Source organism: Dromiciops gliroides, chromosome 6 (assembly GCF_019393635.1).
Source record: "Dromiciops gliroides isolate mDroGli1 chromosome 6, mDroGli1.pri, whole genome shotgun sequence".
NCBI lineage: Eukaryota > Metazoa > Chordata > Mammalia > Microbiotheria > Microbiotheriidae > Dromiciops > Dromiciops gliroides.
In genome coordinates, this window is record NC_057866.1 from 113,918,994 (window position 1) to 114,031,111 (window position 112,118).

Below are 112,118 nucleotides of genomic sequence, written 5' to 3' on the forward strand. Positions count from 1 at the left end.
GAATATATCATAAAGAGCTTAAAGAGAGCGCAGAAGAGAGTCTCCCAAAAGACAAGAAGAATTTGGGGGAAGGGTGATCTATAATGAAAAAAAGAGAAAGAAGAAAAGGCCAGGGATGGGTGTTGGAATGAATGTGTACCTTTGAATATTTGAAGAACTCTCACATAAAGAATACCTTCTATATCAGTGAAGCCATGGCCAATTACAACCATTTACTCACTCCCAGAGATTTGTTGCACATCAGTTTGCTTGATCTACTGCTTTAAAGGTGTGAGAAAATAATTGGGTTCTGGATTGCCCAGAGGCCCCACCTATTGGAGGGGATTACATTAAGATTGATTGGGTTGACTTTGGTAATTAACTCACTTAAAGTTAATTCAATTAAAACCACACTTGCCTGGCCCTCAAGAAGTTGTGTTCTCAGAGAGTGTGAACTCTGACCTCAACACAGAACCACCCTCAAGTCCAGTGAACCAATGGATTTAGGTGATGCTAGCCAATTAGCTTGGAGCGGTGTGTAGGGACCGCTTCTCCTCCAGACTCAGAGGAAGCTTCCACTTGCAGTTTGGCTGTGGGACAGGCTTGTGCTGGAGGACTTGGAGGAAGAACCAGGCTAGACTGGAGCTTTTTCTTAACTTTCTGATCCAGGTGTTCTCTTTTTTCTAATACTTGGTATGCTTTAGTAAATGCTTAATGCCCAAAACTGGTGCTAAAGCTTCTCATTTATAAGTAACAAATATATTAGAAACCCCACCTAATTTTCCCCAAACTTCGGACAGAAATAAGGTGACCACATTTAGTTTTACTCATCACATAGGGCAGCTAGGTAGCTCAATGGATAGAGTGCCAAGTCTGAAGTCAGGCAGACTCATCTTCCTGAAGTCAAAATCTGTCCTCAGACACTTAACTTGCTGTGTAACCCTGGACAAGTCACTTAATCCTGTTTGCCTCATTTTGCTCATCTGCAAAATGAGCTGGAGAAGGAAATGGTAAATTACCCCAATATCTTTGCCAAGAAAACCCCAAATGGGATCACAAAGAATTGGACTGGAAAAAACCTCTGACTCTACAACAAAGCTGCTTTGAAGAGATAAGCACCTGTTACTTGCTAGAGTTGTTAACCAAGATGGATTGTTAATACCTTCCATGTAGTGAAGCTATAGCTTTGCAGGAGCGCTGTGATGTGTAAGAGACTTATCAGAACCCTGGGGGCTATAAAAGGTATGATTAAAAAGTAATGGCACTGGGGCAGCTAGGTGGTACAGTGGATAAAGTACTGGCCCTGGATTCAGGAGTACCTGAGTTCAAATCTGACCTTAGACACTTGACACTTACTAGCTGTGTGACCCTGGGCAAGTCACTTAACCCCAATTGCCTCACACACACATACAAAAAGTAATGGCACTAATTGTTGTTTATTGTTTTACAAATACAGCAGAATCTTTTTGCTCCTATAAGCCCTGAACCCTATCAAAGGTACCATGAGGCTATGCAACACTCCAAAGAAATGGCTATTGTATAAAGCATTGTGAAAATTCTGCTTGGGTAGTGTCTCCAGGGCCTAAGGCATATTCTCTTAAAGGTTTTCAATGATGACAAATATTCATACTTTAATGGTAGTCTTGATTTTTTGGAAACAGCTGGTATTTTGGAACCAATAAGGTTAGTGATCACTAAGATTTTGTGTTGAAAACTATTTTAGAGGTTATTTAGCTCAAGCTTGTGCCTTATCTTACAGATGAAGAAACTGAGGCCCAGAGAGGTTAAATAACTTGTTCAAGCTTGGGTAATGCCATTTTTGGTAAATAACAAGAGCAAAAGCAAAATGAAACCGACACGTGACTATAATACAGTAACAGAGAATATGATTGTTTAGCTCTAACGGCAATTCCAAAAGAGGGGTTTGAAGAGACAACCACAGACTCATAAATCTATAACCGGTGGGGTCTTTAGAAGTCTTCTAGTCCAGCCTCTTTGTTTTATAGATGAGGAAACCAAGGTTGTTAAGTGACTTGTCAAAGGTCACACAGGTTTGAAGTGGGCAGAGAGACAAGATTCAAAGCCACAGTCCTCTAATTCCAGATATAACACTGCTTGTGCTTCATTATCCTTTTAGATCCAGAAATATTTTGAGCAATGGCACAACAAGCGTCCAGGTTTCTGAAGAGACTGCTGCGGAGGATATGATACTTTTATGCCATAAACTCTGGCATGTTGGTAAAAAGCAAAAGAGAAAACTCAACCTGTGGTTTGTTTTTGTTTTTGCTTTTTGGTGAGGCAATTGGGGTTAAGTGACTTGCCCAGGGTCACACAGCTAGTAAGTGTCAAGTGTCTGAGGCCGGATTTGAACTCAGTTCCTCCTGAATCCAGGGCTGGTGCTCCATTCACTGTGCCACCTAGCTGCCCCATCAACCTGTGTTTTTATAGTAAACGGATTTTCTCATTACTAACGAGTCAGCCATTATCTTCTAGAACAAATCATTGCATGCTACTATCCAAGTTCCCAAAATGCCAGTCTGGGTGGGAAAGTTTGCTAGTTAAAAAACATTGCATAAGACAAATATGCTGGGACCCAAAGAACATTAAGAGACTGTTGAATATTTAATGGCTGCTAGAAGAAACCATGAATTATGTTAGATTAAAATAATAAAAGAGAAAGAGGATGTTGAAAACTGGAGTGGAATAGTGATCATTTCTTATGATTACAGCCCTCCAAATGAGAATATAGAGTAAGTTAAAAATTCCATTGTTAGCCCATAATGGGAGGATTTTTTTTTTTTTTTGGTGAGGCAATTGGGGTTAAGTGACTTGCCCAGGGTCACACAGCTAGTAAGTGTTAAGTGTCTGAGGCCAGATTTGAACTCAGGTACTTCTGAATCCAGGGCCGGTGCTCTATCCACTGCACCACCTAGCTGCCCCTGGGAGGATGTTTTTAATGAATTAAGAAAATAATTTCTGCACCACAAAATTTCTGAGCATTTTGATATTTAGGGTTTCAAAGGATACTTTATGTAAATGTATTTTAACCTATCAAAGAAGTTCATCAGAAATGAACTTCATATTTGTAGAAGCGAGTAACATTTTACAACTTGTCCTTGGAGATTCTATCTAACAAGAGGAACAACTTGATTTGTGTGAATGTAATTGTATTTCATTGATTTGGGCTCTGTCAGCAATAATAAGGACAGCTAGGTGGCACAATAGAGTGCTGGACCTGGAATCAGGCAGACTCATTTTCATGAGTTCAAATCCAGCCTCAGACACTTATTAGCTGTGTGACCCTGGGCAAATTGCTCATCTGTTTGCCTCAGTTTCTCATCTGTAAACTAAACTAGAAAAGGAAATGGCAAACCACTCCAGTATCTTTGTCAAGGAAACCCCACAACTGAACAACAACAGCAACAGCAAAGAAATAATGATACTGTAGGGGCAGCTAGGTGGCACCGTGGCTAAAGCACCGGCTCTGGATTCAGGAGGAGCTGAATTCAAATCCAGCCACTTGACACTTGATACTTACTAGCTGTGTGACCTTGGGCAAGTCACTTAACCCTCATTGCCCCACAAAAAACAAACAAAAATAACGATACTGTAACAATAGTGCTTCAATTATCGAGCTCAAAACACTGTCATGGTGGCAGCTCATCATTCATACTTTCAGACCCTACTAGAATATTGTCTCTTACTAGGAAGTAGTTTACAAATGATGGACTATGTATCTAGGAAGAGCTACACAACAAATCTATGTCTTTTCAGTTAAATGTCGTATTTTTTTTTTACTACTTATGAACTGAGAGTATAGTAGAAAAAATTATCAAATTACTCATAGCCCAAAGATTTCGCAGAAGGTTCAGATTTATTGCTGTTACTTTTACTCAATGCTGTTAAATCTACCACAGTCCATTTGGAATGAGCCCTATCATTATTTGTGCAACAGCACATTTTGCACAAATGAATGATAACTGTGTTGTTTAAAAATCTCAATAAAAAGACTGTCTTATAGGGGACAGTTAAATGTGAAATAAACTTAGAACACCATTGGAATGTTCTGGAGAAGAGAATTGCTTTCATCTGCTAGGCTTGGGTTGAATTTAAAATGATGGTGTTTATGTGGCTTTTACAAAGTGAAGATTCAAATTTTAAAAATCAGTTGTGTCTCCTAAAGAGTAAGGATGCTGCCAACAGCAGGTGTAATCTGGGTAAAGGTGGGTTCCTTTCAGACCCTGACCCAGAAGCAGTCATGGGAGTTTGTAGATCTTGGCTACAGACCTTGTAATGTCAAGTGGACTAGTGGAGATGGCTCTATTACAGTGTATACCATAGAAAATCATTTGGTAGAAAAGCCTTCATGATTTACATTGACCACGGCCAAAGGTTGTGATCCCTGGCTTTTAGCCTTTTACAGAAAGTGCTTTCACTTGTTGAAGCTCATTCCTTTTTTGCATTTCAAATCCTGAGTGGGGTATGCTCCACTGTAAAGTTAGTCACAAGGATGACAATATGGGGTTGGGTATTGGTGCTCTTCTCTCCATGCCTGGCCCCCATTTCTTCCGTTTGTCCCTTCTCACTTGCACTGGTGACAAGAGTAAGGAAAAGCAGGTGGTGTTATTAGGTACAGAGGTCTCTCTTGATTGGTGATGGGGCTGTAGGTGAAAGATAAAGTAGAACTGTATTAGTCAGGCTTCAATTTCTGTTTCCTTCCCCTACGGGATCCTCAGGTATTCCCAGAATGCCACCCCACTGCTGGTCTTTGGCATAAGTACTCAGTGAATGAAAATCCCCTTTCTGAGCCTAACTAGAGGATGGATGCTATTTATGGTTTTTGATACATTTCAGAACATGGTACAAATGCACACAAATCAGTGGTTTTAGCCCCTGTCTATGTGTTGCTATTCCTTTCTGGTTCTTGCTGCTCCTAATAGACCTCTTTTCCCAGATATGCACAAATCACAGCAGTTGGCAGCATGAAAGTTTGCTTTACTGGTATTTTCATATTTCAGGGGCAAGTTACAGTTACAGATGGACTTTCCATCTGAGTTGCTCCACAAGACAAAACAAGTGGATTTGCATTTCTAGGCAAATAATCATCTCTGAGGAATCTGAAAACAAGCTGTTATTGCCTCGCTAAAGACACAGGTGTCTGTCATTAAACTGCTCAGAGTTGAGCCTGTCGGGCAGTTTCCCACAAGTTTTCTGTTCCTTTCTCTTAGTATCCACTGGCTTTGTGGATGAATTTGAAAAATATTCCCTGTTAAAGATCTTGAAAAGCATCACTAGTGTGTTTCTGTTTACACAAGCACAAAGTTTTGAGGTGCTTTCTTTTTTCTTTCAAAAAAGAATCACATTTTACAACTTGGAAAAACTTTGGAACTCTGAAAAATGAAATGATAAACTGTCTGATGTGAAATGGCTGAAAATGAGGCACCTTACCCATCTCCTGGCGGGGAAAGAATGGACTTAAAATTAAGGAGGCACATTTTTGGACATGGCTGATGCTGGAGTTTTATTTGTTGGGCTATGCATATTTGTAATGAGGGTTTTCTTTTTATTGCTATTGTTCCAATTAGGAGAGATAATAAATATGGATAAATGTCCTTGTTGTTGTTGTTGTTGTTGTTGGTCCTTTGGTTTTCAAAGAGGACCCATGACATCACAAGCATGATGTCTTGGCTTGCATATGAATTGGGTTTGAGTGAGGTAGAGCTGATCAAAGTTGAGTGGGTAAATGAATGAATGAATGGATGAAATGTACAACAACAACAACAAAAAAGCAGTGCTTTAGTGATTAAAAAAAACCAAACACCTCACTTCCTAATGTTACTCAGGAACCACTCCATAGAAACCTTCCTCCTAACAAAGAAATATAGGTAAGCAAAGCACCCTGGCCATGTCTGACAACACAGACTTTGTTCCACACCTAGAGCCCGTGGGGCTTTTCTTGGATCTAAATCACTAAAGAGCCATAAATAAGATGAAATCTCACTGTGACTCTCATTTTCTATGTGTCTCTATGTGTCTCTATGTCTTTGTCCCTCTGTCTCTGTGGAATAATTGCTTTTGGATGCAGCTAGTCCTTTTCTCCAAACAGGATGGTTGGAGCTCAGTTGTTCATAAAGGAGAGGGAGAGAGTAGTCTCAGAAAACAAGTTAAAGACCAAACTCCCAAGTAAATAAGGCCATAATCTGCATCTTCATCATCTAAAGGTTTATATTCTCAAGCAGGAAGGAGATAAAGGGAGGAGGGTATGTGGTGGAGGTGTGAGGGGAGGTAGGGATTGCAGTGTAGTAGAGAGACACCCATAAGCATATACCCCCTGACACTTATACAAACAAAATCTATCAACGGTTGGTGGGAAGACTGAAGGGTTTTTACAGGAAGTCAATTTAAGATCAGCAATTTCTTAATCTCTGGTCACTTTGAGATTGTTTCTGCTGCCAGAACCACCTGGTGCAATAACTCATTTTAGAGTGGATCCTCTATTAATCCAAAGCTAATTTTCATACTTTTTCTTTTTTTTTTTAAATATGAATGAGCTACATTTTTGGTGAGGACCAAGTGTATGTGGGAAGGGTGAGTCTTGGAAGAAAATCACTCTGACACAAGGAACTCAAGGAACCTTCATTTTCACTCACGTACTTGGAGCAAACCTAACTTTTGTGGTCCTTCATTTTAAGGTCACAAGGAATTGCTATCATCCAACATCCGGTAGGCCTCTTTAAATGATCATTTCTGGAGTGTTCCAGGGAATGTAATTCTCATGTCACTGACTCTTTAGTTCAAGGTGATGGTTGGTGGGGCAATACAAAATTAATGAGAGGTTGAGAGGTGGTGGAGGTAGGGAGCTGGGTGCCAACATTGCTCTGAATTACAACACATGCTTAGCAGGATGCGCAGATAACTTTATTATAGGTTGTTTCAAGAAAAGACATCAGTACTCTAGTCAATCTTCAGCTTTCTGTTTCTGCAGCTTTCATTCATCAGAGGCTGAACATAAGAGTGCTTTAAATATGATGCTTAGGAAAAATAGAACTAAAACTCACTGTATTCTGGGTCTTTATTCCCATTCTTCATTCCTTCAGCTCCAAGTTCTTTTTGCTTGCCTGGATTTCCTTCTCATAAACTCTTGTGAATAATCCAGAAAACAACAACAACAACAACAACAAAACAGCAGCAAATCTAAAGATTTCAGCCATGGTGTCTGAATGAATATTGCATTAATTTGTACTTCCTTGAAGCAAACCTGCTTTTGAAAAACATGAACAAGAAATAAAGGATGTGCATCAAGCCTGGGGCTTCCTAGCCTTTGTGGAGCTGAGACTCTCAAATTCAGTTTGAGGTTTTGGCAGTACCACTCTCCTCTTCCTAGAAATGTAAAATGTTTATATGTATATGTATATGTGTGTATGTGTGTATATATGTTTGCATGTGTGCATATATATACACACATACACACAGAGTTATGTATTCTGTTAATCGTAAGATGTTTTTTAACATTTCATGATGCCCCTTGGGGCTATTTGGAAGAACCCTGTTTTATGATAAGAATAGGTTTAGGGAATGGCTAATTTCAGTGTTGTCAAATTAAAGTTACTCTCAGAGTAGTCAGACCTTCAATAGTGGTTTATTAAACAATTTTTAAAATTAAGCTTCGTTTTATTATTTTATTTTATTAATTTGTTTACTAGTTTTTCAAAACAGTCACATTTAATTCTTAGTTTAAAAGCAGACATGAAAACTGTTGGCAAGCTTTATGACGTTTGTTAAGGCTCAATTCTGAGTACTGAAGGGAGGCAGGAGAGCCCCCACCAATGGGGCACAGGCAGAAGATTGAGCGTCATTTCTCTTCCTGTGGACTACTCAGTTTCCGGATATCTTTACTGCTCATATTTTACTGGGAAAAGAGGCATTTCAGTGCCTGAGGGAGCTGTTTTGAAAGACTGGGACATAGGATCTTGCTTTCAGGTCACATCAAAGGGACAAGTTCAGACTTGTCAACTTTCAAAGACAGGTTTGAGATCTATTCAGACCAGTCTGCAGTAGGGCCCAGGCTGTACTTTTTGGATCTTGGTTGTTATTTAGGGGCCAGGTCAGCCTTTTGGTTTCTGAGAGAATTCTTAGGGGTCAGGGTAGTCATTTTGACCCTCTGGGAATACTTAGGGGCCGCGCCAGCCTTTTAGGCTCTATGGTGATAGGGTCTAACCCCATATTTTGTTTCTCTGGAAATACTCAGGGTCCAGGCTAGTCTTTTAGGATTTCAGGGGATAATTGGGGTCTACACTAGTCTTTTCAGTTCTCAGGTGATCCTTAGAGGCCTGGCTCCTCCTTTCGGCTTTCAGATTAGATTTATGGCTCAAATATGACTCTTCTGCCCTGGGGAATTATTTATAGTCCAAAGGAAACTTTTCATTTCTCAGTTTGAATATAATGATGCTCTCTCTCAATATTTCTCATTACATACTTATATCAGAGAAAAGTTCTGACCATTTCAATAATCATACTTATCTATAAATAACATACATGTACTACTAAACTAATATATCATGCCTGTTAGACATTACAAGAAATGAAAAAGGAAGAAGAAATGTTATTTTCGGTGAGAGCAGTGTGATTGAATATGCTCTACACTGTTGAAAATTCTCAAGGTAGATATTCCAAAATAAACAACAATATATTGAAGTATGAAAATCCTTAAACATTACAAGAAATGAAAAAGACATCTTATTTTCAGTGAGAGCAAGGTATCTGAATATTCTCCATTATGTTGACAATTCTCCAGGAAGATTGTCCAAAAGAAACAATACTTTGAAGTAAGAAAATACTTAAACCTTAAGCTGAAAATTCACATTATATCTGAATGTTGAATACAAGAGCATAAATTCTCTTTTATGTAGTTACTTTCAGAGTCTTCATTGTAACATTGTTCCTGGCTATATTCTATTTTCTCATTTTTTTCAATTTGTTTTTCTAAATTTGTAACCGTCCTATCAATAAAATACTTAATTTTATTTATGGAATATGAAAGTTTTTCAAGTTCCTAAAAAAATCATATTAAAAACCCTACTAGGTGCTAGGTACTGTGCTAAGTGCTGGGAATATCAATAGAAGCACAACATCCCTGCTCTCAAGGAACTTACTTTTTTTTTGAACTTACTTTCTAATAGGGAAGATAACATAAAAGGCAACTTTAAAGGAAGGGTGGGGTATGAAGGGGAGATCCACAGGAGAAGCAGCCTGGTAGGAAATGAAAAGAAGGCTGGCTTGAGTCAGAGGAAATGGGTTAGGGAGATAGGGGGCTTAGGGGAAGAAGGGACACTCCTTCAATGGAGATTCTTGAGTAGAGGTAGTGACCTCATCCAATCTGAGTTTTGGGAAGATCACTTTGAATCAACCTAGTCTGGGTCTCCTCCATATTTTCTCATGCAATATCCTGTGATGAATTAGATGCTTTTCTTAAAGCACTGGCCCTGGATTCAGGAGGACCTGAGTTCAAATCTGACCTCAGACACTTGACACTTACGAGCTGTGTGACCCTGGGCAAGTCATTTAACCCTCATTGCCCTGCCAAAAATTAAAAACAAAAAAAAGATGTTTTTCTTCATATGCTTGGCTTTTCCTTGAGTCCTTACTATCCTTCCTCCTTTGCTTTTGGTTAAGGATTTCAAATCTTTTTTTTTCTTTTTTTTTGTTGTTTTGTTTTGTTTGTTTGTTTTGGGTTTTTTTTGCAGGGCAATGAGGATTAAGTGACTTGTCCAGGGTCACATCTAGTTAAGTGTCAACTGTCTGATGCTGGATTTGAACTCAGGTCCTCCTGAATCCAAGGCCAGTACTTTATCCACTACACCTCCTAGCTGCCCCCTAGCCTCAACTTTCAAAGGTATTATGCTTCAGATCCCAGAAACTTGGCACCTGCCTTGTTGTAAGTAGTTATCCTTTTCCTGACTCTCTCCTCTACCTGACTAGTGAGAGCAGAGAAAAGCTTCTGCAGGACCTTTCCCCCAACAGGATTTGGTGGGTTAGCTTTCCTCACCCATTCCAGTGGCTTCGGCACCTTCAGAGGGTGCTGCCAAAGCCCATGTTTTCTTCCCAGAAATTTAATGTGTGATTTCTTTTTCTTTTTCTTTTTTTTTTAGTGAGGCAATTGGGGTTAAGTGACTTGCCCAGGGTCACACAGCTAGTAAGTGTTAAGTGTCTCAGGCCGGATTTGAACTCAGGTACTCCTGACTCCAGGGCCAGTGCTCTATCCACTGCACCACCTAGCTGCCCCTAATGTGTCATTTCTGGGTTGAGCTGGGGTTTCTCAGCTCTCTATGTCTAAGCCCCCTGTTATAAAACACTGTATACTTGAGATGGTAATGAGAAAAGTCATGAATAAATTAACAAAAACATAGAAATTATTACATGGGATAAGCCAATTCCCAATCTGTGGGTCAATGATTTGTGGGAGACTGTGAAGCTATTTACAAGGGATCCGGGAATCCATATGTGTTTTACACAGTACCTGGCACCTCGTGGGTGCTTTATAAGTGCCAGATGTTATTCTTTTTTTTTCAGATGTTATTAATCTTGCTATCTATACCAACTATTACCACTTCCAAGTATTAGCATTCACAAAATATATTGCATGACTCAGTATAATAAATAAGCAAACATGCCTTCTGAAGCCTGAATAAATAACACCCCTTTTATATATCTGTTCATGGATGGGCCTAGGATTTTGTGAGTGCGAGGAACTCCCAGTGTGGAACCTCCCTCTACCCCTGCAGTGCAGGAGAGAGACTCCCATGAGCACATACCTCTGAACACCTATACAAAAAAACCCAAGCAACAGTTGGTGAGAAGACTGAGGAGTTTCTACAGGAAACAGACGTATGCTTAGCAACTTCCTAATCTCTTTGGTCATTTATAGATTGTTTCTGCTGCCAGAACAGCCTGATGCACTAACTTGCTCATCCATTTTAGTAGATCCTCCAATAGCCCAAGGCTGATATTTATACTTTTTTTTTTTAATATGGATGAGTCACATTTTTGGTGAGGATCTAGTGTGTGTGTGGGAAGGGTAAGTCCTGGAAGAAAATCTCTCTGACACAAGGAGCTCAAGGGACCTTCATTTTCACTCATGTACGTGGAGCAAACCTGACTTTTGTGGGCCTTCATTTTAAGGTCACAAGGAATCGCTATCATTCAACATCCGGTAGGCCTCTTTAAATGATCATTTCTGGAGTGTTCCAGGGAATGTAATTCTCATGTCACTGACTCTTTAGTCCAGGTTGATGGCTGGTGGGGCAACTTTTGATGCAATACAAAATTAATGAGAGGTTGGGAGGTGGTGGAACTGAGTGCCAACACTGCTGTGAGTTAGTGCTTAGCAGGATGTGCAGATAACTTTATCATTCTTTTAAGAAAAGACATCACTTTAGTCAGCCTTCAGGTTTTTAAATCTTTCTGTTTTGGCAGCTTTTATTCACCTAAGGCTTATCATAGAAGTGGTTTAAGTAGGATGCTTAGGAAAAATAAGGCTAAAACATTATACTCTGAGTCTTTATTTCCATTCTTTATTCCTTCAGCTCAAAGTTCTATTTTACTTACCCAGACTTCCTTCTCATAAACAAACATCTGTAGGTAACCTAGAAAAAAAAACCATAGAAGAAAACATAAATCAAAAGATTTCAGACATAGGGTCTGAATGAATATTGCCTTAATGTGTTCATTTTGCCTTAATTTGTGAAAATTGCATTCATTTAACTTCCTTAAAGCAAACCTGCTTTCGAAAACCTAAAACAAGACATAAAGGATGCAGATTTACATTGGGGGTTCATAGCCTTTGTGGAATTAAGACTTTAACGTTCAATTTGAGGTTTTGATAGTACCACTCTCCTCTTCCTAAAATATTTTTACATTATACATATGAAGAGAATTATTTACTTTGTTAATCATGAGATGTTTCTTAAAGTTTCATGAGGCTCCTTGGGGGTCTTTGGAGGAATGTTGCTTTGTTATAATAAAAGGTTTAGGAAATAGCTGATTTTGGTTCAAGTGATCCTTAAAACAGTCAGGCATTTAACAGTGGCTAATTGATCTCATTTGATTAGTCATTAAATTAGTTTACTAATCATTCAAAACAGTCAGACCTGGTTTAAGTTCGTTTTTAAAAGGTATTTCATAGTGAACATGAAAGCTGTTTTTATACTTTATGTGATTATTAAGGCTATAAAGTCTTAATATTTAAAGTAGTCTTTCTCCAGGAAACCTAGAAAGTTCTAGAATGAGTACTGAAGGTAGACTCAACCAACAGAGCAAATACAAATGCTTGGATTTCACTTTAGTCATGGATAAATCAACTCACACATTTACTGTACTTTATTTATTGCATTTTACTTATAAAGGAGGAGGCAGCTCAGTTTTCTGAAATGCTGGGTTTCAGGATTTTTCTTTCAGTTCACATTGAAAGGACAAGTGGTGACTTGTCAGTTCTTTGAGACAGACTTGAGATCCATCCACACCAGTCTGTTCAGCTCTCTGATGTTCATTATGGCCTAGTGTGTCGGTACTTCTGGGATCTTGTGCGATACTTAGCAGTCAGGCCAATCCTTTAGGCTCTCTGGGGACACTTAGGGTCTGGGTTGTTTTTTTAGGTTCTTAGATGATACTTACTGTCCAGATCAATGTTTCCATTTCTGGAGTGATTCTTAGGGTCAGGGCTCCTCTTTTTGGCTTTCAGATCAGATTTATGGCCCAGATTTGCCTTTTTTTTAGCCCTGGAGAGTTATTTACATCACAGGTGAGACTTTTCTTCTCTCAGACTGAAAATAATGAAACTCTCTCCCAATATTTTGATTGATTCTTGACAGTTAAAAGTCCTAACCAGTCTTTCTGTGATATAATCATCTTTATCTCTCTCTCTTTTTTTTTTTTAGTGAGGCAATTGGGGTTAAGTGACTTGCCCAGGGTCACACAGCTAGTAAGTGTCAAGTGTCTGAGGCCGGATTTGAACCCAGGTACTCCTGACTCCAGGGCCAGTGCTTTATCCACTGTGCCACCTAGTTGCCCCATCTTTATCTCTTAATCATATATGGGCTGCTATACTGATACAAGTGTATTATGCAGGTCATACATTATGAGATGTGAAAAAGGAAGAAGAAATGATACCTTCAGTGATAATAGCAGGATTGAATATGCTCCATTTTGTTTAAAATTCTTACATTACAAAGGGGTTATCTATCGATTGGGGAATGGTTAAAGAAACTGTGGTCCATAAACACAATGCTATATTACTAAGGTATTTCAAATGAACAAAACAATATCAATATCGATGTAAAGGAAATTGCAAAGGAGAAGAAACAAAGTCACAAAGTGAGGAAATGGTCATTGGAATGGATAAAAAAATGAAGAACCAGGAAAACAATGTAACGACTACAACAATGTAAATGGAAAGAAACAATCAAAACTAGATTGTGAGAAATTTTAGAGAAGTTTTTGATTGGATCTATGGCCCTGACAAATATTTTGAGCTTTCAGATCCCATTTTACTCGAAGTACTTTATATTATAAGGATTTTTGTTTTCTTTTTTTTCTAACATCTGTAGCCATCCTATCAAGAAAATATTTAATTTTATTGAGTGTAAAAATTTTTAATTTCCCTAAAATAATCATATATTTTTAAGTGCCTACTAGGTGCCAAATATTGTGCTAAGTATTGAAAATACTAATAGAAGCACAAAACCCCTGCTCTCAAGAAGGTTACATTCTTCTTCTTCTTCTTCTTTTTTTTTGGTGAGGCAATTGGGGTTAAGTGACTTGCCCAGGGTCACACAGCTAGTAAGTGTCAAGTGTCTGAGGCCGGATTTGAACTCGGGTCCTTCTGACTCCAGGGCCCATGCTCTATCCAAGGAAGTTACATTCTGGTTTTTTTTTTGTTTGTTTGTTTGTTTTGTTTTGTTTTATTTATTTATTTATTTTTTCCCAAGGAGGTTACATTCTAATGGGTAACACAACACACAGAAGGTAGCTTTAATAGAAGAGGTGGAGAATGATGGAGAAATCCAGGGGATAGCAGCCTGGTGGAAAATGAGGAAATGGATGGCCTGGGTTGAGGTGAAGACTCTTCTTCAATAAAAGTTCTGGGAGGACCAGAGGAAGGGAACCAACTTTGTGGGGAATGGTAGAGGAGTCCAGAGGAATGCTTCTTACTCTCGTTGCTGCCGCCTTCTGTGCCAGTATGTTCTCCTTGGGCTCCTAGTGATACCCATATAAGCTCAACCACCATGACATCCTGCGTTTGCTCTTATACCTTGGATCCCTTGGAAATTGCCGCTTCCAAGTGTTAGCATTCAAAAAATATATAGCATGACTCAGTATAATAAATAAGCAAACATGCCTTCTGAAGCCTGAATAAATAACACCCCTTTTATATATCTGTTCATGGATAGGCCTAGGATTTTGTGAGTGCAAGGAACTTCCAGTGTGGAACCTCCCTCTACCCCTGCAGTGAAGGAGAGAGACTCCCATGAGCACATACCTCTGAACACCTATACAAAAAAACCCAAGCAACAGTTGGTGAGAAGACTGAGGAATTTTTCCAGGAAGCAGACATAAGTTTAGAAACTTCCTAATCTCTTTGGTCATTTATAGATTGTTTCTGCTTCCAGAACCACCTGATACACTAACTTACCCATTTTAGTGGATCCTCCAATAGCCCAAGGCTGATATTTATACTTTTTTTAAAAAATGAGTTACATTTTTGGTGAGGATTGAGTGTGTGTGGGAGCGGTAAGTCTTGGAAGAAAATCATTCTGACACAAGGAACTCAAGGGACCTTCATTTTCACCTACATATATGGAACAAACCTGACTTTTGTCGTCCTTCATTTTAAGGTCACAAGGAATTGCTATCATCCAACATCCGGTAGGCCTTTTGTTTTTTTTAGTGAGGCAATTGGGGTTAAGTGACTTGCCCAAGGTCACACAGCTAGTAAGTGTTAAGTGCCTGAGGCCGGATTTGAACTCAGGTACTCCTGACTTCAGGGCCGGTGCTCTATCCACTGCGCCACCTAGCTGCCCCTGGTAGGCCTTTTAAAGTGATCATTTCTGGAGTGTTTCAGGGAATGTAGTTGTCATGTCACTGACTCTTTAGTCCAGGTTGATGGTTGGTGGGGCAACTTTGATTTTTCTCTGATGCAATACAAAATTAATGAGAGGTTGGGAGGTGGGGAGCTGAGTACCAACACTGCTCTGAGTTAGAACACATTCTCAGCAGGTTGTGAATATCACTTTATCTTACTTTGTTTTAAGAAAAGGCATTATTACTCTAGGCAGTTTTCAGCTTTCTGTTTCTGTAGCTTTCATTCACCTGAGGCTGAACATAGGGGTGGTTTAAATATGATGCTTGGGAAAAATAAGCCTCAAACTTACTGTATTCTAAATCCTTATTCCCATTCTTTATTCCTTCTGTTTAAAGGTCTGTTTTACTTACCTGGACTTCCTTTTCATAAACATCTGTGAGTGACCCAGGAAAAAAAAACCAAATGTAAAGATTTCAGCCATGGTGTCTGAATAAATATTACATTAATTTGCCCTTTCTTGAAGCAAACCTGATTTTGAAAAACTAAAATGAGAAATAAAAGATGCAGATGGAGATTGAGATTGGGGCTTCTTAACCTTTGCCGAAATGAGACTCTAACATTAAATTTGAGGTTTTAACACTATTGCTCTCCTCTTCCTAAAAATGTAAAATGGTTTTATATAATACAAGCTGTTTCTTAAACTTTCATGACACCCCTCAAGGGTATTTGGAGGAACCCTGGCTTATTATAAGAACAGGTTTAGGAAATGACTGATTTGAAATTAAAGTTACCCTCAAAACAGTCAGGCATTTGATAGTGGTTTATTTTTATTTTGTTTATTATTATTATTATTTTTTTGGTGAGGCAATTGGGATTAAATGACTTGCCCAGGGTCACACAGCTAGTAAGTGTTAAGTATCTGAGGCCGGATTTGAACTTAGGTCCTTCTGAATCCAGGGCTGATGCTCTATCCACTGTACCACCTAGCTGCCCCGTTGATAGTGGTTTATAATCTCATTTTATTAGTCACTAAATTAGTTCACTCATCATTCACAACAGTCAGATGCAGTTTTTTATTTTTTTGTAGGGCAATGAGGGTTAAGTGACTTGCCCAGGGTCACACAGCTAGTAAGTGTCAAGTGTCTGAGGCCGGATTTGAACCCAGGTACTCCTGAATCCAGGGCCGGCGCTTTACCACTGCACCATCTAGCTGCCCCCAGATGCAGTTTTAAGTTCAGTTTTTAAAGCTGCTTCATAGTGGCCATGAGAACTGTTGTTATACTTTATATGGTTAATTGAAGTTCAAACCTGAGTTTGTAAATGATCTGTAAATGCTAGTTATTATTACTATTATTTTTATTATATGTATACCAAATATTGCCATTTCCAAGTTTTACATTCACAAAATGTACTGCAAAACTCAGTATAATAAATAAGCAAACATGTTTCCTATACCCTGAATAAATAATATGCCTTCTCTCTCTTTCACTATATATGTGTATATATATATATACACTCATATACACACATATATATACATATGTATAGACACGTATGCATACACACACACACACACACATATATATATATATATATATATATATATATATATGCAATTTGCAACCTATATCTGTGAGAGTTTCCTTACACACTGAGAGATTCATCATGCTTACATAGGCCTAGAAATAAGGTCTTTGTGTTTTCAAGACCACATCTGTATGCGTTAAACCAGGCTCCTTGCTATATATGTATTAACTATTTTTGTTCTTTCTTTTTTTGTGTGTGGGGCAATGAGGGTTAAGTGACTTGCCCAGGGTCATACAGTTAGCAAGCATCAAGTATCTGAGGTCAGATTTGAACTCAGGTCTTCCTGAATCCAGGGCCGGTGCTTTATCCACTGCACCACCTAGCTACCCCTGTATTAACTATTTTTAAAAGGTATGTAGATACTATTAATTAAAACAAAAATTTACAAGCATTACTCAATTCAAAGTAACTTTTAATCACCACATTTTTTCTCAATATGTAGATACTATTAATACTAATACTTTCACTTGGTATCTTTGAAATTGTTTAATATTCAAAAAGAGTCAAACAACAAAAAAGGTTGAGAGCCAGTAGTATAGGAATTACTATAGTAATTCCATAGTATACTACTATGGTACTTACTATAGTAAGTCCATAGATTGTCTAGAGGACTTGACTTAAGCATAAAGAGATAGAGGGAACAGGGTTTTTGTTAAACACCCCCCCCCCCTTTTTTCTCTTTTCACTAGTCACATGAGCAGAACTTGCTAAAGAAAGAAGCGGAGAAATCAATTAGTTTAATGCCTATGTGACTGACAAAGCTTATGTGTTATCCTTTTCAGGGATATCTGCATTTTAAACAATAGCATTTTAAAGAAGATAAAGGGATGAAGAAGGTAGAATTTGAAGCATCACCTAGGAAATCTGGGAATGACCTGAGAGGGCCTTCCCAGAACGCCTATAAGTCTCATTACAGAACCAGTTGGCACTCTTAGTTAAACGGGTGGCTCACAATTTCTGTTGCTCAGACCTGCAAACTGTGTCTGATATCCTCAGTACTATTTTCTGCTTGGTTTTCCTGACTAGGAACTGGGCAGTTGTAGTTTAATTCCTTAAGAAGGATGCAGATAGTCTTTTTATCATGCCCTCATCTCCTCCAGAGCTACTGTGGGATTCCCTGCATGCAACCTCCTAGTTGTCCCAGCCCTTAGAAGGCTGGAAGTGGGGGATGGGGGCGGGGGGAGGGAGGCTGCCAGTGTTTTCAGAAATTCCTGAACCACAGTTCTGTTTTAACTTGTAAGTGTGGAGACCAAGGGAGCTGAGAGCAACAGTGACCGCATATTAAGCATAACCTTAAAGAGAAAAAAAGTGTTAAGTGGCCAGATATAGAGGAAAAACCAATTAATTAGAAGAGAGGACAATGAGAATACTTCCATGAACTTTCCATGTCGTAATAGGAGACAAGGGGCAGCTAGGTGGCGCAGTGGATAAAGCACCGGCCCTGGATTCAGGCGTACCTGAGTTCAAATCCGGCCTCAGACACTTGATACTTACTAGCTGTGTGACCCTGGGGCAAGTCACTTAACCCCAATTGCCTCACTTAAAAAAAAAAAAGTAATAGGAGACAAGCCTTGTATATCATTAAACATGTTCTTTTAAAATTTTTTTAAAAATTCATTTTGAACTTAAATAGAAAAAGAAAAAAAAAGCATTTCCATGAACACAGCATAACACAACAGGAAGGTTCAATATGAAACCATGAATCTCCATTTCACACTGTTTACTTTGTTTTTTTCTTTCTTTCTTTCTTTCTTGCGGGGCAATGAGGGTTCAGTGACTTGCCCAGGGTCACACAGCTAGTAAGTGTCAAGTGTCTGAGTCCAGATTTGAACTCAGGTGCTCCTGAATCCAGAGCCAATGCCTTATCCACTGTACCACCTAGCTGCCCCGCCCCCCCCACACTGTTTACTTTAAAAACAACAACTATGTAATAAATATTACATATCATTTTCAAAGCTGCCCTGCTTTTCTGTGCTTCCTTCTGGGTTTCTTTTGTCTTCTGCTGTGCACTTCTAATTTTAAATTTTTTCCTCTGTCCCTCTACCCTCCCTATTCCACACTAGAGAAAGCCACCATTTCACGCACCCGCGCGTGCGCGCGCGCGCACACACACACACACACACACACACACACACACACACACATACTACATCTATCTTTAAAACCATACTATACATACTTCTATTTATCAGTTCTTTCTGTGGAGGTGGGTAGCATCTTCCTTCATAGGTCCTTTGTAGTTGATTTGAGTATTTGTAATACTTAAAAGAATTCAGTCATTGACAGCTGTTCTTTGAACAATATTGTTGTTACTGTACACAATATTCTATTGGTTCTGTTGATTTCACTCTTCATTATTGTATGCAAATCTTTCCATGTTTTTATAAAAGCAACCAGCTCATCATTTCTGATAGCACAGTAGTATTTCATGACAACTTGTGGGGAATATACAATAACTTGTTGGGGAATATAGCCGTTCCCTAACTGATGGGCATTTACTCAATTTCCAATTCTTTGCCATCACAAAGAGAGCTGCTATAAATATTTTAGAACCTATAAGATATTTCCCTTTTTCCCCTGATCACCTTGGGAAACAGATCTAAGAGTGTTATTGCTGTGTCAAAAGGTATGGACAATTTTATAACTCTTTGGGCATAATTCCAAATTGTTCTCCAAAATGATTGGATCAATCCATAGTTCCACCAATGGTGTATGTGTCCCAATTTTTCCATATCCCCTCCAACATTTGTCATTTTCCCCTTCTATCATTTTAACCAATCTGATAAGTGTGAAATGATATCTTGGAGTTGTTATTTGTATTTCTCTAAACAATAATGATTTAGAGCATTTTTATATGACTATACAGTTTACAGTTTTGATTTCTTCATAAAAAACTGCCTTATCATATTCTTTGATCATTTATCAATTGGGGAATGACTCATATATTTATAAATTTGACAAAATTCTCTACATATTTGAGATATGACACTTTTATCCGAAAAACTGTCTATAAAATTCTTCCTCCTCTTCCAATTTTCTGCTTTCCTTTGAATCTTGGCTACATTGGTTTTATTTGTGCAACCCCTTTTAAATTTAATGTAATCGAAATGATCCATTTTATACTTCTACAAAGCTTTCCCTTTCTCTCATTTATTCATAAAACCTTCTCCTTTCCCTAAGTCTGATAGGTAATATGTTCCACGTCCTTCTAATTTTCTTATGATATCTCCCTTTATATCATATATATCTATTTTGACCCTATTTTGGTAAGTGGTGTAAGATTTTGTTTTATATCTAGTTTCTGCCAGACTGCTTTCCAGTTTTCCCAACAATTTTTTTGGGGGGCTAAATAGTGAATTCTTATCTCAAAAGCTTAAGTCTTTACATTTGTTTAACACAAGGTTACTACAGTTATTTACTACTGTGTATTATTTGTCTACTCTGTTCCAATGACCCCATTTTTCTATTTGTTAGCCTGCATAAGATAGTTTTGATAATTATTGCCTTATAATATAGTTTAAGATCTGGTACTGCTAAACCTCCTTCCTTTCCTTTTCTTTTCCATTAATTCCTTTGATATTGCTGACCTTTTGACTGAATGAATTTTGTTATTATTTTTTCTAGTGCAATAAAATAACTTTTTGGTAATTTAATCAGGATGGCATTAAATAAGTAGATTAGCTTAGGTAGAATTGTCATTTTTATTATATCGACTCTGCCCACCCATGGACAATAAATATTTCTCCAATTATTTAAATCTGAATTTATTTATATAAAAATGTTTTATAGTTGTGTTCATGTAGTTCCTGGGTTTGTCTTGGCAGATATACTCCTAGATATTTATACTGTATACAGTTATTTTAAATGGGGTATCTCTTACTATCTCTTACTTTTAGGGTTTTGTTGGTGATATATAGACATGCCAATGATTTTTTGTGAGTTTATTTTCTATCCTGTTATAGTTCTAAAATTATCAATTGTTTCCACCAACTATTTTAGTTGAATCTCTAGGATTTTCCAAGTATATCATCAAATTGCCTGCAAAAAGAGATAGTTTTATTAATTAATTGCCCATTCTGATTGTTTCAATTTCTTTCCCTTTCTTATTGCGATTGCTAGCATTTTTAATACAATACTGAGCAATATTGATGATAATAGTCATCCTTGTTTCATTCTTGATCTTTTTTTTTTTTAATTTCACTCTTGATCTTAATCTTATCCCCATTATAAATAATGTTTGTTGTTGGTTTTAGGTAGATGCTCTCATTATTTTAAGGAAAAATCCATTTATACTTCTGCTCCCATGCGTTTTGTGTGTGTGTGTGTGTGTGTGTTTGGTGAGGCAATTGGGGTCAAGTGACTTGCTCAGGGTCACACAGCTATTAAGTGTCAAGTGTCTGAGGCTGGATTTGAACTCAGGTCCTCCTGAATCCAGGGCAGGTGCTCTATCCACTGCACCACCTAGCTGCCCCTCCATGTGTTTTTAAATAGGAATGAGTATTGTATTTTGTCAAAAGCTTTTTCTTCATCTATCAATATAATCATATGATTTTTGTTACTTTTGTTATTGAAATAATTATATTAACATACACATTTTTGACCTATAACTATTTTCATTTCCCATCCCCCTTTGCTGTATTATAAAAACTTCCTTTTGAAAGTAATTGCATACTAGGTCTAGTGAAATTTCTTACTATTAAAATAGTATCCAAGTCAAAACAGCTTTTCAGTTTCAGCACATTCTTGTCTAACACAAATGAAGGCTTTGATAAAATAGTTTATTTTGGGGAATATACTTAGAAGACTAATGATACTGATTACTCAGGGTATTCATATTAAAAATTTTCATTTCACCCAAAGTAGGAATAGTTTTAAGTTTGAAATGGAAATCAAGTGATAAGAATGCCTTGTGGTGTGTTCCCTCTGAGCAAGTTTTCATAAATTGGGTCTTAGAAAACAATGACCCATGCACCCCTCTGATTATTTGTCTGTAGAAGAAGACTAAAACACAACAAATCTTTTCAGCTCTTCCCCCCCCCCCCCCCTTCTGCTTAGTAAGAACCAAGGGCCATTTGTCTGGTTGACTAATATACCTCAACTTTTTTTCTTCCAGTGAAAGTAAAGACGTAACACCAAATGAGAGTGCAAAATGTAGAAACAAAGTAGAAATTGTGACTTTAAGGAAGTCAGGTAGTTTCCCTAAGCCTCAGTGCAAAACAGTGGGATTGAATTAGGTAATGTCCAAAGTTCCTTCTAAAATTCTATGACTCTGTGCCTAGAGGGAAGACTGTTTTCTCCCCAGATATGAAGGTAAAGGGTAAGAGCACTGGATATTGAAACAGAAGCTATGACCTTGAACCTGATACAAACAGTGTGAAGTTAGAGAAGTCTATTAATCTTTTTTTTTGTCTTTAGTTTTCTCATTTATAAAATGAAGAGGTTGGACTGGATTTCTAAGATACTTTTAAACTCTAAGATCTATGGTCACCAAATAACCACATCATACAACTTTAGCCCACTTATCTTGATATCCTCAGAATAGAATGTGTCCAGTCTGCTAGAAAAGACAGTTTGACTATTCATCTAAATCTCTTAACTTAAAAGTGCTTTTTTGTCCTTTACAGTGGTGATTTCTTTCAGTTCTCTTGTCAACTAGGTCCATGGAGCCATTATTTTCAGTACAGCTTTGTCAAGTTATCTCATTCTAGATAATCTTTAATTTAAAAAAGAGAATCATCACTCTTATTATTTGCTTTTGAACATCCCAGGGCCTCCTACAATGTCTGTCCATGGGTGAATATGGCTGTGGGCCTTCCTTCTACTTACTTCTACATGCATCTGTAATTATATTTGTTTGATACCGAGCAAGTCCTGGGTGCAGTTTTCCTGCACCAAGACCATGTGGTGATTTTTCTGTAGGCGGAGACTCTTGATGGAGATATATCACACAACCCTTGAATTTTGTGTTTTGTTTTTTAGTTTTAATTCTTATTCTGAACTTGGCAAACATGAAATAAAGCGTTCATTGTATATACATAGTAGAACAAAAAAATAAAGAATTGTTCATGAAACTGTGGATATTTTATCTACAGTTTGCTTTTCTTTTGAAGTATCTAATAAGGTCAGCATGTAACTTTCAAAGCTGTCCTGCTTGTCTGTTCTTTCCAAATTTCCATCTATTCTCTTTGAATTAAAAAAAAAAAGCCTCAATGGCTCTCTTCTTTATTTCTTTTTTTTCTTTCTATCCTATCCCTATCATCTCTCATCCTTCCCACTTATTTTTTGAATTTTGAATAGGCCAGGATTTTCTCTATATTTCATGAGTGTTTTATAAGTGTGTTTTGTTTGTTTGTTTGTTTTTGCGGGGAAATAAGGGTTAAGTGACTTGCCCAGGGTCACATGTTTTGTTTCTTTTTAGACAGTTTGACGAATGCAAAAATCTACTTTGTTCTAACATTTTGTTGCATCTTGTGGCATTAAGTTTGAATGAAGACTAAGACACTTTTAAAAGAAGTGTAGTTGGTCCAAATTGTACTATTTGGTAACAAGCAAGGACTGTGAAGTACTATTCATAGTAACTGAAGAAGGGACAGAGGCCACGGTATTTATCCACCTTATTGTCAGTTATAGCTTCAGTAAGCTTACACTGGGACTGAAAGATGGAAGTTGGGATATATGAGTATGAATAGAGAGTACTTAAGTGGAGAAGGCCTGGGAGAAATCCTGTTCCTGTTCTCTGAATAATAGGTAGGTGTGAAATGTAAGAGATTGGATATTTGCCAAGTAGAGTGACTCTAATTCAATTTTTGAATGAATCCATTATTTTATTAATGTGGGGACTACTTATAGTTGTGCACATCTTAACTGTGTGAACCTGATGGTTAAGTCAATCAATTGTTGTTCACTTGTGTCCAACTCTTTGTAACCCTATTTGGGGTTTTCTTGGCAGAGATACTGGAGTGGTTTGCCAGCTCATTTTACAGATGAGGAAACTGAGGCAAACAGTGTTAAATGACCTGCCCAGGGTAATTTATTAAGTACCTGAGCCTAGATTTGAACTCATAAAGATGAGTCTTCCTGATTCCAATCCCAGTGCTCTATCCGCTGTGCCATCTAGCTGCCCAATCAATGCTCACATTCAAATTAAGAGGAAGTGCCTACATGATGAGAAGCTTATTGTAAACTGAGGTTTATAGGAAGGATATACAAGAATAGATATTCAGCAACCCCTATCACTAGTACAATAGTTCTCCAAAGTATGAGGCTGTGGTCTTTTGAAGGATCAAGGCTTGACCAGAGAGGGACTTTGTTTGACCCTAATGGATGCATGATCAATCAATAGGAGGGTAAGAAAATGGGGCTTTCTTCTACCTTTCCCAAAGTATCCACTCCTAGAGCTTATGTCCTACATAATCACACTTATCCTGATCTCCTAACAACACCCTTTTCTTCCCGTCTCTCTTCCTCCCACTCTCAACTATAAAAGCTTCCAACTTCCCATCTTTTAAGTTTAGTATTTGACCCTTCAGAGTAGTTATGACCTATTTGGGGCTGGCATGTGCTTGAGTGATGTCAGGAAAATTCTATCCCCACCCTCATGGCTACGGCAGATGCTCAGCCTAGAAGGACTCTGTACACGTGAATAGTGATTGGTAAGTACAAGCCCTGCCTTCCTCCTTTTCATTTTCTTTTTCGTTCGTTCATTCGTTCGTTTGTTTTGGTGAGGCAATTGGGGTTAAGTGACTTGCCCAGGGTCACACAGCTAGTAAGTATCAAGTGTCTGAGGCCGGATTTGAACTCAGGTCCTCCTGAATCCAGGGCCGGTGCTCTATCCACTGTGCCACCTAGCTATCCTCCTCCTTTTCATTTTCAATGATATAGAGTAAGTATAAAGAGTCACAGATCTCATTACATTATTCCCCTTCACCCCACCCCCAACCCATCCTTCCTCCAAACTTCCCTATTACTATTTTTTTTTCTTTTTTTTGTTTTTTGCAGGGCAATGGGGGTTAAGTGACTTGCCCAGTGTCATACAGCTAGTTAAGTGTCAAGTGTCTGAGGCTCAATTTGAACTCAGGTCCTCCTGAATCCAAGGCCAGTGCTTTATCCACTGTGCCACCTAGCTGCCCCCCTTCCCTATTACTCTTTTTTTTTTTTTTTTTGCTGAGTTTTGCTGGGTAGGTGATTCTTGGTTGTAATCCCATTTCCTTTGCCCTTTGGAATATCATATTCCATGCCCTCCAGTCCTTTAATGTAGAAGCTGCTAGATCTTGTGCTATCCTGACTGGGGCTCCACAGTACTCGAATTCTTTCTTTTTGGCAGCTTGCAATATTTTCTCCTTGACCTGAGAGCTCTGGAATTTGGCTATAGTATTCCTAGGAGTTTTCCTTTTGGGATCTCTTTCTGGAGGTGATTGGTGGATTCTTTCAGTTTCTATTTTAGCTTCTTCTTCTAGAATTTCAGGGCAATTTTCCCTGAGAATATCTTGGAAGATGGTGTCTAAGCTCTTTCCTTGATCATGGTTTTCAGGTAGACCAATAATTTTCAAGTTATCTCTCCTGGACCTATTTTCCAGGTCAGCAGTTTTCCCCAGAAGGTATTTCACTTGCCCTCTATTTTTTTATTCATTTGGATTTGTTTTATTGTGTCTTGGTTTCTCATAAAGTCACTGGCTTCCATTTGTTCAATCCTAATTCTTAGGCAATTATTTTCATCAGAGAGCTTTTGTACCTCCTTTTCCATTTGGCCAATTTGACTTTTCAAGCTGTTGACTTTTTTCTCATGTCTTTCCTGCATCACCCTCATTTCTTTTTCCATTTTTTCCTCTACCTCTCTAACTTTATCTTCAGAGTCCTTTTTGAGCACCTCTATGGCCTGAGATCAATTCATATTTTTCTTGGAAGATTTAGATATAGGGGCCCTGATGTTGACATCTTCCTCTGAGGGTCTTCCTTGTTACTGAAGAAACTTTCTATGGTCCTCACCTTTCTCTGTCAGCTCATTTTGCCTTTCTTTTACTTGACTTTTAGCGCCTTAAAGTAGGGCACTTTTTCCAGGCTGCAGTATCCCAAGCTTAAGAAGTCCCAGGTGGTATGATTTAAGGAGGATCAGGTTCTTCACTCACCGGGCCTGTTCCCTGGTCCTTAGATGACCCCAGACCAACTTGCTAATCAACCAGCTTTGTGTGTTGTGGTTGTTAGCTCCAACAAGCCTGTGCCCCTTCCCCACCTGGGCCACTGCTACTCGAGCCTACCTCCTGGTTCTCAGCAGGGGTGTAAAATCTGAGTTCTGCCTTATCACCAGCATAGACCCCTGTAGTCTCCCCCCTGCCCAGGGCTCAGCCCACTCACCAGACTTTGAGCTTAGTTCCAGACAACACTGGCGCTTCAGCTGATTCAGAGGTTTTGGGGGTCTGCTTCTTTGGTGAGGCCTTCCTGGGACTGGATCTATGTCAGGGTGACTGTGGGGTTGGGCCCGACTCCTGTATTAGCACAGCAGCTCCCTCCTTCTGACCTTCCAAGCTGTTCTTGGTTAGAAGATGATTTCAGCACATTCTTCTGTGAGTTTTGCTGCTCTAGGCATTTTTCCATGGCGTTTTTTGGATGTTTTTTGGAGCGATCGTGTCATGAGTTTGGGAGCTCACTGCCTTTCCCCCTATTACTCTTTTTTTTTTTTTTGGTGAGGCAATTGGGGTTAAGTGACTTGCCCAGGGTCACACAGCTAGTGTCAAGTGACTGAGGCCGGATTTGAACTCACATCCTTCTGACTCCAGGGCCACTGCTCTATCCACTGCACCACCTAGCTGCCTCATCCCCCTATTACTCTTAAGGATACTACATCTTTCTAGTCACCCAGGTTCACAATCTCAAACTCACTGTTCCTCACCCCACATATCCAACCTTTTGCTCAACCTCATTTCGAAGTCTATCTCCCCAATCTCTTTCTACTTGCACAGTACCGCTTCATAATTTCTTGCCTAGACTATTGGAATCCCCTCCTACCCAGTCTCCCTGCCTTAAGTCTCCCTTTTCCATGCTAATCTTCATGGGGGTTGCTTCCTAGGATGACAGCTCGAAGGAAGGTGGGCTCAGGGGTGCTTCCACTCCCAAGCCTCTTGGACTTACTTATCAGTAAGTGAAAGTTGATGAACAGTATGTTTCTTAACATAGTTAAGAAAGTGGGTTTCTTCTTCACAATGATTGCTTTTCTCAGTGTTGTCTGAGGGATACTGCTATTCCTATAACTAAGGGTAGGGCAGGCTCCATAAATAAACAACTGGGAGGTATGTGGACGGCATTTAGGAACCCTGCCCCATGTACTATGTGGCTTGACCCTTGAGGAAGAGGAAATTTTATATTCTACTGGGGGACTCAGTAGGAAAAAATGCCAACAATGCTCTCGTGATATTGCCCAACAGTTTTGCACAAAGTACCTTGAGGGTAGGCAAAAGGCAGCAGGAATTACGACAGAAGTTCACAATTTAATTTAGTTCTGCAAGGGGATTGCAGGAGTCAAGAGGAGTTATTCCTTGGTAAAGAAAAACAAGTAAAATTCATGAGTATATGCCTATCATTTAAGTGGTTAATGGAGTTAGCTCCATAATGCCCCTACTGTCCTCAATGGGGCAGCTAGGTGGATAGAGTGCTGGCCCTGGAGTCAAGAGGACCTGAGTTCAAATCTCACCTAAGATACTTACTAGTTGTGTGACTCTGGGGAAATCACTTAATCCCAATTGCCTTAAAATATCCAGGGCCATCTCCAGTCATCCTGATCTATATCTTGCCAGTGGACTCAAGATAGCTCTGAAGGAGAGAGTGAGGTTGGTGATGTTTCACAGCCCTCCCTCACTTAAATCCAATTCAGTACAAGTCATGACATCACCCTGATGACATAGTCTTCTTCAAGAATGAAGGACAAACAACAAGAACAATTGTCCTCCACGTTAACCCATCCATATCTTCTTATCCTCAGTTAGTCTCGTCCATGTCCTACCATAAATATTCCAGTCCTTTTACATTTTATGTTTCCTCGTGCATTACTTGGTCTGACAATTAGTATTTCTTTCCTAAAAACCTGCTAAAAGTACAAATTCCTAACATTTCAGTACAGAAAATGCAGGACATATGGTCACTCTACGTAACCCTGCTAACAATTGCTGTTTTCTTCTAGCAAGAATTAACTTCACTTCTTCACTTACCACCTCCTCTATTCTTGAGTGTTAGAGCATGATTTTATAGCTTAATGGCAGATGCCAGAAGCAGCTCATTATTAATAATTTGTTTGGCTCACAGCTTGCTTCTGATGAAACATCTAGCAGAGGATTTTGCCCATCATGGTAGATGTGGTAAAATGGACCTGAGTAGTCAAGCTAGTGCCTTGTTAGTTTAGGTCCAATATTGGAATGAAATGGGACACTGGTAGGTTGTTCAGAAATTATAGGCACATCTCAGACATATTGCAAGTTTGGTTCCAGACCACTGAAATAAGGAAACAATTGTAATAAAGCTAGTCACATAGATTTTTTTGGTTTCCCAGTGCATATAAAAGTTATGTTTACATTATACTGTAGTCTATTAAATGAGCAATAGTATTTTATATTTAAAAACAATGTACATACCTTAATTAAAGATACTTTATTGCTAGACAATGCTAACTATCATCTGAGCCTTCAGCAAGTCATAATCTTTTTCCTGGTGGAGGGTCTTGCCTTAATGTTGATAGCTGCTGACTGGTCAGGGTGGTGGTTGCTAAAGACTGGGGTGACTGTGGCAATTTCTTAAAATATGGCAACGGTGAAGTTTTCTATGTTGACGGACTCTTCCTTTCACTCGAACACTTAGAGGCCATTGTAGGCTTATCAATTGGCCTAATTTCAATATGTGTCTCAGGGAATATGGAAGCCTGAGGAGAAGAAAAGAGATGGGGGGGATAGCTAGTAGGTAGAGCAGTCGGAACACACACATTTATTGATTAAGTTCCCCATCTTATATGGGAATGGCTCATGGTACCCCAAAACAATTACAATAATAACATCAAAGATCACTGATCACAGATCACCATAACAGATACAATAATAATGATGAAAAGTTTGAAATATTGTGAGAATTACCGAGATCTGACAAAGAGACATGATGTGATCATATGCTGTAGGAAAAATGGCGCCAATAGACTTGATGGATGCAGGATTGCTACAAACCTTCAATTTGTAAAAAATGCAATATCTGCAGAGTACACTAAAGCAAAGCTCAATAAAATGAGGCATGCCTATATCAAAAAGAGTTTTACTTAGCCATAACTTAGAAAGAATTTCAACAAAGATTTCACAAGTGACATTCATTTAGTTGTAACTCATATTGCTTTTTGTTATTTGCCAAGGCCTTTTATGCACTTGGGTGAACAGGAAACCTTGAGGCCACCAGGAAGCTTACCTCAACCGCTAGGCTTGAGTCTTAGCCCTCTGGACCAATCTTGTCTTACTGTCAGCTTCTTTGCCTTTTAAGGGCCAAATCCAGCCTAATCTACAAAGGGGGCTGGAGGTGGGGGAGAGGTGATAATGGTGGCTTGAAGGATGAGAACTTAGCCAAGCACAGTAGATATCAGTAGTATTTATTAAATAAATGAATGATAGTTAAACATTTGTTTTAACGAGGCACTCAAATGACATTAACAATAGAGAAACAACTTGCTCTTTAGTCCAGAATTTAATTATAAAATGTGTTTACATACTATTTTTCCATGTTCATCTCCTTCCCTCCCTTTCCCTCTCCCTCCTCTCTCCTTCCTTCTTTCTTCTTTATCCCTTCCACCTTTCAAGTCTCTTCCTTATTTTCCCCTCCTTCTTCCCCAACCTCTCCCTCTTCCTTCATTCCTCATATATATAGCGTTATGATTTAAACAAACAAACAAACAAACAAAACCTGCCTTTTTCCATATGGAAGAAAACAAATAGTCGCTTGGTAGAAACAGATGGATCGCTATAAATAGAAATGGGAAGTAAATTCCACAGTCTGGAAGTCCCTACTCAGAGAGATTTAGGATTATGAGTGACTCAAACCAATGAACAAATATTTATTGAGCACCTTCTCTAAGACATCTATTAAGTTCAGACTTTTTTCAGGTGCCATCCTTCCTCATCTCCCTTGCTCTCTAATGAAAATGTCCCAAACTCCCAATCTTGGTGTGGTGTTGGAGTAGGACTTGAGATTAAGAAGGTATATAAAATATATGTATAATCTTATAATCACCACCACCACCATCATCATTGTCATGAAATTTTTTTTTTTTTTTTGGTGAGGCAATTGGGGTTAAGTGACTTGCCCAGGGTCACACAGCTAGTAAGTGTTAAGTGTCTGAGGCCAGATTTGAACTCAGGTCCTCCTGAATCCAGGGCCGGCGCTCTATCCACTGTGCCACCTAGCTGCCCCGTCATGAATTATTAATGATAATAATAGCTAACATTTATAAGGTTCTTTAAAGTTCATAAAGTACTTTTAATAATAATAGCTAACATTTATGAATTGCTTTAAAGTTCACAAAGCACTTAATAATTGCCAACATTTATAAAGTGTTTTAAGATTTACAAAACACTTTTAATAATTATAACATATAGGGGCAGCTAGGTGGTGCAGTGGATAAAGCACCAGCCCTGGATTCAGGAGGACCTGAGTTCAAGTCCAGTCTCAGACACTTGACACTTACTAGCTGTGTGACCTTTGGCAAGTCACTTAACCCTTATTGCCCCACAAAAAGAAAAAGGGAAAAAACCCCACAAAAATAATTATAACATATAGTGCTTTAAAGTTTGCAAAGAGCTGTACATATGTTATCTAATTTGATTCTCTGGGAAGGAGGTGCTATTATTATTCTCATTTTACTGATGAGTAAACTGAAGCTGAATGAGACTAAGTAAGTTGCAAGGGTCACACAGCTAGTAAGTGTTTGTGGCAGGATTTAAACTCAGGTCTTCCTGATTCCAAGTATAGTGAGGGGTTTTTCTGCTGTACTACCTACCTGTCTACATTTTTACATGTTTTATCTCATTTGTAGCCACATTCTCTTCTCAGAAAACCTCCAGAGATACTTGGTAGAGTTGTGGGATTCTGGGAAATAGAGATGGAAAGGCCCTGATAGAAATTATATTTGAAGCAACTTTGTCATATTTATGTTCTGCCTTGTTAGCTTTTTAAACAGATGTGGGTGTCTTCTGCAGCTCTCTAAGGGCACCCACACAATTGATGTTTGTTGAAGATTTCTATTGTTTGGTCAAAGATTTAGAATGGTGCATTTACAATGATAGTTTGTTGAATTTAATTTAATTTAGAATACTTTAAACTGGCTAGGGAATTGTTCTTAGATGGGTACACTCATGTTCTGTATTCCTCACAATTTTAATATCTTCAAAACTTTAACAATTTGTGATTTCATTTGTGTTGTTGTTCGCTTCAATTCAGGTTAGAACTGTTCTGTGCTTTGGCAGTCTATGTGAATTGTTGTTTTCTAAATTCATCACTGTGTGGATCAATCTTTTGAGTCATTCTTCTGTTTCTTTTTTCTTAAACATTCAATTTGGAATTACCACCCATCCCTTCCTCACCCATTGAGGAGTCAAACAATATGATGTTAATTATACATATGAAGTCATGCAAAACATATTTCTTATTAATTATGTTGCAAAACAACACATACAGAAAAGAAAAATAAAGAAGGTAATTTGTTTGTTTGTTTAAATCTGTGCTTGGAGTTAATCAGTTCTCTGTCTGGAGGTTGATAGCATTTTTCATCATGAATCCTTTGGCGTTGTCTTGGATCATTATTTTTATTAAGGTAACTAAGTCTTTGACAGTTGATCATCCTTACAATCTTGCTGGTATTGTGTACAATGTTCTCCTGGTTCTGCTCACTTCACTTTGTATCAGTTCATATAAGTCTTCCCAGATCGAGCATGTCTTTCTAAATTTATCTAGATTAGTTTGCAAATGACAGCCATTGTAGGACTTTCACAGAAGAAATATGCAATCATCAGCCCTAAATGAAGTCATCTAATAGTTTGGACCCATCAGCTTTGAAAAGTGAATGTAATTAAGTTGGAAATGCCTTTGGCTCAGGCTGCTTTACCTTATCATAGGATCATGGATTTAGAGCAGAGTGACCTTTAAGGCCATCTAATCCAAAAACCTTATTTTCCAGATAAGGCAGCTGAGACCTAGAGAGGTTAAACCATTTGCCCAAGGGCACAGAGGTAATCAATGCAGATCTGGGATTTGAACCCAGGTCTTCTGATGGTCATTGGTTGGACCTAGAAAACACACACACACACACACACACACACACACACACACACACACACACACACACACACACACACACACGCTGAGGGCCTAGTCATGGATACGGTCTGGAACCATTACCAGTGGAGAAGCCGGGGAAAATAGAATTTAGTAGAGTTAAGGAATTGTGCTCTCTAGCTCTTTCAACCCTATTTATGTTCAAATTCACTGGGATCTGATATGGATCATTTCATAGATTAATCAAGCTGGAAGGAGCCTAAATGATCACATAATTCAACCTTTTCATTTAGGTGAGTAAATTGAGTCCCTAAGGGTGAAGTCATTTGTTCAAGGTCACCTAGCTGGCTAGTGGCAGACCCAGGACTCCAGCCCAGCTCTCTTGACTACCAGTATAGTACTTCCATTCACTACCCAGCTGTGTCTCTTGAATTAATTTACATTAAATTAAGAAATTTGGTTTCAAGTAATATTTGCATTTTAATAATAATAGCATATATAGTGACTATGTGTATATGCCAACCACTGTGCTAAGTGCTTTACACATATTACCTTATTTAATTCTTATAACAGTCTTATGAGGTATGTACTATTTTTATATCCATTTTATAGTCAAGGAAACTAAGGCAAGCAGAGGTTGTGATTTGCCCAAGGTCACACAGCTTGTCAATGTCAGGCTGGATGTGAACTCAGGTCTTCCTGGTTCCAGCTACAGTGTTCTGTCCATTGTGCCACTTAGGTGACTATTTAAAAATTTTTAAATAAAATAAATTTCAAGCATCAAGCTATCAGATGAGGGAAATGAGTTTGTTTGTTTGGCTGGTTGGTTTTAGAAATGGAGCCATTTTTCTTCACCCAAATCATATCAAGTAGATAAAGCCTGCCAATCTCTGGATTATGATGCCGGTGGTTGAGCTGTCACAATAATTCTGAATGGGATAAATAAAGCATGAGTGGTGTCTCTAGACTGTGAGATTCATGAAGGTTGGGTTGCATTTTATTTAATCTTTGTATTTCCCCCAGCACCCAGCATACTGCTTTGCATGTAGTAGGTTTGTTGAATTGAGCACAGGAGAAGTACTCCTGCCTTCTCCTCTCCCTTTTTTTACTTTCTCTCCAAAGCCTGAATTAAAGAAATATTTTAAAAATTAAATTATAATCATATTTTGTTGGCATGGCTACCATATTATTTCCACCTGCTCTTGCCCTCATACTTCCTGTAGAGAACTGGAAAATGCCACAGAGACCATAGCTGCTGAGTAAAAAAAAATTACATTTGCTCTAATTTATATTCAGGTTTATCCTTCAGTACCCCCAGATTGCTCTATTTTTCATTGTTCTCATTAAATTTTGTAATGCTGTGTGATTCAAAGTAGGCTCTAAAGCCACATTGGATGAAATACAAACATCTTATATTTATGTCAGAATTTTATGCATTAGGAATATAATGTCATCGAATGTTTACATATGCACAAATAACAGTGCAAGCAATAAATTAAGCCATTAAGATGAATTTTTGCATTAGATCTCACTGATACAGAATTTTAAACTAGCATCGGACAAGTCCCTGAAATTTTTTTTGTGCCTGTTTCCTTACTTGTAAAATGAGGGGGTTGGGCTAGATCCAGCTTCTTAAATTGTGGGTCCCAACCCCATATGGGGTTGTGTAATTAAATGTGGGGGTTGTAAAAAAATTGGCAGCAGTTAAAAGTTATGTGTACCTATTTTATATACCTTTAAAAAGGTTATACCTATATACCTCTATAAAGTTAAAGATTATGTACACCTATTTTACATAAAAATTTCTACAGCAAAAAGGGGTCCTGAGTGAAAAAAGTTTAAGAAGACCTGGGCTGGACAATCTCATCTCTAAGGTCTGTTACAGACTTAAAGGCACATTATGCTATAAATGTGCTAGGCATATTGGTAAGTAATTAATTGTTTCATCTCTAATATGTAAATACAGATACATCTATGTTTGTCTGTCTATTTATCTAACCTATGGATATAGATTTCTTTATTTAGATCAGAGGTTATTAACTTGGAATTGTGAACTCTTTTTTTTTTTTTTTTTTGGTGGGGTAATGGGAGTTAAGTGACTTGCCCAGGGTCACACAGCTAGTAAATGTCAAGGGTCTGAAGTAGGATTTGAACTCAGATACTCTTGAACCCAGAGCCGGTGCTTTATCCACTGCGCCACGTAGTTGCCCCCTGTGAACTTTTTAAAAAGCATATTTTGGTAACTGCATTTTTTTTTTTTTTGCGGACTGGATTTCAATATAATTGGGTTCCCTTATAATCCTATATATTTAATTTTATGTATTTTAAAATATTATTCTGAGAAGAGGTCCCTAGATTTTATCAGACTGCCAAAGGAGTCGTTGACATAGAAATGGTTAAGAGCTCTTAGTGTAGCTGAAGGGACTAAGGGAGAGCGGGCCCCATAACCAGACCACTTCCTACCTTTCTAGCCTTTAAATACCTTACACTCACGCCACACTCTGTGACACCAATCTCCTTGCTGCTTCTTATACAAGATGCTCTGTCTTTTGACCCTGGGCATCTTCACTGACTATCTCCCATGACTGGATTTCTCTTCTTCCTCATTTCCACCTCCTTGCTTCCCTGGCTTTCTTTAAGTCCCAGATAAAATCCTACCATCTATAACAACTGATCCCCTTACTGCTAGTGCCTCTCTCTGTTGATTATCTCTGATTTATCTGCACATATATTATTTGTACATTGTTGTTTGTGTGTTGTTCCCCCATTAGCCTGAGATCCTTGAGAGTAGTGATTGGGTTTTATTTTATTTTATTTTTTGCTTTTCTATGTATCCCCAGTTCTTAACACAATGACTGGCACATAGTAGATGCTTAATAAATGCTTCTTGACTGACTGAAAAGATATACCCAAAATTGCTTTGTAAGTAGTTGACCCATGGCTAGAACCTCGGGAAATACGTGTGTGCAAACCAGGCAAGTAGGTAGAGTTTTGTGCTCATTGCAACTTATCTTTCTTTGTAGCTAAAGCAACTTGTTAAACTCTGAGTCCAAAGAGTATACAAAATACTCATTATTGTCCCCTAGAAGATATAATTTGTTTTGATGGATGTTAATGAGATTATGGGGAAAAAAGGGAGCATGTGTGTTTGCATCCTATTTGTGAATTCCTAGTAAAATTGTCCCATGTTTTAATAGCAAAGTGGAACTTTTAGGAGGTGAATGAAAAGCATGGGCAAAACAACTTTGAGGGGAAAAAAATCAGTCTTTCCCATAGGAATGATTTTGTATTATGTAAAACCTCCATATTATATAAGTAAGAGTATGGTGTATGAGCATCATGACACAATGAAAAGATGGGGACTTGGAATCAGGAGGCTTGGGATTGCTTGCCATCTCTGACACTAACCACATGACTTTTTGGAAAGGTATTTCAATTCCATAAGTCTCATTTTTTTTTCTGTTCAGTAAATATCTGAAGGGTTAGATGAATATGCAAAAATGAAAAATGACTCTTCAAGGTGTTTACTCTCTAATATATGGGCATAGAGAGGGGTGTTATTTATAGGGCAAAGGAAGGCCAGGCCAAGTACTAGCAGAAATTTGGGAAAGGGAAAGAACAAATTCACTGGACTTGAACTCGTCCCATATCTCCCTTGCCTTTTGTGACTAAACTCCTTGAGAAGGCTGTCTTATGATAGAAAACTCCTCTCCTACTTCTCTTAACTCTTTACAATGCGGCTTCTGACCACATCATTCAACTTAAACTGCTCCCTCCAAAGTTGCTAATGATCTTTTCATTGCCCAATTAAATGGCCTTTTCTCAATTCTCATTCTTCTTGGCTTTCTTGCAGGCTTTGACACTGTTGATCACTTTCTCCTTGATTTTTTCTTCTATGTTTTTGTGATATTACTCTTTCCTGCACGTCCTCTTACTTCTCTGGCCACTCTTTCTCAGTCTCCTTTGCTGTTTCTTACCCTAGGTCATGAGCCCTGCCCTCCTCCCTCCCCTCTCCACTCCACCATGTAGGATTATATTCAGTTTTGTTAGGTAGCTTACTCTTAGTTGTAAACCTAAATCCTTTGCATTCTGGAATATCTTATTTCAAGCTCTTCACTTCTTTATAGTGGCTGCTAAATCTCGTGTGATCCTGAATGTGGTTCCTTGGTATTTGAATTCTTTCTTTCAGGCTGCTTGCAGTATTTTTTCCTTGACTGGAGAGTTCTGGAATTCAACTATAATATTCCTTAGAATCTTTATTTTGGGGTTTCTTCCTGTAGGTGATCAGTGGATTCTTTCATTTTTTATTTTGTCTCTGATTCTAAGATATCTAGATAGTTTTCTTTTATGATTTCTTGACATATGATGGCTTTTTTTGGGTTGTTGTTGTTCATGGCTTTGAGATAGTCCAATGATTTTTTTTTTAACAATCACAAGTAATTTATTTTTAAGAATCATTTAACATGAGCTCCAAGAGGGCAGAGACTGTCTTTTGTTTCTTTTTGTATCCCCAGTGTTTAGTACAATGCTTGGCAGAGGAGGCACTTAATAAATGTTTATTGATTGACTGACTGACTAACTACAGTTGTGGGGAAGTGGTCAAGGAAGACTTCATGAAGGAAGTTTCACCTGAGGAAGGCCTTGAAGGGATAGACTGAGCAAAGAATAAAGATAGGAGAGGGAATAATTAATAATACTTATACTATCTATTTCATAGATCTGTTATGAGATGGGTGTTTTATAAACCTTAAAACATATAAATGTATTATTATTATAACTGCTAAAATAATAAATGTGGATATAATTTGAGTTACCATCCTGACAATAAGGAAACCTGGGTTTTGGCCCTGGATCTGCTATTAATTGGTTGTATGGCCTTAGACATTATTTTGACCTTTGAGCCTCAATTTCCTCATCTATAAGAAGATGGAGTTTGAGTGAAAAGTTCCACCTTCTGCAAAGAGCCCTTTCCAAACTCAGTGCTAGTGCCTGAGATTAACTCCAGTTTATCCTGTCTGTATTTTGTTTGTATGAGGTTGTTTTCATGACGTCTCTCCCATTGGATTGTAAGATCCTTGAGGGGAGGGATTGTTTTTGTTTTGCTTTGCACCCCTAGTTCTTAACACAGTGCCTGGTGCTTGTTTACTTGATTAGATGATCTAAAGTCTTGCAAGCTCTAAAATTTTGCTTAAAAAGGGGGAGCTAGTGTATTCCACCCTCTATGCTGTTGAGTCAAGGTAAGATCTTAGACTTGTTAGGAACTCAAGAATACCCGGCACAGCTATACTCTATAGTAATGGGTTAAAGGAAAAATGGAGGGTGAAGGTAGCCAGAATAGCTTGTATGACTATATATAGTCAAGAACAAAGTGATGTTACTGTCCCCATTATCAGTTAGTGACTTGAAAAATATGACAAAACCCTAGAAAACCTTGCTCAGACCTATCAGGACCACAGACAACCCCTCCCAGTCACTTCTGGTCAAAGGGTAACCTGAAGTCTCTTGGGAAACTCAGAAACTTCTGGAAGAGGCTTTCTACCCAAATCCATGTCTTTTTGGTGAAAGTGTACTTTAAAAGAAATGTCTTTTTATCCCCCAAATTGCTTGAGTCTTAAAGCTCACATGCATTTTTTCCCAGTCTAGACATAATAACATGTATAGAGAATTCTCAGTGTGGAAATTTCCTCTACTAATAAGGTCTTCAACTTGTCTATAACTGCCAGTCTTAAAGAATGAACTGAGAGAACAGAGAGATTAATTAAATTATTCAGAGTAGCAAAGCTAGTATGTGGCAGAGATCTGACTTAACCTCAGGTCTTCCTGATTCCAAGCCTTGGTTCTCTCTCCTCTAATCCACTCTTCTTCTCTCTTAAAAAATAAATTTTTTGAATTAAAAAAAAAAAGTTTTCTAAGATTTTAAGTGATAGAAAAAGTCCTGACCTGAATTGGTAAAGGAAATTTCTTCATCTTGGAGTTCCCTATACTAATGAAATCAAAGGTTCGAACCCATTGCTCTTCCCTAAAAAATTTTTATGTTGTCATTTTCTTTTCTTTGTTACAAGGAGGGAACCATCTTGTGTTTAAAACTACAGAGAGAGCAAAGTGAGATCAGAGATTTTATCATAATAATTAAGAAGGCAACTTCAAAATCGACATTTGGCAGGAATACTAAGGAACTCAGTGAATAATAAATAGTCTGTTAAAACTGACAGGGTCCTTAGAGTTGATATAGTTCATTCCCCCCACTTGATAGATGAAAAAACAGAGACCTTCATTACATTGGGAGGTAGAACATATTTTCTAGAAAACAACAGAATAAAAACCAGAAATCTATTCTTTCATCTCTGCCTGGATATTGAAATGGATATGAAACCTGGTGCTATTAGAAATGCAAGCTAATTTTGCAAATTGCTTTCTGTGGATTTCATATATGTATTCAGGGATGGCTTAGCACACTCTGCTTTCCTGGACCATTTGCAGAGAACTGTCCTCTGCTCTCTACTGTGTCTCATGTTTGTGCCCAGTAATATTTGCTTGTTGCTAATTACCATTTGTTATTAAGGTGCTGTTCTATTCTTTAGAGTGTGCAGTTACAAATATTGGGGAAAGACAGAGAGGGAGGAAGAGGGAGAGAGAAAGAGAGAGACAGAGACAGAGACAGAATAAAAAGAAAAAGGGAGAAAAAGAAAAAAGAAAGAAAAAGTTAACCAAAAAATACTTTTAAGGAAAACTATTTTCAAACTATCTGCAGTCCTGGAACTCCAAGGCTATTTGAGTGGAACACAAGGTCTAGCAGGTCCTCCCAAATTGAAAAAGCCTTTGAATACGAGCCCAGTGGTCTGAGGTTCCTCCTACCTTAATTAGGAAAGACACGTCACCAGGATGGACACAGTGTGATCCATTTTTCAGCCACTGTCCTCTCAAAGACCATTTACTAAATAACATTGTCATGACAGCTAGGTGGATCAATGGATAGAGTGCTAGACTTAGGGTCAGGGAGATCTGAGTTCAAATCCCGCTTCAGAACCTTACTTAGCAGTGTGACCCTGGGCAAGTCACTTAACATCTCTTAGCCTCAGTTTCTCATCTGTAAAATAAAGTTAATAATGTACCTACTGGGGCAGCTAGGTGGTTCAGTGGATAAAAGCATTGGCCCTGGATTCAGGAGTACCTGAGTTCAAATCTGGCCTCAGACACTTTACACTTACAAGGTGTGTGACCCTGGGCAAGTCACTTAACCCTCATTGCCCCACCCCCCCACCCCCAAATAATGGTACCTACTTCTTAGGGTTGTTGTGAGGATCAAATGAGATAACAGGAAAAATTCTTTGCAAACCTTATAGTTTTATATTAATGCTACCTAATAGAGATGAGTTATGATTTGTATTGGTTGAAGAAGGCCTTGTGCCAGCAACATTATAAATCCTGAAAGTATTAAAGTCTATTCAAAACAAGAAAAAGAAAAAGTAAAGGTTAGACTTCATGCTCCAGGAAGATGTTAACAGAAGCCATGATTCATCTTTTTCATCAATAAGCCACAAAAAGTAGAAAAAATAGCATACAAAGAGGGAATTGAGGTCCTAAGACTAGGAAATCTGTAAGATAGCATTTAATAGCTTGAGATGCCTTCACTGTTGAGTTATAGACTAGATTACTGATGGAAATTTCAGGTGCAATCCCAGTTACTATCTGAAGTCTTTGAAAAATAATGGAGAAGGGTTAGGACCAGACAGTCTGTCCCCATTTAAAAAAAAAATACAAAAGGTGGGGGAGGGGAGAGGAAGCTTACAAAAACGGTAAGCTGTTGAAGTCAATTTCTGGCAAAATTCTAGAACAGATGATTGAACAGGTGTGAACATTTAGGTTTCTGTTAGAAGATAGAATGGCTTTAATAAAAATGTGTCTTACCAAACTAAGCCCAGTTGACTTTTTGATAAGGTTACTATTTTACAGTATCCTCATAAATCCATGGCAAAAGTGAAGACAGAGAATAGGAAAAAAAAATCAATTTCAGGTGAATGGCACCATAAAATGATTCTTGTTTGTCTTTTCCATGAGTGAAGGAAATTGTCATCCACACAGTAGTGACATTCAGATGTTTAAAGGATCATTATATGGGAGCGAGATTAACTTTATTTTATTTAGCTCTAGAACAAGGAATGATGGGTTACAGTTACAGAGAATCTGATTTCCTCTTGATGCAAAGAACTTCTTAAAAATTAGAGCTGTCCCAGGATAGACTGGCAACATATATAAAAAATAAGGCAATAGCCTTATTGAGGAGTGAACTCTCTATAAATATGTGTTTGTGCATTGTCTAGAAAATCCGTTTGGGAAAATGCAGCAAGGAGTTCTGTATTGGGTGGCCTGAATGACTTCTACCATATAAATATTTTATTATTTTCTGGTTACATTTAGAGATAAATTTCAACATCTGTTTTTATAAGATTTCTAGTTTCAAATTTTTCTCCATCCCTCCCCTTCCTTCTGCCCTCCCCAAGACAGCAAGTAATCTGATATAGGTTATATATGTACAATTACATTAAACATAAACGTTTTTTGTTTTGTTTTGTGGGACAATGAGTGACTTGCCCAGGGTCACACAGCTAGTAAGTGTCAAGTGTCTGAGGCCAGATTTGAACTCAGGTATTCCTGAATCCAGGGCCAGTGCTTTATCCACTGAGCCACCTAGCTGCCCCGCTGAATGACTTCTAGAGAGGTTCCTCATAACTCCAAGCATCTACATTTCTAGATATCCTGTTCCATACAGTCAGAAATGATGCCCTTTGTTAAGGGTTTCTGTATTTCATATTAACAGCCCTGTAGTTGATGACATTCCCCTATGACTGTGAATAGCTCAGAGGTCCATAGGATTCAGAGCCACAAGGGACTTTAGAGATCATCCCTTTCCCTTTCTGGGCCTCAACATCTTCATCTTTAAGCTAAGTATAATAATACTCATAACACAAATCTCCTGGCAGGGGTTTTGTGAACTGAATGCTCTGGGAAGGATAAACCTCTATAATAAGGGTGAGAGGGGGCATGACTTTGAGTGGAGAGGAGGCCACCTCAGAGTTGAGGATGCCCGGGTTTAAGCTGCACTGACATATACATTCAGGTCATGTCATCCTGGACACGTCACCAGACCACCCAGACAGCAAAGATAGTAAATTGCAGAAGAATTGTTGATCTGTTCTGTCGGAGAGAATTTCCTCATCAGGAAGTTCCCCATACCTATAAAAGTCACATATCTGAACCTGGATCATGATAATCATCATTATTACTATTCTTTCACATTTGGGAAAACTGAAGGTGATTATAAGGAATTCTTTGCTATCTGTTTGACTGGGATAGCAGTTCCTGTCTCTCATGTCTACTGTCCTTCTCAGAGTCCAAAGCTTGCCAGGTTCATCATGGAATAGAGGAAAGAGCATTCGTGTAAAAACCAGGGGGCCTGAGAGCAAATCCTGCCTCTGATCATTACTACCCCTGTTACTTTGAGTAAGTCACTTAATAAAAATAAAAATAATACTATGTGTGCTTATGTTCTGAACCCTAGCTCTATGACTCTGATTCTGCTTGATTTCAAGGAACCATGTTGCTTAGTAGTTTCTGACCCCATTTGGGGTTTTCTTGGCAAAGATATTGAAATGGTTTGTCATTTCCTTCTCTAGCTTATTTTACAGATGAGAAAACTGAGGCCAACAAGATTAACTTGTCCAGGGTCACATAGCTAGTGAAAATCTGAAGTCAAATTTGAACTCAGATCCTCCTGATTCCAGACCTAGCACTTTATCCACTGTACCATCTAGCTGCCCCAGGGAGCCATATACTGGTGAATATTCTTCATCTTCACACTGCTTTTGCTGTAAACTGCTTTTGGAGGCTTTCTCACCCTGTCCCTGACTAATGTTTATTCCCCAAGTGGTTCCCTCTGAGAAACCTCTGTTGTGTTGACTCACACCCGCATGCTTCCCCCCAACCCCTTCTGAAAGCATGAAGAGATGGAGAGGTTCTCTGTGGGGTGTAGGAGAGAATAAGATTTTTATATCAGTGGGAGCTTCTCTCTTTCAGAAAGCTTTCTTTAACTCTGCAGATTATAGGATAGCTCATCCTGAGCAGTGTCTAGATGAAGCAAGAACTTCACACAAATGTCCATGCCCTATGACTCAGAAATTCCACTTCTAGGAATATACCCCCAGGAAATAACCACAAAGGGGGAAAAAAGGTACTTTTCACTCTATTGATAATTGCCAATGATTGGAAACTTCCTGACTGCCCTGCAACAGGCTAAGCAATCTTATTTTAACACATAGGATCAGAGAATGAAAGGAACCTTGAAGAGCATGACTTTGAATCCTTTCTTTAAAAAAATTTTTTTAAGCATGTAAAAGGTTTATTGATATATATTATCAATATATTGATATATATAAATAGATTTTTGTGTTTTAAAAAAATTTCAAAATTTTTTTATCATTTATATTTATTATTATATTTGTATAATAGATTATATTAAATGTTATACAATAAATTATAATATATTAAATTAAATGTTATATAATATATTATAATATATTAAATTCATTTCTATATTTTATATTAATAAATATTGATTTTATTTATTTTATGTCTATGTATATGTGTGTATATCTTTTACTTTTCAATGAATTCCTCTTCCTGTTCCCTCCCATACACATAGAACCCTCTCTTATAACAATAAAATTTAATTAATTAAATCAAAGTATCACATTGGCTATACCTGATGGCACATGCCTCAGTCCACACATAGAGTACACCACCTCAGTCAAGAGGAGGGACACACGTTTCACCATATTTATTTGGAGTCATCGTCAGAGTTTTGATGGTTCCCAATGCTGTTTTCTTTTATTTATTTTCCTTTATATTATTTATTCTATTGATATTATACATGCCATATTTAATTATATTATATAAATACATAATTATAAATAACACATTATATTTATATTATTCCTTTAAATTATTTTCCTTTATTATATTATGGTCATTGTAGTCTTGGTTCATAGATTTTTTATTTTATAGGTGAAGATGTGAGTCTTCAGAAAGGGCAAGTAATTAAAGTCCCACAATAAGATAGTGGCACAGGTGGGACCAGAATCCGGTTTCATGACTCTGGTCCAAGACTTTTTCCACTAAAATAATATATACTGACTTCCATAGGATAGTGTTATACACACATATACATATACGTATATATGCATGTATATATGGCATTTTATATATATAACTATTGAAATTGGCAAATGTATGAAATGTATTCATTTATGGGAATGTTTATATGAAAGAATGTTAAGTATAAAAATCAGATCAAAAGATAGCCTGTACACTTTGAATCACAATTCTGTGAACCATGTGTTTATACATTAAGAAAGATTGAAGTTGGGGCAGCTAGGTGGCACAGTGGATAGAGCACCAGCCCTGGAGTCAGGAGGACCTGAGTTCAAATCTGGCCTCAGACACAAAAACAAAAAGCAAAAAAAAGAAAGAAAGATTGAAGTTTAAGTTGGACAGCTGTGATTCCAGTAAGTCAGTAAGTTGAATGTATACCTTACTTCAAAATGCCTTATTTCAGAAGTGTAGATAAAAGTGTTGTCACCTCTATGTTGTAAACATTATGAATACTAAAAATAGTAATAAGGGTAGGTATTTATGCAAAAAATGGCTATGAAAAATGAAACATTCATATTTATTATGCATTCTCTATTCAATAAGTTTATCCTTTTTCTTTCTTTTTTTTTTTGGAGGGGGGAAGGGCAATGAGGGTTAAGTGACTTGCCCAGGGTCACATAGCTAGTAAGTATCAAGTGTCTGAGGCCGGATTTGAACTCAGGTCCTGCCTGAATCCAGGGCCAGTGCTTTATCCACTGTACCACCTAGCTGCTCCTAGGTTCGTTTTTTCTTTATAGGATTGCTAATGTTATTAAACAAAAAACAAACAGTTTAATTCCTCCTCTCAACCCCAAGCCTCCAACCTACCCCATAGGGTGTAGAGTTATAGGCTTACATCTAAAAAAGGCTTGATCTTAAAACTGCTTATACAGAGACTAATGGTGAGTGATGTGATATTTTCCTTGAAGTGGAAATTCCTAGGGTAGAATTAATTCCTTTAATGAATTAATTGACTGCTTTCAGTATTGGACCCTGTCCCAAACTCCTGGAAGTAGATGGACACTTGGATTTATTCTTTGTGAACTGATGAGCCAACCCTGGACATACTTGTTGCAATGTGTAATTGGAGTATCCTAGCAAGATTGCCAAGGATTACATCAGGATTGTTATCTCAGCTGTACATAGGACAGTAAAAACCTCAATTAACCAGAATTCAGCCAATCAGAACCAACAACACACAATCCCAATTAAAATAAATTTAAATGGTGCTAATATCTTACATTTATTTTATAGTATTTTTGACTAGAAAGCACTTTCATATCTGTTAATGTGAGGACCAACAATAATAACAAAGTAGTAATTGCTCATATTCCCTTCCATTTTACAAAGAGCTTTTCTTACAACATATAATTATTACCTGTATTTTATAAATGAGGAACCGAGCCTCAACAGGATCAGAGTTTAAATAGCTTAGCCCAGGGGGCAGCTAGGTGGTGCAGTGGATAAAGCACCTGAGTTCAATTCCGGCCTCAGACACTTGACACTTACTAGCTGTGTGACCCTGGGCAAGTCACTTAACCCCAATTGCTTCACACAAACACACACACACACACACACACACAAATAGCTTAGCCCATGGTCAGAAAATTGCTAAGTGTCAATCAAAACAGATGTTAGGGAAAAAAAAGAGATGTTGAATGAGAAAGTGTTTTGAAAGCATATAATGTTATTGAAATTTAAGGTGTTATGATTGCGATTCAGTCAACAAGCATTTTAGAAGCACCTATTGTGTGCCAGGAAATGCAAGAAAGGTAAAAACATGGGCCCTACCTCTGAGAACCTCACATTCCAATGGGAAAGACAACATATATATATATAACTAGGTACTTACAAACTAGATAGCTTACGTATGTGTGTACATATCATTGTGACCCCTGTCCCAAGGCTGATTACTATGGGACTTTCTCCTTATTGGTGGGGATGAAAGCCCTGCCCTGAGTGAGGAGTGGGGGCAGAGTTGTAGAGGGACAGAGAGTTTCAGTTCTTAGTTGTTCCTCTTTGGGAACTCATCATTCGGGTGCTCCTGGCTTCTAACTTCCAGAGAGAAGATGGAAGAGGTCAACCCCACTTCAGGTTGCTGAAGGAAAGATCTCTGGGAAGACATGAGAGGAGCCGGCAGTCTCCATCATGTCCCTGTTCTCAGCTTCCTACACTGCAGACTTCAGGGAGTTTCCCCTTGGGTGAGATTCAGGACTTTCTCTTTTGGTCGAGCTGAATCACCTTGCTCCCAATGCGACAGCATCTTCATTCTGTGTTGTCTGGTATATGTTCTCCTATGCATACCTTTTCTGATTTTTGCTTTCCTGTGATTTGTAGAAATGAACTTTGTTATTTTCCATGTGTTCATTGTAGTACTAGTATTAGGTGGGAAAGGGATCAAGCCTTGGCTATAGAACCTGGGGTTCCCCTCTCCCCTCCAAAAATAACAAACAAAGCAATTAAAAATTAACTCGAACCTGATTGTATCCTCCAGACAACCAATATATATATATATTTTTTAGTGAGGCAATTGGGGTTAAGTGACTTGTCCAGGGTCACACAGCTAGTAAGTGTTAAGTGTCTGAGGCTAGATTTGAACTCAGGTACTCCTGCCTCCAGGGCCGGTGCTCTATCCACTGAGCCACCTAGCTGCCCCAGACAACCAATATTTAAGGGAGCAGATGGATATAATTCTGGTCTCTGGCCCCAACCTCCTGCTTCCCCTCCAGGCAGGAATGAAAGTCTTCCTTGGAGAAGGGTGGGAGGGAAAAAGGCTAGAGATATCTTTTCTGCTTCTCTTTGAACCACACAATGACAAACCATTCTCTATCACTAAATGTGGGCCATCTCTACACACGCAGGGGCTACTCTACTGCTTAGATCAGATACAGTATAGAATTAATGTGCTCTTTCTCTATGTGTGTGCATTTGTGTGTGTCTGTGTATGTCTATTTCTATACCTATGTATGCATATACATAGACACACATAGTAGATGAAGATAATCTCAATGGGAAAGCACTAGCAGCTGAGAGAACTTGGAAGGGCCTCCGTCAGAAGGTATAATTTAAGCTGAGTCTTAAGGGAAGTTAGGCAAACTAAGATGAGGAGGTGAGAAGAGAGAACATTTCAAGAATGAGGATCCTGAGAACCACACTGTAAGGTTGGTAAGGCGCATCTTCTACCCATTTTATGGATCAGATGACAAATGCAGGGAAGTTTAAGTGATCTATCTGAACTAACAGAGAAAGTGAGGGGACAGAAGGATTGAGAATAGAATCCTTATTTCCTGCCTCCTACTTTTTTGCTCTCTCTACTATAACCAAATGAATTTTTTTCTTCAAAGTTCCATTTTTTAGGACAAAGGAAGTGGTATGGTGTGGTAGAACAAGCACTGAACTTGGAATTAATTAATCGATCAAATCAATCAATCAATAAACATTTATTAAGTCCCTACTATGTGCCAGTCAATGCGCTAAGCACTGAAATGGAAAGCCATGGGTTTGAATCCCAGTTATGCTACTTTGAACATAAGCTAGTTTCTTCATCTATAAGATGATGTTGCATTATGTCATTGCACTGGGTTGTAATATGTTAAGTATCATATGAGATTTTTCTTTATTAGTTTTTTAAGCCTTGGTGTTTTTCCTTTGCTCAGGCTGGAAATCCTATGGACACTCTGTTGGCCTGATCCATGTACTGCTCTGCAGGGAGCCAAGGCTTGTTTGTTTCCTTTTCAATCTGAGGCAGTTCACCAGTGGCTCACCATGTTTATGTCAGACAGTGCATCACTTACTCAATTGGCTTTAGCCCTAATTCAAAGCTTAAGTGACCCACCAGCTTTTTTTTTTTTTTGTGAGGCAATTGGGGTTAAGTGACTTGCCCAGGGTCACACAGCTAGTAAGTGTCAAGTGTCTGAGGCCAGGTTTGAATTCAGGTCCTCCTGGCTCCAGGGCCAGTGCTCTATCCACTGTGCCACCTAGCTGCCCATGACCCACCAACTTTGACTTTTCCAAAAGCAGGAATTATAAACATGCACAACCAGGCCTGGCTATAAAGTACTATATGAATATGAAGTATAAATTATATGTAAACAAGGACTTACAATGACAAATTATTTTAAAAATACTTTCCCCCCAAAAAACAAACAAATGAACAAAACTCCACAATCAACAAATCTTTCTGGGTATGTCCTAGGGAAACATTCAACCTAATCACTATTTTCAAAAAATTATTTTTATGTTTTGTTAAATTTTCCCAATTATATGTGAATTTTTAAAAATTATTTTCAAAATTTTGAGTTCCAAATTCTCTCTTTCTCTCCCACTTCTTCCCCCCTCCCTGAGAAGGCAAGCATTTGATATCAGTTATGCATATAAAGTCATGCAAAACATATTTCCATATTGGCCATTAAAACTAATCACTATAACAAACCTACTGCCTATTGAATTGTCCCATCCAAACTCATTTCATAATAACTTCCATTGTTGAGACATAACGTCTTCAACTCCACAGTAATGTCTTTGGCCAGGCTTTTTTACAGAATCAAATTCATGACAAGATGAAATATATTTGTATTTTCCACACTTGCAGGTATATTTTTGTATAATGAGAGTGGATATCCAGAATTCTGAGCACTTCATGATCCACAATGATTAAAGATTCATTTGCATTCATTATACTCTATTTACTAAGCCAGGAATGTCTAGAAATACATTTCTAACAAGACATTCTTAAAAAACAACAATCAACCCTGCTTCTGCAAAGAAGGGAGTTGCTTTTTTTTTTCAACTCTTCTGTAGGACCAAGCTTATTGATTATTATAATTATAGGGTATCTGGTTTTGTATTTGTTTGTTCTTTCTACTGATGTTATTGTTTTAAGTTCTCCTGAAGTTTACTTCTCTTCATATACGTTGTCTCATGCTTCTCTGAATTCTTCAGTTATTGTTTCTTATAGTACAGCAACATTCCAGTCTATTCAAGCAAACTAATTTCTTTAGCTTTCCACAATTAGAAAGATTTTCAGTGCAACAATTGAAAGAGAAAGAAAAAAACAAAACAAAAACTTTTTTTTCTTCTTAACTTAGCCAAAAAAGTAAATGAATGAGAATATTTTATTAACCAAGGAATGTAGTTAATCTTAGCCACGTGTATGATTGTTTCATTTTGTTGTGATGGAGAAAAGGATCTGGAAGGTTAAATACTTTCAATTGATGCCGCCATTTTATCAGCAGGGGATTTTGTGTGTGTGTGTGTGTGTGTGTGTGTGTGTGTGTGTGTGTGTGAGATGACACCATACTTAGAAACTCCTGTCCTGTAGGAGTAATTGAAGACAGGGAAAGAATATGGATCTCTTTTGAAGAAGAGAGAGAAATACTAAATTTCAAAACTTATTAAATCTTGGGTAGCCAGTCCTAGAGCAGAAAGATGGGTTGCCTAGTAATGGATAGGCTTTTCATTACTCATAGCCATACTACAGTTCTACAAGAAGCCCAGAATAACTGGGTACCACTGCTAGATAACACTTTCTTTTGAAATACCACTAATGATTTAGTTCTGAGAACCCCTGCTAAAGAGAATATTTCCCAAAGGGCTTGCCCTGAGATAAAACCAAGGAGTGTCATATATCGAACATTCGTTGTCCACTCCTACCTTACTCATACTCTCTGAAGCTTGGCTGTCTTGTCTATGTGTTAGGCTACAAGTCCTCCCTGAGCTCTGTGCTGGGTAATCTATTGGATGCTGTGAAAGCCCTGTGATAAGGAATCTGAATTTCTAACTCCACAATAATATTCTGCATTGGAGCACATATTTCTCAATTGCTTGGATTTCATTGGTTTTATGAGGATTTCCCTTGTTCTTATCAAATGATTCTCACTTTGCTGCTACAGAAGACACGTTCATGTTAATAATTAATGATCTGAAATTTTTATTGATCAATAAAAATCAAAATCATCTTATTGATCAACAAATGTGAATATTTTTATTGATTTACTTTATCAACAAGAACCTTCATTTTGGAATGTATCTCTTCTTTGCCTTTACCTAGAGAACCTTCCTTGTGACAAAGAATAAAAAAGAAAAAAAAAGAAAAGCAGTTTAGCAAAACCAAGCAAAGTCTGATGTTATATATAAACAATATTCTACCCATAGTCAACACGTCTCTGCATCCCACCTTGGTCATTATAATTACACAAGATTTAGGGTTTGATTTTGCTGTCTTTTTTTTTTTTTTTTTGCACTTTCCATTTACATTGGATTCACTTAGTGAGAAAATAATGGGATTCTGGGGAACACAGAGGGCCCTCCCCACTGAGGGGGCCTTGCCTGACCTCTTTAAAGGCCAGCCCAGAGTCAGTAAAGTTGGAGCTCAGACTCTGAATAGAGACAATAGAGATTAGAAGCACACCTACCTAGAAGTTTTGCCCGAAGAGGGTCTGTCTTTCACAGACTCTGAGCAGCAGGGCACTGCTCATTTTGATATGGACCACCCTCAAATCATGCCAATCAATGGACTTGAATGTTACTGGCCAATTAGCTTGGATCAATGTGCAGTGACCCACCTCTACCTATGAGAGGATAAAAACCCTTGGGGCAAGGAGTGTTGCTCTCTTCTCTCCTCTCTCCCCTTCTCTTCTCACTGAGCCTCTTCCCATCCTGGGATTTTTATGCTGGGCCTGGGATACTGGAGGAGGCAACCACGCGGCCTCCACTCTCTCTTCTATCTAGGTATGTAGGGCTTCTAAACTCTAATTCTGAGCACTGTGCACTCTCTCTCTTTACTAACATTTAATATGCTTTAATAAATGCTTTATGCCAAAGACTGGTGCTATAGCCTCTAATTTATAAGTAGCAATATATTAGAAACCCCAGCTAAGTTCCCTATATATTTTCTTCTTGTTGTTTTTTTTGGGTGAGGCAATTGGGGTTAAGTGATTTGCCCAGGGTCACACAGCTAGTAAATGTGTAAAGTATCTGAGGCTGGATTTGAACTCAGGTCCTCCTGACTCCAGGGCCGGTGCTCTATCCACTGCACCACCTAGCTGCTCCCTCCCTATATATTTTCAAATGACACAGCTTGTAAGGGATGGCACAAAATAGGTTGCTTACTAAATGCTTGTTGATTGATTGATTGTGGAGAGGCCACAATGCCCTATATCAAAGAATACCCTTAAATTTCTAGAGCTCCTTTGCCGTGTAATTGCTTCAAGATACTTCCCACATTTAAATCTATGCAGGCTATTCCCAATTTGCATGTAATCCTTTAGTACAGCTTTATTTTTTTACATTTAATCAATTAATATAGTGATTAAATGCATATATCTGAATTTCCAATATAGCCACATTTTTTTCTAGACTATGTACATGTTGTATTTTTCTTTGTGCCTGTAGAACATTGTTGAATTGAATTGAATTGAACTGTTGAAATCATGCCTTGTGGGAACTATTAGAAAACTTTAAAGAACGTGAAGAAGTCCTGGCTGCAGTCAGATCTCCAAAGATCCTTATAGACTGAAATAACAGAAATATGTTTGCTGAAGCAGCCACTAATGGCTCCTTGACATTTACTATACATCAGAGTTATCTGAATTCTGAGGACTGGTATGGAAAATCCTTCAGTGATTATTTTAAAACACCATTATTTCTCACCACTCTACTCTGAATGTTTGTTTAATGAGCACAACATTCCTGAGGCTGTGCTTTTTTTTTTTTTAACTTTTTTTTTTTTGTGGGGCAATGGGGATCAAGTGACTTGCCCAGGGTCACACAGCTACTAAGTGTCAAGTGTCTGGGGCCAGATTTGAACTCAGGTACTCCTGACTCCAGGGCTGTGCTTTATCTGCTGCGCCACCTAGCCACCCCTGAGGCTGTGTCTTAAGAAGCCTCTCCACAGGCCTCTTTCAGATTGGGAGCTTCACTGAATTTCTGAAGTAATGACAAAACACTGGGATTGTCTCTGGTTCATTTTCTGTCCCTTTAGTAGATTATTCAAGGAACATTGGAAAGATGTGTTTTGGTTGTAAAAAAAAAACCTCGGGGCAGCTAGGTGGCGCAGTAGATAGAGAGCCGGCCCTGGAGTCAGGAGTACCTGAGTTCAAATCCAGCCTCAGACACTTAACACTTACTAGCTGTGTGACCCTGGGCAAAGTCACTTAACCCCAATTGCCTCACTAAAAAAAAAAACCAAAAAACAAAACCCTCCACATATTTATTGCAGGAAATCAATAGATAGGAGATAAAATTAAAGAGTTTTATGGCTGGAAGGGGATGTCTTAAAAGGTAATATAGAGGGAATAATAACGTGGATAGACTGCATGCTGCATTAGTACTAATATAATCTTGGGATGGAGAGGAAAGCTTCTGGTGGACTTATAGGACATGGAGATGATTTGCGTTGTCTGAAATTGAGAGAGTGCCTGCAGTGGTAAGATCACAGATCCCCCAAATCCTTTCAGTGAATAAGCAAAGATCATCATCAACCAATGGTTAGTCAACAGACATAGATGAAGTATGTATTATGCATGTCTAGATAACATCTAGTTCAACTCCCTCATTCTGTAATTGAGGAAAATGAGTCTCTGAATGGGTAAGTGCCTTGACCCAGTGGTATCAGCTGGTGTCAAAGGTAGAATTTGAACCCAGGTCTCCTAGACTCTAAATCCAGTATTTAAGCACTACATCACTGCCACCTAAATATACACAGGCCTTTGTATTTGATCCTAAAGGCATGGAGAAGTACTGGAGTTTGAGTAAGTCAGTGACCCTGTTATTTTGTAAAAATCACTTTTACAACTGTGTAGAGGATGAATTGGAGTCTGGAGAGATTTGTGCCAGGGAGAACAATTGGGAGACAATTGAAAGAGTTCAAATTTAGAATTAGAAGGACCTGAGTTCAAATCCGACCTCAGGCACTTGACACTTACTAGCTGTGTGACCCTGGGCAAGTCATTTAACCCTCATTGCCCCACCAAAAAAGAAGAAAAGAATAGTTCAAACAAGAGGAGATTAGGGACCTGGACTGTGAGAAATAATTATGAATAATCAATATCATGGGGAGATTCAGATCCCCCCTCCCTTCTTACTCATGCTTGACTTAACCTTTGCCTTCCCTACTGAGGAGATTTGGACTTAATCTATTGCACCAAACTACACCCAGATGGAAGCAATTATGCTCCAATCAGCTTGGGTGGGTGGGGTCTACATTCATTCTCTAATGTATCTTTGAGCAAGATTTGAGTCACTTGGGGGCAGCTGGGAGGTACAGTGCCCCCATCCTCAGGAGGACCTGAGTTCAAATCTAGCCTCAGACACTTGACACTTGCTAGCTGTGTGACCTTGGGCAAGTCATTTAACCCTCATTGCCCCTTGGGGGGGAAAAAGTTTTGAGTGACTTAAGTCTCTTAATATAACCTACCAAGTCAACCAAGTAGATTTGATTGCTGTTTAATGCACTACTTCTTGTCCAAAAGGGATAAAAAAATGAAAAAGTAACCACATGGCCTCTGTGAACTACAAGACATTAAGGAGACATTTTGGTCGATCTCTTACCTTTCATGATTGATAAAATTAATTATAATTTACCCAGAATTTTGTTTCTTGTAATTATTTTATTTGTCAAAGGACCACAGGGTAGTGGTCCTGCAAGTCAAGAGAAGGGAATTGTATTGGGAAGGTAAAAATAACAAGATTTGGCAAGTAATTGAATATGTGGGGAGAGGGCAGAGGTGTGCTGGAGACAGCTATAACTAGGTTGTTTCGGAAATTGGAAATCTACAAATCAGGGCTAGATTTATTGTTTTATTGATTATTTAGACTTAAGAAAATGTTGCTAATACAGATGAAACTTAATAGTGTATGTATACATTTTCTCCCGCAACTCGGTTATTAAATATCTACTGGCACACCCCTGTATTGCTCTACAGTTATCCTTTCCCCATTTGTAGGGGGGTTAGGGGCATGGTACCCCCACAATCTGGTATTCTTCATAAAATTTTTTGACCCTTCATATTGGAGAAAAAACCTGAATTTTTTCTTTTTCTTTTATGGGGTGTTTACAGTATCCTATTGTAAAATTTGGGTTGATATTATACAATACTATACATATATTTTATGCATTTCTGAGTTTTTAAGCCTTTTCTGTGTTGTCTGTTGGCCTTTGAGTGTCATCTACAGCTTCTGCAAAACTCCCCCAAAATTTCCATTTAATTTCTTATGCTGACCCATGATATATCAAATCCGCAACTTGGAAAGTTGCAATGTGGAAGGGATAACTTACCAAAAAATAATGCTTATAGAATAGTGCAATAGAAGGCTCAGGGAATGAAGCCATCATGAGACTGGCAACCTGGTGATTATAAGCTAATAATGCCAATAATAACTGGCATTTATGTAGTGCTTTATGTTTTGCAAAATGCTCTACAACCTTTATCCTGACTTGAATTAGGATTTGAGAATAACACTGATATTGTGAATATGGGTGACTGGAAAGATGGTAGTATCCCATAAGTACATAAATCATTTGAATTTATTGTTCATTGGATTAATTTTTTAACTGGGACTATGGGAAAGGATTAAATGCACATTTATCAAGGCAGAAAGGTGCTTGTAGTGAAAGTTAGCATTCATAGAAGTAATTATCATATTTTAATGTTTTAAACACATTTTAAAATTTATACTAGGAATCTCATATGACCCAATAAAATATTTTTTGTTTATGTGCATGCCACATCCCCTGTATTGGAATGTAAATTCTCCGATAACATGTATTGTATCATTTTTCATTTTTGTAATCACCAGCACCAAGCATAGTGTTAGCACATGGTAGATACTTTAATGTTTATTGAATTGAATTTACCCATTGCTTCTCAAGGACACATGGCTCTTATAGAATGCTATAGGATGATCTTCCCCTGCCCCCCAAAAACCCACTTTACCTTGTATTCATGTAGTATGTATTATGCACATACTTATATGATACAGACATACCTCATTTTATTATACTTTGCAGATATTTCACTTTTTACAAATTGAAGGTTTGTGACAATCTTGCCTCAAGCAAGTCTATCGACGACATTTTCCCAATAGCATATTATCGCATCATGTCTCTGTGTCACATTTTGGTAATTCTCATAATATTTCAAACTTTTTCAATAGCATTATACCTGTTATGGTGATCCTTGATCAGTGATCTTTAATGTTACTATTGAAATTGTTTTGGGGTGCCATGAACCACACTCATATAAGATGGCATACTTAATTGATAAATGCTATGTGCATTCTGACTGCTTTACCAATTGGCTGCTCCCTCCATCTCTCTCCTCCTCAAGCATCCCTTATTCCCTGAGACACTGCAATATTGAAATTGCGCCAATTGATAGCACTACAATGGCCTCTAAAGTGTTCATGTGAAAAGAAGAATCCATCAATGTGGTAAACTTCATTGTTTTTTAATTTTAAGAAATTGCCACAGCCACCCCAACCTTCAGCAACCACCCTGACCAGTCAGCAGCCATGAGCAAGACCTTCCCTCCATCAGCAAAATGATTAGGACTAAACGAAGGCTGAGGTGATGGGTAGCATTGTTTAGCAATAAGGCATTTTAAAATTAAGATACATACTTAAAAAAAGACACAATACTACTGTATACTTAATAGGGTACACTTTTATATGCACCAGGAAACCAAAAAATTCATGACTTGCCTTATTGCAATATTTGCTTTATTGCAGTGGTATGCAATTGAACCTGCAGTATCTCAGAGATATGCCTGTATGCATATAACATACATAATTATGTTCCCATCCAGATGTAAGCTCCTTGAAGGCAAGAACTATTTATTTTGTATCTGTTGTGCTTAGCAGTACCTGACACATAGTAGACACAATAAGTGTTTGTTGATTTCTTTTCTTTTCTTTTGGGGGGGGGTGCAGCAGGGCAATGAGGGTTAAGTGACTTGCCTAGGGTCACACAACTAGTAAGTGTCCAGTGTCTGAGGCCGGATTTGAACTCAGGTCCTCCTGAATCCAGGGCCAGTGCTTTATCCATTGCACCACCTAGCTAACCCCCTTGTTGATTTCTTAATCGATGACTTTTCATACCATTCTGTCTTTGTTAATCAAATACTTAAGTTCTTGGTTCTGTGTCACTAGTCCCTTAGGATCTTTTTTTCCTCTTCGACTCTTGGGTCAAAAACCTTCAAGAATTTTTTCCAGGAGACAGAAAGCTTTATTTCTCAACTATTTCAAGAAGGACTAGGGTTGATTTGGCTTTGTTCTTAAACCATCAGAATCTCACCCACCCACCTTGGGATGAAGGTTTGTTTGATCATAGAAACATCAGTTCATCAGAAAAACGTAAAAGGCAAATTGTATCCAATTCCTTAGTGTCTTAGGATCCTTTTTTCCTGAGGAGGAGATGGGTAACTGGTTAATGATGGGGAATACCCACCACAATGCTCATTGTATTTCTGTTCCTTGCATTTCTCACGTTTCTGAAGTTAATTTGAGAATGAGAGATCTTGCAGACCCCTTTCTCTCCCCCTCTCCTCCCCTCCCTCTCCTCAAACCACCCCCATCCTTCCCCCACTTCTTGGAGCTGAAGACAACTGCCAGTCTGAAAGAGCTGCCTCATACACCCGGTTTCTATCAGATCTTTTTCGGTTGTTATCTGAGTTGTGACTTGGCCTTTGATCACTGGGCTGTTTCAAAGATCAAATCAGACAACCCGTGCTTCTTCATAGGTCATGTGTGAGCGGACTAGTGGGAAAACTGATCAGTGCTTCCACCAGTGGGTGGGAGGGGGGAGGGGAGTGAAATGACAGCTCAGGTGTGATCTGGGACAGTGGCATTGCTGCAATGTGGCAGGGGTTAAGCAGTGACTCAGTCGTAGAGCTGAGATGGCCAAACCGCATGCGGTCTGTCAAGTTCCCACTGTCTTCCTCCATGTTCTATAGAAAGGTTCCATGGTGAAGGGCTAGACTTCTGGTCATTCAGAGCCAGGAAGACTCAAGTCTTGCCTCTCAAACGTGCTGGCCAGATGTCTCCGGGCACATCATTGCCAGTGCCTCTCAGTGTCCCTAGACAACTCTCTAAGACTAACCATTACAGGGGCAGCTAGGTGGTGCAGTGGATAGAGCACCTGCCCTGGATTCAGAAGGACCTGAGTTCAAATCTAATCTCAGACAATTGACACTTACTAGCTGTGTGACCTGGACAAGTCACTTAACCCCAATTGCCTCACACACACACACACAAAAAAAGACTAACTATTACAGAGTAGTTGGTCATCTGCCCCATCCAGGCAGTTTCTTCATTGGAACTGCCCTCTACCAATAATATTACAGGTTTGGTCCAAAACCTCCCTCTATAAAATTTATGCAGTGGCCTCAAGATCAGTACTGTCAGAGTCTTGACAAAATAGATCAGAAAAATAAAACATTATAAAATTTTCTTTTCTTCTGTTTCTATTCTAGGAATGAGACTAAGATCCATTGGGCATTAAGTGGATTGTACTGAACTCAAAAAAGGGATGTGGAATTCCGCAGAGTGGTGAGACTGGGAGAAGAGACATCTCCATCTTGTCTTTCCATCCACCCCAAACTGAATGGGGAGTGTTCCTACAGTCCCCTGAGGTGTATGTCGCTCCAGGATTAATAGTGTATCTGGGAACCAGGCTCAACAAGATGCTCAATTCCATCAAATGTGTGTTGGTGGGGGATGCAGCTGTGGGCAAAACAGCTCTCTTGGTGCGCTTCACATCGGAGACATTCCCTGAAATGTATAAGCCCACCGTGTATGAGAATGCGGGGGTAGATGTCTTCATGGATGGTATCCAGATCAGTCTGGGTCTTTGGGACACAGCAGGCAATGATGCCTTCAAAAGCATACGCCCGCTATCCTACCAGCAGGCAGATGTGGTGCTCATGTGCTATTCTGTGGCCAACCATAACTCCTTTCTGAGCCTGAGGAACAAATGGATTGCCGAGATACGGAGCAATTTGCCCTGTACCCCAGTGTTGGTGGTGGCCACACAGACTGACCAGCGGGAAATGGGACCCCACAGGGCCTCTTGTATAAACTCGGTGGATGGGAAACGGCTGGCCCAGGAGGTAAAGGCCAAGGGCTACCTGGAGTGCTCAGCTCTTAGCAACCGAGGGGTGCAACAGGTATTCGAGTGTGCTGTCAGGACTGCAGTTAATCATGCTCGGAGGAGAAGTAGGAGGAAGCTCTTCTCCATTAATGAATGCAAGATCTTTTAAACCTTCAAGACGGACTAAACACCATGATTAGTCCCAACAGAAGATCCTTGACTAGGTTGGGGTTGTGAGGCGGGCCTTGTGCATTCCTGTTCCATCCTCGTATTTTGTACAGATTGTTTTTCTTCTCCTGCATGTTGTTTTTCACTAAAAACATTGGCCATTATGTGTTTTACTAAAGTACACTTTACACAGGAACCATTTTTGATGACTTCATCTAATCTGAACAGGCCCTAGAGGCCTTAAGTGGACATTTTTCTATTTTGTTTTGTTTTTACATCTCCCTTTCTTTTAGTTCTTTTATTTAATTATGACTCATTGCAAACTCATTGCATAGGACTCAGAGTTTTGCTAGCAACAGGAAGGTAACTGGATATCGAATTGAGTTTTTTGCTGAACTCCATATTTAAAGACCATTTTATTTAAAATCAAAAGCAAAGAAAAAACATTTAGCTTTTGCATGTAGCTCATTTACACACTTGGCAATTCCCCTCTTCCCCACTTAATCACCAACATAAACTGCTAAAAAAAATACTAAATAGCTTCTCGGAGCTTGACAATGTATTAGTTTTTTTTTTCTTCATGTAGCAGGAATTTTGTTTGAACCCACTTAACAACTGTGTTTTTTTTTAAACCAGGTAATTAAACTCAAAAGAGCAATGAACTAATTATGACATCTAATTTCCCAGACACCTATCTTGCTTTAAACTTGCATAACAAAATATAGTTTAATTATCTTGAAAGCTTTCAAAATGATTATAATTTTAGGAACCCGTAATTTGTTGTCATTTCTATTCCTTAGTAAATGGTTTTTTTAATTGTACACAACATAGTACCCTTTATCACCAATGTGCCTTGCACTTAATAAATATTTATTGACACTATGAGTTTCCAGTTATTCTTCAAGTGTGATCATTACAGCAGTGCCCCAAAGAAAATAATAGTTGCTCTTTTTTTTTTTTCAGAGGAAGGAACTGTGAGGTGTAGGGACCTCACAGGAAACAGAAGCCTCCCCTGATACTTTAGTTAATGTTTACTACATTTTTCTCCCCCTGAGTGTTTTCAGTTCCTTATGTGCTGATGGGGTGTTGTTTTTGCAATGACATTTAGCACAAATTTATTTTCTTTGGAGCCCACTCCTTGAGCTATCAGAATAACAAAAACATTTCAAGATATTGGGAAGAACTTCGTATTTTTTTTTTGTTACCCTCCCCAAATTGTTGTTTTCCCTCAAGTTTTAGAGATATAGGGATTTCAGGAAGCATTCAGGTGAAAATGCCACAAAGCAGTATGGTGGAACCAGTGAGTAGGTGCAAGAAAGCTAGAAAACATCTAGGGTAAGCTGGCTGGGTTACAAAATAAAGTTACCTGTGGAGATAGAGAACAGCTAGAAAAAATAATCATATAATAACATTTCATCTAGTGGCTATGGTGCTGAAAGGGTTAACTAAGTTGACTGTGCCGATTGTGTTGTGTGAGCAACAAAGGAGTGCCTGTTTACCTAGCAAGTTTTCCTCAAATAAAACTTACAACCAAGTGAACCTGTTGTGCATTTAATGATGTTCATAATTATTACTGTGCTCCATGATAATTAGGGATCAATGGCAAGTTGTTCATGTAAATGGCTGTAATCAGCATGGCTTTTACATGGTCAATATTTTTTGTTTTGTCACTTTGATGTCCAGCAAATGTCCAGTTTGCACTGATGGGACTTATTGTTTGACATATACTAAGTACTTAATAAATGCTTCATTCATTCATTCACTCACTCACTCACTCATTCATCACTGTAATCTATACTGACATAAACACAAAGATTCTGAATCTTGTTTCCTAATAGATGAGGTCTCATTGCTCTTGACATCTTTCTCCACCCCACCCCCCTTAATGAGATAGAGATTTTATGCTATGTCCTCTTTAGTTTTCCAGCTCCTGCTTGATATATCCTTGGGCACCTGCTCCCTCATTGGAAGCTGGAGACAGAAACAAAACAAGACAAAGCCGTGTCCCTTGGGGCTATGAGCAATATAGTATGATTGATATGGTACGGTTGAATGAGGCCAGGTGGTGGCACAAGCCATAGTTGAAGAAGCAGGAAAAACAGACTCTGTTTTTGGTTTCAGAGAATCCTGGAGCAGTAGAATGGGTTACATAAGAGTTAAGGAAAGGGGAAAGGGAGAGATGGGAACCAACTCTGGCACCTTTCTGTCCCTCCTTTCTCAGCTCACCAACATCTTTTGAAGATGAGGAAAGGGTTTGATAAACCTACTTATGTTAAGTAAGAACATAATTTCTAATGGAAAATTCTATAACCTATTGCTTTCCAGCCAGAAAACATTCCTTGTACTCTACTCATAGATTCATAGAGATTTTAGAATGGTGGAAGAGACTTTAGAGCTCATTAGTCCAAACTTTTTGTTTGTACAGATGGGGAACAAATGAGAATATCAACACTGAAAGAATGACTTGTTTAAAGTCACACAATTAATTAGGAGTGGTCAGGATTAGAACTCTGGTGTTTTGAGTACCAGTCCAATACCCTGTTACACTATGATACCTAGAATTAAGACAAAAAAAAAAAAAGATTCTTTTTTCAAAGCTCTCCCTACATCAGGGATTCTTAAGTTATTTACCCCCCAAGTAATGAGGATGGAACTGGTACAAATCATGGAAAGCTATCATTTACAAAGGGAAGCCTTCCAATTTTCCATTTTTAAATTTAATTTCCATGGTTAGATTGAATTTAAATTTACAGTTGGTGGGGACCTAGAAAAGGTGCCTCTGGCTTTCACATTTAGACTTTCTATCTGTTAAAATGTTTCTATTTTTACACCTAGATTTCTCACCATCCAGCTTCTAGGCATTCCTTTTCAAGGAGGGAATGAAAGGTGAGACCTACTTTTTTTTTGTTTTTGTTTTTTGCGGGGCAATGAGGGTTAAGTGATTTGCCCAGGGTCACACAGCTAATAAGTGTCAAGTGTCTGAGGCTGGATTTGAACTCAGGTCCTCCTGAATCCAGGGCAGTGCTTTATCCACTGCATCACTTAGCTGCCCCCGAGACCTACTTCTTTTAGTACCTGAAGTTCAGGAGTTAAACTAGATCAACAGTTTTCAGACTTTTTGGTCTCAGGACCCTTTTACACTCTTGTTTGTTTGTTTGTTTTAGTGAGGCAATTGGGGTTAAGTGACTTGCCCAGGGTCACACAGCTAGTAAATGTTCAGTGTCTGAGGCCAGATTTGAACTCAGGTACTCCTGACTCCAGGGCCAATGCTGTATCCACTGTGCCACCTAGCTGCCCCCTTTTACACTCTTAATAATTATTGATGACCCCAAAGAGCTTTTGTTTATGTGAGTTATAGCCAGGGGTGTGGCAGCAAATGTTTAACAACTGAGTCTTTAATATATATACATCTGCATCTACACCTACACCTACACCTACATATGCACATAAGATATGTATATGCATGTGTATGCATATATAAATATATGTATACATATGTGTATGTGTATATGTGTGTATATGTATATACATACATACACAGAAGACACACTTTTAAGCTTAGGTGACATTATTAACATTTTCTCCATCACTTTCTTAAGTCTAGACAATCAATAAAGCATAAATCAAGTCCTGATTTGTAGCATTAGGTGATTTTCAAGGGAAAAAAAATCTTCACACTGAAAATTTAACAGTTGGTTCTCTCAAGCCAGTTTGAGCCCACTCTAGCACATCCCTGGTGATAGCTATCAATATTTTACATGTTAGAAATGAAAACTTATAAGTTTAAAAATATTTATTTGTTGATTGATTTAAAGTGCCAGAAATAAACCTATTCTATGCTAACAATATATTTTATGGAAAAATATTTTCCAAAACAAAAGAATTATTGAGAAGTGACATTGTTTTGTATATTTTTGCAAATTTCTTTAATTTTTGGCTTAATAGAAAATTACTGGGTTCTTATACCTGTTTCTGTGTTCAATCATTTATGATATGTTGTTTTGGTTGAAATATGTAAAGAAAATCCAGCTTCACACATATATGTAGTTGGAAAAGGGAATAGCATTTTAAGAGGCAGATAACTCCTTAGTATTATTATGAAAATAGTTTTGATTCAAGGATGCCTCGAAAGGGTTTTAGAGAAACCCAAGGATACATGCAACTACACTTTGAGAAAAGCTGGATTAAAAGATGGGTAGCTAAGTGGCACAGTGGACAGAGTGCCGATCCTGCAGTCAGGAGGACCTGAGTTCAAATCTGCCCTCAGACACTTAGTGGCTGTATGACCCTGGGCAAGTCACTTAACCCTGTTTATCTCATTTTCTCATCTGTAGAATGAATGAGCTGGAGAAGGAAATGACAGACCACTCCAGTATCTTTCCTAAAATAACCCCAAATGGGGTTCATTCCAGCTTACATGTGTGATCCTGTTACCATGAAGAGTACATGTACATATGTGTGTACACATACATGTACACAAATAAATATCTTTGTGAATACATATATACATACCACAAAGTCAACAAAGAGGCTATTGAAACCCTTTGTGACTCCATTTTATTGGATTTTAGATTTGGAAGGAACCTTAGAGATTTCCAACTCCAGCTTTTTCATTTTACAGAAGAAACTGAGCCCCAGAGATGCGAAATGTCAGTTTCAGATTGTATATGTTCACACCAGAATTTTTGGTAGTGTATGAAAAATATAAACAGTTGTTTCAAAGTATGGCTTAAGGAAATTTTGCTTCTTGGATTTGGCCCTGTTTCCCAATAAAGAAATTATTCCATTAACAACATAAAAAGTTAATTCATAACCAGCCTAAAAATTAACAATAGCACTCCATGGAATATAGATGAATTTTAGGAAAACTTTAATGGAAATCCATAATAGGAAATATTAACAATACAATGCAATAGAAATGCTTTTTTTTTTGTGGGGCAATGGGGGTTAAGTGACTTGCCCAGGGTCACACAGCCAGTAAATGTCAAGTGTCTGAGGCTGGATTTGAACTCAGGAACTCCTGAGTCCAGGGCCAGTGCTTTATCCACTTTATCCACTGCGCCACCTAGCCACCCCCGAAATGCATAATTAAAAAAAAAAAGATTAGATCTCCCTATCTCACCCAGAATGGAATAGCAGAGGATCCTCACAGCCTGATTGACTCCATTTATGACTTGGGATGATTTACTCCTCCTTAGGCAACTTAGTGGTTCACCATGTTGATTCTAGACAGTGCAGATACCTGACCAATTTAGCCACTGGATCTTAGAACTCCCAAGATCAAGAGATCTACCAGCCTGAGTCTCCCTGGTAGCATGGATTATAAATGTGTGCTACCATGCCCAGCAGAAAGCCCTCTCTTAAGTAGATGGCTAAATGCTTTCTTAAACTTAGCCAAAAAACAGAGCTGAGACTTAATCCTCTCACATCCCAATTTTCAGACTTTCCCCTCAAATCACCATATTTTCTTTGGGGATGAGAAAAGTATAGGCAGACTATCTCCATTAAAAGCTTATTTGGAAGATGCTTCAATCCATAGAAATGTTATTTGAAAGTATAATTGGAAAAAACAACAACCCAAAAGGGGCAGCTAGGCAGCACAGTGGATAAAGCACCAGCCCTGGATTCAGGAGGACCTGAGTTCAAATCTGGTCTCAGACACTTGACACTTACTAGCTGTGTGACCCTGGGCAAATCACTTAACCCTCATTGCGGGGGGGGGGGCGCCCCAAAAGAAAGCATAGTTGGCCTTAATATATGATAGCCCCAAGGGATTTTACAGGACCAAAACCTGAGTAGGTTTAAGGAGAGTTAGGGGCAAAATTATGGCATATTAGGATGATTTGGAAAGCAAACACTCCTTTGGTGCCAAGATCTAGGTGTGGCAGGAACATTGAAGTGACTCAGGATGATAATTCTATTCTTAACTGAGTGAGAATTATTAAATTATAAAGGGAATGCTTTTGAAAGAGTCATAAAAGTTTATGAAGGCAAATAAATTTGCTGAAGCCTCTCTTGCTGTTTACTAATGAGGTTATGTTGGGGCCTGTCCATCTGACTCAGAAGATATCACTCTTCAGACTGATTTGTTGTAAATATTAGAAGAGGAAAGGGAAAATAGGAGGACTAACTCCAAAAACAAAGGAATAATTTGGCACAAAATTGTTCAAAGATGTGTGGGTCTCAAAAAGTATTTTTGCAGCTCAGCTTAGGTCCCACAAGGCTCACTAGTCAATTGTGAGGGTAGAGGAATTATTATTATTTTGAAAAGGTTTGCTTTTTTCCCCCCAATCTGGTTTTCAATGGAATCATTGATTCTGAGATTTGGAAGAAACCTTTAAAGCCATCTAGTCCAAATTGTATCTGGTCAGAAATCCTGTCTGTAACATGTCCGCATCCTTGGTGAGTGGCCCATCACTGGAGATCTCTCTCTCAACAGAGGCTGGACAGTCATTTACTACTTCTTGAGTCAATCTATTCTGCTTTGGGCAGTTTCAGTAAGACATTTTCCTTTATATTCAGGCTAATTTTGCCTTTCTAACTTCTACCCATTACCTCTAGTTTTGCTCTGTGGGACAATCAGAATAAGGAAGGTAAGGTACTTACTTATCTATGGTACCCATGACATATTAGACATTAAACCAAAAGGACTAGGGAAACCAACCCACCAACCCACAGTCCCTGATTGTAATTGACTTTTGGCTAGCATCTTACAAATGGCAAATGAGAAAAACTGCAGGAAGAGTTTTCATGCCAAGAATATTTATGCTTAGTGATTATTTATTAGGGAGGTAGTGTGGCACAGTGGAAAGATGATTAGTTTTAGAGACAGAAGACTTGGTTCAAATTCTGCCTTTGCTGTATGCTTTGTGACCTTAGTCAAGTCTTGACTTTTCTGGATCTCAGTTTCTCTATCTGAAAATGAAACGGTAGTCCCTTCTAGCTTGAGATCTATGATTTTAAGTTTCTCTTTACTTGTCACTTGTGGGAAGGGGAGCGTACAAAGGAAGTCTGTCCAGCCCTTGAAAGTACTTATAATTGAGTTAGCCAATGGAGTTTGCTACAGGGTAGTAGGCAAACAAATGTATACTCATGTGTCACATACACATGTTGAGGTGATGCAAAGTAAAAGAGATCACTGTGGAGTATACACCTATGTAAGGAAGAAAGAGGACTGCATTTGGAGTTATAGGAGCTGCATTCAAATCCTGTCTGTCACGTACTACCTGTGTGACCTTGGGCCCCAGTTTCTCCATGGCCTCACAAGTCCCTTTCACAGTTCTAAATCTATTATACTATCACACACCTTTCTTTTTTTTCTTAATAGAATTTTATTTTCCAAAATATATGTAAAAAAACAAAAAACAAATTTTGACATCAATTTTTTTTTTGGTGGGGCAATTGGGGTTAAGTGACTTGCCCAGGGTCACACAGCTAGTAAGTGTCAAGTGTCTGAGGCTGGATTTGAGCTCAGGTCCTCCTGACTCCAGGGCCAGTGCTCTATCTACTGCGCCACCTAGCTGCCCCCGACATCAAGTTTTTAAAACTTTGTGTTCCAACTTCTCTTCCTCCTTCCCTTCCCACCCCCTATCCACAAGAACTCAAGCAATTCAAAATAAGTTATACATAAATCACACACCTCTCTATTACCTGATGGGGCTAGTCAGGGAAGGCTTCATAGAGGAGAGGTATCTAAGAATCAATCTGACACCTATTTTTTTTATAGACTAGGAGCTTGGCTGATTGCTTATATGCTGGGGCAAAAGAGCCAGAAATTCAAGGTGAGCATGAATGACCTAGATTTTACAGAAGTCATCTGAAAGCTAGTTAGTAGAGCCTGAGTACCATGAGCAATCTTTGTGCTAGAGTGGGTGGCTTATGCCTTCTTTGGAATGATGTAACCAGGGGTCCTTAGTGAGCCAGCTGGTTGTACTGCAGAGCCAAAGCAAAAATGTGGGCCAGCTTCTTTTGGTGGGTGCCTGGATTCAGATTTTTTAAAGAATAAAATGAATCAAAAATTACCAAGTGATGAATAAGTATAGGATGTTGTAGGGGCCCATCTATTACAAGTGTTTTGTTTTGTTTGTTTTTTTTTTACTCTGGACAAAAGGAAGGAAATGACTAGAAATAAGAGTGTTGCATAGACAGTGCTTGACTGTAGTACCATTCAGAGCATTTCCAGGAACTCTGCCAGGTCTACCTCGAAGCAGCTAGATTGCCTTGAGAACAACTGAGTTTATGACATTTTAGAGTCAAACTCTTATGTATGTGTAAACTAACTTGCACTTTTATAACTGTGCTGTTTAAATAGAACTTGGTCCTGAAGTCCAATGTATCCTCAGAGTATATTAAGACAGCAGGAGGGCCTATAGTTCTCAATAATATCTCCCCTGTTAACAGATGAGCTATTGTCGATGTTTGGTCCTGTTTCCTAATGAGCTTCCCTTTGAAAGCCTTCAGGGAAATCTTTCAAGGCTTTCTAAATGCAGCCTTGTACTCTAGGCAGGACTTTCAATCAGGATTCTTCCACTAGTCACCTTCTTCCTTCCCTTCTTTTCTCTTCTTCCCTCTTTATTTCTTCTCCTCCTTCTTATTCTTTTCATCCTTATCAATATTGTGATCCTTGATTTGTGTAGCATTTTAAACTTTATTAAGTAATATCACATGTAGGGTATGAAAGCAGGATAATTGGGCTGGCAAGCCATCTTAAGACCAGATATCAAGATGGCTCAAATGACTGACCTGGTGCAGAAGAAGAGATTTGCTTAGTTTATTAGGATACAATTTTTTTTTTTTAAGTGAGGCAATTGGGGTTAAGTGACTTGCCCAGGGTCACACAGCTAGTAAGTGTTAAGTGTCTGAGGCCGGATTTGAACCCAGGTCCTCCTGACTCCAGGGCTGGTGCTCTATCCACTGCGCCACCAAGCTGCCCCCGGGATATAATTTTTAAGCAATGATACATGCTGATAATCCTTGCTCTACTTTTGATTCATGACCAAGACCTTCTCTTGTCTCCTTTCTTCTTCATGGAGATGGTGCTTGGGTACTAGGCAGTGAGCCAAGAGTCCACCATTTTGAAGAAGGCAATGGTATGCCCTGTGCTGAGTATGTATGTGTGTGTTTGTGTGTCTACCAGATGTCACCAATTCAAAGCCTTCTGTTATGCATGAGACAAAGTAGGTTATACTCTAGCTGCTTGGGTAGCCACTGACTATTCGCATCTCCCAACCATCAGTGACTGGTAATCTTATCTTTTCTAAAGTCTAGGAACTTCCTCCTTGAAAATCTAGTTACAGCTTCAGACCCTCTTCCTCCTTTATAATGTGTATTGGCCTGGCCCTAGCTTACCACTGAAGCATTTTCAATTACAGAAAGGAAAATCAAGGTCTAGAGGGTAAAGGGATTTGTTTTTTCCCTAGGATCACACACCTACTTAGTGGCAATACCAGAAATAGAACCCAGGTCTTCTGGCTCCTAACTCTGGACTCTTTCTACTACACTGTCACTGTCACCACCAGGGCTGTATAAAAGCCGTAGCTTGACTTACGGGCTCTGTGCCGTGAGGCACTTCATAGAATGAGTTAGACACAGATGATACCTCTGCATTTCAAATAATGAGATAAGTTGATGCAGTCATCTGGATAATTAAGGTCCTCTAAATAATTTCACACCAAGTGGATTGTGTGTGTAGGTGTGTATCTTTTCAAATGGCTTCGTTTCTCCCTTGTACTGGAGTGTATAGCTCTAGATAAAACACAGGCATCCTGTTAGAATGGGTATGGCAAACCTCGAGATGAAAAAGTTAATCTCCATGTTCTATTATTTATTTGACTATATAATGTCAGAGTTGAAAAGATTCTTAGAGCTCATTAAATCCAACTTTCCCATTTTCCAGGAAACTGAGACCCAGACAAATGAAGTGACTTCCTTAAGGTCACATAGTTAATAGAGCCAGAATTGCAACACAATTGATTTGCTAAAATGGGTTCCTTTCTCTTCATGTACTCCATTTCATGCACTTTATACTCCAGCTAAATAGTCCTATTAACTGTTTTCTAAATTCAGCATGTCATCTTCCACCTCTGTGCTTCTGCACAATCTTCAATATCTGAAATACACTCCAGATCAGGCTGCCCCCAACCTTTGGGTTGGAAAGTACACGGTTTTTTATTTTATTTTATGATTGCACTTTGTTGTCTCATGCAAGTTTAAATGTTTGCATTTTGTTCGGTAGGCTTGGGGCAGGAGTATGTGTGCAGTGCTCCACAAAATAGAATTAAAATAGTCGAGACAAACAGTAGCACCCTTAGAATGGCATCCTAAAAGCAACAGGAAGACAGAGCATAAAACATTGGATGAATAACAGTCACCACGACCTGTTACCTAACCACCTAAAAGAACAGGGTGTACAGAGTCCAGAAAATTGGGAAGTTGGGGTTTTAAGTGACTAATGTATGAGCCAGGGCATCCTCTCTATTTTACTCCTCAGGTTCTTCAACATTTGAATCTAGAAACCATCCATTGGTACCCACAGACTTTGTCCTACTGGTGTAACATGAGAGCTCATAAGACTAGAAAAGGGGAGTCCCAGAGAAGGAATATTCTATATGTAGTAAGTGCTTAATAAATGCTTGCTCTTACCACCTTTGAGATCTTGAGCAAATCATTTAAACTCCTTGGGCCTCAGTTGTTTGGGTTTTTTTGTTTGTTTGGTTGGTTTTGGTGAGGCAATTGGGGTTAAGTGACTTGCCCAGGGTCACACAGCTAGTAAGCGTTAAGTGTCTGAGGCCGGATTTGAACTCAGGTCCTCCTGAATCCAGGGCAGGTGCTCTATCCACTGCACCACCTAGCTGCCCCGGGCCTCAGTTTCTTTTTGTTTGTTTGTTTGTTTGCGGGGCAATGGGGGTTAAGTGACTTCCCCAGGGTCACACAGCTAGTAAGTGTCAAGTGTCTGAGGCCAGATTTGAACTCAGGTACTCCTGACTCTAGGGCTGGTGCTCTATCCACTGCGCCACCTAGCCGCCCCCAAGGGCCTCAGTTTCTTAATGTATAAAATGAAGGTATTAGAGCAGATAGTCTCTTTGCTCTTTGGTTCTCTCCAGTTCTAAATCCATAATCCTTATCTGACAGATTTTTCTGTCTCATAATTGTAAGTCTGGAACTTTGGAACCATTGGCTCAAAAGGAGAGAAATGAGTTAACCAGTTTTGAGAGATAGCTGGTAAAACAGTTGGATGATGTCACTTGTCAGAAGAAGATGAAAAGTCACTTAGCCCCTAGAGAAAAAATGCTGCTTTTTAACTTAGTTCATTTTTTATTCCTCAAGGAGAAATTCAGACAGATTGTTACTTATCCCCTGTATTTACTGAAAGGTGCCTTGGCAAAAAAAAGAAAGAAAGAAAGAAAAGAAAAAGAAAACTCTTTAGTTTGGTTCTGATAACAAAGCTAGAGGCTCTTGTTGGTGGTATCTGGTAGGCTGGTGGGAGGTTCGCCAAGGCCATCTCAAACTCTTTGTACAAAGATAATAATAGCTAACATTTATATGGCATCTACTGTGTGCCAGGAACTATGCTAAGTGTGTTACAAATATCTTATTTGATCCTCACAACAATTCTTCAAGGGAGGTGTTCTTATCATTCCCATTTAACAGTTGAGGAAACTGAGGCAAACAGAGGTTAAGTAACTTGTAGAGAATCACACAACTAGGAATTGTCTGAGGTCAGATTTGAACTCAGATCTTCCTGACTCCAGGCCCAGTGCTCCATCTATCTACAAGACCACCTAGCAGCTTCAATACATTCTGAATGAAAGATCATTTTTTAACACTCTAGTTGCTGCCCAACAAACGGGGAGTAGAGCAGAGACCAAAGAGAAAAAATGAGGACATCAACTCCTCCTTGAAAAATCTCTGATAACTCACCCCCTGCCCAATATCTGGTAGTTCACAGTATTCTTTTAATTTCATATACCATGGTTGTTTCCCCATCTACTGCTGCCCAGAACCTTCTTTTTTAACAAAGAAAAATAGTTCTGCAAAACTGACTTTGCAACCACAGGATGAACCACATTCCAAGGCCACAGTCCCTTCTTATCACTTTACTGAGAAGAATTTATGTTTCTAGGGCCAAGTCTGGTCATTGCATTTAATCTGAATTCAGCTGTCTTTTCGTGTTTTGTTTTGTATTTGTTTCGGTGATGGAGGGGTTAAGCAGGAAAACACAGTGAACAGAGAGATGTGTGCTTCCTGGAAAGAGTCCTTCCTGCCCTGCCCGGCCAGCCGCCCCATTCTCTCTCTCTCTCTGAGGCCTATCTCCAGCCAGAATGCCAGGAAACAGATCCTCTGTCCCATTGAAAGTGAGTCCTTTCTACCATCGGGCCATCTGGATTACTCCTTAGTTCCTTGATAATAAAGACAGCTCTCATCTGCAGTCTCTCAGGTTCCTCCTCTATCTCCATTTCCCAATCTCTTTCTACCCACCCTTCTCCCTACGATTCCTCTTCCCTCTCTGGGCTCTCTTCCACAATTCGTCAATGCTCCATGACATTACACATCAGTACCGTTCACTTTTTTTTTTTTTTGCAGGGCAATGAGGGTTAAGTGACTTGCTCAGGGTCACACAGCTAGTAAGTGTCAAGTGTCTGAGGCTGGATTTGAACTCAGGTCCTCCTGAATCCAGGGCCGGTGTTTTATCCACTGCGCCACCTAGCTGCCCCCACCATTCACTTTCACAGCCCTGCTGGATCTAACCCAAGTTGTGGGCGCCTCTCTCCTCCTGAGAGAACCCATCTCCTTCTATCCCCTGGGGCCTGGGTGTCAGTCTCTGGTCTTCCCTCAGAACTCAGAGCTTCTTAGAAAGAAGCGGGAGAAATAGAGGTGCTTAGGGGGTTGGAGAACCAAGAAGTGGGAAGAGTATGGTTCACTGCCAAAGGGTCCCTCAGAGTGTTTCCTCAGGTGCCTACTTTCCCCAGCCCTCTGGCCTATACTGGACTAGGGAGGGCCCTCATCCTGGAGAGTTGGCATGTAGGATGGTTTTAATTGGGGAACAAAGATGCCTTTAGTGTAGTCATTGTAGGGATTCTTTTGGTTCTGCATTTTTCTCTTGATATCAGTTCATACAAATTTGCCCATTTTTCTCTGAATTCATCATGTTTATAATTTCTTATAGAGTAACAATAGTCCATTACATTAAAAAAACCACACACAATATATTTAACATGATCGTAATGTATAACCTATATTAGATTGCTTGCTGGCTATGGGAAGGGGGAAGGAAGAGAGAGTGGGAGAAACATTTGGAACTCAAAAAAAATCTTTATATATAATTGGAAAAACATTTAATTTAATTAAACTAAAATAAAAAACAATAAATAAATAAAATTTTAAAAACACAATCTAGTTATTTTCCTGTTTCTAGGTTTTTAACTATAAAAAATGATGCTATGAATATTTTGTTGTTGTTGTTGTTGTTTAGTTGTGTGTGTGACTCTCCGTGACCCCATTTGAGGATTTCTTGGCAGAGATACTGGAGTAGTTGGCCATTTCCTTCTCCAGCTCATTTTATAGATTAAGAATTTGAGGCAAACAGGGTAAAGTGACCTGTCCAGGGTCATACAGCTGGTAAGTGTCTAAGCCCAGATTTGCACTCAGGAAGATGAGTCTTCCTAACTTCAGATCCATCACACTATCCACTGTGCCACCAGCTATATTTTGTTGGATATCGGACCTTTGTTTTGGTTTCTGACCTCCTTGGAGTATATGCACAGTAATGGGACCATCAGATCGAAGGGTATGAATAATGCCTATTTATTATTATTATTATTATTATTATCATTATTATAGTCATGTCCTTCATAATGGCTTGTTGGATGTATCATCTACTACAAGGAATTCCCGAATCTTTTGGTGACAATAAGGCAACATTTTGTTTAACCTAGAACCTTGAAGCTACAAGGGATTTCAGAGTCAGGGCTACATACATTGATCAGCTACCTGTGGGTTATGGGGAGGTGGGCAGGAGGGAGGGGAACACTGTGGAGCAGAGGCTGACAAAGGAGGGGAGAAGGGAGGAATGGCAACTAGCCTGAAGGTAAAGGAGACCTGTGGTAGTTGTCAATGTCCTGGCTGGGAACCTCATTTCAACTATGACTAATGAGTCCTATAATATCAGATTAAACCTTTGATCCAAGTCAAATTTTAGTTTTTCCTATTTGCTCAGAGATAGATAGAGAGAGACTTGAGAGGCAGCATGGGACAAGTGGAAAGAGAAGGGGATTTGGAGTCAGAAGGCCTGGGGTCATCTCCTGGCTATTTTCTTATATCTGGTGGAACTTTGGCCAAATTATTTCACCCATAATGGGTCTCAGTTGCCTCATGGGGTTAAACTAAATAAATAACTCTGGAGTTCTTATCCTGAGGAGAAAGTCTTGGAAAGGGACAGGTCCATGGAGAGATATCAGGGGGTTGTGTGAGAAAATACAGTTCTATTTTCACTAACCTTTGGTTTTCTTGTTATTGCTATGTGTTTTATGCATTTTAAAACATTATTCTGAAAAGGGGTTTATAGGTTTCTCCAGAAGGGAAAAGGGGGGCAGTGACACATCAAAAAAAGTTAAGAACCCCCAAAAATGATCTCTAAATCTTCTAGCGCTAGACCTAGGATCCTCAGTTACAAGACACAGACAGGTATGTTATATATTGATAGAAACAGTTACTTGAGGTGGGAAACACTCTAAGAATGGCTGATTGGAACTGAGATTAGGAAGTTTCATTTAATAAGGTCTTACGTATTTCCCACCATTTCAAAGTCAGAGCCCAGTGAACTGAGGTGCAGTGCAACACCATAAAGCAGGAGTAAGGAAAAAAAAAACCCAGTAGAGATGGTTTGGAGTTAAATAAAGTATAAGACATGTGAAAACAGAAAAGGGTATAGTACAAAGAAGCCCACATACATGGGAGGAAAGTTATCAGGGAGACAGAGAGCTATAACAGGTGTTTGTGATACTGGGAACCAACCAAGCTATTACAGTTCACCATCTGTGGATGAAGTCAAATATCCCCTGTGGTTTTGATTTTGTAGCAGCTATTTCTGGATGGGTTTAGAGGCTGACCTCATGTCTGCACAATACTCAGCCCTCCTTTAGCAGTGCTTCAAGAAGAGTTGTTGTCGTTTGTCCTTCCTTCTTATCCGGAGGTGATGTCATTACTTGTAGTGAATTGGATTTCAATGAGGGAGGGCTGTGCAAAATCACCAGCCTCACTCTCTCCTCTGGAGCCATCTGGGTCCAGTGGCAAGATATGATCAGGACAATTGGAAGTGGCCCAAATGTAATGGGAGACCTTGGCCTTTTTAACTCTTTCACTGGTCTCAGTTTGTCCCAGGAAGCACTCAGTCAGTGATTATCACTGGGTAAGAAATGAGGCAAAGAACAGCCTCTTTTGGCTAGTTAAAGAAAAAATAACTGGGGTTGGGGGGTGGAGGAGGGAGCCGACCCTCAAGGTTTCTGGCCAAAATAGAAACATTTGCTATTTACCACCACTTGGAGCCATCAAGAGGCCAAACAAGAGCCAAAGGAGGATTGGGCTGGGACCTACCATTGTCCAGTCAAGGAGAGCCATAGTTACTTGGGTTTAAGTAGTGGTCCTTAGAAGAAATTTAGCATGGAAATCACAGGACATCTTGTGAGGTTTCAGGAATCAAATTTATATTCCTTTGGGCAGAGTGGCCCCCATGGGAGGCCAGTGGAAGGGAGTGGAGGCAAGGGGAGGCGTTACCTTACTGGAGCTGGTCACTTGGGTCTCCTGTGGGACCACTGTTACTCACAGAGTGTTGGTTGTTGTTTGTCCTTCATTCTTGAAGAGGACAATGACATGGGGAGGTGATGTCATGACTTGCAAGGCTCTGACCTGGATCTTCTCCTACTATACTATTTCACTTCTTGATCCCATCAGCTCCCATGGATTCATTATCATGTTGATGCAAAAGACTATTAGATCTACTTATCTAGCCCTAACTTTTTTCCTGACCTCAAGTCTCATCTATCTATTAGACATTTTAAATTGAATGTCCTCTGGACATCTTAAACTCAACGTATCTAAAACTTAACTCACTATGTTTGTCCTCAAACTCTCCCCTATTCCTAACTTTGCTATTACTGTCAAGGAATCCACCATACTCCTAATCACCCAGGTTTACAATCTAGGTGTGAGAAAATGGGTAGTTGTTTCCTCTCAGTGGGGATATAATAGTCAATCATATTCTTCCTGACCTGTTTTTAGGACAAAGGTCTCAGATCCCCTCCTCCCCCTCGGGCTAACAAAATTACATGGCTCAAGGAGCCCTGGTCTCAATAAGGTCCCTCCTGAGTTGTGTCCATATAAAGAAGAGGGATGGGAATACTGTGTTCAGATTAGCTAGTTTTTGCACATAGATTGTAACCCTTGAGTAATCGAACCAATGATGAAAAAGGGGAGGATCCATTTGCGTTAGGGACTAGGGTTTAAAACAGGGCCTGCGAGCCCCCTTTCTTTGCACCCACTACCTGCACACTGGAGTGCCTCCTTCTCATGAGAAGGAAATAAAAGAGCCTTTGTCACATTGCTGCTGAGTTCCCAAGAATTATTGAGAAGAGGATTGTTCTCCTTCACGCGAGGTATTATCCTTGCTTCCCCATTCTCTCTCACTCTCCAAATCCAATCATTAGTCAAGTCCTTTTGTTTCTACTTTCTCTAGTATATGCCCCGTTTCCTCTGACACTGCAACCACCTTTGTATGGTCCCTTATAACATCATGTGTAGATTATTACAATTGCCTGCTGGTCGGTCTCCATGACTCAAGTCTCTCTCCACTTTAATCTATCCTTCACTCAGCTGTCAAATTGATCTTTCTAAAACTTAGATCTGACTTTATTACTTTTCTATTCAATAAACTCCAGTGACTCCCTATTGCCTCTGAGAATAAATCTAAGATCCTCTGTTTGGCTTTTAAAGACTTTTATAGCTTGGTCTCTTCCTACCTTTCCAGCTTCTTACAATTTACGCCTCTCCAAGAACTCTGAGATCTAGTGACAATTGGCCTCCTTACTGTTCCTTGAACAAGACACTCCATCTCCTGACTCTGGGTATTTTCACTGACTGATCCTCATGCCTGAGGTTATGTTATATACTTTTCTTCTCTTTTTCATATTAAATTTTCAGTTATTGAAGATAAGTACCTTGAGGAAGTGGTTGACAGTATCTTGTAGATTTTACTTTTCTAACATTTCTACACCTTTCTCTCCTCTGACACTGCCCCCACACTGGTCCAGGCCCTCGTTACTTCATACCGGACTATTTCAATAGCCTTCTGGTTGCTCTCCATCTCTCAAGTTTCTCCCCATTCCAAGTTGAGGTGGAGATGTAGATATAAATAAGGGAAAATATTCTGAAGTTTTGGGGGAATAAAGATTATGTTATCTGACCTCATGATTTAACTGAAACTGCTTTCTCCAAAGTTATCAGTGATCTCTTAATTGTCAAATCTAATTGCCTTTGTGCAGGTGGGTGGTGCACTGGATAGAGCTCTGGGCCTGGAGTCTGGAAGACCTGAGTTCAAATCTGCCCTCAGACAATTATAACTGTGTGACCCTGGGCAAGTCACTTTAACTCTGTTTGCCTCAATTTCCTCAACTGTAAAATGAACTGCAGAAGGAAATGGCAAAACACTCCAGTATCTTTGCCAAGAAAACCCCAAATGGGGTCATGAAGAATTGCACACCACTGAACAACAAACAACAATAGCCTTTAATCAGTCTTTATCCTTTTTGACCTCTCTGTGGCATTTGACACTTTTGATCACAACTCCCCGCTCTCTCCCAAGCTTTTCCTTTATATGCCCTTCTCTCTAGGTTTTTGTTACACTGTTCTCTCTTGGTTCCTTCTCAATCACTTGCTGGATCTTCATCCAGATCATGCCCAAAAGCTGTGTGTATTTCTCAGGTTTCTGTTCAGGACCTCCCTTCTTTTCTTACTCTATACTATTTCACTTGTTAATCACATCAGCTCCCATGGATTCAATTATCATCTCCATGCAGATGATTCTCAGATCTACTTCTCTGCTCTAAAGTCTCTCCTGACTTCTAGTAGTGCATCTCTAACTGCATATTGGACTGGATAGTCCATAGAAATCTTAAACTCAACATGTCCAAAAATGAACTTAATATCTTTCACTCCCAAACCTTCTTCTCTTCCACACTTCTCTGTTATTGTATCCCCCCAGTCACCCAGGCTCGAAAACCTAAGCATCATTCTTGATTCTTCACTCTCACCACCCATATCCAACCAGTACCAAGACCTGTTGTTTCTACCTTATTAACAATTTCTTATATATTCTCCTCTTAAAAATGCCACCACTATAATGCAGGTTTTTATGACCTCATAACTGGTCTGTTTCAATAGCCTGCTAGTTGGTCTCCCTGCTTCAAGTTTCTTCCCCCTCTAGTCTATCCTCAACTCAGCTATTAAATAAATCTTGTTAAAGCACAGGTCTGACCATGTCAACCCTCCTATTCCATAAACCTCAGTGGTTCCCTATTCCCTCCAGGATCAAATATAAAAATCCTCTATTGGGCTTTCAAACCCATTCACAACCTGGCCCCTTCCTATTTTTCTAGTCTTCATATAGCTTCCCCTTTTCCAAGTACCCGTGATTCAATAATACCGGGCCTTCTTGCTGTCCCTCCCACAAGACACTTAACTTCTAACTCCAAACATTTTCATTAGCTATCCGCCATGCCTGTAATTTCTTCCTCCTCATCTCCATCTATTGGCTTCTTCAAATCTCAGATGGAATCCCATCTGCTATAACAAGCCTTTCCCAATCCTTCTTATTGCTGATGCCATCCTTCTGATAATTTTCTTCATTTTATCCTGTATGTATCTTGTTTGTACATAATTGTTTACATCCCTGGGCAAGTCACTTAACCCCAATTGTCTCAAACATCTGGGTCCATCTCCTGTTGTCCTGATATATATCTTGTCACTGGACCCAGATGGTTCTTCTGGATGAGAGAGTGAGGATGGTGACCTTGCACAGCCCTCCCTCACTTGAATTCAATTCACTGCAAGTCATGACATCTGGCATGGTCCTCTTTAAGAATGAAGGACAGGGGCAGCTAGGTGGCACAGTGGATAGAGCACCGGCCCTGGAGTCAGGAGTACCTGAGTTCAAATCTGGCCTCAGACACTTAACACTTACTAGCTGTGTGACCCTGGGCAAGTCACTTAACCCCAATCGCCTCACTAAAAAAAAAAAAATGAAGGACAAACAATTGTTTACATGTTGGTTCTTTTATTAATCTGTAAACTCTTTAAGAGCAGGAACTGGGTTTTTTTTCTATCCCCAGTGCTTAACACTGTGCCTGGAACATAGTAGATACTTAATAAATGCTTGTTAACATTGCTTGACTATTGGGGATCAACCTTAGTCTTGACAGTAGTCACAAAAGAGTAGACATAGTTGTCTCAGGGTTGATCATTTGCTGCCAGGATAAACTCCCAGAAGGCAGGGTAACTATATCTACTCAATTTAATTTGCTGTGCTGAACATCATGAATTTAATACATTTGTTTTGGTTTTGCTTTTATGAATTTATTTTTTTAAATGCCAACACATATTTCACCAACTTATAGTTTCGACAGAAATACTTTGACATAAGCAGCAACAGTCTTGGAATGTGTTCTCATATTCAGACATTCACTGAGATCCTCCGGATCCTTTTTTTTTAAAACAAAAATAAAGATTTTATTGGTAAAAATAATTTTTATCTGCAAAATAATTGATAATATCTTGTGGACACATGAGCTTTCCTGCATTTTTGTGGGGAATTTCAGACCCAAATTCATCTTCTATGACAATTATAATTTCTGTTTGGTCCAAACTAGCCCAGCTTATATTTTTTCATATAGTGGAAGGACATTTAATGATTTTTCTGGAATATTCTTATTGCATAAGACATAGAAGAAATGGTCCTTAATGCTCTCCCATGTGAGAGAAGGCAAGCAACTTTCACCAACTCTCTCTCCTATATTCCACTAAGTAGGGCAGCTAACTGGTAAATTGCTTAGAGTTCTGGCCTTGGAGTCAGGAAGAACTGAGTTCAAATCTTTGCCCAGACAATTACTACCAGTTCTGTCACCCTTGGCAAGTCATTTAAGGAACCCATGAGGGGTTACCCATCTGGACCTTATACACTTAAGTTACTCTAGGCTTTTCTTCTAGCTCAGCTTGGAGTTCTATTTCTATAACAGAGGGGGAAAGTCTGCTGAGAGATTCAGATGAAGACCTGGGGCTATAAAGGGAGGGATAAAGTCTCTAGCAGGTCTAACTTACTGCCTGGTTCTTCACAGGTAGGGACATGAAAGACATTGTTTGGGATATTTAAAGAGGGCACTGTGGAAGGAGTGGGCAGGAGTAGATTGGGACGTGGTTGGGATAGAATTGAGGAGGAAGGGAATGAAAGGACATGACTAGGGGACTGGGAATAACTTTCTCCTTAATGGATGGTGATTAATTATGACAAGTATAGGAAAAGAAATAACACAAGGCATAGCGTAGTAGTAGTGACAAATAAACAGTGAAGCTCATAGTCAAGGGCTGTTATAGAAGGAACTTTGTCAAACTGAGTGGTTGATGAAGGAGGGTGGGACTTTGATGATGTTCATTTCCTCCTTCCAACCCACTCCTAGTGAATTTTATTAAATAGAACTTCCAAACCCCAATTTTTTGTGTGTGTGTATGTGTGTGTGTGAGGCAATTGGGGTTAAGTGACTTGCCTAGGGTCACACAGCTAGTAAGTGTCAAGTGTCTGAGGCCGGATTTGAACTCAGGTTCTCCTGAATCCAGGGCTGGTGCTCTATCCACTGTGCCACCTAGCTGCCCCTAAACCCAATTTTTAAGAAAAATTTTAATTTTTTTTTTTTTTTTGGCGAGGCAATTGGGGTTAAGTGACTTGCCCAGGGTCACACAGCTAGTAAGTATCAAACGTCTGAGGCCAGATTTGAACTCAGGTACTCTTGACTCCAGGGTCGGTGCTCCATCCACCGTGCCACCTAGCTGTCCCCTTTAAAAAAAAAATTTTTTTTAAATCAAATCTTTTATTACCAAAATCAGCCAACAGCAGCATAAGCCAGAGCTGGCCTTAACAAGACATCCCATTAATGGATCATCCATACGCACACACACCCCACACAAAAATAAAAAAAACTAAAAGTCTGCTTGCGTAAGTGATTTAAAAAATAGAATATCAAAACCTTTTCAGACTACAAAAACTGTAAAACTGGTTTTGTAGGCCACAAAAATTGAAGTCTTTCATTTTATGTGATCGGCAATCTCAATTGTGAATCAAGTTTATGCTAAAGGAATTTTTTTCCATGGAAGAAAAAATATCTGCCCTCCTCTCTGCTGAACCCTCAAATTCTTAGCCCCTAGCCCTCAAAATGACAGACACGCATTGTGAAGCATCTCTCCAAGGCTTGTCTCCCAGAATGCTAAGGCACTAGATTGTTTGTTACTCTTGAGAGGAAGATCAGTTTGCATTCTAGGGCTACCTGAGAACTTGGTGACTAATGGATTGTCATCTCAGCAGGAAAAGGGACAAGGAAAAAAGAAGAAAATAATAACTTTTCTCCTTTGCCAACTTGTGGCTGACATTTTGAAAAACACTCAGTAGCAAATATCTCAAATGTGGAATCTCAGTTAAAAGAACCAAATTTTTTTAAGGACAGGTTTAACAAATAGCAAACTTTTGCACATATTGGATTCTATTCCTGGATCTCTATTCTGTTCTATTGATCTATTTCTTTTATCCCCCTCCCTAATATCATTTAAAAAAAACTGCTTTATAGTACTTTGGGTCCTGGTGAGAATTTTTTTACCCACTTCTTTTGACAATTCTACCTAAATTAATTTACTTATTCAGTGCCATACCAATCAGACTACCTAAAACTTATTTTATAGAACTAGAAAAAATAATAACAAAATTCATCTGGAAAAACAAAAAGTCAAGAATATTAAGGGAAATAATGAAAAAAAATGCACAGGAAGGTGGGTTAGCTGTACCAAATCTGGAGCTTTACTATAAAGCAGCAGTTATCAAAACTATCTGGTACTAGCTAAGAAATAGAGTGGAGGATCAATGGAATAGGCTAGGCACAGGAGACACAGTAGTAAATGACATTAGTAATATAGTGTTTGATAAACCCAAAGACTCCAGCTTCTGGGATAGGAACTCAGTATTTGATAAAAACTGCTGGGAAAACTGGAAGATTGTATGGTAGAAGTTAGGCATAGACCAACATCTTACACCTTATACTAAAATAAGGTCAAAATGGGTACAAGATTTAGACATAAGAGGTGATACCATAGGTAAATTAGGAGAGGACGAAATAGTCTACCTTTCAGATCTTTGGAAAGGAGAACAGTTTATGGCCAAACAAGAGATAGATCATATTAAGAAATGCAAAATGGATGATTCTGATTACATTAAATTAAAAAGTTTTTGTACAAACAGAAGCAATGCATACAAAATTAGAAGGGAGGCAGAAAGCTGGGAAACAATTTTTATGGTCAGTACTTCTGATAAAGGCCTCATTTCTAAAATATATAGTTCTTGATACTCTTGTCTATCTATATTTCCATTCAGACTTTATTATAATTTTAGGCAATTCTGTCAGTCAACCTGTATCTATTTTGATAGATATCACAATAAATATGTAAATTAATTTTGCAAGTATTGATATTCTAGCTAGTTCTGCCTCATCATGAACAAGATTTATCCCTCCATTCTTTCGGTTTTTCCTAGATTTATGTAAAAATAACTTTGAAATTATGTTAATGGCCTCATTTCTCAAATATATAGAGAACTGAGTCAAAGTTATAAAAATACAAGTCATTCCCTAATTGATAAATGGTCAAAGGATATGAACAAGCAGTTTTCAGACAAAGAAATCAAAGCTATCTATAATCATATGAAATGCTCTAGATCACTAATAGAGAAATGCAAATTAAAACAACTCTGAAGTATCACATCACACCTATCAGAGTGACAAATATAACAAAAAAGGAAAATATTGGATGTTGGAGGGGATGTGGGAAAACTGGGACCCTAACCCACTGTTGGTAGAGTTGTGAAAAGATCCAACCATTCTGGAAAGCAATTTGAAAAAATGCCCAAAGGGCTATAGAACTGTGCATACCCTTTGATCTAGCAATACCACTGCTAGGTTTATATCCCAACGACATCCCCCCAAAGACAAAAAGACCTATTTGTACAAAAATATTCATAGCAGCTCTTTTTGTGGTGGTTAAGAATTGGAAATCAAAGGAATGCCCATCATTTGGGGAGTGGCTAAACAAGCTGTGGTATATGATGGTGATGGAATATTATTGTGCTATAAGAAATGACAGACAGAATGATTTCAGAAAGGCCTGAAAAGACATGTGTGAACTGGTGTATAGTGAAATGAACAGAATTAAGAGAATATTGTGCACAGTGACAGCAATATTGTTTGATGAAGAACTGGGAATGACAACTATTCTCATCAATACAATGATCCAAGACAATCTCAAAGGACTAATGATAAAACACACTATCCGCCTCCAAAGAAAGAACTGATATTGATTGAACACAAACTGAAGCATGTTATTTCTCACTTTCTTTCATTTTTTCTCTTGTTTAAGTTTTCTTGTACAAAATGACTAATATGGTAATGTTTTACATAATTGCACATGTATAACCTATATCTGCTTATCATTTCAGGGAGAGGGGAAGGAGGGAAAAAAAAGAGAGATAAAATTTGGAACTCAAAATTTTAAATAAAAATGTTTATTATTTTAAAAAATTAATTATCTTAATGTAGGTCTCTCTTCCATATTTTAGTTGGTTAATACCCAAATATTTTTTAAAATGTTTGTTATTATAGCAACAATTATTTTCATTTGTTTTTTTTTTTTTGTAGAATATAGAAACGCAAACCAGATAGTGATTGGTAAATTTCCCCCAAAATTATTAACTATGAATATCCTTTGACTCAGAGATATCACTCCTAGGTCTGTATCCCAAGGAGATAAAAGAAGGAAAATGTCCTATATGTACACAAATATTTATAGCAGCTCTTTTTATGGTAGAGAGAAGCAAGCAGAACAGGAGAACAATTTATATTGCAACATCAATATTGTATACTTAAAAAACTGTGATCAACTTAATAATCAGTCATAATTCCAGAAGACCAATGATGAATAATGCTATCAAGCTCTGACAGAAATGTGACGGACGCATCTTATAGCAGAATGAGACACACATTTTTGGACATTGCCAGTATGGGACTGAAGTAGGTCTTTTGTGTTCCATTTCTACCTTTGTGTTTCCTTTGCTTCTCCTTCTAAAGTCCATCCCAGCTCCCCTTATCATTTTTTTTTTCTTTCTTTCTTTCTTTCTTTTTTTTTTTTTTAGTGAGGCAATTGGGGTTAAGTGACTCGCCCAGGGTTATAGCTAGTAACTTAAGTGTCTGAGGCTGGATTTGAACCCAGGTACTCCTGACTCCAGGGCCGGTGCTCTATCCACTGTGCCACCTAGCTGCCCCTCCCATTTATTTTTAAATAAGTTTTTATTGATATCTTCTGTTTCTTAAATCATTATTGTTACCCAAGTAACTATCTCCTTCCCGTCTTGAGAGAGCCATCCCATATAACAAATAGTATTTTTTAGAAAGGTAGCTAGGTGGAACAATGTATAGAGTGCCAGGCCTGGAGTCAGTAAGACCTCAGTCCAAATGTGGCCTCAGATACTTACTAGCTATGTGAACCAGGGCCAGTCACTTAACCTTGTTTGCTTCTGTTTCTTCATCTGTAACATGAGCTGAAGAAGGAAATGGCAAACCACTCCAATATCTTTGTGAAGAAAACCCCAAATGGGGTTGTGAAGAATAAAACACGAATGAACAACAAAAAATTTTTAGAGAGGAAAAAAATAAACAAAACAGATCAATATAATTGTTCCTTCCACATTGCAACTTTTCCCATAGAGGTTTCAATATATTGCAAGTTGACATAATAAATTAAATAGGAATTTGCGGGATATTATCCAAAAGGATTTTATGAAACCCTGGATTAATAATAGGAACAAAACGGCCTTTGACTGAACTTCATACTGAACCCAGATAGCGAACAGATAAGCCTCTACATGCTTTTGGATAATAAGGCAATTCCACAAATCCAGGTGGTCCATACATTTATCATAACAACATGTATCTGTGTGTATATTTACACATACACACACATATAAAACATATTCTATATATTTCACACACACACACACATATATATATATATATGCACACACACACAATCACAACATATGTATTGTATATATACACACATATTTTAAGGAGGGAACCAAGGTCAATCATATCTTCATTTCTCTCCAGGTCTGGACTTCATACATTTTAAGTACTCTCTACCTCTCTAGTCTATCCCTCTGACTGATGGTTCTCTCTAGAATCTCAGTTTTAAGGAAGACATCCAGGCTAGTCATATCTTCCTTCCTCTCCAGCCTTCTCCTGCCTCTCCTGGACTTCCTCTACAATGCCTTTCCTCACTTCTTTTCAGCTTCCTTTTATGTACTGTCTTCTCCCACTAGAATTTCAGCTCCTTGAGGGTAGGGACTATCCTGTTTATATTTGTATTCCCAGTGTTTAGTACAGTACCTGATATATAGTAAGAGCTTAATAAATAAATGCTTATTGAGTGTGTGTATACATATACGAATGAATGTATACACACACACACACACATATATATATATGTATATATATATATATATATATAGAGAGAGAGAGAGAGAGAGAGAGAGAGGGAATATACATAATCCTCAATTTTCAACAAATTCAGTAGCATGGGTCGTTTTTGTTTTTTACAGGATATCACTCAGTTTTTGATATATTATGTGAACATCTTAAGGGGAAATAAATAACCTTTTGCATGTTTTCCATTTGTCAAAAATGAATGGAAGATTATGGATTTCCTTGTTTATAAAGCCATATACCTCCACAAATAGAATCTGACAAATCAGCCTACTTGCTATTTTTTCCCCTTCATAATCCCCCTCCCTGTGCACTATAGTCCAAACAAATAGGGATATAGTTTAATGGAAGGGATTTTATTTCTCTATAATAATTGGTCAAGATAAGCTTGAGAATAAAGCCACATCAAAAGGGCAAGCTGCTGCATTGACAGTTGTTTGCAGAGCCTGTGAGTCATGGAGTGCCTGGGTTTCCACATAGCATCTTTTATAAGTTGTGGGGCAGTTAATACTTTCCATTCAATATGGTAACATTGCCCCTCTCTGGGCTATGTGTTAGATCAAGTCTCCATGACACAATATCACTTTCACCACTATTATCACGATCTCATCAGAAGCAAATCTCTTTAAATTCACATTTCTTTAATTAAATGTTGTTTTTTTTAAAACTGTGTCTGACACTCCTTTACAGAGTAAAACTTAGTTCATGACAAATATTCAGAACTTTACCTGAACTTTCTCCTTTGAGATTCAGTGAAACGTGGGCTTAAATGAAAGAAGTCAAATGAAGAAGATAACAAGAAATGCCCCGCTAAAGGTGAGGTAGATTAAAAATGGAAGAGATTACAAAGCTCAGATCATGTCAGTGCAACCCATTCATTGATAGGATTTAAGGTTGGAAAAGGACATTAGAGATAATTTTGGTAGAAACTTTGACAATGAAGAAAGTGGGGCTCTGAGAGGTTAGTTAAGTGATTTGCCCAAAGTCACACAGGTCATAAATAATATAAGTGGATTTGAATCCATAGTCTCTGACTCCAAATATAGTGCTCTTTCTACTATACTGTACTACATTAACCATTCATTCAACAAATATTTATTGATTACCTACTTCGTGTAAAGGAAAGGTAGCTAGGTGGAGCAATGGATAGAGTGTCAGGCCTGAGGTCAGGAAGATTCATCTTTGTGAGTTCAAATCTGGCCTCAGACACCTCCTAGCTGTGTGACCCTGGGCAAGTCATTTAACCCTGTTTGCCTCAGTTTCCTCATCTATAAAATGAGCTGGAGAAGGAAATGGAAAACCACTCCAGTATCTTTGCCAAGAAAACCCCAAATGGGGTCATGAAGAGTTGGGCATGATTGAAAATGACTGAACAATCCCACAACCATGTGTAAAGAATAGCATGGGATAAAAAAAAATAATAATACAGCATAGGTGCTTCCTTCAACAAAACCTACATATGTTCTTTTTTTGAGTAGTTTTCCTTTATTTATTTTTTATTAAATAAAAGTATTTTATTACTTTCTAGTTACATATAAGGATAGCTTTCAACATTTGTTTTCATAAGATTTTTAGTTCCAAATTTTTCTCCCACCCTTCCTTCCCTCCCTCCTCCCCAAGATGGAAAGCAATCTGATATAGGTTATATATGTACAATCACTTTAAACATATTTCTGCATTAGTCATCTTGTGAAAGAAGAATCAGAAAAAAAAAGAAAGAAGAATCAGAGCACAAGGGGAAAACCTCAAAAAAGAAGGAAAAAAAACCAGCCCCAAAGTAGAAACAGTATGGTTGAATCTGCATTCATAATCCACAGTTCTTTTTCCTGGATGTTGAGAACATTTTTTATCATGAGTTTTTTGAAACTGTTTTGCATCATTGCACTGCTGAGAAGAGCCAAGTGTATCACCATTGTTCATCGCACAATGTTGCTGTTTCTGTGTACAATGTTTTCCTGGTTCTGCTCCTCTCATTCAGCATGAGTTCATGTAAGTCCTTCCAGGTTTCTCTGAACTCTTCTTGCTCATCATTTCTTCTTCTTCTTCTTCTTCTTCTTTTTTTTTGGTGGGTAATGAGGGTTAAATGACTTGCCCAGGGTCACACAGCTAGTAAGTGTCAAGTGTCTGAAGCCGGATTTGAACTCGGGTCCTCCTGAATCCATGGCCAGTGCTTTATCCATTATGCCACCTAGCTGCCCCTGCTCATCATTTCTTACAGCACAATAGTATTCCATTACATTCATATACTACAACTTGTTCAGCCATTCCCCAATTGATGGACATTTCCTCGATTTCCAATTCTTTGCCACCACAAAGAGAGCTGCTATAAACACTTTTGTACATGTGGGTCCTTTTCTCTCTTCTATGATCTCTTTGGGATACAGACCTAGCAAGGGTACCACTGGGTCAAAGGGTATGAACAGTCCCATAGCCCTTTGTGCATAGTTCCAAATTGCTCTCCAGAATGAACAAGAAAGTTTCCATTTTAAACATGAATTTTAATTTAATTTTTAATTTAAGATTTTAATCATTGGCTTGTTGTTGTTGTTGTTCTGGTGGGGTAATGAGGCTTAAGTGACTTGCCCAGGGTCACAAAGCTAGTAAGTGTCAAGTGTTTCAGGTCGGATTTGAACTCAGGTCCTCCTGAATCCAGGGTCTGTGCTTTATCCACTGTGCCACCTAGCTGCCCCCTACATATGTTCTTGAAGGGAAGGAATGGCAAGTACATAATTAAGTAAAACCAAAAAAGTATCATAAATACTATAAGAGAGGTATGAACAAACTGTGAGGAATAAGGACCTATAGAAAAGACTCATGAGTTGGGCCTGAAAGGATGAGTATGATGTCGATAGGATAACATGGTTTCAATCAATTGATCAATAAACATTCATTATGCACCTACTATGTGCCAGGCACTATGCTAAGCACTGGGGATACAAAAGGAAGTGAAAGATAACTTAAGGACAGGGGAAATCTAATGATAATAGTGGAAAACTCATTAGCTCTTGAGTCAGAAAATTTGGGTTCAAATCCTAACCCATATGTTTGCTATCTTTGTGACCTTAGGAAAGTGATTTAACTTTGCTGAGTTTATCACTTCATCTGTAAAATGAAGGTTAGACTGGCTAGCCTCTGAAGTTCCTTTTACTTCTAGGTTTTACACTATATAATGTTACATATTTTATAACAATATATATGAAACATAATATATATTAAAATACATAAATGTTCTTTTTACTTCCAGATAGAGGCAGAAAGAGCATTGTGGTCAAAGGGAATGAAATGAGCAAAGACAGAGGCGGGAAAACAAATTATGTATTTGGCGAACAGTGGAGTATACCAGTTTAGCTGAAATATTGCATATGCAAAGGAGAGTAGCATGAGGTAAGATTGTGGAGCCTCTCTTTGTACAGTTAGTGAGGAAGCTTCATGCAGACTTGTGGTTAAATCTAAGATAATTAGTCTCAGGTTCCCTTTTAACCTGCCTTCCCTTGCAGTGCATTCTTTTAATAATAAATAATTACTCAGAATACCTTAAGAATCAACTTCTTTACCTGAGGACAAAATCCCTTATAAAAGTATAGACAGAAAATAGGGTTTAAGTAGACCTGGATAATCCCTAGGGTAGCCCTACCAGTTGACCAGGCAGTAATAAAGCAGGGGAGAGAGAATGGGACTTCACTATGCCCCACAGTTTGGCAAATATTCAGAAAAACAGCAAATTCTGCTCTGACAGATTACTCTTCAAGGGGGTCTGGTGAGCCATCTCTCTAGATGTATCTAGAACTATCCAACTACAAATGCTCATGATTATGTTCATTTTGGGGAATAAATACCCTTCTATCTTTTCTTGCCAATAGTTCATCCCTGAAGAGTATCATCCCTGGGCCCTTCTTTTCTCAGCAGTGGGCAAAATCCTCCCCATTTCTCTTTCTAGCTAGGAAATCTACAATTCTCACCATCTCCCTTACCAGTAATGGGTTATGGTTGGAAAGTAGCAGAAATACTTTCAAACCCAGAAACACCCAATGTGAGCTGGGTTAAATATCCGGGTAGCACAAGTGCAAATGACTGGCATTTGTCTCTTAGCCTCAGGTTAGTAGCCTGAAGAGAGAATCATGCTGCCTCTCAGATGGCAGAACTGAAGTGGAAACTATCTAGAAATCTCATGTCCTTTCTTTTTTGAAAAATCATTTATTCATTTGTTTTGAATATTTATTTTAAAAAATTTGAGTTCCAAATCCTATCCCTCCCTTGGAGAAGGCAAACAATATGATATTAATTATACATGCGAAATCATGCAAAACATTTCCAAATTAGACATGTTGAAAAAAAAACCCCAAACCTCAACCCATTAAAAAGCAAGAAAGAAAGTGGAAAAAGTATACTTCAATGTACACTCAGAGCCCATGCATTCTCTCCCTGGAGCTAAATAGCATTTTTCATCATGTGTCCTTTGGAATTGTCTTGAACCATTCCCTGGATCAGAGTAATTAAGTCTTTTATAGTTGATCATTGTTACAATATTGTTGTTCCTCTGTGTAATGTTCTTCTGGTTCTTTTTTTTCTTTTCTTTTCTTTTTTTTTTTTTTGCAGGGCAATGGGGGTTAAGTGACTTGCTTAGGGTCACACAGCTAGTAAGTGTCAAGTGTCTGAGGCCAGATTTGAACTCAGGTACTCCTGAATCCAGGGCTAGTGCTTAATCCACTGCGCCAGCTAGCTGTCCCTGGTTCTTCTTTCTTTGATTTGCATCAATTCATATAGGACTTCCCAGGTTTTTTCGAAACCATCCTGCTCATCATTTCTTTAGCACAATAGGATTCCAAGATCTCATGTTCTAATGATTTTATTCTAAAATAATAGGAGGAAGGTGTTTGAGATAGTTGCCTAGAGGGAAAGGAACAGAACAATCTGGGGCTCTGAGATAAAGACAGGAGGAAGTGGTCAAAAGAGAAAGAAAATTCATGAAAAAGATTAAGAGAGAAAATTTTAAAGGGGGGGTAAGAAAACCACAATAAACCATCTTTCCAAGTTCTCTGAAAACCTGGAGAAGAAACCTCCATTAGTTCAGAGTTATGGGTGGTTTGATTTAATTGGCAGACTGCATGGGATACTTTGGATTCTTTCTCACTTTATCAAAGATGCATAAAATTTAAAAAACCCTTAGAGATCAGACTAGCCCAATACTTTCATTTTATAGATTAGGGAACTGAGATCAGCAAGGGGAAGTGACTGGCCTGATGAAGAGGTAGACCTTTCCCTTGCCAAGACAAGGTCTTTTTTTTTTTTTTTTTACTTTTTTTTTTTTTTTTTTAAGTGAGGCAATTGGGGTTAAGTGACTTGCCCAGGGTCACACAGCCAGTAAGTGTTAAGTGTCCGAGGCCGGATTTGAACTCAGGTACTCCTGACTCCAGGGCCGGTGCTCTATCCACTGCGCCACCTAGCTGCCCCTCTTTTTTTTTTTTTTAAGAGAAGGTCTTCTATATACATAACATGTTGATCCCATCTCTTCCAGTCTTTCCAGAAGATTGCCTCCTCTGTCATCCCCATTCTTCCACTAATTTTCATTTTTCCCCATATTTACTGTTTCCTTCTCTGTTGCTCACAAATACATTCATGTCTTCTCTGTTCTTAAAAAGATAAAAAGAACCCTCCTACAATCTGACCTCCCTGTTAGCTATCACCCTATATTTTCTCTTTCAGAAAGATTTCTACGACCAGTGCCTTAACTTGTTCTCCTCTCATTCCTCTCTACAATCTGGCATCTGATCACATAATTCAACTGAAACTGGTCTCTTTATAGTTGCCGGTCATCTCTTACTTTCCAAATTGAAAGACCTTTTCTCAGTCTTCATCCTTCTTGTCCTCTCTGCAACCTCTGATATGGTTGAACTTTTGGATATTCTCTTCTCTTTAGTTTTTTATAACTGCCCCCTCCTGACTTTCTCCTATCTGTCTGACCCTTTTTAGACTCCTCTTCTGGGCCTATGTCTAGGTTATAGCCAATAACAATGAGTGTTTCCCAAGCCTCCATCCTGGGCCCTCTTCTCTTCTCACCCTATACTACCTTGGTGATTTCATTGGCTCCAAGGATTCAATTATCTCTACTCAGATGAATTTCAGATGCATAGTTATAGCCCTAACCTTTCTCCTGAGTTCCAGTGTCTCCTCACCAGCTGCCTATTGGACATATCAAACTAAGTGCCCCATAGTCATCTCAGACTCAACATGTCCTAAAACAAGACCCTGCATATTTCCCATCAGAGCCTCCCCTCTTGCCAGCTTCTCTATTACTATTTTAGTACAATACCATTCTTCAAAGTGTTCAGAGAAAGAATGGGTAGATCCTATAACATAAAATGCTACCGAGGAAGTTAGGTAAAAAGGGATGAGAAGTTCTCAAGGGTCAAATTATGAAGACACAGAAGCAAACAAGAACTCTGATGAGGAAGAAAAAGGGAAATGTCTAAAGGAATTGATGAGTATACACAGGGATTGAATAATTTTATTTTTAAAAGTGATAAACAGGGGTAGCTAGGTGGCACAGTGGATAGAGCACCGGCCCTGGGGTCAGGAGGACCTGAGTTCAAATCCAGCCTCAGAGACTTAACACTTACTAGCTGTGTGACCCTGGGCAAGTCACTTAACCCCAATTGCCTCACCAAAAAAAAAAATTAACCAAAAGTGATAAACAGAGCATGGAATTGAAGATAGCTATCTGAAGATGAATATATAATAATGGTGTTTTATAAGAATAGTATTGAGAATGAAAAAGTCTCACTAAAATTTAAAAAAATAAAGAATGAAGGGGGGCAGGAAGGTGGCACAGTGGATAGAGCACCGGCCCTGGAGTCAGGAGTACCTGAGTTCAAATCTGGCCTCAGACACTTAATACTTACTAGCTGTGTGACCATGGGCAAGTCACTTAACCCCAATTGCCTCACTAAAATTAAAAAAAGAGAGAGAGAGAGAGAGAATGAAAAAATCTCAGAATTTAAAAATCTAGGATAAGGAGTGAATACTAAGGACAATAAAAAGTACTTTTTAAACAATATTGGGGACAGAATAAAGATCAAATTAGGAATGAGACTGCTGATCTGAGTGGATAGGACAGTAAAAACAAGAAACACAGGGGAGCTGGGATTATTTAACATTGTTTGTTGCTTCTGGTTTCACTGTCAAGGAGAATGATTTTCAGATGGAGGTGGGGAATGTTTTACCAAATATACCAGTGGTTTACCAATGGCTTACCAAAATTACCAAAAGATAAGTGAGAAGGTTCAATGTAAATCAATCCAATTTCACAAGCATTTACTATGTACTAGGTATTTTGCTGGGCACTAAGAACACAAAGACAGGAAGAAAACAGCCCCTCAACATATTCTACTATATTATTATTATTATTATGGTGAGGCAACTGGGGTTAAGTGACTTGCCTAGGGTCACACAGCTAGTAATTGTTAAGTATCTGAGGTCAGATTTGAATTCAGGTCCTCCTGACTCCAGGGCTGGCACTCTATCCACTATACCACCCAGCTGCCCCTATTCTACTATATTCTACAGGGGTAACACCATAGACAAAGATAAGTAAATCACATGCCTATATTCTTCTGGGGAAAACAACACATACACAGATCAATAAAAGCAAAATATATCCAAAGTAAATAAAAAGTAATTTCAGAATGGAAGAAAAATCCCAACAACTAAAATGATTGGGAAAGACATAGGACATTGTATTGAAGCCGAGTATTGAAGGGATCTAGACAGATTCCAAGAGGTAGAGAAAATTCCAGGCATGCCAAGACAATGGAAAGTAAAATGCTGAGTACAGGGAACAATGAACAGGCAAGAGTGACTGAACTATTGCCATTGGAATTTAACTGAAGAGTAAACTAAGGCAGATCTATATATAGGATAATGTTTATTAGCAGGGACATGCCACCTCTATTTATTTATTTGCATTGCCTCCATTTATGACAAAGACACTGAGCAAAAGGACAGTTCCCCTTTTATAGGTTTTGGGAAGTAGTATGGAAAAAAGAACAGAACAAGGTAGATGACATTATGGGATTGGGGACAACAAGATTGGTTACAGAGTTGAGGTGCAAATAGCATGATTGATTAGAAGTTTGGTAATGGGGTAAATGACCCCCCTCCTCCCACCTTCTTCTCTCATGAGATTAAGAAGTACTCATTGTTTGAGTCCAGGTGTGAGATAGCAGCATCCGAGACTTTTGGACAGCCAACCAGACATCCTTGAAGGATAGCTTGGTGGAGTAAAGATATCAGGCCCAATTCTCTTTCACACACATTTCCCAAGGTTAGCAAAATTCCTTGAGGCAAGAATAGACCAGGTGATTAGTAGGAGAGCTGGATTTCTAAAATTAACCCATTACAGTGAGCTGAATTTTGAACTAAGTTCAAAGACAAAGAACCATGGCTTAAACAGTTACAGGACAAAAGTAGTTAGCTGACAAAATTCAATAAATTGTAAATAGAATGGATAAGAACATGATACAGGATCAATATTAATATCCTCAGAACCGTAGTGTTTATGAAAAGTGATGTAAAAAGTTTGACTGGAGTCAGACAATGGAGGATTTTAAGTACCAGAGGTGTTTGTTTGCCTTTTGTCCTAGCAGCTGCCATTGAAGCTTCTTAAGATGGGGAGTGATTCTGTTCTCAGCCGTCCTTAATAAATTGAACTGATAGGCCTGGAGAAGCTACATCTTAGGTCACTGAACTTGCTTATTTGGCCTTGCACCAAAAAGGTCTGAGCTTCCAGTATCTGAAAACTCAGCACAGCTCGAAGTTGAAGCAGGTCAATAAGAATGACTCGTAAATCTGGTGCTGGTTGAGTTGGCTTTCTGTTGGAAGGTGGTCTGGGGCTGGGTATCTTGTTTATACTCTAGAAGGGTATTGCTTTCTCCTGCTTGGAGGAGAATTGGATAGTCCAAGAGATCTCTTGAACTCCAGGAATGAAAAGGGCAATCAAGTTTGTGCAGAGAGGGGATGAAGGCAGCTCATTTGTGAGAAACAGCTACAGGATGTAGCTTTCTTACAACCTGAATGTGTTCATCTTGTCCATTTCTTCACTCAGATCAAGGCAATGCAGCTGTGGGTTTGAACACAGTTCCCTTGTCTTCTCAGTCCAGGTCTTGCTCTGGTGGCTAATCTTCACTTCCCTGAAACTCTAGAAGGGGGAAATGGGGAAAACCCCAGGTGCATGGAAACTGAGAATAGAGGCCCAAAGAAAGAAGTTGCGAGTTTTGGAGCAGGGTCTGCACAAAGGTCAGGGAAGCAGGGAAGCCACCAGTTGTGTTGGCAGAAGGATGAAGTCTAGGGTGGATTGTGCCATCCTGTAGTTACATGTTCTGTTACAGCCTTAAAGAGGCTTAGGCACCTGAGGGAATTCCTGCTCCTTTGAGGGACTGTCTTCATTTTTCTTGTCCTAAGAACCAGGAAAGCTGCTCATTGCCCTAACAAGTAGTATTCACATCAGACAGGATGGGTGTACCTTTGTTACTTAATTAATATACCCACTGAGTCAGATCTCATTTTCTCAGAACAGCCAGAAGCTTAAGGCAAATCATAGACTAAATATATAGGAGGTTAGGCTAGATCTGGAGCTTTTTTAGTCCCCTCGTTTATAGATCAGGAAACTGAGGCCAAGAGGAAGAAATAACTGCCCAAGGTCATCTAGTCCAGGGCTTAAACTTTTTCCACCGGGGACCCCTTTTCCACTGAGAAATTTTTACCCACAGGCAGCTAGATGGTGCAGTGGATAAAGCACCAGTCCTGGATTGAGGAGCACCTGAGTTCAAATCCAGCCTCAGACACGTGACATTAGCTGTGTGACCCTGGACAAGTCACTTAACCCTCATTGCTCTGCATTTAAAAAAAAAAGAGAGAGAGCGACAGGTTTTTACTCGACGCTGGGTATATAGGTATATAAAATAGATATACATAACCTTTTACTGTTGCCAAATTTTTGCAACCCCCACATTCGGTTACCTGACCCCATATGGGCCCGCCACCCACCGTTTAAGAAGCTTTGATCTAGTCCTACCACCTACAGTCCCAGTTCCTTGGATTCCCCAAACCAGTGCCCTATCCTATGCTGCCTTGCACGATCATCACCTTGCACTGATCATCAGCTTTCCTCTTCTATAAAAAGAGAGCCGGACCAAACGATTTCTAAAGTCCTCTCTCCCCTTTGTTGTTTCGTGTGACTGAGGCTTTGACTGCGTGCTCCAAAGGTCAGAAGCATCTGCTCTGGAGGAGATCCCAGGGCTGAGCATCTAATAGGAGACCCGTCTTTGCCTAGCTCTGGCCGGCCTGGAGCAAGTTATTTTGGTTCTCAGGGTCGTGGCTTCTTCAAATGAATTTAAGAACATCTGTCCCACCTACACATGAAGCGACAGCCTCAACTCCCCACTTTACTCCAATACTAACTACAGTGTTTAAGAGACCGTTAGAAGCAGACCACAGTGGCTGTTTCATGCCAAAGGCTATCAGAAATAATGTGGCTTCTCCTGGCCTTTAAGAGCACCTTGGTGGGTAACTGCGTGGTAAAAATGAAATTTGACAGCCCTCCGAGCACGTTCTCTAAGTAGCCTGGGAGAGGAAGTGCCCCGCTTGACTGCACTTCATGTAATGATAAGGCTCGAAGAAAAACTCATTCTGTAATTCTGGCTTCCGGATTAAACATTAAGCTAAGGAAAGACGTTTCAGGTTTTCCGACTCCTGGATCATTAAAATAATCTGATTACACACAATATCTATCACAAACTGAAATTGTGGACTTTCAAGGAAAGGCTGTCATTATTCTGAGTACTTGCAAAATAAAGAGGCCTTTTTCTGAGAGGACCCCACACTTCCCTTCCTCACCCTCTGCCCTTACCTTGAATTGCAGGGACTGCTTGGGTGGTATTTAGCCTTGTGACAGAAGGCTATCAGGGAGATTTTTTCCCCCTTAAAAAAACTCAAAATGCTTTAATGATATCACGGTGATTTCTGGAAACTATCCCCCTTCTTTTGCCTCCCTCGCTCTTCCAGGAATCACATGCTGTTTTGCAACAGAAAGTTAAACACCCTTTTCTGACACTGTATAGAACATTCTGCCTCAGTTGTCCTCATCTCTCGGCTGAGAGGAGGAAGCTACATTTCACCATCTGTTTTCTAGAACCATTAATGATGTCTCCTTATAGTAAGCTTCCCATTCACATCAGTGAGGTCATCATGCACATTAATGTTTTGGTTCTCCTTTTTGTCACTTCATGCATATCTTCCCAGCAAGACTTTTCAGGTTTCCCCAGTATCCATTCAAGGGAGTCCCTTCCTGTCTGGCCATGCTCTGTGCTAATACATCTCCTTCCCATAAGACTTTATTGAAAGAGACAGCAGCCAACTTTAGGCAAACTAAGAATATAATGGGTAGTGTGATAGAGTTTGTTGTCATGCAATAACAAGGATTGAAAACGAAAAAAAGGTATCAGAGTGGAAGAGATGAGACTAATATGAACAAGTCACAGTAAAGATGCTTTCTAGGGGCAGCTAGGCGGTGCAGTGGGTAGAGCAGCTGCCCTGGGGTCAGGAAGACCTGAGTTCAAATTTGACCTTAGACACTTGACGCTTACTACCTGTGTGACTCTGGGCAGGTCACTTAACTCTGATTGCCACGCCCCTCCAAAAGTTGCTTTCTGGGTGGGGAGAGACCATGAATTTCAAGTCATGGGATGTATGTTCAAATCCTGCCTTTAAGAAAAAAAAAATCCTGCCTTTTCTACTTACTACTACTCATGTGAATTTGAAGAAATCATTTACTCTCTCTAAACTTCAGTTTCCTTATCTATAAAAGGAAGGGACCATATGTGGTAGTACAAACTGTTATCCCAGCTACCCAGGAGTCTGAGACTGGTGAATCTCTTGAGCCTGGAAGTTCTGAGTTGCAGCAGGCTATGCTGATCCGATCATGTTAAATTTGGCGTCAATCCCAGTGAATGCTACCAGGTTGTCTGAGGATGGGCAAATAGGTTGGAAATGGAGAATGTCAAAGTTTCCTAGCCAATCAGTAGTAAGATTGGGCTTGTGAGTAGTCCCTACATTTCCAGGCTGGATGAAATGAACAGACCCAGTCTTTTAAAAAGGGGGTGGGTTGGGGTTGGCCTACATAATTTCTAAGATCTCTTTCAGCTCTAGATTGATGATCCTATGAACCTCAGAAATAAATTTAAGTAGAAAAATGATTAAGAAGACACAGGGTGGGTTTGTCCCTCCATGCATTTATCTCCTGTTGGATGCTCTAGAATGTTTAAACTATTAGAACTTGTCAGAAGCAAGGTCACCTTAGGTCTGGGAAGACATGATGTTTATGATGCTTAAAAGACAGAGAACTTAATGAGTAGGCATCCCCATGCTCTGTTGGTGCCATGTCCCACTGGGAAGAGAGGCATGGTGAATGTGGAGAGATTTGGAACATGCTCAGACATTCTGTAACTGGGTCCAGTTTGCTAATCACATAGTGAAGAGGAACCTTTTTGACTGGCTTTGAACTGGGTTCAGAAGGCACAAAGCCACCAGTCAATCCTCTTGATCTGGCATCATCCTGGTGAGGGAAGAATATCTTTTGTTACATTGTGTGTCCTGATTTTTTTGTTTGGAAAAGATAATGACCATAGGTACAGAGGAATAGGAGTCACAAGAACAGGGTTCTTGTTGTTAGCTCTGTTGCTGGTTGTATAACCTTGGATAAATCACCTGATTTCTTTGTGTCTTTGTTAGGGCAACAAAAAGGAATTCTTGTGTTCAGGGTAAATTCAATTGAGGGAGTGATATGTGGCACAGAGAACAGCTCACCCTTTGGAGAAGAAGTGTTCCATCCTCCAGAGAGTACTATTTCTCCCTTTTTGGCATAGGTGATGATCCTCAAGACCCTGGCCCTTAAGATAAAGCAAAGGGGTGGGGGGCAGCTAGGTGGTGCAGTGGTAAAGCACCGGCCCTGGACTCAGGAGTACCTGAGTTCAAATCCGGACTCAGACACTTGACTCTTACTAGCTGTGTGACCCTGGGCAAGTCACTTAACCCCCATTGCCCCACAAAAAAAAAAAAAAAGATAAAGCAAGGGGAGGAAGCAAAACCAAGGAGATTCTGGGAAGTTATTCTGGGAGAAAGAGGGTCAATAGCAACTGGACTTAAGGAATAGTGGCCTAAAGCAGGTAAGGGAGGAATTGTTGGGCCAACACTACCTCAGGAAGGAAGCATGTCCTTCTCTGTTAGCATCGTGGGGCAAAGCTCTAGTTACTCTATCTTAGTTATTGTTCTAGTCTTAGTTTCCTAATCTGTAAAATGAAGAAAATATCTGCCCTACTTAATTCATAAGATTATTGGGGGTATCGAATGAGATAATGCATGTAAAAACCTTTTGAAAATGACCAAGTGCTCCCTATATGTAGGATGATATTATCTCGGAGGGCTAGGATCAAGTATTCCAGGGAAGGCTGGCATAGGGGATAACCTGTTTTGGGGGAGTCTGAAGGGTTGAACGTAGAAAAGATAAAAGAAGAAGGAGACAATGACCTGTTACTCCTAGGAAACTCTGCTCAGTGACCTCACTGGGTCACTATGGTCACTGGGTAACTGTGGCAAGTTATCTGGCCTTTTCCATGAGGGTAATCTACCCTAGAGAATGTTCCATTGTAGAGGGGGCAAAGGGAACCTTGATTATTAAAATACTATCTTATGTTCCATTAGCATCTTTAGGGGAATAGATATTCAAAAGCTTCTAGAGTTTTGCAGATGAAGGGAATTAGTAAAAGTGCTTGGTTTATTCCATAGGATGTACATTTCTTTTAGGAGAAAATGTAAACTGAATAATACTGTTCAACTGTTATTGTGGCACTATCCTGATCAATGAGTAATGGCTATTCTTTGGGTTCAGGCTTTCAATTTTTTCTGAATCCATTGAAAAATATTATCATCAGCCAGGTGGTGTCAAACTCAAATAGAAAAGAGGGCCATTAAGCCCTACATAAGTATCCCTGCAGCAGGATACTGACTTAGAAAACCACATGTTAACATTATCTATGTTCTATTGTGTTTTTATTTATTTTATTAAATATTTCTCAATTACATTTTTTTTAAGTGAGGCAATTGGGGTTAAGTGACTTGCCCAGGGTCACACAGCTAGTAAGTGTTAAGTGTATGAGGCCGGATTTGAACTCAGGTACTCCTGACTCCAGGGCCGGGGCTCTATCCACTGCGCCACCTAGCTGCCCCCTCTCGATTACATTTTAATCTGGTTCTGGAAATATTAGGGATGCCCCCAGTTGACTACATATTGGACACTTCTGATCTAGCCCACATATCACTATCTTGTCCAAGTAGATAGACCAAAAGACTTTGTCAAATGCTCTTACTGAGGTCCAAATATACTTATGCCCCTGACAGTGCCTTGAGTATGAGTCTGGCAGCTCTGTCAAAAAAAGAAAATGAGGCTAGTCTAGTATGACACTTTCTTAAGAGAAATCTTGGCTTATAGTGTTCACAGCTTGCTTTTCTAAGTCCTTCCAATTCATTGTTTTAATCATGTATTGAACCAACCACCTGATTAAGCTAAATCTTCAGAGGATTAAGCTGCTTTTTGATCTTGGAATCATGAAATTTTAGAACTAAAGAGATCTTGGAGATCATTGAGACCAAACTCTTCAGCTCTGGGATTAAAAAGCCTTTTACTTAAAAAATAAATTAAATTAAATTAAATTTTGGGGGGTTACATTTTAAGTTCTAAACTGTCTCCCTCATTCCCTCCCCACTCTGCACTAAAGAAAGCCACCATTTGACACAGATTTATAAATATGTATAAAACCATACTTCTTTTTATCAGTTCTTTCTCTGGAAGTGGATAGCATCTTCCTTCATAGGTCCTTTGTAGTTGATTTGAATATTTATAATACTCAGAATAATTTCATCATTCACATTTCTTCAAATAATATTGCTTGATATATGCAATGGTTTTTTTTTGGTTCTGCTCATTTCACTCTTCATTATTTCATGAAAGCCTTTCCATGTTTTTCTAAAACCAACCAGCTCATCATTTCTTTGTTTTTTAGTGAGGCAATTGGGGTTAAGTGACTTGCCCAGGGTCACACAGCTAGTAAGTATTAAGTGTCTGAGGCCGGATTTGAACTCAGGTGCTCTATCCACTGCGCCACCTAGCTGCCCCCATCATTTCTTACAGTACAGTAGTATTTCATCATAATCATACACCATAACTTGTTTAGCCATTGATTGCTAATTGATGGGCATTCTCTTAATTTCCAGTTCTTTGTCACCACAAAGAGAGCTGCTACAAAACATTTAGAACATGCATTATTTGTCATGGAGACAAGTTGGAAGCCCTCCCAATGTGATCAGGAGTGAAACAAGGATGCCCATTATCACCAATATTATTCAGTATTGTATTAGAAATGCTAGGGGGCAGCTAGGTGGTACAGTGGATAAAGCACCAGCTCTGGATTCAGGAGGACCTGAGTTCAAATCTGACCTCAGACACTTGATACTTATTAGCTGTGTGATCCTGGGCAAATCACTTAATCCTCATTGTCCCACCCCCCCAAAAAAGAAATGCTAGCAATAGTAATAAGAGAAGAAAAAAGAAAGAGAAGGAATCAGAATGTGCAATGAGACAATAAAATTATATCTTTTTTCAGATAATATGATGATATATTTGAAAAATCCTAGAGATTCAACTAAAAAGTTAGTTGAAACAATAATTTTAACAAAGTAGCAGGATAGAAAATAAACCCACATAAATCATCAGTATTTCTACATATCACCAACAAAACCATACAAGAAGAAATAATAAGAGATACCCTATTTAAAATAACTGTAGGGGCAGCTAGGTGGTGCAGTGGATAAAGCACTGGCCTGGATTCAGGAGAACCTGAGTTCAAATCTAGCCTCAGACACTTGACACTTACTAGCTGTGTGACCCTGGCAAGTCACTTAATCCTTATTCCCTCTCCCGCCCCCAAAATAACTGTAGACAGTACAAAATACCTGGGAGTCCACCTGCCAAGACAAACCCAGAAACCACATAAAAATAATTATAAAACAGTTTTTACACAAATAAAATCAGATTTAAATAATTATAGAAATAGTAATTATTTATGGGTGGGCAGAGCCAGTATAATAAAAATGACATTCTGCCTTAAATTATCTACTTATTCACTGTCATCCCAATTTAGCCAAAATATATTTTATTGAGCTAGAAAAAATAACAACAAGAATTCATTTGAGGGGGCAGCTAGGTGGCGCAGTGTATAAAGCACTGGCCCTGGATTCAGGAGTACCTGAGCTCAAATCCAGCCTCAGACACTTGACACTTACTAGCTGTGTGAACCTGGGCAAGTCACTTAACCCTCATTGCCCCACAAAACAAAACAAAACAAAAAACAAACAAACAAACAAAAAAAGAATTCATTTGAAAGACCAAAAGATCAAGAATATCAAAGGAATTAATGAGAAAAAATGTAAAGGAAGGAGGTTGAGCAGTATCAGATTTTAAAGGCTCTTAATTTTTTTTTTGAGGCAATTGGGGTTAAGTGACTTGCCCAGGGTCACATAGCTAGCAAGTGTCAAGTGTCTGAGGCTGGATTTGAATTCAAGTCCTCCTGAATCCAGGGCCAGTGCTCTATTCACTGTGCCACCTAGCTGCCCCTGACCCTTTACTTTTGAAGAGAATTTAACATCTATATCCCTGAATTAAACAATAGACTTTCTGCATTGTCTTTGGTTTCTTCTTTGTCCCTGACAGTGTTTACTGAATGTCAACAGATGCAAAAGTTTTATTATTGCAAGGCTTATCCCTTTGGGGTAGCTTCCTGATTTGGCTTTTAGGAGATTTCAAGGATATAGCTACTCAAAAGCATCTAAAATGTTGTTGGCATTAGGGAATAGGGGAAAGTTCCTTGTTTCATCCCAAGGAAGGAAACATTTGACCTGGTCTCTTGTTCCTTTTTTCCTAACATTCCCTAAAGGAGGCATTATAAAATGAAAAATAATCCTAGCCCTTTTTCAGAGGATCACAGATTTAGAACTTAGAAGTCATTGAGTCTAATACCTCTCCCAAATATTCATTTTATAGACAAAGAAAACTGAGGCCCATGGTGGTTAAGTGACTTGCCCAAGGTCACATAGGTAGTAATTGGCAGAGATGGGATTTGAACACAGGTCCTCTGAGTTAAAAAAAAAAACAAAAACATCCAGTACCATTCTGGCTCTTAAAGAATTGCTTTTATAAAAGTAATCCAATAATTGGAAACATCTTGCAAATAAGGAGAGCTAGAGGCACAGTGAATAGAGCACTGGGGCTGGCTGGAGTCAGGAAGACCTGAGTTCAAATCTGGCCTCAGACACTTACCGGCTATGTAACCCTGGCCAAGTCATTAATCCTGTTTGCCTCAGTTTCCTCATCTGTAAAATGAGCTAAAGGTGGAAATGGCAAGCTACTCCAATATCTTTGCCAAGAAAACCCCAAATGGGGTCACCAAGATTCAGACACAACTGAAAATGACTGAACAAGGAGTTTCTAAGACTACGTACTAGCCAAGAAAATAATGGGTAGGATATGACAGTGATGACTAGGGAGCTGTCATTTCCTTAGTCTGCTCCCCACATGAGTTTCATTTTCTGAACCTTCCTTGGGCCTATTTGAGCTAAGATGAGTGATTCTGATAAAGGTTGCATCACTGCTTGTGACCAGAAGAAACATCATGCCATCTCCCGGATCTTCTTATCGCTTTGGGAAATCCCTAATTATTATGGTGTTGTTAAGGGTGGTGAAAACCATCCCTGCTGCTCAGAGAGATAAGGGATTTCACTCGTGGTCTCTATCTCCCCTGACCAGAGAGATATGGGCTGTTGGGGTAAAAGGAAAGGGTTTTTTGTTTTGTTTGTTTTTTTGGTTTGTTTCTCCCTTAGCTCACAGCATGTGATTACTGTAAAATAGGACTCGATCTCCTGGCCCTTGGAAGGAGGCTAGCTAGCTCATATCAGCAAAATATGAGGTTTGGGCTAAGATCTTTTTCCAAGTTAGCATTCAACAGGAACTCATTTAAATATCACTTTAAGGATTTATCATTGGAGATTTTAATTGTTATTGATCTTTTGTTTTTACATCACCTTTATTTCCAAAGGCATCCCTCCCCCACCTCCTCTACCCAATGAGTTACTAGTAACAAGCAATAAAAAGAGAAAGAGTAAAGCCAAGCATTCCAACAAAACCAATGACTCATTGGCTAAGTTTGCCAGCATTCAATGTTCAATATTTATAGTGTCCCCAATGCAACAAAGAGGGGAGAGGTGGGTTCTCCCACATCTTCTTCAGAGATAGACTTGAGTATTATCATTTCACAACTTTCCGTTTTTTCTTCTTTTTCTTTTTCTTTCCCCCAATTTCCATTTTAGTCCTTGTGTGTGTTGTTTTCCTTACTTAACTGAATCAGTTCATATAAGTCTTCCAAGTCTTCTTTGTATTATTCATATTCATCAGTTCTAAAGGTGCAGAACATCCATGTACCACGCTTTGCTTTAACTATTCTCCAATGGATGGGCATCTTCTTTATCTTCAATTCTTTGCTAGTGCACGAAAGTACCATATAATGATTTCATTATACAGGGGGATTATTATTATTATTATTGTCTGTAACCTCTTTGGGGATACATATGTAGCAATGAGATCTCTGGATGGACATTTTCCTTAGTTTCTTTTTTTTTAAGCATAATTTCACATTACTTTCTAGAATAGTTGGACCAATGGCTCCATCTACAATTTATAAATGTGTTTCTCTTTCTACAGTCTCTCCAACACTGACTCTTCCTTTTCTTGGGTTATCTTTGTAAATTTGTTGGGTATTAGGTGAAACTTCAGAGTTCTTTTGATTTACATTAATTTTTTTTTTGGTTGGGCAATGAGGGTTAAGTGACTTGCCCAAGGTCACACAGCTAGTGTTAAGTGTTTGAGGCTGGATTTGAACTCAGGTCCTCCTGACTCCAGGGCCAGTGCTCTATCCACTGCGCCACCTAGCTGCCCCTACATTAATTTTTAAAAATAATCTGGATCAAAAAAAATTTTTAAATTAAAAAAATAATCTGGATCCCTCTTTCGTAGTGTTATTAATACCTTGCAATTCCTTTGAGAAGTGTTTGCTCTTATCTTTTGTTGACTTATCCATTGAGTAATTTTTTTTCCTTATATTTGTGTTAATTCCTAATCAATCAAGCTTGGATATCAGACCTTGATCTGAAGCAAAGATATTTTTCTCCCAACTGATCACACCTCCCTTCTTCTTCTTTTTTTTTTTTTTAAAGTGAGGCAATTGGGGTTAAGTGACTTGCCCAGGGTCACACAGCTAGTAAGTGTTAAGTGTCTGAGGCTGGATTTGAACTCAGGTCCTCCTGATTCCAGGGCCGGTGCTCTATCCACTGCGCCACCTAGCGGCCCCATCACCTCCCTTCTTATACTAATCGTCTTGATTTGTTAATGTAAAAACTTTTCAATTTCACATAATCAAAATGATCTATTTTATAATTATCTTTATCCCTTGTTTGGTTAAGAACTCTTCCTATAGACATAGTTCTGAAAGGTACATGATGTGGTTCTCTTCAAATTTTCTTGTGGTATGACCTTTAACATTCAGGTCATGTGTCCATTTTGAGCTTATTGCGGTATGAGGTGTAATAGACTGGTCTAAGCCAGAGGTTCTTAATGTTTTTTGTATTATAAACCCCTTTGAAAGTCTGGTGAAGCCTCTAAACCCCTTCTTAGAATAATGTTTTTAAGTGCCCAAAATAGAAAAGAACCAAATTATATTGAAACATAGCTATTAACATTGAAAAATTCACAGACCCTTTGAAATCACGGACCTCTTGGAAGTCTGTGTAAACGACTTCTGGTCTAAATCTAGCACCTGCTAAATTGCTTTCCACTTTTCCTACCAGTTTTTGCCAGATATGGAGATTGTCTCTCCTTTATGTTCTTTGATTCATCAAACAGTGCTTTATTAAGTTCAGTTCTTCCTAATCCTTCCTTATTTGGTCAGTTTCACTAATCTATTTTCTATTTTTCAACTAGTACCAAATATCTTTGATAATTACTACTTTATAGAATAATTTGAGGCCAAGAGTCCTATCCCTCTTCCATTCCTCATTTTTTCATGATTGCCCTCAAGATTCTAAACCTTTGGCTCTTTCACATGAATATAGTTATGATTTTGTGTCACGCGATAAAGAATCTCTTTGGTAGTTGGATTGTTGTTCTTCAGGTAATTTTTCAGTCACGTCCAACTCTTTGTGACCCTATTTGGTGTTTTCTTGGCAGAGATAGTGGAGTGGTTTGCTGTTTCCTTCTCTAGCTCATTTTACACATGAGAAACTGAGGGAAACAGGACAAAGTGACTTGTACAGGGTTACACAACTAGTAAGTGTCTGAGGCCAGATTTGAACTCAAGAAGATGAGTCTTCCTGACTTCTTCAGGCCTGGCACTTTATCCACTGTGCCAGCTAGCTGCCTGGTAGTTGGATTAGGATCTCATTAAATCTGTAAAGAGCTGAGTTTGGATCCTGCTTCAAACACATACTATATGTGTGACCCGGGGAAAGTCACTTAGCCTTTTTTCAGGATCAGTTTCCTCAACAGTAAAAAGGGGTGTGTGTGTAACAATAGCACCTAATTGACTGGGTTTTGTGAAGATCAGATGAGATAATATACACAAAGCTCTTTGCAAATTTTAAATTACTATGTAAACATTATTGGTTGTCATTGTAATAGAGTTCTGGAGCAATCACATAAAGGTTCTAGTGGTGTCTCCCCATGTGGAGACACTGGAGATCCTGTTTCCTGCTTCCAGAAGAGTTCTGTCAATATCAAATGGAAGTGCTTTGGAGAGACTGTGAAGCATGCGTGGGCATTCATTTAGGTAGCATCATTTTTTAAAAAATATGTTATCATGGCCCATTTGTGGGCAATTGTTATCCCTCTAGTGATTGTCATTTTGAAGCTACTTTGAGCGGGACTGTCCTTTTTAATATCTTTTTCTGGAATTTATTGTTGCTATATAGAAATATTGATTTTTGTGGGTTCATTTTGTATCTTGCTACTTTAGGGAAGTCATTATCTCAATTGATTTCTTTGCCAGTTCTCTAGGATAAGTAAAAGATCATGTCACCAGCAAATAGAGACAATTTTGTCTTTTTTATTCATGTTTATGCCTTTAATTTCTTTTTCTTGTCTTACTGCTAACACAAGAATTTCTACAACTATATCAAATAATGAGGGAAACAGGAGCAACCCTTTTTTGCTCCTGTATTTTTTTTGAGGAAAGCTTCTAATGTTTCTCCAATGCAAATAATATTAGATTTTGGTTTTAGACATATGATTTTTCTCATAATAAAAATGACCTTTGGGGGCAGCTAGGTGGCGCAGTGCATAGAGCACCGGCCCTGGAGTCAGGAGTACCTGAGTTCAAATCTGGCCTCAGACACTTAACACTTACTAGCTGTGTGACCCTGAGCAAGTCACTTAACCCCAATTGCCTCACTTAAAAAAAAAAAAAGACCTTTCTACAAGTGTGCTTTTTAGTTGTTTAAATGAGTTTTATACATTTTTTTCAAAGGTTTTTCCCTCCATCTATTGACATAGTTATATGGCTTGGATTTTTAAAAATAGGATTATGTTTAGTTTTCCCCCAATGTTAAACCATGAAATAATGGGGAAAAAATAAGAATAGAGGGGAAATCTAATTCCCATCCCTCATTCTAGATAGCAACCCAACTTGTTCATATTGAATAATTTGTGGGGATATATTGTTATAGTCATTTGCCTGGATTCCATTTAATAATTTTGAATTTATATCCATTAATAATATTGGTCTGTAATTATTTTTCTTTGCTTCATCATTTGTTGGTTTAGATATTAGGACAATATTTATCTCAAAAAAAGAAATTTGTAGTTTTCTTTTTTCAGTTTTCAAGAATAATTTGTGTAGTATGCTTCTTACTTGTTCTTTTTTTTTTTTGACAGGGTAATGAGAATTAAGTGACTTTCCCAAGGTCACACAGCTAGTAAGTGTCAAGTGTCTGAGGCCAGATTTGAACTCAGGTCCTCCTGAATCCAGGGCCTGTGCTTTATCCACTACACCACCTAGCTGCCCCCTTACTTGTTCTTTAAATACTTGATAGAATACATTTGAAAATCCCTCTGCAAAAAACCAAAATAACAAAAACAAAAAAAAGGGGGGGCGGAGCTAGGTGGCACAGTAGATAAAACACAGGCCCCTGAGTTCAAATCCAGCCTCAGACACTTAACACTTACTAGCTGTGTGACCCTGAGCAAGTCACTTAACCCTCATTGCCCCCCACCCCCCCCCCAAAAAAAAGAAAAGAAAATTCTTCTGAACCAGTTTCGCTCCTCTTCCCCAGGTCCCTTTTGTAGTTCCTTGACAATTAATTCAATTTTATTTTCTAAGAGTAGAAAACTTTAAGGGTCACAAGACCTTTCCTCACAAGCTTCTCAGTAAACTAAAAACTCCCTGAGAATAGTAATTTTCTTTTTTTTTGTCCTTGATCCTTGGTAACTAGCATGGTTCCTGATGCCTAACACATAAGAATAGATTATTATTGGGTTGGTTTTTTTTTTTTTTTGGCAGAGCAATGAGGGTTAAGTGACTTGTCCAGGGTCACACAGCTAGTAAGTATCAAGTGTCTGAGGTCGGATTTGAACTCAGGTCCTCCTGAATCCAAGGCCAGTGCTTTATCCACTGTGTCACCTAGCTGCTCCCATAAGAATTGATTATTGAATTGAATTAATCCTGTGAGGTAGGTAATATAAATATTATTCCTGTTTTATAAAAGAAGGAAGCTAAATGATTTGTCCATTGTCATGCACTAATAAGTGTCATGCCCCTAGTCAGATGTGGTGGCAAGATGGTGGCACTTGGAACTAATAGAACTTGCTGCTGGCCCCACATTGCTTCTTGCTTAGTGAGAGTAGAAAGAATCTAAGGAGAGACAGACTTAACCCCTCACTGCAGCAAAAATGGTCACTACACATTTATGATTTTTATCTTCTGAGTAGGTTTCACCTCCCCTTACATTGTATGTCCTGGCTCTGATTACAAACAACAAAAACTTAGGCCATCAAGTCTTTGTGTGGTGTGATTAATGATGGTTGTGGGTAGAGACTGAGGAAGATGTTTTGAACCTTGTAGAGATACAGGACACATATCCCACGAGCTCGAGAGGCATACTAATATCAGCCCCCTAGAAAAGCACAAGCTCCCCGATAAAGAGGAGAGCCTGTGAACAGTGATACCATTTCATATACTTATCTGCAGGCCTAGAGGCAACATCTGTTATGTTCTCTATGACTGGAAATACCACATGTTATACTGGCCTCTGAGGGAAGCGTTGTTCACTGTTGGGTATTGTTATTTTTTGCAAGTCCTCATTTAAGTTTCATTGTTTTATCTGGACTTAAAATAACTGTTTTGGAAAGCAGACTGACAAAAATTAGGTCTGACTGAGATAAGTCCTCAAAACTGACACAAGCTGAGCCTGAGCAGGACCAAACTTCTATAGGGCGATCCCATTCTATGGAATGGGGCTGCCTGGAAGTAGGGCACCCAGTGCTTTGCTAAGTATAGTTATGCAACATGTAGGGGGTATTCATCCCTTTCATTAGAGATATCTATTAGAGCAGAGAACCGATAAAGTACTCTTGTGGGGTTTCCTGTTAAAATCTTGCAAGTGGCTCATGGGATCACAAACTTAGAGCTCAAAGAGACATTTGAGGTCATTTACTTCAATTCTCTCAATTTACAGATGTTTAACAAAGGTTAAACAGTTTGACAGGGTCATACAAGTAATAAGTAAAAGAGGTAATATTTTAACCTAGGCCCTCCCAATCCAAGTTCATCGTTCTTTCTACCATACAGCTAAAGCCCTTTAGAAGAGCTGAAGGGGACCCTGTTGTCTCCTGAAGAATTTTAAGCAGAGTAAAGCTGCACAGATATTCAGAGGTCCCACAGAGGGAGGGGAGCCGTAGGGCTGGGAAAAGTTCTAGTAAAAAACACCATAGAGGGCTAGAGGCAACATTTGCCATATTGTCTATGACTGGAAGTGCCAGATGTTATACCGGCCTCTGGGAACATTGTGCACTCATGTGTACTGTTATTTTTTGCAAGCTCTCGTTTGAATTGCATTATTTTACTTAACTGGAAAATAACTTTGTTCTGGAAAGACAGAAACTAGATACAGACCAACATCTCACACTTTATAACAAGATCCAAATAGGTACACGATTTAGACACGAAGGGTGATGTCATGAACAAATCAGGGGAATGTGGAAAAAATTGTTGGTCAGATCTATGTGTGAGAAAATAATGGGGTTCTATGAGACCCAGAGAGCCTGGCCAGACCTTTCTTAAGGCCAGCCCAGAGTCAGGAGAATTTCAAAGGAAATGTAGCTAGACTTTGGACCGTGAATACAGACAATGGAAGTTACCTCACTGATGAGCAGAACCAGGAGAACATCGTACACAGTATCAACAACATTGTGTGTTGATCAACTGTGATAGACTTGACTCTTCTCAACAATACAATGATCCAAGATAGTTCCAAAGGACTCATGATGGAAAATGCTCTCCAAATCCAGAAAAAAAAAAAGAACTATGGAATCTAGATGCAGATTGAACCATAATATTTCTATTTTTTATGTTTTTTCTTTTTTGAGGTTTTCCCTTTTTGCTCTGATTCTTCTTGAACAGCATGATTAATGCAGAAATGTTTAATGTGATCATACATATATATAACCTATATCAGATTGCTTGCTGTCTTGAGGAAGGGGGAGGGAGGGAAGGGAGGGAGAAAAAAATGAAACTGTAAATCTTATAAAAACAAATGTTGAAAACGATCTCTACATGTAACTGGAAAATAATAAAAAGCTTTTATGGAAAAAAAAAGAAGTTACCTCACTTAAAACCACACCTACCTGAAGGCTTTTTCCACTTGGAGGTCTCCATACTCTGACATCAGCAAGTACTGTGCTGAACCATCCTCAAATCCAGTAAACCAATAGGTTTTTTGTTTTTGTTTTTGTTTTTTTTTGCAGGGCAATGAGGGTTAAGTGACTTGCCCAGGGTCACACAGCTAGTAAGTGTCAAGTGCCTGAAGCCGGATTTGAACTCAGGTCCTCCTGACTCCAGGGCCAGTGCTCTATCCACTGTTCCACCTAGCTGCCCCTAGCCAATTAACTTTAAGCATTGTGTAAGGGCCACCTCTGCTCCGGACCACAGGAAGCTTATGGGCTCACACATGCTCCCTTGGCCCTGGGACATGGAAGGAACAGCCCCATGGCCCACTCTCGGGGGCTCTTGGCTTTTAAAGCTCAAGGAGGCAGGACACAGATTATTCTCTCTCCCCTTCTGATCTTTTAGAGCCATATGTGCTCCCTTTATTAATATTTAATATGTTTTAATAAATCTTAATGCCCCCAAACTGGTGCAGTAGCCTCTAATTTCTAAGTAGCTATATATTAGAATCCTAGCTAAGTTTCCCTAAAACTTGGGACAGAAATAAGGCAACCCCATATCATTTTAAACACCACATATGGATGAGGGGGGAGTTCATGACCAAACAGCTTCAGTTTTCTCGTGTGTAAAATGAAGTGGAGAAGGAAATGGTAAATCATACCAGTATCTTTTTTGGCGGGGCAATGAGGGTTAAGTGACTTGCCCAGGGTCACACAGCTAGTAAATGTCAAGTGTCTGAGGCTGGATTTGAACTCAGGTCCTCCTGACTCCAGGGCCGGTGCTCTATCCACTGCGCCACCTAGCTGCCCCCATACCAGTATCTTTGCCAAGAAATTCCCAAATGGGGTCATGAAGAGTTGTATCTGACTGAAACCACTGAATAACAACAATCTCCAGATAGAGGGGATGGACTCAGAATGCAGAATGAAACATTCTTTTTGACATATGGTTAATGTGGGAATGTGTTTTGCTTGACTATATATATTTGTAATGAGTTTTGCTTTCATTCTAGGGGAAAGAAGGAGAATTTTGGTGCTGAAAATAAAATAAAATTGAATTAAAAAAAAAATGTGTTCATTCTTTAAGGATAACAAACCAGACACTGTGACCAAATGTGGAGCCATATAAGATGGGAAATTCTCAGACTATCTGAGTGGGGGTAAATAGAAAAGGAAGGAAAAAGTCCCTGTATTATATGCAGACCCTTTTGGTTAGGAGAAACTTGGGATACTAGTTAGAATGCAAAAATTTCTCTAGAATTTGGAGAGATGAAAGATGGAAATGAAATGCTTTCACCCTACAAACATCCCAGTTTTCTTCTTACCTCTTCCCAACCACCTAAATTCCCAAACCACCCAGAACAAACAAAATAACATAAAAGACCCAGGAACTTGGAAAGGAAAATAGTGGCCAATAGGCATATAATAAAATACTATTATTCAGTAAGAAATGATAAAAGGGATGGTTTTAGAGAAACCTGGGAAGACTTGTATGAACTGATGAAGAGTGAAATGGGCAGAAACATCAGACACTTCCTAGCTGGATGACTCTGGGTAAATCACTTACCCTTGTTTGCCTCAGTTCCTCATCTGTAAAATGAGCTGGAGAAGGAAGTGACAAAACCACTCCAGTATCTTTGCAAGGAAAACACCAAATGGGGCCACAAAGAGCTGGGCAACACTGAAATGACTGAACAACAACAACAGAGGTACAATGGAAAAAATGCTAAATTTGAAGGGCTTGGATTCAAATCCTGGCTCTCCTACTTTGGACATTAGGCAACTTACTTTTGGGGCTCTCAGTTTCCTTATCTGTAATATGAACGGGTTGTGCTATATGACCTCTAATTCTATATCTTTGATCCCTTGATCTCAAGACAAGATGATCTTAAAGCTTTCTTCCAGGTTTCTATTTCATAGCTAGGACTGGGAATATGATGTTTTCACTTTGACAAAACCCCACTACAACAAAACAGCCTGAAGATCTCATGAAGTTAATTATAGAGGGATTTTACTCACACTACAATAAATGACAAATTGCACTCAACTCATGGCCTCTTTTGCATCCACAATTCTCACTGGTGTTTTGTATCTCCGGTTCAGTGCTGTGGGCATTGCCCAAATAACTTCGGAGTCGTTCACATCGGCCCCAAATCTAAGAGTGTGGTTTAGCTCCCCTGCACATGGAGCTGATTGGTGAATGTGCTGAACTACAGTAAACTGAGCCATCTTAACCACAGAGAAGTGTTTTGTTTCTCTACCGGATACACCTGTCAGAAAAGCAGGGTGCACCCAAGCGGGACGCACACCAATGATTTTACTCTTAAAAAGATTGCTCCCACTAGATAAACCAGAGCTTTCTCTTCATTTCTCTCTTATGTGCACTGAATATACTATGGGTCTCTAAAGCAATGGAACCATTATGTGTTTGGGGGCAACAGAAAACACCAGTGCTTTTCCATCCAAATGAATGTTGAATCTTTCAAAGCAGTCAGCCTAGGATACTAGCTCTTTATTTCAGGGACTCAGTCGCCACTCAAAATGTTTTTAGAGGGGCAGCTAGGTGGCACAGTGGATAGAGCACCAGGCCTGGAGTCAGGAGGACCTGAGTTCAAATCCGGCCTCAGACACAACACTTACTAGCTGTGTGACCCTGGGCAAGTCACTTAACCCTCATTGCCTCACCCCCCCAAAAAATGTTTTTAGAACTTTGCTTCTGGCCATACTTTCAAAGCTAATTTGCAAGCCATGCAAGAGACTTGCAGACCTCTACAGAGAATCATAGACTTAGGAGGTATAGTTCAGCCCTCTACTTTTCTTTTTTTTTCTTTTTTTTTTTTTTTAGTGAGGCAATTGGGGTTAAGTGACTTGCCTAGGGTCACACAGCTAGTAAGTGTTAAGTGTCTGAGGCCGGATTTGAACTCAGGTACTCCTGAATCCAGGGCTGGTGCTCTATCCACTGCACCACCTAGCTGCCCCCAGCCCTCTACTTTTCAACAGTTGAAGAAGCCATCTCATAAGTGGAAAGAATTGGAGGCAGGAAAGTACAGATCATGGGTTTAGAGTTGGGAAGGACCCCCGAGATCATCAAGTCACCCTTTTACAGATGAGGGAACCAAGGCCCAGAGAGATTAAACGGCTTGTGCTTGTAAATTGTTGAGTTGGGACTCAGATGCAGGTCTTCTGACTTCAAGTCCACCCCCTTTTTCCACCATGTTTAGATTCTGGATTTGACACCATGTGACCCTGGGCAAGTCAATAGCATCTATAAAATAAGAATTATAATAATATTTACGTTACCCATTTCATGAGATAGATCATTCAAATTGCAGAAGGCACTCTGAAAACATGTAATAAATATAGATAGATAATACAAGTAAGATATAGCCTCATTATTTTGTGGTCATAACTCTCTCTCTGTCTCTCTCTCTCTCTTTCTCTCTGTCTCTCTCTCTCTCTCTCTCTCTGTCTCTCTCTCTCTCTCTCTCTCTCTCTCTCTCTCTCTCTCTGTCTCTCTCTCTCTCTCTCTCTCTCTCTCTCTTTTTGGTGAGGCAATTGGGGTTAAGTGACTTGCCCAGGGTCATACAGCTAGTGTCAAGTGTCTGAGGTTGGACTTGAACTCAGGTCCTCCTGAATCCAGTGCCAGTGCTTTATCTACTGTGCCACCTAGCTGCCCCGTGGTCATAACTCTCTAACCTGCTCCCCAATCCACCCCCACCCCTGACAATAGCATTCACCAGTTTGCTCAGTTGTCATTCACCAGACATGGGTCCGAATGACTTTGAGTTGTTCCAAAAAATTAAATTTGTCCAAAAAATAAAGACTTACCAC

General features: G+C 38.9%; 1 protein-coding gene across 2 annotated transcripts; it reads left to right on the forward strand.

The window, feature by feature from the left end:
- The first annotated feature begins 6,459 nt into the window (after positions 1–6,459).
- RHOH (ras homolog family member H) lies at positions 6,460–58,895 on the forward strand. 2 transcript variants are annotated; one of them, XM_043971919.1, is made up of 2 exons: positions 6,460–6,702; positions 56,584–58,895. In XM_043971919.1, exon 2 carries the CDS (start codon positions 56,794–56,796, stop codon positions 57,367–57,369), a length of 576 nt encoding a protein of 191 aa, XP_043827854.1. In that variant the 5' UTR covers positions 6,460–6,702; positions 56,584–56,793; the 3' UTR covers positions 57,370–58,895. The 2 variants fall into 2 exon arrangements, with proteins under 2 accessions (XP_043827854.1, XP_043827853.1); XM_043971918.1 differs by lacking the exon at positions 6,460–6,702 and adding an exon at positions 10,952–11,188.
- Positions 58,896–112,118: the final 53,223 nt, after the last annotated feature.

What these genes read in the sequence shown, in the direction of transcription:
- RHOH (XM_043971919.1), top strand. Translation starts at nt 56,794, where the DNA reads ATGCTCAATTCCATCAAATGTGTGTTGGTGGGGGATGCAGCTGTGGGC.